At 44.8% G+C, this 130,332-nt stretch overlaps 1 long non-coding RNA gene across 3 annotated transcripts; it reads left to right on the top strand.

The window, feature by feature from the left end:
* Nucleotides 1–16,539: 16,539 nt before the first annotated feature.
* Nucleotides 16,540–69,152, top strand: LOC142467669 (uncharacterized). Of its 3 annotated transcripts, none has more exons than XR_012788465.1 (5): nt 16,540–16,734; nt 58,545–58,664; nt 67,064–67,159; nt 67,664–67,757; nt 69,016–69,152. It is a non-coding gene; the product is annotated as an uncharacterized LOC142467669 (long non-coding RNA). The 3 variants fall into 3 exon arrangements; XR_012788467.1 differs by lacking the exon at nt 16,540–16,734 and adding an exon at nt 19,444–19,569; XR_012788466.1 differs by lacking the exon at nt 69,016–69,152 and having other exon boundaries at nt 16,541–16,734; nt 67,664–68,593.
* Nucleotides 69,153–130,332: the final 61,180 nt, after the last annotated feature.

Raw genomic sequence — 130,332 nt, 5'->3', positions numbered from 1 at the left:
ACACACACACAGACACACACACAGACACACACACACACACACACACACACACACACACACACACACACACACACACACACACACACACACACACACACACACACACACACACACACACACACACACACACACACACACACACACACACACACCCACTGACTGTCACACACATTAACACACAGCCACTGACTGACACACACACACACACACACACACACACACACACACACACACACACACACACACACACACACACACACACACACACACACACACACACAGCCACTGACTGACACACACACACACACACACACAGCCACTGACTGACACACACACACACACACACAGCCACTGACTGACACACACACACACATACACACACACAGCCACTGATTTTGTTGAATCCACGTGGATTAAAACCACTCAAATCTGTTTGCAGATTTTACACTGCAAAACGGATGTTGGAGATAACATCAGCAAAAATCCTGGAAACAGGTTTAGCTGGATTTGCCCATCTCTGCTTGCAGGAGACCAGGTGTCATCCAAGAGGTTGATGTTAGAGTCCAAGATAGACACATGTTGGGATCTACCTGATAGGTAAGAGTGAAAACAGTTTAACGTATGTTCCCTTATTCCAGAGCACTGGAGTATGTTTAACAATATAACATGATCAACAGGATCAAAAGCCTTTGCGAAATCTAGGAGTATTGCACCAGTAAGTTCTCCTAAAATGTATGGTGTTATAGGCAGCACTCTCAAATGTAATCAGAATGTACTATGTTAGGTTCACGGGAATGGGAGGAGGGACCATTAGCCCTCCCAAAATTAGTACAAAAAAGGTGGGGGTGTTCCCAGCAGACAACGAAAATATGATTATTCAACACTGAAATATGCCAAAAAGATATTGTATTGAAACAAATCTATACAGTAATATACAATGTCATGGATGCTACAGAAATACTGTACTTAGGATCTAGGTGTACATAAAGATGCCAAACTGGTGTGATGAGGTGGGAGGGGAGTGGAGGAAAAAGCCATACATATCCCTGACAGGCAACACCAGAGACTAGAGCACAGCCCTGATCCAGGGATACGTATGGCTTTTTGAGTAACCCTTCACATGTGGATCTTTTTTATGTCTATTGCTTGATTGCATCCTTTCCCTGCACACTGGGACCTTTTCATCTTGGAGTGACGTCCCCACATAGTACTGTTTAAACATTTTTTCTGCTCCTGCTCTGGTATCATAAAATGTTGGGATCTTTTAGTTCTGTATACATGTACATACATATACAGTATGCTTGGAATAGTTGTTGTGTCAGCATTCTGTTTCACAATTACTATTTAAATTGGTGCCTATCTTGATATAGCTGTCAAGAGAAAATATACATTACGTGATTTCCCTATTTCTGGTAGTACAACTTGACGTTATATTTTTTGGGGTGTTTTAATACACTATTGTATTGTATTGGAGGGAGATTGCTGTGGTTAGGTTTGAAGGGAAGTACCACAGGTCACTTTTGGGGTCTGTAGGAATGGGCCTGAGGAAGGGGCATTCCACCTCGAAAAGGGGCATTCCACCCCGAAACGTTGCCCCCCTACCTCGACCACATTGGCTCTGTTCAGTTTTGTCTTACATTGTATTCCCCCTCCCTTCCACTTTTCTCCTCTATGTGATTTCCCTTCTCCCCTCCACTCCCCTCCCTGTTCATCACACCAGTTTGGCATCTTTATGTACACCTAGATCCTAAGTATAGTATTTCTGTAGCATCCGTGACGTATTTTGAATAGTTGTTTCAATACAAAATCTTTTTGGTATATTGCAGTGCTGAATCGTCATATTTTCTTCGTGTACTGGGAACACCCCCACTTTTTTTAGTAAGTGGTCCCAGTTCCATTGCACACTGGATCTCATTGCAAACTTTTAGCAGGGTAGTTACCGTGGAGGGTTTTGGGCGAAAGCCAGATTAGATTTGGCTAAGGAAATTTGTCTTGTTATAGTAATCACTTAATTGGGAGTGGACACGTCTTTCCATGACTTTGGATAGAATTGGGAGAAGGGAGATTGGCCTGTAGTTTGAGACAGTGTTTTTGTCCCCACTTTTGAAGATTGGGGCAACTCTGACTGTTTCCCAGGTCTTTGGGATATGGCCTGTAAAGAGAATAGAGTTGATTATATAATTAAAAATAATTTTACAAGATTAATTTCCTGTAAAAACTGTCAAAACTGATCACACACTTCTCTGTTTACTATTATATTTGTATTATATAGTGAAGTTAATGATTGACGCGATTGGAAAAAACCCTGAATCTAAAACTATTTAAATTTGATATTAAAAAGAATCTATATGGCTTTGGTCATATTATGCTACTTTACCCTTAGGAGCTGAGTTACTAAATATAATACTTCCAATACAACAGTATGCCAACACCTTCTACAGAAAAGGCTTCTGAATTTAATCATAGTAATATTTAGAGCTATCATGGAGTGAAGGCATCAAGTATGCTACCCAATAATTCAAAAGTTTGGGTATAATAGGAATAACATTAACCAAAATAATACAGAAGAGAATTGTTTTTTACAGTAAGAAATGGGAAAACACAAAACTGCTCCTGGGATCATTTTACCTGCAAAGCTATTGATTTACCGCTCTGTCTGCAGTAAATAGGATTTTTTTTAGCTAAGTACTTTGTTATGCAGACTGAACTATTACAAAAACATCTTAACTCTTTGCTGCTGAAGGAGCTACAGTAGCAACTCCTTTCAAACCAATACATTGTTATTCTCTCTTGTGGAAAATGGGTTCACATGTATGCAGCACTCCAAACAGCCATCCACTACCACAATACATTAACATTTTATCATCCCCCTCCCCACATTGGATTTTTATATTTTTCTTAAATACAAATATAGTTTAACCCCTTCATTTCCATATAGAGTTACAGCATACATCATGACGGATGGCCTCCAAGAGGCCCTTATGTTGTATACTGTACGTTCTTGGTGACTGAGCCACTGATTAAGCCATCTGTGCTGAAGCAGGGATATCCTTAAAATCTGACCTGTTGGGGGGTCTTGAGGACTGGAGTTGAGTGCCCCTGTTCTAAGGGATACTGGTGGTCAAATCACAGGAGCAGTGACCATGATCCCTTCTCTTCTTTACATCATCGGAAGTTGGAAGCGATCATCCGAGTGCTCAGGTGGGCCCATGAGGTGGCAGGACACTTCAAAACTTAAGGGGTTAATGGTTTTATTAAATTAATTTAATAATGTTTTTTCCTGAAATATTTGAGAAATACCATATTCACAAGTCAAGTCTCGCTCACAGTACCTATAACGTATGAGGAGGTTTCCTTTAGACTTAGGGCCTAATTCAGAGAAGGTTGATACAAATTATCGCCAGGGCATTTAAAATGACGTTTTTTTGGGTGTTGCTATCACGGTATTCAGAAAGGCTCGATTACCTGTGAAAGCAAAATTCCCAAAACGGGTGAGTTGTTGCCAGCGAGAGCATCGAGCCTCTGAAAAGGCCTGAAACGGCTATTCATTTCTGTTGCAGAGAGAGCGGCTCTGAGAGAGCCGCCTCTCACAGCGGAAATGTCGCCCGAAAATTATTTATTTAAATAGTGTATATGTGCAGGGGGTCTGCGGTGCTGAACCGCGTTGGTTTCAGGTCCAGGGACCCCCTGCTTCCCGAGATACAGGCTCCTTTATGGGGTGCCGGTATCTCCTATGCAAGGAAATGTCCCGGTCACGTGACGCGGGACATTTCAATGCAGTGGGATACCGGCACCCCATAAAGGTGCCTGTATCTCGGGAAGCAGGGGGTCCCGGGACATAAAACCAATGCGGTTCAGCTCTGGAGACCCCCTGCACATCTACACTATGAAAGAAATGTATATTAAAAAACATTTTCATGAAGGCGCATGCGCGATGGTGTGGTGGGTAGCTGCTTAAGTTGAGAGCTCCCGCCCCCGCCGCACAAAGCACACATTGATAACATTTATTAAATCATTTTTTGCCCTTATAACTGCCATATACCAATCGGGGAATAGCTCAGGATGGCCCCGCAGTCCACGAAGAAAAAAACGACCGGCGATCTAAGGAGATATTTGAGCCGGACGGCAACGAGGGGGGCCGAGGCAGACATGGCGCCGGGCTCTGCCGCGGGCTCAGAATCGGAGCATGAAGAGGAGGTGGAGGACACAGCAGGCCAGTTACCCGTGCGAAGATGCGACTTCGACCGCCTCTTCAACAGCATGAAGTCGCTCTTCCGCGCTGAAATACAGGAATTAAAGAAAGAAGTCCAAGGCCTGGGAAAACGCATAGGAGCGCTGGAGGACAAAATGGCGGCCACCACCACCACTGCACGGAAAGCGGAGAAGCGGGCAAACCACCTACAGGCCCAGATCTCAGAGCTGGCAGAAAGACAGGAGGACTCTGAGAACAGAGACCACCGGAGCAATCTCCATATCAGAGGCATCTCGGAGGAAATTACAGAAATAAAAGAGTATATCACCCGCTGGATGTCCACCTTACTCCCGGAGGTTCCCGCAACGGAGCTAGCGATGGACCGCTGCCACCGGGCCCTCCGAAGCCGGCCAGCAGCCAATGACCAACCACGCGATGTGATAGCTCGGATGCACTACTTCAGCACCCGAGAGGCAGTACTTCAAACAGCAAAGGGCCTGGGGACCTGCAGCTTCGAGGGGGCCTCCCTCCAGCTGTACCAGGACTTATCCCCCATCACCCTGGCCCGACGAAAGAAACTACAACCTGTCACAAAATTGTTGCGGGACAGAGCAATCCGATACCGGTGGACCTTCCCATTCAGACTACTGGTCCTGAGAAATGGTAAGGCCATCTCTATGAGAGAACCAGAGGACGCCCCGGAATTCCTCCGCAAACTTGGGGTAGAAGAAGGCCCAGCTCCGGCCACCCGGAGGGACCAGAGCCCAATAGCAGATTGGCAACAGGCCCCCAGCTCCAAAAAGCACAAGGAACGGGCGGTAGAGGAGAAAGAGTGAAAGACACGAACACTCTAAAGCGACTGTTATCGCAGTTTTGTCGGCCACAGTTGAGCCACAGTTTTCCTCCAAAATGGCACCATTACCCCTGAAGACGATGATAGCTGACGAACAAGACCCCCACCAATTTCCAGCGGCCCCCGAAGAGCCCCACCAATGCTAAGGAGGCAAGAGACACCCGCGATGTTAAACTTACCTGCAGATCCAGTGGACGCGAAAATCGGGAACCCGGAAACCAGCCGTGACACGCACGCTCCAGAAAATGGCGACATCAGGCTGCTTGGCGGGCTTTCCAACACCTACCGGAAGAAGAAGTCATCTACGCGGGAAGAGCTGACCAGGAGACATCCGCTCCCATCGACATCCGGCGGCTGAATGGCGACGACCGGATGGACGTCACCGGAAGTCAAGGGGCGGCCATCTTGGTTGGGGCACATCACACCCGGCACCGGAAGCGTCAACCCTAGGGACCGGTACAAGCAGCCCGTCACCACCTAAGACGGAGAGGACATTATGGACCCCAACAGAGGGGATTACGGATGGGTGGCAGAACAATAAACGTTTGTTATAGCTGGCAGAACCCCCCCCCCATACCCCACCCCCGCACAACATACCATCACCCCACCCCCCCACACCCCTATACCGCCACTACACCCCTCCAACACCCCCCACACCCCTCCCCTACCACACCCCACCTCACCCCCAATTTACCCCCCCTCACCCCCCCACCCACCTCCCCCCCCACTTCCCCCCCTTCCACCCCCCCAAACCAGGGAAGGACCCAGCTGACTGTAAATGTTATCGCCCAATTTCATTAATCAATTCACACACTAAAATATTTTCCAAACTACTGGCGAACCGCCTCAATACGGTTATGCCCAGGCTGGTCCACCCAGATCAAGTAGGGTTCATCTGCGGGAGGCAAGCGGCGGATAACACTAGACGGATCATAGATTTAATCGATTTGGCCCAAAGACAGAATATCCTGTCTATGGCACTTAGTTTAGACGCCGAAAAAGCCTTTGATCGAATTGATTGGCCCTACCTCAAAGAGACGCTTGGAGAGTTTGGGGTGGGAGGGAGAATGTTGGGCGCCATTCTAGCTCTGTATCATGAACCGAAGGCGAAGGTCAGACACCAGGGCTTCCCCTTGGAGGAATTCCCGATACGGAGTGGCACCAGACAGGGTTGTCCCCTGTCCCCACTTATATTCGCACTATGCATTGAGCCCTTGGCGGCACATATCCGTAACAACCCAGACATAACAGGAATCCAAATTCAAGACCAGTCACACAAAGTGGCCCTGTATGCGGACGACATTATCTTAATGCTGTCAAAGCCCCTTACCTCTCTGCCGAACGTCTTCAGCTTACTAGATTCATTCAATAAGATTTCGGGGTTCAAAATTAACCAAACTAAATCAGAAGCGTTAAATTTAAACCTGCCAAAGGCCACAGCAAAACTGATAGAACTAAATTTTAACTTTAAATGGCAAGCCTCCTCTATCAAATACCTAGGGGTAAATATTACCAAAGAATATAGCGCCCTTTACAAAGCCAACTACCCCAGACCGATAAGGACTCTGACGGAGGATCTCAGAGTTTGGTCTGTCTATGCAATTTCCTGGATCGGCAGGATCCAAAGCCTCAAGATGAACCTCCTCCCCAGAATCCTGTACCTCTTTCAGACCCTCCCGGTGCAGGTGGCCGGAGATGACATCCTCCGCTTACAGTCCTCCATGGTGAAATTTGTCTGGGGTAGTAAAAAACCACGCATCAAAGCTAGTACGTTTTTTCGCCCAACTCTACGAGGAGGACTTGGGGTACCTTGCTTTATGGCCTACTTCCGAGCGGCACAATTGACTCAAATTGTACAGTGGCACATGCCGCCGGATCTTTGGAGGTGGGTTGAAATGGAAAAGGAATGTAGCTCCCCTGTAGATCTACAGGACTTAATTTGGCTACCAAAAAGGGCCCACAAATCCATAGGGGTGCCGCTGGCGGCACTGAAGAGCGCGTTGGCAGTTTAGGGGGACACCAGATACAGATGTGCTCTTACCACCCAGCACACATACATGACCCCATTTGTAGGGAACCCTGATTTCGCTCCGGGCATGCCAAGTGGGAACCTGGGGGCCTGGAAAACAAAGGGCCTCACAAAGCTACTACATCTGGAAGGTAGTCCATTATTAAAATCTTTTGACCAAATTAAATCTGAAAGTGGGATACCAAACTCTGAATTCTTTAGATACCTCCAGATTAGAGCATTTTACAACAAAATCCCTAAACGCCCTCGGCGTACACTGGCGACACACTTTATTCGAGCTCGGCTAGTCCCACGAATTCGGGTATACCCGGGTGTATTGAGGTTTGTGACTGTTTTCTGCCCGAGTGCATTGAGTTATTTTCCGGCAGGGATTGAAGCATTTTATTCCCGCTGGCTGCAATACTGCACAGTATATATATATATATATACTGCATTACAATTCATGAATTTATGCTATCTGGTAGACACGCGAAGCATTGCAGCCTATTAAATCCTAATCATTATCATTTAACAGATCAGCCGCCCATCAGCCAGGCATGAACCCAGGCTGGGAAGGCAAACGCAACGGGGCTTGTCAGAGGTGAGGAGCGGCGCATTCCAGGTATCTGCCAGGTACATACCGGGTATTTGCTCGAATAAAGTGTGTCGGTGCAGTACCAATTTTGAGCAGCTGTGTTCGAGAGGCACGGACACTAAGGGACTTACTTAGTCCCTTAGTCCCTTAGTTACTTACTTAGATCGTAGAGATCTATAGAGAGGTGGTCTGTCCTGGAACCAAAGACAACACTAAATTAAGTTACAGACGTGCATGGGAAGCTGACTTAGGGGAGACTTTAGACGACGATGACTGGGACTCAATAGTGCTGGCAGCATCCAAAAGCTTGATCTGCACAACCCTGAAGGAGAACGCATATAAGGTCCTAATGAGGTGGTACCTTACCCCAATACGATTAGCAAAGTTTGTAAAAGATTACCCCCCACTGTGCCCCAAACAGTGTGGGGAACATGCAGACTTGCTGCACATGCTGTGGGGCTGCACCAAAGTGGCGCCTTTATGGGAGGAAATCCAAGATTGGCTGGAGAGAATTCTCGGACACCCGGTCCCCTTGGACCCCTGGCTGTTCCTGCTGGGCAGGCGCAGGCGGGGGCTAAGCAGACCAGCTCAAAAACTGATTGCACACTTTGCAACAGCCATGAGGTGCGAACTCGCAGCATTGTGGAAGCAACCAGACTTGCCCACGATGATGAAAATTCGGAACAGAATCTGGTATGTTTGCCGGATGGAGCAATTGACGAGTTTGGTCAATGACACCGGCACAAATTTTCTAAAAATATGGGCCCCTTGGCTAGATCAATCAGACATCCCTGGGGTGAATGCCACCAATATTCTGCTGTGATAGAAAGAAATGCGTTCTCCTCGGGGGGGGGGGGCACGGACAGCGACAGAACAGAGCACTGGTAGGGCAGACGTAGGCAGACAGTAAGATGGCAATGAGAAGACCCACACTGAACAAGCACACTATCGGAGGTTGCAGATCACAGGCAGGAGACGCTCCTCGATTGGCCCTCCCCCACCCCCCTCTCCCCCCCCATCCGCCCCTGGGTTCGTCTTGTTCGTCTCGTATGTCCGTCGTCTTTCTTCTTTTTTCTTTTTCCCCACAGTACGTTATTATTTGTACCGTTTGGCATTAAAAAAAAATGGGAACGTGATCACACATGTATGATAATGGGTTGTTAGACTGTATGCGAACTGTACCATGTCCCAATAAAAACTTTTTGTTGAATAAAAAAAAAGAAACATTTTAATAAACATCAATACACGCTCCCCCCCTCCGCCCAAACCCATACAGTACAGTAATGGGCAAAATAACTATTATCCAGATATGGATAATAGATTGTTTGCCCATTATTAAACACTGCATTAGCATACATAAATAAAGTAAATAAATACAGTTATACTTACCACAACAGCAGGTCCCTCTGTCCTCCGTAGCAGGAAAGCATATATACATAATAAAGACATTCTAATGACCCCTAACCACCTTAGCGGTTACTAACCGCTATAGTCATTAAGGGGTTAACCCGCCCTGACCCGATACAAACCTGGGAGGCCTAAGCACCCACCCCTGACTGACTATACCCACCCTGTACCCATTGAGTAGTATAATGGTACATCATACCCATATAATAATAATATGGGCATGATAAGCCTCTATAGCACTCAATGGGCACCCTAATTACAATACCTTACTAAACTTCAAAAAACCACACTTCACTAAATAAAAACTGTAGCCATCTAATACAATGAATACAAGCAATTACAACATCAACAATGAATTAATTAAACCATTAACCAATCAAACCAATTAATTCCTAAACCAACACAAAATGAATAGTAACACTAACCAATCAAACCAATTAATTACTACAACATTAATGAATTTAAACATTAAAATAGAAAGAAAGAAATTCAAACAATATCTGAAATAACCATAAAACGCAGTAGCTAACATAATACAACATTAACTAAAAACGAACACCAATCGCAAACATTTTGTTACCATTAAGCAGGAAAAAACAAACAATGACATCCACATAATAAACTGAAATTAAGAAAACAACAGCAATACCAAGCCACAAATGCCCCCCAAATATTGTCATAATAATTTATTAATCTGTACCCAAAAGTGGTACAGATTAATATATTATAAATCAATGTGCCTCCCCCAAAAAATTTAAAAACCACATCGAATGAATAAATCTGTAAAAAGAGAAATTTACAAACATTCAATATATTACTTACCATTAGAAGCGGTACCACTTTAGGGTACAGATTAATACATTATTATGACAATATTTGGGGGGCATTTCTGGCTTGGTATTGCTTTTGTTTTTTTTCATTTCAGTTTATTATGTGGATGTCTTGTTTGTTTTTTCCTGCTTAATGGTAATAAAATGTTTTGCGATTGGTGTTCGCTTTTAGTTAATGTTGTATTATGTTAGCTACTGCGTTTTATGGTTATTTCAGATATTGTTTGAATTTATTTCTTTCTATTTTAATGTTTAAATTCATTAATGTTGTAGTAATTAATTGGTTTGATTGGTTAGTGTTACTATTCATTTTGAGTTGGCTTAGGAATTAATTGGTTTGATTGGTTAATGGTTTCATTCATTCATTGTTGATGTTGTTATTGCTTGTATTCATTGGATTAGCTGGCTACTGTTTATATTTAGTGAAGTGTGTTTTTTTTGGAGTTTAGTTATGTTTTATTATTGTGTGTTTTGTGTATTAATGTATTGTACTTAGGGTGCCCATTGAGTGCTATAGAGGCTTATCATGCCCATATTATTATTATATGGGTATGATGTACCACTATACTACTCAATGGGTACAGGGTGGGTATAGTCAGTCCGGGGTGGGTGCTTAGGCCTCACGGATGGGTGAAGGGGGTATTAGCCCTAAGGATGGGTGTTTAGACCTTGCGGGCGGGTATCGGTGGCGTAAACCCCTTTATTACTATAGCGGTATTAACCGCTAAGGTAATGAAGGGTTAAGTCCCCCGCAACCCCCCCGCAAGGCCTAAACAGCCACTAAGGGCCAAATTCCCCCTTCACCCACCCTCGCTAGCCACAGTAAGCCTTGCATGGGTGTTTAACCCCTTCATTGCCTTAGCGGTTAGCCGCTAAGGTAATGAAGTTGCTGTAGATGCATTTTTTCTGCATCGGATGCATGCTGGGGGGCTCCGGTGCTGCTATTAATGGCTATCAGCTTCGGAGACCCCCGGCATCAATCCGAGGCAGGAAAAGGGCCTGAATTTTTCTCAGTCCAGACATATCGCAGCTCATCAAGGTCATATCCCCACCAATCTACCTACATTTTGAGGTGAATTGGATTTGGGAAGATCGCCTTTTAGGGCTGCGATAGGCACGATAGGCGGCGACAGCTGACTCGCGGGTACCAGAATCGCGCGAGTTTATGATCCTTCCGAAAATGGTCGATAAGCGGCTGATCGCCGCTCTATTGGCGATTTTATTTGGATCATAAGATTTTGCGTCGATACAGGCCGTTATCGAGCACTTATCGAGGCTTACTGAATACGAGTAGCCATTTTGTTCGATAAATGCTCGATAAGGGCCTTATCGAGGCTTTTTGAATGAGGCCCTTAATCCCTTCTTGCTGGCCCCTCTGGCAGATAACTGATTAGAAAGGCAAAGGGTGACTCTGGTTCCACTCCTGATCATGTAATAGTTATAGTATCATCAAACTAGGATGCCTATGACAATCTGCTGTCACTCAAGGCCTTATTACCTAAAAGAATCTAAGTAGCACTAACTTAATTACCCCTCCCAGGCTTAGGTACAGAATATAAGTGCAAATAGTGATATATCAAAAGTGGCGCTCTATAATAAGCTTTAAACACGTGTTAATCCAATATTAACATATAAACCATAAATTGAATAAATATAAGTGATACAAACAAATCCTTGAATGCTGCTGTGACCCAGTGCAGGATTGCTCTCTCAATCCCAGGTGAATATGGCGACGTGGTGATCAAAGGGAAGCGCAAACATGTGGAGATATAAAAAATAAAACTGATGGTGCAGTATTGTGACAAATAAATATGTATTCTTCTTTAAGTCTGCTGTTATTTATACTCACAAGTGTGAGGATGATACTGTGTATGTAAAGGTATCTTTGGGTATATGTCTGCAGTGATGATAAGCTGGCTGGAACCTCGGTGTGGGAATGTATTCCTTAAATGGTTAAACACAGAAAAGCCAACATAGCGCGATCTGTTTAAAAACTGTATTGAAGTGGTTAAAAATATAACAATACACTCACATGATGTATGCTATTTAAAAGCATTTAGATACGCAATGCATCTCGCCTCCGGTATCTTGGTGCAGTTTTTCCTTCCCTCTTCTCAGCGTGCGTCTCACTCCTGCGTTCCAGCAGGGCGGATGTGACGTCAGTGAGACTTCGGGAGTTCCGGTTTGGAGGGCTGGCTGTGAATCACCTTCACTCTACGCGTTTCTTCCCTTAGGATTTCTTCAGGAGGTACAGAATATATATGGGACATGAGGAAAAGGGACAATAAAGGAATATGGCAAAAAGGGAGAGAGAACGGAAAATTTCAAATGTAAGTGGGGGTTTGCGGATAAAATATAGGGCACGGGGAGAAGTATGAGAGTATGTTGGGTACAGGCGAAGTCAAATAACTAGAAAGGGTCATGGCAAGGAGAAAAAGTGTACGAAAGGAGAGAGAGAAAAAAGAAGAGATGAAAAAAGAAGAGATGAAAAAGACACAACATCCTTCTCTCATTTAAGGCTTTTCATTTTTCTTCCCCTACTTATATTTCTGCTCACCTCCTCCGCTCTTCTCAACGCTTCGTCTTACTGTCCATGTGTCCACTGCTCTGTCCTTCATGTATCTTAAATCTTTCTTGCACACTGCTTCGTACCTCTCAAACTCTCATCCCCCCACTTTCCATTAAGCTCCCTCTCTCCATATCTTCAAGGACCGCCCTTTGAAAGTAATGCTAAACAACCACATGAGCCCTTATCCATTGCATAAGCACTTACCTTCTTAGCCTTGCTCTATAACATCTGCTCTTCCATGTTCTGCTTCACTTTGTATGTCTCCCAAAACTCTTGAGTAAGGGTTCTGTTTGCTCAATGTGTACTGCACCGACACACTTTATTCGAGCAAATGCCCAGTATGTACCTGGCAGATACCTGGAATGCACCGCTCCTCACCTCTGACAAGCCCCGTTGCGTTTGCCTTCCCAGCCTGGGTTCATGCCTGGCTGACGGGCGGCTGATCTGTTAAATGATAATGATTAGGATTTAATAGGCTGCAATGCTTAGCGTGTCTACCAGATGGCATAAATTCATGAATTGTAATGCAGTATATATATATATATACTGTGCAGTATTGCAGCCAGCAGGAATAAAATGCTTCAATCCCTGCCTGAAAAATACCTCAATGCACTCGGGCAGAAAACAGTCACAAACCTCAATACACCCGGGTATACCCGAATTCGTGGGACTAGCCGAGCTCGAATAAAGTGTGTCGCCAGTGTATTTCTAAGTATTATGCAATTAGTTGTGTTCTTCTCGGTGTTATGTCTTGTATAATATCTCTGTAAAGCTCTGCGTATACCGGTTGGTGCTATATAAATGATAAACCCCAAATGATACAATAAAGACATAATGAGTAAGGAATTCAGATTGAGTTAACCCCTTTGTAGCAGTCAGCGGTCAGCTAGTCATTGATTCGTTTGAGTAGCTGGTCACTTAGGTTACCAAGGGTTTAATATCTTGTCAAATGTTTAAGTGTTACATTTTTATCATCTATTCAAGGATAGTTTAGGTAATGTTGCATATTTGTATATAATGTTAACACAACCAAATAAACAGTACTAAACTAGACATCCTAATTGGGGTATTGCTGCAATGTGATATCTGCTGTGCTCAGTCCATGTGAACTTGGGGTATGGAAGTCCTTTATTGACCTTGCGGGGGATCCTTAATTAAATAAATAGAAAAGAACAGACAAGCACAACCTGTAGTAGTATAAATGTAGTTTAAAACAGGTAAAAGCAAGTAAAACTCCCTTACATGTGAGAAGGTAATGGTGAACACAACAGGGTGCAGGTAAAGGGACAATCGAAAAATAAGTCCTCCGTCATCTGGTAGAAGCCTACGCGTTTTTGTCAGGGTAAGCCCATGTGAGTGAAACGCGTAGGGTTAACAGTGGCAGTTTCTATAGGAGGGCGGGGACTCCAATCCCCACATCATTCCGCATGGCGGAAGCCGAATGCCAAAGTGAGTTACAGACCAGATCGCGAGTAGCACACAACTGGATGTATCGAAGCCAAATGAGGATTGCGAGATTACCCTGACTGTGGGATCTAGTGCGCGACCCTAGTACTTGAAGGACAAGCGGGTTTGCTTCTAGCAGATGACGGAGGACTTTTTTTTATCGAGGTCCCTTTACACGCCCCCTGTTGTGTCCACCATTGCCTTCTCATATGTAAGGCTAGGTCCCTGGTGGTGACGGTGGAGAGCGCCGCACACCAGTCACTCACCACAATAGTGGCAGGCCCCAGTGTCTTCTTGTGTGTTGGCTCACGCAGTGGGTTGGCGTGTCAGCCATCAGGGGATACAACACAATTATGTTCCCATGTGGCGATGCGGTCACGTGGTGCACTGGGAGCCATTATGAGGACAGATAGCTCGAACCAATGGGAGCGCAGCCACTGTTGACCAATGACCGTGCCCCCCTCATTCTGGCAATGCCCCCCCCATTCATTCTGGCCATGCCCCCCCCATTTTGGCCATGCCCCCGTGCCTCCCATCGCTCCATACAGACCACAGATCATGGTTTTAAGCTGTGCATGTGCCGCCAGGACTCCATGCGCGTGTGCAGCAACCTCCACCGGGGACTTAGCCTAAGTGAGTGTTACTTGCTTTTACAGGTTTTAAACTACATTTATACTGATACAGGTAGTGCTTGTCTGTTCTTTTCTTTATGTATATACTGGCAAGATAGGCCTAACTCCAGCCTGGTGTAGGTGAAAGAATTTTGCATTAAAGTGTGAAAGTAGCCCATTATCGTCAGATATTGTAGCTTGATGACTACGATCAACATGAGTATTATTAACACACTAGCTGATATACCCGGCGTTGCCCGGGATGTAAATGCGTAATAGGGAGTATTATTTATAAATCGTGGAACAATAGATGACTATTTGTTGTAAAGGTTGGATAAAAATGTTGAATAGAAAGATGGAAGAAAATGTAATACGATGTTGTTTAAAAATGCTTTATTGTAAACACACCACAGTACAATGTATATTTTGGTGACATAAGTGATGTGAAAATGTGAGGCGTGTGTCTTCCTAGGGTGTGAGGCGGCGGATGGTTGTTCAGTACGGGTGGCACGTGGGTAGTGAGTGCTGGCTGTGGGTTGGGGTCCTGCTAGGGTGTGAGGCGGCGGGTGTGTGGCGAGTGCGGGTGACAGCTGGTCAGTGATATTGTTGCGTAGGGGCAGGATGCGGCAGGTGTGTGTCGAGTGTGTGGGTTGTCTGTTGAATGCGTGCGGTGGGTGGGGGGAGGTGGGAGGTGGTGTGAAGGGGGAGGAGGGGGGAGGTGGTGTGAAGGGGGAGGTGGCGTGAAGGGGAGGCGGTGGGAAAATGGGGGGTGGAGGCGGTGGGAAGGGGGGGACGGGGTGGAGGCGGGGGGAAGGGGGGGAAGGCAGTGGAAAGGGGGGGGAGGCGGTGGGAAGGCGGTGGGAAGGGGGGGGAAGGTGGTGGGAAGGGGAGGTGAAGGGGGTGGAGGGGGTGTGGAGGGGAGGTGAAGGGGAGGTGAAGGGGAGGTGAAGGGGGGGTGGAGGGGAGGTGAAGGGGGGGTGGAGGGGAGGTGGAGGGGAGGTGAAGGGGGGGTGGAGGGGAGGTGAAGGGGGGGAGGTGAAGGGGGGGGTGGAGGGGAGGTGAAGGGGGGGGGATGGAGGGGAGGTGAAGGGGGGGGGTGGAGGGGAGGTGAAGGGGAGGTGAAGAGGGGGTGGAGGGGAGGTGAAGGGGGGGGTGGAGGGGAGGTGAAGGGGGGGTGGAGGGGAGGTGAAGGGGGGGTGGAGGGGGGGTGGATTGGAGGGTGAAGGGGGGGTTGGAGGAGAGGTGAAGGGGGGGTGGAGGGGAGGGTGGAGGGGGTGGAGGGGAGTGAAGGGGGGTGGAGGGGGGTGAAGGGGGGGTGTAGGGGAGGTGAAGGGGGGGTGGAGGGGAGGTTAAGGGGGGGGGGTGGAGGGGAGGTGAAGGGGGGGCTGGAGGGGAGGTGAAGGGGAGGTGGATAGGAGGTGAAGGGGGGGTGGAGGGGAGGTGAAGGGGGGTGGAGGGGAGGTGAAGCAGGGTGGAGGGGAGGTGAAGGGGGGGTGGAGGTGAGGTGAAGGGGGGTGGAGGGGAGGTGAAGGGGGGGTGGAGGGGATGTGGAAGGGAGGGGAAGTGGAGTGAGTGGAGGGGAGGGTGAGGGGAGGGTGATGGGAGGGGTGGGTGAGGGGAGGTGAAGGGAGGTGAAGGGGGGTGAGGGGAGGTGAAGGGGGGTGAGGGGAGGTGAAGGGGGGTGAGGGGAGGTGAGGGGTGGGTGTGGGGAGGTGAAGGGTGTGAGGGGAGGTGAAGGGGGGTGAGGGGAGGTGAAGGGGGGGGGTGGAGGGGAGGTGAAGGGGGGTGGAGGGGATGTGGAAGGGAGGGGAAGTGGAGTGAGGGGAGGTGAGGGGTGGGTGAGGGGAGGTGAAGGGGGTGAGGGGAGGTGAAGGGGGGTGAGGGGTGGGTGAGGGGAGGTGAAGGGTGGTGAGGGGAGGTGAAGGCAACTCACTCACCCGTCCGGCCGCTCACTCACCCGTCCGGCCGCTCACTCATCCGGCAGGTCCCACGTGGATCTGAGGCGGGAGGCAGCTTGTTGTGGCCGCTCCCCCGCTGTGTCCCGCACGCTCCGCTCCCCCGCTGACTGTAATGGCACCGGGGGGGGGGTGTGGGGGGGACTGAAAGCGCGGGAAACAGGGAGGCTTCCGGCCGCAGCCGCGAGGGAGGCCGCCGCCATCTTGGGCACTCGGTGCCACGAGGCAGCCTGCCTGGCCACTGGCTGTTCCCCCGCCGGGGAGGGGGGTGAGTTGTGAGCGCCGGGGAAAGGGGGCATGTATATGTGTGGGGGGGAGAGGTGGGAGATATAGAAGTGGGGTCTCGCACGGCCGCTGACACTGGGTGGGGGGGGGCGCTGAAGGGGTAATAATAGTGTGTGTGTCCCGCTGACTGTAGCGGCGCCGGTGGGGGGGGGCAGGGTGAAAGTGCGGGAGACACGGGGAGAGGAGGAGGTGCGCGCGGGTCACGATGTTCAGGGAGCTGTGTGTGTGTGTGTGTGTGACACTGTGTGTGTGTGTGTGTGTGACACTGTGTGTGTGTGTGTGTGTGTGTGTGTGTGTGTGTGTGTGTGTGTGTGTGTGTGTGTGTGTGTGTGTGTGTGTGTGTGTGTGTGTGTGTGTGTGTGTGTGTGTGTGTGTGACACTGTGTGTGTGTGTGTGTGTGTGTGTGTGTGTGTGTGTGTGTGACACTGTGTGTGTGTGTGTGTGTGTGACACTGTGTGTGACACTGTGTGTGTGTGTGTGTGTATGTGTGTGTGTGTGTGTGTGTGTGTGTGTGTGTGTGTGTGTGTGACACTGTGTGTGTGTATGTGTGTGTGTGTGTGACACTGTGTGTGTGTGTGTGTGTGTGTGTGTGTGTGTGTGTGTGTGTGTGTGTGTGTGTGTGTGTGTGTGTGTGTGTGTGTGTGTGTGTGTGTGTGTGTGTGTGTGACACTGTGTGTGTGTGTGTATGTGTGTGTGTGTGTGTGTGTGTGTGTGTAACACTTTGTGTGTGTGTGTGTGTGACACTGTGTGTGTGTGTGTGTGACTGTGTGTGTGTGTGTGTGTGTGTGTGTGTGTGTGTGTGTGTGTGTGTGTGTGTGTGTGTGTGTGTGTGTGTGTGTGTGTGTGTGTGTGTGTGTGACACTGTGTGTGTGTGTGTGACACTGTGTGTGTGTATGTGTGTGTGTGTGTGTGTGACACTTTGTGTGTGTGTGTGTGACAGTGTGTGTGTGTGTGTGTGTGTGTGTGTGTGTGTGTGTGTGTGTGTGTGTGTGTGTGTGTGTGTGTGTGTGTGTGTGTGTGTGTGTGTGTGTGTGTGTGTGTGTGTGTGTGTGTGTGTGTGTGACACTGTGTGTGTGTGTGTGTGTGTGTGTGTGTGTGTGTGTGTGTGTGTGTGTGTGTGTGACACTGTGTGTGTGTGTGTGTGACACTGTGTGTGTGTGACACTGTGTGTGTGTGTTTGTGTGTTTTTTTTGGGCCGTCACTCCGCCTCAGGCCAATGAGAGGTGTGGGGGGCGGGCAGCCCAAGGGACCAATCAGATTTCCCCTAGGGACACAGGGCATGCAGACAAACATACAGTCATTTCAGAAATATATAGTAGATTTGTATGCTCGAATTCAATATCTTTCAAATATGCATAAAAATACCCGTTATTTTATACGATAACACTGTGGTGACTTGGACACTAAAAATGAAGCCTATGTTTTTGTGTTAATAACAATACTTTGGCCTATCACAGTTTAATGAATGTAGGCCTTTGCCCCTCATGGACTGGCAAAGTCTGCAAGCTAAAAATGACAGTACTGAAATGAAAACAGGTTCCTACGTTACGACACACTAGGCTCTAGAAACACGTTGGTATTATCTTTCATCGGCTATAAAAAAAATAAACAGAACACCTGCTATATCAGGGGTGTTTTTTTCATAAGCAGTGGTCAAAGTGGGATGATACAGTACAAGAGCAGGGGGGGGTCAACTCCAGTCCTCAAGGGCCACCAACAGTTCAGGTTTTACAGGTATCCCTGCTTCAGCACATTTGGCTCAATCAGTGGCTCAATCAATGAGGACTGGAGTTGGCCACCCCTGTACTAGAAGATTAGTATTTCACAATGTTTAGGGAGGAGGGTAGTTGTATAAACTAAGAATACAGTTGTTATTTTAAAATACTCAATGAGGATGACCATCTTCCTACAATAATATAATTGTCATGCTTTCTGCATTGTAATATTTAGATTTCTTCGCACTTCTTAGATAATATTGGAATACTTTAAATAGTGTATACAGATGTAGCATCATTTATTTTCTGCATGGCCTCGTGGAGTTCGTCTATTCTCCCGATATTTTGTCGGCTGCTCGCAACTGACTCGCGAGTGCGCCGCTACCGGAAAAAATTGAGTTTTAGTGTTTTTTGCAGTGCTCTGCAGTAATGATAGGTGGCGCTACTGTGCTAACGGCACAAATAATTATTCCGTCTAACCGTAGCGGAGTCGCAGGGGAGGTGAGAACAACAAAGTGTTATTACCACACCTCACGGCGTCCCCACCAAAAGTTAATGACGTTACATCTGTATACTGTATTCAGACTAACCCCAGTAACTTTATTTAGGACAAGCTTTTGTTACAGTATGTTAAAAAGAAAGAGGTAACATGTCTTGTTTCCTTAACACAGGCACAAAAGCCGACACAAAGCAAGATTTTCTCTTCACATCCTACTTTTAGGAGGTGTTTCATTAAAGTGTGATAATGCCGGACTGGCACTAACAGACTGAACGCCTAATTCAAGTCAAAGGGATTCTTCATTAATAATTGCATATTAAATTATTGTGTGCAAACCATGATCATACTGTATATTAACCCTTTAGGGGCTCCATTACGTAGTCACGATGTAATGGGAACTTGCCCCATGATGTAGTGATTAAGTCCTGCCCAGGAGAGGTTTTTGCAGGTTAGATCGTGTCCTGTGTTCCCAGGGAGCGCAGGAAGGGACCTGGCCAGTGAGGAAGGTGTAGGTGGAGGACTCCTCCTGCAAAATGACCACCCGGGTCAAAATTACTCCTCCGGCACTCAAAGGGTTGAAAGAGTTGAAAGTTTGCCAGATACAGTAAGTGACCAAATTCCTTTAATTATAGAAACTTACTGTAAGTACTATTATGTACTGACAGTGTACACACGGTGGGCGGCTGTGCTTTGAAATTCCTCTGACACTTTATTTTGTTGACATTACTGTAGGAGTTACTGAACGCTTCATGTTTGGGAATGGCAATGCCATTATACATTCCCAGTATAGAAAATGTTCACCAAATGATATAACCAGATTGCATTTACAGATAAATATGGGCAAATTTTGGTCCAAAATTGGAATTTGCCTCATTCCTTGGTATTCCCAAAAAGTTGTCACTGAATAATAATAAAAAAAATTCAATACACAGTATTAGAGTTTTTTGATAAGCAGTGGTCAAAGTGGGATGATACAGTACAAGAGCAGGGGGGGTCAACTCCAGTGATCAAGGGCCACCAACATGTCAGGTTTTTAGGATATTCCTGCTTCAGTACAGGTGGCTAAATCAGTGGCTCAGACTGAGCTGAAGCAGGGATATTCTGAAAACCTAACCTGTTAGTGGCCCTTGATGGCTGGAGTTGGCGACTCTTGCATTAGAGGGTATCGAATACTACAAACACAGAATAACCCTAATTTTTTTTACAAACATACATTGTTTTTGAAAGCAGAAATATTGTAGAAAAGTAGTACAAAGCGTTTACCCTTGTGTTTAATAGGGACAGAATTTATTAAAAAGAGGCACAGTACATTCAACCACTATTGTAGAGAGTAAAAAAAATACGCTGTTTCTTCTCATATTAGGCAACGGTTTTCATGTCTATTGATTCATGTGTGATGTTGAAGCATTATTTTTACAATAAAATATATTGTACTGAATAGTTTTTATAGTAATTTAATTTTACGTTGTTTGCATTGTACAGTACCTTTAAATGTAGTGTTGCCTGTCATCAGTGCATTTCAACTATCTTTGTTATGGTCTCTACTGTAGCTCAGAAGAAGAAATTGGGTAAAGTTGAGAAAAGTTAGAACAATTTATGGATTACTGCTGGCAGTTTCATATATGACCTTGATTCTCAAGAAGATAAATGTAAAATACAGGATGCAGCTAGCCTCATGGTATTGTGATAACACAACATATCCCATTATCACGCAGAATTTTGCAGAACTTCTATTGGATTCAATTGCATTCGTTGACGCAGAATATCAGAACATACCTTTTATAACGCACCAGAGGGAACAATGAAGCCAGCTACTGTATATCTGTAGTGGATAGAGGGACATTAGCTGCTAAACAGGCACCTTTAGAGGGTACAGGAAATTTCAGCATTGAGACCATGTTAGCACCTGTGTATCAATCACATTTATTTCTAAAAAATTTTACCAGAAAGTACCTCTCGTTTTCAAGTATGTCCTGGGCACAGAGTTATGATACTACATGGTTGCATTAAACAGTGGTAATACATTCATTTTACAATCCTTTTCCAGAGATTTCATGGACAGATAGAGATAATATATGATTATGGGTATTTGCAACAGTTACAGACAAGGTTAACATTGAACTAGAAGAGGTAGGATAGGCCTGTAAAGTGTTGTGCTAGAAGACTTTACCCAACTCAATAACTGAGCAGCTGTAACCAGTGGTTGGATTTCCAATTAGGCCCGGGCCTAAGGCGGCAAAAAATTTGGGCGGCATTGGGGCGGGAATGGTACTTGCCGCTGGCGCTGCCGATCGTGCTTACGTGGCCGGCAAGCACCAATCGCGCATGCACAGTCCACATGGCAATGGGACGGCGCTGCGCTGTAGGAGGAGGGTAGCACCAGGTAAGTGCCTACGGGTCACAAAAACACTCCAAAGCACAAACTCCTCTCAGTCATGTGATTAGAAAAAGATCATAGTGCAAAGGTGTAATACACAAAATTAAGTTTTCATAAATCTAGCAAGTACCCACTCACTCTCTTTGCTGCAAGTGCCTAAGGGTGGCGTTTTTTTAATCCGGCACTGGCTGTAAGAGCAGTGAATGGAAGCAAACGAGTGAGACCCTTTGGCTGCCGCCTTTGGGGCGACTCAGATGTAGGTGGAAAGGGTTTTGAATGAATTCAGCAGGGCTTTGAAATTCCTTTGTCCAGTCATAAGCACTGCAGAGGGTGGGGATGACAAAACAAATAGCAGCAAGAAGTCCCAGATGTTCGCCCTTAGCCTTCTAGTTCTGGGCAGAGTGGAGTAGTTCTTGGGACCCTTTCAGATGCCACATTTGGGACGACGCAGTTGTAGGCTGAAGGAGTTCTGAATGAATTCACATGGTCACAACCTAATGCCAAATTCACTACTATATGAGAAAGACCACTCCAAGGGCCTCATGCAGTAAGCCCCGATAAGGCTTTTTCGGCATTTTATAGCCGTTTTTTGCCCTCCTGATTCAGTAAGCCCCGATAAGTGGGAATTATCGGCAACTTTTCTTGCGAAAAAATTTTTTTCGCCACCCGGCTGCCGATAAGCCACTTATCGGGACTTTTTTTTCCTGCCTGAATTCAGTAAGCCCCGATCAGCTTTTTGGTGCTGATCGGCAGGCCAGATTGGAGATTTTATGGCCAATCCAGCCCGCCAACTAAAGTTGGCAACTTGCTGAAGGAGAAGCATCGGCAAGGGCGACACTTAGGAAAAATCAGCCCTTTTTCCTGCCTGTGATTGATGCCGGGGGTCTCCGGAGCTGATACCCGCACCGGAGCCCCCCGGCATGCATCCGAGGCAGGAAAAAGGCATTTAAAAGCCACTTCATTACCTTAGCGGCTAACCGCTAAGGCAATGAAGGGGTTAACCCACCGTGCCAGCGTTATTGTGGGTAGCGGGGATGGGTGAGGGGGGTATTTGGCCCTGGGTGTGAGTTTAGGACTTGCGGGGGGGTTGCGAGGGCACTTAACCCCTTCACGACCGTAGCAGTTAATACCGCTACGGTCCTGAAGGGGTTAAGGCCTCCCGCTACCCACCCGCAAGCCCTAAACTACCACCGTTGGGGCTAATACCCCTTTCACCCACCCCCACTAGCCACAATATTAAAAAAATACACACCCCAGCCCCACAATAACTACATAAATAAATAATTATATTATATATATATATATATATATATATATATATACCCAACAACACCTATACCCCCCTAACATACTGTATAGTAATTGGTACAATGACTATTATCCACAAAAGGATAATAGTGCAGTTGTCCATTTACAATACATACACAACAATAAAGACTTTAAATACATATAGCACTCACCCATGTCCCACTGCCACGATGAAGGCCATCCTCATCTTCATCCTGCCCATGCCCCATCCGCTTCTGCAAAACAAACACAAGAATTACAACATCCAAATTAATGTCCCCTAACCCCTTAATCACCATAGCGGTTATTAACCGCTACAGTTATTAAGGGGTTAAGCCACCATCACCCACATACCCTCCCCCACAAAGCCCCCCAACCACCCTCACCCAATACCCACAGGGGAGTCCTACCGAATACCCTTGGGCCTAATACCCCCTCCCCCAGCACATACAGTACAATAATGTGCCAAATAACTATTATCCACATAGGGATAATACATTATTTGGCCATTATTAAACACATTCAATAACGTTAAAATGTAAATAAAATTGTACTAACCTCATCAATAAGAAGTCTCCGTCGCCAGCATCATCCTTGGGGTCCGTTGCCAACATTAGAAATAGCCACAACATTTCAATATCATTAACATAACACTGAACCCCTTAATCACCTTATCGGGTACTAACCTGAAAGGTAATTAAGGGGTGAAGCCATCCTGCAATGCCTACAACAGTTATGCATAACATCTTCAGTGAAATAAAAACCAATTGCCTAACCAAATTCCATTTAATCATTCAATCTGTAGGCTCACATGCCTCATAAAACATTGCATTTACAGTGTATACATGTAGCATAACATGTAAACTGCATGTACACGCTGCAAATCAATGTTAACAATACAATAATGCCACTCAAATCGCCATACATCACAAGAAGTATATTATTTAATACAATAAACTCACCATCAATGAATTACCACACATCAATTACATCCCTAAACAATTAAAATACCATCCATACCAATTACACAATGAACTAAAGCTATCCTAACAGAGAACCACTTCAAAACATAGAAAAAAGTACACCAACAAATACAATATACTAAAGCAAGGCTTTCCATATCCTATTGTACGGCCTGGAAGCCCAAAACTTACATCTGTCTAAAAATAAAATACATTTAGCACACATCAATGCATAGCCACAATGATTAACAATACAGAATTAGAAGCTTTAACAACACTATCATTTCTTACCCTGTATATATATCTGTACACATACATACAGACATACATACAGTGGGAAGAAATGATATGCATTATAAAAAATGAAAACATGAAAAAGCAACACAAAAAACAGTTACATTAAGTACATTTCTTTATTTAACTTACCATTACTTGCCCCCACCGACTCCCGTTGATCAGCTTACTCACGAACCAATCCACGACACCATCCAGGACACCATCCAGGAACAAATCCACGACACCATCCAGGAACAAATCCACGACACCATCCAGGAACCAATCCAAGAACAAGTGCAGGAACCAATCCAGGAAGCAAGCCACGAAGAAATCCAAGAAACAATCCACGACACGATCCAGGAACAGGAACCCATAAAAGAAAAGAAAAAAACAAATTAAACATTAAAATAATAAAACATGACAATCAAAGGTTGTACTAGTTTTATTCTTAGTGAATCTGTATTACAATACCTTGTTCCGGGGTCTTCTTGACATCCGGTGCCACGCCCTGGTCTTCAATCTTCAGGAGGAGGTCCGTCCTCCTCGGCATCTGCCTTCAAAATGAGACGACATAGGCTTTTATAGGCCTATGACGTCACATTTGTCGTCATATGGTTCCCACGGCCCTGATTGGGCCGTGAAAACCATGTGTTTTGGCCGATGTAAAAAAATTGATGACGTCACTTAAAGGCAATGCCAGCACAGCCAATCAGAATGGCTTTGCTGCTATTGCCTTTAAGAAAACGTCATGAAATGACACATGGCCGGACTCACATGGTACTTGAACCAATCAGAGTAGGGATGGAGTTCCCACGCTCTGATTGGCTGGCTTACCATGTGAGTCCGGCCATGTGTCATTTCATGACGTTTTCTTAAAGGCAATAGCAGCAAAGCCATTCTGATTGGCTGTGCTGGCATTGCCTTTAAGTGACGTCATCAATTTTTTTACATCGGCCAAAACACATGGTTTTCACGGCCCAATCAGGGCCGTGGGAACCATATGACGACAAATGTGACGTCATAGGCCTATAAAAGCCTATGTCGTCTCATTTTGAAGGCAGATGCCGAGGAGGACGGACCTCCTCCTGAAGATTGAAGACCAGGGCGTGGCACCGGATGTCAAGAAGACCCCGGAACAAGGTATTGTAATACAGATTCACTAAGAATAAAACTAGTACAACCTTTGATTGTCATGTTTTATTATTTTAATGTTTAATTTGTTTTTTTCTTTTCTTTTATGGGTTCCTGTTCCTGGATCGTGTCGTGGATTGTTTCTTGGATTTCTTCGTGGCTTGCTTCCTGGATTGGTTCCTGCACTTGTTCTTGGATTGGTTCCTGGATGGTGTCGTGGATTTGTTCCTGGATGGTGTCGTGGATTTGTTCCTGGATGGTGTCCTGGATGGTGTCGTGGATTGGTTCGTGAGTAAGCTGATCAACGGGAGTCGGTGGGGGCAAGTAATGGTAAGTTAAATAAAGAAATGTACTTAATGTAACTGTTTTTTGTGTTGCTTTTTCATGTTTTCATTTTTTATAATGCATATCATTTCTTCCCACTGTATGTATGTCTGTATGTATGTGTACAGATATATATACAGGGTAAGAAATGATAGTGTTGTTAAAGCTTCTAATTCTGTATTGTTAATCATTGTGGCTATGCATTGATGTGTGCTAAATGTATTTTATTTTTAGACAGATGTAAGTTTTGGGCTTCCAGGCCGTACAATAGGATATGGAAAGCCTTGCTTTAGTATATTGTATTTGTTGGTGTACTTTTTTCTATGTTTTGAAGTGGTTCTCTGTTAGGATAGCTTTAGTTCATTGTGTAATTGGTATGGATGGTATTTTAATTGTTTAGGGATATAATTGATGTGTGGTAATTCATTGATGGTGAGTTTATTGTATTAAATAATATACTTCTTGTGATGTATGGCGATTTGAGTGGCATTATTGTATTGTTAACATTGATTTGCAGCGTGTACATGCAGTTTACATGTTATGCTACATGTATACACTGTAAATGCAATGTTTTATGAGGCATGTGAGCCTACAGATTGAATGATTAAATGGAATTTGGTTAGGCAATTGGTTTTTATTTCACTGAAGATGTTATGCATAACTGTTGTAGGCATTGCAGGATGGCTTCACCCCTTAATTACCTTTCAGGTTAGTACCCGATAAGGTGATTAAGGGGTTCAGTGTTATGTTAATGATATTGAAATGTTGTGGCTATTTCTAATGTTGGCAACGGACCCCAAGGATGATGCTGGCGACGGAGACTTCTTATTGATGAGGTTAGTACAATTTTATTTACATTTTAACGTTATTGAATGTGTTTAATAATGGCCAAATAATGTATTATCCCTATGTGGATAATAGTTATTTGGCACATTATTGTACTGTATGTGCTGGGGGAGGGGGTATTAGGCCCAAGGGTATTCGGTAGGACTCCCCTGTGGGTATTGGGTGAGGGTGGTTGGGGGGCTTTGTGGGGGAGGGTATGTGGGTGATGGTGGCTTAACCCCTTAATAACTGTAGCGGTTAATAACCGCTATGGTGATTAAGGGGTTAGGGGACATTAATTTGGATGTTGTAATTCTTGTGTTTGTTTTGCAGAAGCGGATGGGGCATGGGCAGGATGAAGATGAGGATGGCCTTCATCGTGGCAGTGGGACATGGGTGAGTGCTATATGTATTTAAAGTCTTTATTGTTGTGTAAGTATTGTAAATGGACAACTGCACTATTATCCATTTGTGGATAATAGTCATTCTGCCCATTACTATACTGTATATTGTGTATTGCTGCTATGTTTATTGGGGGCATTTGTCCCCAATAAACATGCTACTATGCGTTAACCCCTTCATTGCCTTAGCGGCTATCCGCTATGGTAATGAAGCAGCATTAATGTATTTTAATAATATTGTGCGGAAGCAGGAGGCCCCCTGAGCTGAAGCGCATTTATTTGTGGCTCAGAGACCCCCTGCCTCCCGAGTTACAGGCCCCGGTTTGGGCCATCGGTTACAGTGTGGACGCCATGTTTATTGCGGGGACGCTATAAACATGGCGGCGACACTGCCACCCGATGACACATACCGGGGCCTGTAACTCGGGAAGCAGGGGGTCCCTGGTCCACAAAGCAATGCGGTTCAGCTCAGGGGACCCCCTGCTCACTGTACAGTATAATTAAAAAGACATTCATGCTGCTTCATTACCGTTGCACATAGCCGCCAAGGTAAGGAACGAGTCTTTATTGATGTGTGTGTGTTTTATTTATACTATACATGTGCAGAGGGTCTCCGGAGCAGAACAGCGTTGGTTTGAGGTCCGGGGACCCCCTGCCCCCCGAGATACAGGCCCCTTTATGGGGTGCCGGTATCCCTCTGGTTTGTTTACAGGCCGCGGTCACGTGATCGGGACCTTTAAACGCCGAGGGATACCGGCACCTCATAAAGGGGCCTGTATCTCGGGGGGCAGGGGGTCCCCGGACCTCAAACCAACGCGGTTCAGCTCCGAAGACCCCCTGCACATGTAGAGTATAAATAAAAGTTGTTTTTAAATACTTTTTTTGGTGCCGAAGTTTGCGCTGAGAGAGCGGCTTGTCTCTCTCAGCTGCAAACATCTATCGGCACCAAAGGCTTATCGGGAGCCTTATCGGGAGCCAGGCTGTATCGCCACAGCTCATCGGCAGCTTTGCTTTCGCAGTGCTTCAGCAGGGATCGGAAGGATTCGGCCCTTACTGAATACTGCGAGGGCAAATCGCCCAAAAAATACATTTTCGCAATTCGTGCCGAAAATTTTGTATCGGGGCTTACTGCATGAGGCCCTTAATCCTTTCTAAGAGATACAGAGTGCTATGGACATAATCTCCCGTAGATGTGACCAAACATAAATGGTGTTCACTGAACATCATAACAGCCACCAGCATACAGACCCTTAATATCTTTAGTGAACAAAAAAACGATGTAATGCCAAATGTTTTTGTACTGTAATAGTCAGATTTAATAAGGGACTCATGCAGCTTTGCTCATTCTATCCCATTCACTCGGTTACTACAAAACTGTGAGAATCGGGCGTAAACTCCACTCCAGAGTTTGATTCTGACTTGCTACAGGCTTCCTCATCAGCTCCTGCTGTGTGCACTCTGCACACCAACTAATCAGCACTCTGGTTTCACTTTCAGCCTCTGCTACCAGCAGTTCACTGATTGGCTGATTAATGATTTATATGCTCAGTCTTTTCCTCTGCAATTTGGCTGAGCATACCAGTGTATTCCATGTGACGTTGTGCTGGTCGCCAGCCCTCTGTTATTCCTTATCCTGCCTTGCTGTGTTTTTGTTTTCTTGTAGTTTCACCTAGAACTTTACCACGGATTTACCTACAGTATTACCCTCCTGTCTCCTACCCTCGACCTTGGCTTGGATACCTACTATGTGAACTTCTAGTACTCTCGACCTCTGCTATGTGACCCCTATTACTCTCACATCTCCAAAACTGATCCGGCACCCACGACTACGCATCTGTATTTCGGACGCAACTTCGTGGCTCCAGGTCGGTGTTTCTATATCCCCACCTTGGTCTCCCGGTTCTGTCCAGTTTGCGGCGAACCCCCATTACAGTATGCACAACCCCGCAAACATGGACCCCGCTTAGGTGGATAGAGTTTTGACACTGAACACCACCTTCTTCACGCAATTGTAACAGTACATAGTTCAGAATGACAAACGTATGGATCAGATGCAATCCACCACAGACCAGCATTCAATGTGCAGCATTCAATCCTGCTTCCCCAGCAACGGCTGTCCCGACACAGAGTTCTGTCCAAGTCTCCACTGAACCATGACTCCCTACGCTGAATCGCTATGGCAGGGATCCCCTCATGTGTCAGGGGTTTCTAAACAAATGTTTTATTCAATTTGAACTTACCCCTTCTCGTTTTGTGTCTCAGCGTTCAAAAGTCACCTACATCATGTCCCTGTTAACTGATGACGCTTTGGCGTGGGTATCTCCTATCTGTGAGCTAAGATCGAACCTCACAAGTGACATATCACACTTAACACGGGAGTTCTGAAAGGTCTTCTATACTCCAGGACATAAGGTAGCAGCTTCTTCCTCTCTCTTACACATTTCTCAAGAAAGTGGAACTGTGGCCCGCTATGCAGTAGAATTCAGGACCCTTGCCGCAGACCCGGATGGGACGACGAAGCACTAGTAGCAGTATTTTGTCAAGGCCTTACAGAGAACCTCAAGGATGAACTCGTCATGCTGGAATGCCCTGCAAGTTTAGAGGATCTCATCACCCTATGTATCCGCATGACCTGTGCAGGAGAGAAGAACCAAGAAGATTCAGTGCAAAGGGGATACACGATCTCTTCATACTTTTTCACTGGCTCCCATTTCCAACTATTCCCAGGATCCAGAGGAGGCCATGCAACTAGGGGGTAATAGCCTATCGACCAGTAAGAAGCAGCGCAGACACAGCTCTGCTCTGTGTATATATTGCGGTATCGCCGAACATCAGGCTCTCCTTTGTCCCAATAAGTCTGGAAATGCCAAATCCCAGTGAGAAAAGGGAGAATCACACTGAGAACACAACATATTCTCCCTCTAGTCTACCTTCTAGGTTGATGCTGTCTATCAAATTGACCGGGGAATCCTTCGCGGTCAAGATACAGGCATTTCTGGACTCCGGGTCAGACGCTAATTTAATCGAGCAGGTAAAGCAGAAAAGGCAGTGCACTGCCAAAAAACGCAGGAGGAGGCTCACTTGTACAATAAAAGTTTATTCCATAAGGGGATCACACATCACCCCAAATCAGCTTCAAAAACCACCACATAATTTAATCGACCAAAGTTTTGCGGAGAAACATGGCATTCCATTGGTACAGAAAAAATCTCTGGTAGATTTGGAAGCAATAGATGGCAAACCGTTACAACCAGCATTCATTTCCTTGGAGACAGTTACACTACAGTTGGAGACAGGTGCGGACTATTGTTGTAACAGGTAGCGAATAAAAAAAAATGGGTAACGGGTACCCGACCAAAAATCAATGGTTCTACCCGGCCGGGTAGCCGGCTACCCAGTTTGACACTTACCTTGTGACATCTAGGACAAGCAGCAGAGGTCCTGTGGTGGTGCAGCATCAGAGGTGTCTTCAGCCGGCAAGGTACAGCAGGAATCCCTTACACAGCACCACAGCAGGTAAGCAGTGTGTGTGTGTGAGCTGCCGGAGAACCACGTGACCAGAGCAGGAGATGGAGCGTTCCTATTGGACACCCACCCCAACATTGAGCCTCCGCTCTTCCTCCGCTTCCACCCGCCGAACCTCCGCACCTCTGCTCCTGCCCTCCCGCCCCACCTCCGCTCCTGCCCACGCGACCGCTCCACCTCCGCTCCACTGGTCAACCTCCGCTCCACCTCCGCTCCTGCCCACCCCACCACTCCACCTCCGCTCTTGCCCGCCCACCCCACCATGGCACATCTGCTCCTGCCCGCCTGCAGCAGCGCTCAACCTCCGCTGCCTCTCCGCAACTCCGCTGCTACCTGGCTGCACCACCGGTCCACCTCTGCACAACCATGGCACATCCGCTCCTGCCCAAAAGCAGAAGCGCTCAACCTCCACTGCATCTCCACACCTCCCCACCCCCACCGCAGTTCCACCTCCGCCCCACCACCACTCAACCTCCGCACCTCAGCTCCTGTCCACCCGCCACACCTCCCCACCTCTGCTCCTGCCTGCCCACACCACTGCTCCACCTCCGCTCCTGCTCGCCCGCTCCACCTCCGCTGCATCTCAGACCTCCCCGCCCCCACCGCCGCTCCACCTTCGCCCCACCGCCACTCAACCTCTACACCTCCGCTCCTGTCCGCCCGCCCCACCTCCGCATCTCTGCTCCTGCTTGCCCACACCACTGCTCCACCTCCCCACCTCTGCTACTGCCTGCCCACACCACTGCTCCACCTCCGCTCCTGCGCGCCCGCTCCACCTCCGCTGCATCTCACACCTCCCCGCCCCCACCGCCGCTCCACCTCCGCCCCACCGCCACTCAACCTCGGCACCTCCGCTCCTGTCCGCCCGCCCCACCTCCGCATCTCCGCTCCTGCTTGCCCACACCACTGCTCCACCTCCGCACCTCCGCTCCTGTGCGCCTGCTCCACCGCTTCACCTCCGCTCCTGCCCGCCCACCCCACCTCGGCGCATCCGCTCCTGCCCAGCAGCAGCAGCAGCGCTCAACCTCCGCTGCATCTCCGCACCTCCGCTCCTGCCCGCCCGCCCCACATCTCCACCTCCGCACCACCTCGGCACATCCGCTCCTGCCCACCAGCAGCAGCGCTCAACCTCCGCTGCATCTCTGCACCTCCCTGCCCGCACCACCAGTCCACCACCACTCCTGCCCACCCGCCCTACTGCTGCTCCACCTCCGCCCCACCGCCGCTCCACCTCCACACTTCCGCACTTCCGCTCCTCCGCTCCTGCCCGCCCGCCCGCCCCACCTCCACTCCTAACCGCTTCTCCTCCACCTCTCTTCTGCTCCTCTTCAAACTGCCCCACGTCCGCTCCTATTCCGCCTGCCCCACCTTCGCTCGCCCCACTTCCACTTCTCCTCCACCTCTTCTGCATCACCTCTGCACCTCCGCTCCCGCCCGCCCCACCTCCGCTCCTTCCCCGCTCCCGCCCACCCCACATCCGCTCCCACCCGCCGCACCTCCGCTCCTCCTCCGCTCCCGCCCACTGCACCTCCGCTCCTCCGCTATAGAATCCTGCTGTCCCACGCCGGCTGAGACGTAAGAATTTAGATTTTCAGATACTCTGACATTACCCGCCACCGGGCCCACTTCTCAGTTGCCGGGTCCGGGTAATGTCCAGGAAGCTAGAAATGTGCCGGGTAAGGCCAGGTACAGGGTAATTCTGGGTACTCGGTACACCCCTAGTGCGGACCATTCGGAAAAGATTTGACTTAACGTAATCCACTGTCCCAATATATCCGTAATTCTGGGATTGCCATGGCTTCAACTTCATAGCCCTCTCCTGGATCGGGTGGAATCTCAGCTTGTCCATTGGAATTCACAATGCCTAAGGAACTGTGCTGGAACTGTGCTACATCTGTGCCGTCTGAGGACAAATCCGACCTATCCAGTATCTACTGCACTCCCTCTTTCGCAACGTATTCGACAAAGTTCAGTCCGAGGAGCTGCCTCCACATCGGTCATTCGACTGTCTCATTGATCTTTTTCCTGGGTTGGTACCTGCCAGAGGAGGTTCAAATCCACTGTCACCTCCGGAGAATCACTCAATGAAGGAATACATTCAGCAAAACATTCAGAGGGGATTCATCCGGAAGTCTTCTTCTCCCACTTGCACAGGGTTTTTCTTCATTAAAAGGAAAGATGGAACACTGCCGTGCATTGACTACCGAAGACTCAACAAAATTACGGTAAAGAATCAATATCTGTTACCACTCATTTATAAACAGTTTGACTGGTTGCAAGGAGCCTCTATTTTCATAAAATTGGATTTACGAGGTGGCTTATAATTTTGTGAGAATTCATCAGGATGATGAGTGGAAAACGGCTTTCAGCACGCGTAATAGACACTACGAGTCGCTTGTTATGCCATTCAGACTTTGCAATGACATTGCAGTATTTCAGAACTTTGTTTACGAGATATTTAGGGATCTCCTTTGAAAATATGTCATTGTATACATGGATGATATACTGATCTTCTCTAAATCACCACAAGAACTTCCAAGCCATGTGATGAAAGTTCCAAGACAGTTGCGGGAGAATCATCTGTTCGTTAAATTAGAGAAATGCCAATTACATCAATCTAGTATCTATTTTCTGGGATATATCACCACGGATACTGGATTAGCCATGGATCCAGCCATCGATTTATACAGAACTTTTCATCTGTCCAGGCGCCTATCACCGCATTAACCAAGAAAGGGGTGGGAAATTCATTCGGGAAATATTCCGACTTCATGTGGCCACTCAAGTAATCATTTTGGATTGTGGTTCTCAATTCATCTCCAAATTCTGGAGGGCTTTCTGTCAACAACTTGGAGTGTCATTACACTTTTTGTCTTCTTATCACCACAGTCTAATATACAAACAGAGTGGACTAATCAGTCTTTAGAACAATATATCCGTTGTTTCATCCCGGACACACAAGACTATTGGACAAACCTCTTGCCTTGGGCAGAATTCTCCCATAATAATTTACAGAGAGACTCATCGCAAAAATCACCATTCTTCGCTATTTGTGGGTTTCATCCTTCTGCTCTTCCCTCATCAGCGCCGCATCCAGAGTCCCAGCCATGGATAACTGGATCCAGCGACTAAAGGAGTTATGGTGCAGGATCAAGAACAACCTTCAGAAAGTGGTATCCACGCAAAAAAGGCAAGCAGACCAGCATTGTTGTGAGATACCAGTATATAATCCTGGTGACAAGGTATGACTTTCTACCAAAACCATCAGATTAAAAGCACCTACGGCGAATCTATCTCCCAGATTTATTGGATCTTTCCCTATCATTGAGGGGGTCAATTTGGTGGCACACCAGCTATGCCTCCCAGATTCCATGAAGATCCCGTCTTTGTTCCATATGTTCCCACTGAAACCCTTTGTACAGGATCTCAGGTCCCCTGTTCCTGTATCTCCTCCAGAACATGTCCTGGTGGAGGGACCACAGGAGTTCGAGGGTTAGACGATCTTGGACTCCAGGCTATCCAGAGGCACTATCCAGTACCTGGTCTATTGGAAGGACTTTCGCCCTGAGGAATGTTCCTGGATACCTAGGGATCAATTTCACGTCCGTCACCTGGTTCAGGCATTCCACCGGAGACACCCCTCAAAACCATCCCTGCAGCATCCGGAGGTCACTCCTGAAGGGGTGGGCGGTACTTTGAGGATCGGGTGTAAGCTCCTTTCCAGAGTTTGATTCTGACTTGCTGCAAGCTTCCTCACTAGCTCCTGCTGTGTGCACTATGGACACCAACTAATCAGCACTCAGGTTTCACTTTCAGCTTTTGCTACCAGCATATGCTCAGTCTTTGCCTCTGCAATTTGGCTGAGCATAACAGTTTTTTCCATGTGACGTTGTGCTGGCGCCAGCCCTCTGTTATTCCTTATCCTGCCTTGCTGTGTTTTGTCTCCTTGCAGTTTCACCTAAAGCCTTGCCACGGATATACCTACAGTACTACCCTATTGTCTCCTACCCTCGACCTCGGCTTGGATACCTACTACGTGAACTTGTACTACCCTCGACCTCGGCTACATGACCCCTACTACTCTCACCTATCCAACCCCGACCCGGCTACCCACGACTATGCATCTGCATTACGGACGCAACTTCGCGGCTACAGGTCAGTGTTTTTATATCCCCACCTCGACCTCGCGGTTCAGTCCAGTTTGTGGCGAGCACCCGTTACAAATACAAGCTAAACTGCTTATACTGATTAGTAGCGCCTACCATATATCCTTTATAATTTGCATATTGTTTATGTTTATGATACGTGATATTTTTGCATGTCCAGTTTATCTCCTTGCTGTGTATATAGCAGTATGGGCTCTTCAAACTGTTAACCTACACATCTTTATCTGAAAACACTAATTTCTTCCCAATTTTCTCTTACTGTATCCCATCTTATTCTCTTTTTTTTCGTGATATTTGTTAATTACGTGATATATTGTGGGGATTGAGTGTTGGCCACGTTCTCTCTATCCAATTCCTATTTTGTATCTACATACTATTTTCAGCTTTTCTGCCATTTAACACTCTTTATTTTACTGGTTGACAATTGACTCAGTCCCATGGGAGATATATGATATCTGTTCCTGCTATGCATCATAAACTTTACATGTATCTGAGTAGTCAAAATGTATGTTATTATCATCCATTTAAATGCTTTCAATTCTATTCCATGGTTTTCAGCCACCCGATGCTGATCATTATAGATAAACACTTTTATGCTACCAAACACCCAACAGCAAATTAAATTAGAACAATAAAAGTAAATGCATTAAAACAACTCAACATATAACACTGATGAGTATGTACGCGTTTATGCAGCAGTGTTCATAGGTAATACAATTATCTTAAGAATATGAAAATAATGATCCATACAAAAGTCTAATACAGTACATGCTGTAATAATAAAAATATAAAAGTAACATTAATGGAATGCATAGCATTTTTCCCTGTCATTATATCCTCATCAGTTATAATACAGTACAATGTGAGGCAGGTCTTGTTATCGCTCCGATTAGGAAATCCTTCTGCCTCATGCACATAAGTATGTTAAATGTGTGACCTTTTAGACGTTAATATGTAAGTTTAGATTTTAATGCAGCACTCGGGAGCTATTTTTAACATTCAATAAAATGATGTAAATAGGACATATGACTGTCACTTCCTGATACAAAACCGTGTTATTCTGGCATAGTATCCTGAACCCTGAACATGCATTTTTATAGGACGTCTCATATAGGTCTTTTTATGTTCTCACCTATTGTTTTTTGGGATTGTTTACAATACATGAAAAAAAATAATCAACTGCCCCTTCTCAATGACAATTTAGCTAAGTTAGAGATATTTTGGGACCCTTGGTTGGTGACAGGGGACCCCCGAGGCTCCCATTCACAATCACTGGCGCGTTAACACACAAGTGCCTCCATAGGGTGGAGATCCATCTATACATGGTGCTATAATCGTCTGCTAGGCCTTCGATCTTGGTACCACCGTTAATATTACCATGCTACAGCATTTGTTAGAATTTAAGAAGGGTATGAAGCCATAAGAGGAAACTACTTTTCAACATACTGTATTTTGTCCAAATAAATATGCCTGCGAATTGTACCTAGACCTCCATCTTTACTTTTTGTAATAAGATTAAGCTATGTATGCGTGTCTATAGGTGTCCCCATCTTATTTTTTTCTTTACCCCAAAAAATGTTAAAGAAATAAAGTTGAGAAAAAGCTCAAAATAATTTAGCAAATCTCTTCAATGATTAGGTATTGAATCACAGTTACAAAAAATATAGCATGTTATATAGTAACATTAAGCAGAAGTCCACATTGAGGGCCCACAAGATATTTGCATTTTTGTGTCAGTAGGTAACACAAAAACCAACAAATCTGGTAGTGGATTCACTAACAGAAAGCCACAATAACATCTGTTTTCATTTGGCTGCTGGACCGAGGCTTTTTCCGGAGGACATATAGTGTCCATCATGCAAGTATTCTTGCTTGGCAGAAAAACAGCTTTTATCTCGGGAAAAAGGGGAGGGAGTGGTGCCTGGGTTCAGGGTATAGATACAAAATATTATACTTTTCCACAAAAAAAAAAGAAATCCACTTGTGTACGACAGGTACTAAGATTTATTAGCTTGACATAGCACGAGTTACTGTCCCCGGCTTTGTGGCCGAAGAAGCAAAAGTTCACGGCTCTGGTGACAGTGTCTGCCATGATCAAGCTACCTGGGATCCATACTTCTGAATGGTACTCCCCATAGCCGTGACCACTTTGGTCTCGTAACCATGGGTGGCAGTGGCACAAATGTGCCCTCCATTTGTAGGTGTCTTTGTTATTTAATTATGGGAGAAAATCAGATCTTAGAATATCTTTAAGCAATTGTTATCTCAAAGAAGAGTGATTAAATGTGATGTATTATTTTAGCAAACGTGTTTAATGTTCACATATCTTTCCAAAACAACAAAGGATGCTTCTCAGTGGAAGTAGTTTAAGGGTAGTTGTATATTTTGACCTCATCAAATAACAGAGAATGGTGGTAAGTCTCATTTAACAAAGTGAATAATTACCTGAGGGACCATATACACTCCTTGTGTCCTCTCCAAGTATATTTATATATTGGACAAGAAGGGATGTGTGGATGAATGTGACTAGTGAGGATTTCTAGATTGAAGTTTCTACAGCACACTTGAAATAATGGTTCCACTGGGCACACATATATTTCACTATAAAACTAGAGTTTGACATAAGTGGTGAGAGTCAGATTGAAGTTTGACTTGAACACAATAAGTCATGGCGCCTTCCTTTAGTACTTCAAGTGATATACAGGACAAATGAAGTAATATTATACTGTAGATGGAGGTGACTGCTCCATTGGTTTCTAGTTACTGTTTATTCTTGTGGGAGTATCATCAATTGTAGCAGAAACTAATCAAACTTCATAATTCACATGAGAATCAAACAAAATATATTACACCCATTTTACCAAAGAATTATAACTTCCTTTGCAGATAGGATTAGGTTTAGAACCTTTTTTTCAAAGATACAGAATACAGAGTTGCTTGAAATTCATTATATCTGTGTTGAAGATTTTATTAATGCAATAGGTGGTATGTATCATACTCAATTTTGCAATAGAACTGATGCCAAAAGATACACTTTAAACATGTATCTCTCAGCATCAATGTAACCAGTATCATTGCATCTAGCAATAACACAATGTATCCCAGCACAGCCCAGAATGTCTCAGAGCTGGCACAGCTTACTGCAATATCTTACAAAAAATGACAATGAAACTGGGAACATACAGAGATGGGCACATTTTCCTTTCCCAAATCTGTTTGCGGATTTTACACCGCAGAATAGATTTTGGGGGAGAATATGCGAGAAAATCCGGGAAACAGATTTGGACGGTGTGACAGGGTGAAGTCAGGTACTGATAGTTAAGCCTGGGAAACATATATCTGAATCCTTCATCCAGCACCCAGAAGGTTAACCTGGTAAGAAAGGCTGGGCAATCAGGAAGGAAGCAGACACACCTGACAATCAGCATGATATATAAGGAAGCCAATGCTTGTAGCAGGTGGCTGTCTCATACTACAGAGCTGTCCTATGCAAGCTACTAGCCAGATGGATTCCCAACCCTCTTCTAAAGGACAGTAAGAACTTTAATAGTGTTTCCTGACTGTTGTGATGTATGTTAAAAGGTTGGGAACTGGAGATAGCCAGCCAGCCCGATAGATAGGGCTTGGATTGTGAGTAAGTTCTCTCAATGTGGAGTAGATGTTATTTTCCTATGTTTTGTGTTGCCTTAAAGGAACGGTGTGCCCAAATGTTTAGTTCTGTGGTGAAGAAATAAAACCACTTAATATTTGCTTTAACCTGAAACTACACGTGTGGACTATTTTCTGACCTTGCCTACAGGCCGTCCTGCCACAGACGGATTTGCGCATCCCTAGCTACATACAGTTTGTATTTTGCCCCAGCTTTACCCTTTACCTACCTTCCCATATCATAATGTACTGTATGCCTTTCTAATGCAGAGCTGCTTTTGCTTCCTTTTCCCTTTGGAATAGATGGCCATGAGACAGACGCAAAAGTTTTCAGGAATTGACATTGGTCGAGGTAAAACTTCTAAGCAGATTCATGATTTTCCCACCTAAATGCAAATCTACCACGGTTATTAGCAGAGAAATAAGGGTCTTTAAGTTCTATAGAGGAAAAGTGTTAAAACCATAAGGCAAGTATTTGTAGAGAATCACTGAATTACTTGGTGAGACTGGGTACCTTTTGTGCTTCAGAAAAAGGTCTGTACGGGGACTGTACTTTTAGTGCCAGAAGATGTCTTATCGAGTAACACTAATTAGTAAGTCTCCCAGCTATGTATGGGCAAACATTCATGTAAATACTAAATGTAGCACAAGACTTAAAAAAAAATGACATTTGCGATTTATTTTGCACCAGGACTGACTTAGCTGACAAACGTTAACAAGTAGATGGAAATGTATTAACATAAAGAAAGTGTGAGCAGAACTGTTTTGACACATTGGTTAATTTTCTGTTTACCTTTGTATCAAATGGTAGAACGTGTTTCCTAAGTGTAATGCAAATTGTTAGCTTGAAAAGTTTAAGTCCGCCTTAAAGCAGCAAAACGTGAAAAATCCTATATGTTTTTGTTTAATAAATCTGTAGTATTAAATAACAGTCTGCATTTTTTTTAAACTCCTAATGCCATTTTTAATTATTTCTTGAATGTACTGATCATCCTTTGCTTGCACGAGAAACCATTTAGACTGTCATATCCACTTCCTCTTGTGAAACAGGCTCTGACACAGACCTTTTTTCAGCTCTGTCATATTTTTTAACAAAGCATCACAAACAGATCTGTTGCTGTTTTCCAAACAGCAAACTGTCTATTGATTTGAAAGATGTAAAATAATGTGTTGTTACACTTCGTAATATAATTTTACATTGCCGCTGCAGCATTTACTATTTACTTTGTGCAGCACAAAGTTAGAAGGCAGCCATTTAGTTAGGCACACAATCAGGTTTTTTTTACAGATTTATAACAGGAACACCAAACGATTGCCAGCTTACATAAGAATGTAGAATTATACATTGTCACATGCTTTAAATATAAAAAATAAGAGAGGAAAAGAAGGGGGGGGTGTAATAATGTTGCTTTTAACCTGGAAGATTATTTGGACACAAATGCAAGATACAAAAGTGATGCATGGACTTTCATAGTTTGAAATCTCGTAAACTGTGGATTCTGTAAGTTTTCCCTAACCCATCCTTTGACACTTCCCAAATCGCATGAGAATGCATTTAGTGCACAAAACTGAAGAACAATCCTTGATGCACTGACTGCAGAGAAGCAACATGTATATGACATAATAGTCATGACTTACCAATTCCTCGACTTCGGGGTCGGGGGTTTCTGCTCCATAACATCATACATAATAGATAAATAGACATAACTATTGCTGCCATGCCACAGCTCCTATTTTTATTTGCTCTGACCTCGCTTCTTTTCAAAATACGTGTTTCCTTCTACCAGCCTCATTATGTCTTTAACTCTATTCATATATCTCCATCTCTCCTTCCTTCGCCACTTCTCAGTTCACAAGAAATACTTTTTTTCCCTCGCCCTCTGACACTACACAGCTATATCCTGCACTAAATCACACCCTTACAAATCATCTTCACACATTCTCTTTCTTTCCATGCTTCTCCTCTTTGCTTCTGGGGTTATGTCTCCTAATCCTGGTCCCTGTTTTATTTCTACATGTTCTTGTCCTCACCTCCCACATGCAACTTCCACTCCTTCTGCTGTCAACCTCTCTAACTTCATACCCATCCCCTGTCACCCTCCTTCCTCTCTCCCTTTCTCTTGTGCCCTATAGATGCACGATCCCTTTCCAACAATATCCTCTCTGTGCATGACTTCTTTCTCTCTCTCTCTGCTCCTCTTTGCTATAACAGAGACTTGGATCACTCAGTCAGACTCTGCTCTGGAAACTGCCCTCTCTTATGGTGTCCTTTCTTTCTCCCACACTCTGCGTCCTGATGGCAGGGGTGGAGGCGTGGGGCTCATGCTCTCCTCTGTCTGCCGTTACCGAACCCTTCCTATTCCTCCCTCTCTTGCTTTTTCCTCCTTTGAGGCTCACACTGTCCAGATTTTCTCTCCTCTCCCTGTCCATGTGGTGCTCATCTATCGCCCACCTACCTCTACTCATCCCCCTTCTGTCTTTCTCTTTCATTTTGAATCCTGGCTCTCTTTCTTTCTCTCCTCAGACTCCCCTGTTCTTCTCGTTGGGGACTTCAACTGCCATATTGATGACCCCTCTCTCCATCCGGCTTCCCACTTTCTCTCTCTAACCTCTTCTTTTGGCCTTCAACAATGGACTGCAGCTAGCACCCACAAGGATGGCTACTACCTAGACCTTGTTTTCACTAAAAACTTTTCTCTCTCTGATTTCTCCATTTCCCCCCTTCCTCTCTCTGACCATCACCCATTCTAATTTTCTCTCCCACCTCCCTTTCTCCACCTCTATCTACCTCTCGTTTCTGCAGAGACTTGTGCTCTATTAACCTACAAGCTTTTTATTCCACTTTACGCTCCTCCCTCTCCTCTCAGCTCTTCTCCAGACCCTGACATTCTGGTCAGGAACTACAACTTTGCCTTATACTCCTCTCTTGATCTACATGCCCCGCTTTCTCTCTGCTGTTCTCTCCCTTTTAATCCCAGACCCTGGCTAAATTTACACAGACGCATTCTGCGTTCCTGTATTTGTTCCTCTGAACGCCCTTGGAGGAGATCTAACACTCTTGCAAACTTCCTTCACTACAAATGTATGCTATCCTGTTTCAACTCTGCCCTCTCTCAGACTAAACAAACCTACTTTTAATCACTGATCAACTCACACAAGTCTAACCCATGCTGACTCTTCTATGTCTTTGACTCCCTACTCAGATCACCCTCTGCTGCCTTTTTTTCTTCCTCCATCTCACCTCAGGACTTTGCTTACTATTTCAAGGGAAAGGTGGAATCCATACGCCAGGACATCCCCTCTGTATCCTCCTCCGATACCACACTTCTTCCTAACTCTCCCCTTGCCTTCCTCGACTCTTTTTACGCTGTCATAGAAGAGGTTGTATCATTGCTGATCTCTCTTCTCTATCTACCACCTGCTTTATTGACCCCATTCCCTCCCATCTCCTAAAAACTCTTGTTCCAACTATAATCTCTTTAACTCCTCCCTCTTCTGTGGAACTTTTCTGTAGCACCGCTGACTGCAGAACAGGATACAGACCTGCAGGGCAAAGATAGGGAATAGGAACACCGACCTTGGCCTGGGATACGAAGCCTGGGATGCAGGGGAAGAAAGGTCAGTTCCAGGGAAAGTGCAGGCCAGGCATGGGGAAGACTCAGGATGGACAGAGGAACCAGACTGGAACAAGGCAGGAACAAGAATCATTCTCATCTTGGCTTGTGCACAGCCGGGGGAGATTGCTGGATATTCGTTCCAGGGATCTCCCATCTTTGCTTTCGCTCATATGATGTGCGTTACCAAGGCATCTTCAAGGACAAAGGTTGATTCACAATGGACCACTGTGGTAGACTTGGTTTTAATCTGGTTTTAAAACACCTGCAAATTGACACAGTAGCACAGTATGTACATACAGTACAGTACTGTACAGTACTACAGTACTATACACATTACAATTCATTTCTGCCACCTGGCGGATACGCAAAGAATTGCACCCAAAAAAATAAGAATCCAGGCATTCACGGCAGTGTTCAAGGAAGAATAAAGAGTGAATTCCGCGTGGAATACAGCAGAGTTCACAAAAATGGCTCTGTGAAATGTTCACATAACGGCTGCTGCATCTGTAGCATTAGCATTAGCAGAGGGATACAATTTTGTATTTTATTTTAATACAATAAAATTAATTTTTATTTAATTTTTAGAGATTTTATTTTAGAATTGATCAATATGTGGAATTTGGCACTGTTCATCCCCCTTATTTTTGTTTGTAACATAATTATATAGAGAAATAGTTGGCAAAACATTTGTGTATTAAGTTAGGTTTATAAATAATGTTTGTGTATTATTTTATATGGAGGTACTGTATTTCTGTTATCAGTTAATGTAAGTCTTACTTTGTTGCCCAAAAGGTGGTCTGCTTAATTACCTTTCATGTACAAATGTTGCTTACAGTAGTCCAGCGTAAAGGTTTTTCAATTTTATCCATAAAATGGGAATTAAGTTTAGACCTCACCTGGCAATTAGATTAGTTATAGATAGGTTGGGGGAATGTTTATTTAATAATTAGAGATGGACAATATCCGTTTCCAGAAATTTCCCAAGTTTTCCATGTAACGTCTGTTCCGTGGTGTAAAAGTCGCCGACAGATTGTTACTGTTTCAATCCGCGGATTGGATTCCTAAAATCCGTCAAAGGATTGAAAAATTGAAAAAAAGGCGAATCACCATTTTTTTTTAGACGGATCCGCAGAACAAAGGAACTGGACGATCCGCAAAAAAAAAAAAAAACTCTATTAATAATTCAAGTCTTGAGATTTACTTGAAGAGACCTGATTTCTTTTTCCTTTTCACATTTAAAAAAATATATATGCTAAGCTAATAATATGGCCCCTCATCACAGTCTTATGGACGACGCCCCAAAAGGCAGCTATGTGAAATGGACAGTGGTACTGTATAAACAAAAAGTGGATAACAGCGAAGCCAGGACGGAAATTCTGTTACAACCTATAAATATCTAACCGTTCAATACATAGACTTGGCTGTTATTACTCCTATTAAAGCTGTAATGCTTCTACGTGATTACTGCAATGTTTTACCATGAGCGCCATTTAATCGTGCATTGGTATCGTGCATTATCTTCTTAACGCATGTGATATTTACAGCGTTATGTATTGCATTAGTCCACGTTAATGGGGTTATAATGTTGTCTACATGTGTAGGTGACACAGAGTGCTCATTTGCATGTCATTTCCCAGAATACCTAGGTGCAGTGGAAGCACTGTACGCTAAGACATAATGGGGAAAGGCAGGTTGCAGACCCGTCTGAGACGTGAATGTGTTCACAAATTATATTTGTATTTGTTGGATGCTGCACAGTGGAAGGTTTTTGTCACTTTTTGACCCATCATAACTGATTTAATGTGCGGGTGTCCAGGGAAATTTAAAGGACAAGAATATTGGCAATTTACAAAATAAGCAACAGAAATAATCAGGAGAAGAAATGATTGTTAGAAATAAAATGTAATGCTTTATTGGAAGCAAATGAACAAAAAGGGATTAATTGTTGTTGGTTCAAATCATTCATTTCATAAAACGCAAAGAAATGGCTTAGGTAGGGAAGTCATAAAAAATAAAGGGAGTAATGTTTTAACAGCTAAGTACAGTAGTTATGGCCTAGAGCAGCGGTGCACAAACTGGGGGGCTCCCACCAGGGGGTGCCCGAGAATTTTCTGGGAGGAGGGCGCGGCGTTTACAAAGGCCGCTTGCTGAGAGCACGAGGCTTCTGTAAACTTACTTACAGGCTCTGGTCACGCGTCTCTATGACAACGCAGCGTCAAATGACGTCCGATGCCACGGAGATGTGACGTCAAATGACGCCGCTGGTCACGTGACCCCGCAGTGTCATTTGACGCATCATTAGATGTAAGAGGGGGTGCGACCGAGGAGGGAGCAGGTGGCGGGGGCGCAGGCACAGGGAGTTTGCTCACCGCTGGCCCAGAGAAGCCCTATAATGTATTTAAAAGGCATTCATGCATAGATGCTAGAAAACCCAGAGGGGTTAAATGTTTTTGGGAAATTACAACACACTCACGTGAGTTATAGAAAATAAATCATATGAGTTAAGTCAAAGACATACTGTAGTAAACAGTGCAAAAAACGGATAAAAAGGTGACAACTGCCAACTGCTATTTCTGATGTATAAATTAGAATTCAGAGCTGGAGTCGCTTAATATATAGTGACATATCCTAGTAGAGGGAACCCCAAAACTTGTATCAATGTATAAGTAAACGTAATTGTAGAACAAACTGACAGACATACAGATCAAGCCAGACTCGCCGTCTCCGGAAGTGTGTGAAGAAAACCAAAATGGCGGGGCTCCAGGGACAGTAACAGCTGCGGCTGCGTGTGGCGAATCGCTGCTTCTGAATCGGACCCTCCCATGGAGAGATTTCCCACTCTTGAGGGATGCCGCCATCAGCGGCTCCCATATGAGCACGAACAGTAAGTTTGGCTACATCTGTAACCCTATGAATAATAAGTAATGAAAAAGAGGATGATATACTATGTGTAATAACACAATGGGATAAATGAATACCGTTGAAACTTCTCCTATTAAGTAAAATATATTTACTGTATGAGTAAGGAAATAACACAAGAAGAGGATCCACATTATGAAGAAATATAGCAGCAGTCTTCAATATCAATTATTTGCATGCATAATTCATTGGCAAAGTAATATGAAAAAGTGGGCAGAGAAGTACTGTAAGATAGCCGTATTAGTGGATTTTCTGAAATAAAAGTATCTAAAAAGCTATATTTTAATTAAAACAGAAGTCTAGTCTGGAGGTAATAATTCAATGGAATTGAAGGGAGCTTTGAGAAAGGCGTTAAAATTAAAAGTAAGGTAAATGATGGAGCTGTAATTGATATGAAATGATTAACACAGTGGGTTTTCACAACAGTCCTCAAGACCCCCCCCCCCCCCCAACAAGTCAGGATTTCAGGATATCCCTGCGTCAGCACACGTGGATCAGTCTTTGACTGAGCCTCTGATTGAGCAGCCTGTGCTGAAACTGGGATATCTTAAAAACCAAAAAGTCATGTTGGGGGGTCTTGAGGACTGGAGTTGAGCAACCCTGGATTAACATCTAAGCAGAAGATCGCCAATACATGAACAACCTTTCTAATGAGCTGGGGACAAGGACCTCCTCTAATGGGGATTTAAACCTTAAGGTATATGCCACCAGGTCAACCAAGTAGCTACACAAATTAAATGTGAGGGAGAGAGGGTGTAAGTAAACATATTGGGTGTGAAAGTCTGTGCAATGCGACCTGGCAGAGAACATGTGCCCAGAGCTTGTAGATGTTCAGTGATGGCCGATCACGGGGTCCACTTTGTATGTATGAAAACGGGAGCAAAGCATATACAACAGATGAAACACCCAGGGAACAGGTTTTTCCCCTGTCCCCCAAAAGGACACACATCCTATATAGAGACACACTTTTTCTTCTCTACAGTCTCACATCTGCTGGAAACACACACTTTACGTGATGATAGACAGGGGAAGTTCAGGTACATTGATCAGACTTTTTTGTTGGCTTTAGGGCAAGACTTTTTCCTCTCTGGCTGGAGTCTCCAGGGTTTAGGAGGCTGAGGAGGAGAGTTCCCGTCATTAGGTGAAGGTGAGCATCCTGTGTCCTTACTCCATACTGTGGATCCATTTTTTCAATAAATATAATGGAAATGGGAAACTCCAATTATGATTTTCTTTTATCATTACCAATGCACTCCCTTTATGGATTTGTAGAATCCAATCCGTGGATCACCAATTGATTGCTGAATCCGTAGATTGGATTCTTCAAATCTGTCCACGGGCTGTATCCAATGGCGTTTTTTGATGAATCTGCTTGGATTGAAACCACTCAAATTCGTTTGTGGATTTTACACTTTGAAACGGATTTTCGGGGTTACATAAGTGAAAATCCGGGAAACAGATTTGGGCGGATTTACCCGTCTCTAGTAGTTAGGCAAGAGATGATGAACTTGCATTTGTTTGAGCAGATAAGATGGAAGGACTGCTGGACATACATGAGTTTCAGTGTATATGTTATCCTGTTATCTCCATAAGGGAAAGTAAAGTCTTGGGATAGGAAGATGGTTTGCTGCACTTGAATAGATGCCCACTGCCATTGGAAAAAGATAAGGATCCATCATTAGTTCCAGCAAGAGGCAAAGAGGATGGTTGAAAGAATAACAACCTCTGGTATTGTAATGGTTACTAATGTGGTAGGTGGGTGCCAGGTAGGATTATTCTAAACTATAAAAGGTGCTTTGCATGTTAAGGGGCAGTGAGGAACAAGGTCCTTGTTGAAAAGTATTTCATATTAATAGCAATAAGCATATGACAATCAATGAGTAGTGGAAGAAAATGCAATATTCTTTCTGTATAAAAATAGAAACAAGTAGATGTGATTAAAAAGAAAAGAAGTATGATGACAAGCAGCACAGCATGTGCACGGCTAATGCTATGCAAAACTAAAACCAAGGTAGAATAGTTAACTTGATTGGAGAGTAAAACAGATTAAATATTAAACAAGACATTTGCGATGTCCATACAAACCCAAACTTTTTTCCATTAAAAGTGCAAAACCGTATCATTCTGAAATACTGCAAGCACACATACATTGATAACATATAAATCTTGCAACATACCATGATGTTTGTCAGAAACAATGTGTACTGGACAATTAGGATGAAGTGTAGATGGGCATCAAGAGACAGCACAGTGGAAAAGCAAGTCATTTATTTCAAGATGCATAGCATGTAAATTCTTGTTTGTATTTTAAAACCCATTCTGAACAACAACAAATTGGTAACACAGACTGCAACATGCAGATGTAGACAGCCTCAGTGATCTCAGTGCCCAGGAACTCACAGCTGTCGTGTCACTTTACTTTTCTTGCCGTGGCTCCAGGAACCGTGGGGTCTAGTTACATTTTTAGGTTTGTTACAAAGTAAGACCAAAATGCTGGAGAGATTATTTATTTATAAAATGTTTTACCAGGAAGTGATTGACAGACCTGTGCGCCGGCGATTAGCCAGGGTTGGAAGTGCTAACAAAACCTGCCCTCGTGGAGTTATTCTGGCTGCAGTGCTGCAGTTGTCCACTGTGCAGAGCCCAAAAGGAACTACAAGTCCCAGAGGCATTGCAGTGTAGGACTCACCCACTTCCTCCTCTGTCTCCTACTTAAACTCCAGGAAGTTGCTCCTTCCCGGCTTTCAACTTGGTTTTTTGTTTTTGCCAGCCCCACGTCCCTGTAACTTACCCATGCCCTTGTCCAAGTCCTGTCCCTGTTTCCATATCGCTGTTTTCATGTCCTGTTTATTTTACCTTGGATAATTATCTTGTTTAACGAGGATTGCTTGTATCTGCGCTAATTAAACAGGGTTTGCTTTCATTTTCCTTCCTGAGTTCTGTCATTATGCTCAGTGTTCTCAGAGTAATACAGTGAGAGTTACCTCTATGTTTTCTAGTATGTTCTGGGCACAGAGTTATGATAGTACATGGTTGCATTAAATGAACAGTGGCAATACCTTCAGTTTACAGACATTTAGTGATAATGTATGATCATGGACCTATATAACAGCTACAGAAAAGATTAACATTGGACTAGACGAGGTTGGAGAGACCTACAATGTGTTGTTACAAGACTTTACCCAACCCAGTGCCCGGGCAGCACATGGCTGACACCCTTTGGCTGCCCTTAGGCTGTCCGTATTTTGGGCAACGCAGATACAGGCTGAAGGTTTTCTGAATGAATTCAGCTGAGCTTTGAAATTCCATTTTCCAGGGTCATAAACACTGCAGGGGGCGATTGATGAAACAATTTGCAGCAAGAAATCCCAAATATTACCCTTAAGCACACTGGATCTGTGCAGAGGGGAGTAGTTCTTGGGGAACCATTTCAGACGTCCGCCATGGGGGCAACACAGATGTAGGCTGAAGGGGTTATACCCCTTACTATCTATTATTTGCATAGAGATGACATCTTCCCAAGTAAGGCGAATATGGTTTGATAACATTTTGACCAACATAATGAAAAAATAGGAAGTGTTCCTTTTCTTTTTACAGATGCAACGGCTGTTAATGAAACAAATCACGCGGTGTATACCTCGGAATACCCATGTCATGGTGCGCGATTTCCTCCAACGGCACCGCCTTTAGACGCGAGTGCAGGCGAGTGCAGAAAATGGCATTTTAGTGTTCTGCTTTTAAACACCTGAAATTGACACAGTAGCACAGTACTGTACACATTACAATTCATTCATTTCATTGCATTTAACTGCACACAACCCATGAAATTCAAACAAAGCAACCCCGATAAATACGTGTGCCTGGGGCGATTGGCCGCGTTAATGCCACGTGGAGTAAGGCAGCGCACACGAAAACGGCGCCGTGATTTCTTCGAATAACGGCTACTGCATCTCTAGGTTCCCCAAGTGTCTGATAATACAAAATAGTGTCACTTTCGCAGAACATTATACAGTAAGTGCGCCTTGCGAGCCAGCACCTTGAGATGCTTGAAGAACATTATTAAAAGAAAATAATAAAGTACAAGGCCTTCGAAAAATGATTCCTACAGAACAATGTGGAATACAATTATCCATTCTTATGTAAAAAAAAATATATTTGGGGGCTATTTAAATGTTAAAAATAGATCGTCTGAACGGTGTCACTTGCTATTATAAAATGATAAGGTTCTCAACTGCAGTCCTCAAAAACCCACAGCAGGTCAGATTATAAGGATATCAGTGCTTCAGCGCAGCTGGCTCAGTCTCCGCTGAAGCAGGGATATCCTGAAAACTAGAGCTGTGGAGGGGTCATGAGGACTAGATTTGAGAACCCTTGTTGTTATAGGTTGGGATATCCATTGTCAAATATATAACAAATACCTATATAAAGTGTGTGATATTGTGAGCAGCTTTCTGACATGCTATGTTACCGTTATGAGCAATGGAACAAGACAGGTGTATAAAGAGAGCGTCTGCCTTGCAGCTATGTTTGCTTGTGCCTGACAAAGGGAAAGGTTGGTGAAATAAGCAAACGTGTGCAAGAAATCAGTTTCTGCATAGCTAAGCTGTCAAAGTGGGTTAAGTACTAAAGCAAACCAAATAAACTGAAAGACATAACTCAAAGGAAACTAGTTTACCTACGACCATAATAAACTAATACCAGTTACATGTTAATAGGGTTACATCTGGATGTTTGATGCCCTTTAACCCAAATCTAACAGCTATAATTATTAGGAAATCCTTTTTAAAGTTAGTTTATGATCATGATGAGTGGCGTCTTGGAAAGAGTTTGATTTCCTAGGTCTATTCCCTTGTGTCTGATACCACGGTGTGTTCACCAAGTACTTGCACAAGCAGAGCCTCCTCTCACACTTCCCTTATCTGTATTGGCTCTAAGAAGAACCAAATCTTTGCTATTTGCATTATTGATTTTCTTTAGGAGAGCAAATTAGACTTGGGGGACGATTTTCGTAGTTCCGAAGTCGTCATTTCCAAACTGCATGGTTGTTCATGTTCAGATGTACAGTAGCGAATGAAATGAAATTAAATATGGCAAACCACTTCTTCTAAACCGATTCTAAAAAAAAGGGACAGACCGCCCGGTTTAACAGCCAAAACGCCTGGATTGTACGTGCTTTGGAAGAGAAATGACCTAAGCTGGTGCTAACTCATCTCCAGTCTGATTTATAGGTATTGCTCTCTCAGCCAAACCCAAATTTCCAAAAAGAGGGTGGGATAGGGAGTGATCAACTATAAACCATACAAATTACATAGAAAAAGTGATCAATAAATATTAGATGGGTGCAAACTGTAAACTGAAGTGAATCAGAAAAATGATAAACTCACAAGACAGTGTGCTCAAAAGAAAATAATCACTTAAATGCACACCAACTCAAGTGTAAAATATACCTTATATTAACATTACTTAAAACATATATTACCGATTGTGAGTGTAACAGTAATTATAATTATATGTAAGACGAACTGCCTATACCCTTACTAAATAAATAAATACTCAGACACTGTGTATAGTACTGCTTGTCGAGTGGTGAGGGATAAAGGCATATACAGCGCTGGTAAAATAAAGAAGCCTGTTAGGACCAGAACCACAGATCTAAAATGCACCATTCAGTGGCATTAGTTAGAAAGCCATGTGGAAATGATTATTAAGTATATCTGATAAGGTGCATTAAATTTTAACCATGAGCTAGATGTAATCTCTATACTCAGCCTGGGAGTGGTATATACCAAGAGCTAAATGTTGTCCTAATAATCTTAGTGTATTGTTATAGTATTGAGTATCAACACTATAAATTAGTTGATGTATGTAGCAGCACCAGGTCACATAAATACAGATGCATGTGTGATCATGCTCACAGCTTAGCGTAGCATGGGTTGGAGTGAAACACCCATACAGTACACAAAGGTATAGTGCCAGATAATTAGCCCCAAAGTATGTAGTAATATATTCTCAGATGGTGGATATATATACTGGTCAGCTGTAATGACGTCCAACTAAACTAAGCTAAAACAACTGCATATGGGAGTAGCATAACATCACTACGTGCCCAACGCACATTCCCTCCAGCTATGGAGCTTCCTCAGGGAAACACTGAGTAAGGGTATAGGCAGGTCGTCTTACATATTATTTTAATTACTGTTACACTCACAATTGGTAATATATGTTTTAAGTAATGTTAATAAAAGGCATATTTTATACTTGAGTTTGTGTGCATTTAAGTGATTTTTTCTTTTGAGCACACTGTCTTGTGAGCTTATCATTTTTCTCAAACACAAATTTCCAACCAAATTCCCAACTCGCCGTACCAATCTCGCCCACTTTAGGTGGTGTGAACAACATGTGAGTTTTTAGAAGCGGTTTGCATAGCAGAGCTACGAGAATAACAGTTTTTGCCCAAAAATGCGAGTTTGAGGCTTTTTTGACAAACGGATGGAATTGTGAGAGCTGGAGTGAAACCGCTTCTAAAAAAGCCTTTTAGACACGGAATGGACATGTGAGAAGGGCTTACAGAAGAGCAAAGCGTGCCAGTGCCATCGGAACGGGCTCTTTAGACACGGTTAGTCAGACTTCGGAGCTACAAGAGGAGGTCTCATAAACTCGTTCCAAAAGGTTGTTTTCTGTGAGCAGAGAAATGGAGACCAGATACTGGTCACTGGCCGTGCTATTTCTACTCGTCAGGGTATTAATTATACTAGATCACTCACATATGAAATGAATATAGTAGGTAAGATATAGAGGGGGGAGATGTTTCAATGTCAAGAAAATGCATAGATGTTGGTTTTGAAGCCTTTTCTGCTTGTTCTTTGCATTGAATGTAAAATAGTCGCATACATTTGATTTTTTAACACGAATATCAGATAAAAAAGTAACACACTGAGACACAACAATTTGATACAGTCTGGGTGTGACTCCACATGGACACCAGCAGGCGATCTTTATGCAAATACAATATGATTGGCAACCAATTAAAAACGCAATTTTGTGACTATGAATACTATACCATACATAAATAAAAGTGCATAAAAAATAAGGTGAGACAAATAGTAAAAAGAAAACCAATCTGCCGCTCTGAACCCAGATAGCCGACGTCTTGCTACAGTTCTTGTGGTCGTTTTCTTTGGAATGTGGGGAGCGCAGATGAAAAACGGGAATGAGACAAAAAATATGGTGCAATATTGTTTTTTTCAACAAAAAAGTTTTTATTGGGACAAGGTACAGTTCACATATCTGACAACCCATTATCTTGTATGAGTGCCCTCGTGCCCAACATTTTGTTTTTCAATATCAACTGTTACAAATATTGACGTACAATGGGGGAAAAGAAAAGCAAGAAGAAGAAAGGTAACTGACATACAAGACCTACAAGACAAACCCAGGGGAAGAGGAGGGGGGGGGGTCGAGAACGGCCAGGTAAGGCGTGTCTCCAAACTGTGTTCTTGATCCACCGGCAATGTGTTTGTTCTGTGGGAGTCGACTGCTAGTCCTTTCACAATCATCGTAAGTCTGCCCTATCGGTGCTCTAATCTGTCACTGTCCATGCCGCTGCCCCGGAGGAGAGTGCATTTCCTATTATCACAGCAGAATGTTGGTGGCATTCACCCCAGGGATGTCATATTGGTCTAGCCAAGGGGCCCATATTTTTAGGAAATTTGTGCCGGTGTCATTGACCAGACTCGTCAATTGTTCCATCCGGCAAACGTACCAGATTCTGTTCCGAATTTTCATCATCGTGGGTAAGTCTGGTTGCTTCCACAACGCTGCAAGTTCGCACCTCATGGCTGTTGCAAAATGTGCAATCAGTTTTTGTGCCGGTCTGCCTAGCCCCCGCCTGCGCCTGCCCAGCAGGAACAGCCAAGGGTCCAGGGGGACCGGACGTCCGAGAATTCTCTCTAGCCAATTTTGGATTTCCTCCCATAAAGGTGCCACTTTGGTGCAACCCCACAGCATGTGCAGCATGTCTGCTTGTTCCCCACACTGTTTGGGACACAGTGGGGGGTAACCTTTCACAAACTTTGCTAATCGTGTTGGGGTGAGGTACCACCTCATGAGGACTTTATATGCGTTCTCCTTCAGGGTTGTGCAGATCGAGCTTTTAGCCGCTGCCAGCACTATAGAGTCCCAGTCGTCGTCTTCTAAAGTCTCCCCTAAGTCAGTTTCCCATGCACGTCTGTAATTCAGTTTGGTATCGTCTGTGTTCCCAGGGCAGACTACCGCTCTAAAGATCATAGAAGTAAGTCCCGAGGTGTCCATTCCTCTTGAACACAGCTGCTCGAAATTGATACGCCTCGGGCGTTTAGGGATTTTATTGTAGAAGGCTCTAATCTGGAGGTATCTAAAGAATTCGGAATTTGGTATCCCGGTTTCAGATTTAATTTGGTCGAATGATTTTAATAGTGGGCTACCTTTCAGATGTAGAAGCCTCGTGAGGCCCTTTTTTTTCCAGGCCCCCAGGTTTCCACCCGACATGCCCGGAGCGAAATCAGGGTTCCCTACAAACGGGGTCATATATGTGTGCTGAGTGGTAAGAGCACATCTGAGTCTGGTGTCCCTCCAAACTGCCAACGAGCTCCTCATTGTCGCAAGCGGTATCCCTAAGGATTTTTGTACCCGTTTCGGAAGCCAAATTAAGTCCTGTAACTCTACAGGGGAGCTACATTGTCGTTCCAGTTCCACCCACCTCCGGAGAACCATCGGCATGTGCCACTGTACGATTTGAGTCAATTGTGCTGCTCGGAAGTAGGCCATCAAGCAAGGTACCCCAAGTCCTAATCGTAGTGTTGGGCGGATTAATATACTAGCTTTGATACGTGGCTTTTTATTACCCCAGACGAATTTCACCATAGAGGACTGCAAGCGGAGGATGTCAGCCCTGACCACCTGCACCGTAAGGGTCTGAAATAGGTACAGGATTCTGGGGAGGAGGTTCATTTTGAGGCATTGGATCCTGCCGATCCAGGATCCTGCCAATCCAGGGGGGGGAGGGGGGGGGAGAGGTGGGGGGGGGTGGGGGAGAGGGGAAGGGGGGGAGAGGGGGGAGAGGGGGGGGAGGGGGGAAGAGGGAGGGGGAGGAGGAGGGGGAGGGGGGGAGGGGATGGGGGGGGAGGGGAGAGGGGGGGGAGGCCTAAGCGGGCCGGACGCTCCTATCTCTCACATTATCTTAATGTGCGCATATGGAGGGGGATGTGTGGGAGAGCTGCTGACAAGTATGGGTGTCAGATCCGGTACTGAGAGTGCCCCCTGGGGGGTGTCTGGTAGGGGTGTCCCCGCTACTTCCTGTCTGTGGGAGCTCCTTTTCTCGACCGGGGGGGGGGAGGAAGAAAAAGGGGGGGGAGGGGAGGGGGGGTGGGGGGGAGGGGAGGGGGGGTGGGAAGGCTGCTGACATGCTTGAGTGCAGGATCTGGTCCTGAGAGTACCCCCTGGTGGGTGTCGGACAAGGGTGTCCCCACCATTACCTGTGTTTGTGCTCTCTTTAACTCAACCTTGCTCTGTAGATCTAATCCGCTTGCCTAAGTGTATTAGGGAGCTGGGTGCTCATGCCTCTTAGTACATTGACTTAATGTGCAGGGGGGGGGGGTGGGCGAGTTGCCGACAGGTTTGAGCGCAAGGGGGGGGGGATTGGGATCTTGTGGGTCTGGCCCGCCTGCCTAAGCGCCGCCGCGGGCCGGACGCTCATATCCCTCACGTTATCTTAATGCGCGCATATGGGGGGGATGTGTGGGAGGGCTGCTGACAAGTATGGGTGTCAGACCCGGTCCTGAAAGTGCCCCCTGGGGGGTGTCTGGTAGGGGTGTCCCCGCTACTACCTGTCCGTGGGAGCTCCTTTTGTCGGCCGGGGGGAGGGAGGGGGGGGGGGAGATCCGACTATTGCAGAAAGTGTCTTGTCTGTCTCCTCCCGTTCATAGATCCCACTATTGGGGCAAGGAGCACCTCGTCCGGCTCCGGTGGAAGCCAGCATCCTGAGGCTGTGGCAGCGTTTGGGACTTCCGGAGCCCGGCATGTTATGCCCCATCCAAGATGGCCGTCCCTCTACTTCTGGTGACGTCCTTCCGGTCGCCATCATTTAGTCGCCGGACATCGGGAGAAGCGGATGTCTTCTTGCGATCTCTTCCCGCCTAAACGACTTCTGCATCCGGTAGTTGTTGGGGATCCCTCCACGCGGTCTGGCGTCGCCATCTTCTGGGTCCTGCGTGTCACGGGGGTTTCCGGGTATCTGTTTTTCCTCGCGGCCACCGGAGCAGCAGTTAAATTTAGGCCGCTTCAGCACCACTTCTGTTGTTTGTTTTGGTGTGATTTTACAGGAGTCTCCGGTCTTTGCTGAGAAGCCTGCTGCACATTTTATAACAGTTTTAGGGTAGGTCCGGCGAGAGTTTGGGAGAAACTAAGGCTCAACTGCGGCCAACTAAACTGTTAAGGTGCTTATTTACACCTTGTCTTCCGTCGCCCGGTTCTTATGTTTTTTTTGGGCTGGGGACTTTTTGCCATTCTGCGGGTGGACTCTGATCTCTTCTGTTGTTTGGTGAAGGACCGTCCTCCACTCCGAGTTTACGGAGGAATTTTGAGGCTTCCTCTGGCTCTTTCATAGAGATGGCCTTCCCATTTCGCAGGACCAGCAGTCCAAATGGGAAGGTCCATCTGTATCTTATTGCCCTGTCCCGCAGTAGTTTTGTGACTGGTTGGAGTTTCTTTCGGCGGGCCAGGGTAATAGGAGAAAGGTCCTGGAACAGTTGGAGGGAGGTTCCCTCAAAGCTGCTTGTCCCAGGGCCCCGGGCTGATTGGAGTTCTGCTTCCCGGGTGCTGTAGAAGTGCATCCGTGCTATTATGTCTCTCGGTTGGTCGGAGGCCGCCGGCCTGCTCCGGAGGGCCCGGTGACAGCGATCCATTGCCAGCTCCGCCGCGGGCACCCCTGGCAATAAAACAGACAACCAGCGGGTGATATACTCTTTAATGTCCGTCATGTCCTCAGAGATGCCTCTGATGCGGAGGTTACTTCTACGATCTCTGTTTTCAGAGTCTTCTTGCCTCTCCGCCAACTCTGCTATTTGGGCCTGCAGGTGATTTGCCCTCTTCTCTGCCTTTTTCGCCGCGGTGTTGGAGGCCGCCATATTATCCTCCAATGCTCCTGTGCGTTCTCCCAGGCCCTGAACTTCTTTTCTGAGCTCCTGGATTTCGGCGCGGAAGAGCGACTTCATGTTGTTGTAGAGCCAGTCGAATTCGCATCTTCGCACCGGGAGTTGGCTCGCTGTGTCCTCCATCTCTTCCTCTCGTTCGGATTCGGATCCCGCTGCAGAGCCCGGCGCCATGTCTGCCTCGGCCCCCTGCGTTGCGGCCCGACTCACATATTTGCGCATATCGCCGGTTGATTTCTTTTTCGTGGATTGCGGGGCCATCCTGGGTTATTCCCCGGTTGTTGGGTGATATTTTCTCGGGCAAAAGTTTATTTTAAAAGCTGTGTTTTTGTTGCTTCGTGCGGCGGGTGCGGGAGCTCTCAGCTTAAGCTGCTACTCTCCTCACCATCGCGCATGCGCCTCCGGTGCAATATTGTTTGATAGATTTGGTGACAATTAGAAAATCTTGAAATCTCCCACTTATATGGCCGCAAAGGGTTAACAGACAATGTTAGTCCCACTGTATTAAATCCTCAGTGTGTTTTCTTTGTTTCCTCTCTGAACACACACCTAGAGATTTACTACAGTGGATCTAACGTTGCCTGTTATCCTTTTGGGGCCATGTGTGTAACTCCAACCTAGCTCTTTATATCGATACTCCCTAAATATCATTCTCCCCTGGGCAGTTTTAATGATTGATAACACAAGAGTTCTACATACAGTACAGTTCATATACTCTAAGGTAAAGTCTGCCCTAAATCCATGTTGAGTCTTTGGTCGGGGCTCCCTTAAGGGCAAAGCTCAACCAACACAGCATTAAGACCTGTCTTAGGCCTCGGTCCCGCTGCGCTCATTGGCGCGGGCGGCTATGTCGCGAGTTCCCCACCAGCAGGGGAATCCTCGCGAGCCAGTCCCGGTCCCCCCTGGCGGCACAGCTGACTACACGCTGTGGCGCGTCAGCCGCTAGGAGACACAAGAGAATGGTGTTTCCTAGCGTTGACGCGTCACGTGGTGTGGCTGTGAGCCAATGGGGAGGGGAGGCTTCGGGAGGAGGAGAGGCTTCGGGGAGCGGGGAGGAGTGTGGAGTGAAAGCAGGTGAGTGCCTGTCTTTGTGTGTGTCTGAGTGCGTGCGTGCCTGTCTGTGTGTGTGTATGTGTGTGCCTGAGTGCGTGAGTGCCTGCCTCTGTCTGTGTGTGTGTGTGAGTGCGTGAGTGCCTGCCTGTGTGTGCGCGCGTGTGTGTATTAGTGCGTGAGTGCCTGCCTGTGTGTGTGTATGTGTATGTATGAGTGCCTGCGTGTGTGTGTGTAGCAGCTCCAGCCCGAGTCCGTGGAGGGAGGGGGGGGGGGAGAGTAGCGGGTCCTTCCTGCAGCCCGTGGAGGGAGGGGGGGGAGAGTAGCGGGTCCCTCCTGCAGCCCGTGGAAGGAGGGGGGGGAGAGTAGCAGCTCCCTCCTGCCGTCCGTGGAGGGAGGGGGGGGAGAGTAGCTGCTCCCTCCTGCAGTCCGTGGAGGGAGGGGGGGAGAGTAGCGGGTCCCTCCGCTCAAGCCACGCCCCCCCTCCCTGTCAAACCTCCCACTCCTGCCCACCTCCCGCTCCGGCTCCCGCTCCCTACAGACCGCATATCGCGGTCTGTGTATCTCAGCGCACCGCCTGTCAGCAGTGCGGGTGCGCTGACTCTGGGAGCGGGGCCGTAGCCTTACTGTTGGACAGCCTGTCATTGACTTTAAAGGCAGTTAGTGTTAATGATATGCATATGAGGTGTGGACCACCTCAATGCATATCCACAGCAGGCCGCTCCAGTTAACGCAGGCCTTAACGCTGGGTAATTTTAGGTTATCGCTATACCTGGCATTAAATGCTTCTAGCCCCTAACTCTGGATGGCAGAAAAAGTGTGGTCTATACAGGAAGTGAATACCATGGACTAGACCAAAAAATGTTGTCAAGACCTATGTATTAACCCCTTGGAAGCCATAGTGGCGATGAAGGCATGAATAATGGTCACTAAGGTAGCCAAGGGGTTAATACCAATACCTTAACTACATACTACAACCTATTAAATGGTATAGATTTCAACTGCTATGGCATACAAGCAGTTAACCTGGACCTTTAATCCCCCCGGTGGTCTAACCTCCCTTCTCGGGGAACTGTGGCTTTGCAGTGGTTCACTCATTCATTATTTATTAATGGCAGCTTCCTTAGAATAGAGCCACCGGCAGCGTTACTGGCAACTAGCACTGGGGTGTTTTATCCCAACGTTAACAAGGTAACTAACAGACATTTTTTTACGGATACAATTAGCTTTGTGGATCTCCGTTAAACTCAGGGAAAATAACAGAGCTCTGTGGATCTGCCTCTAAGTACTTTGAAGCAGTTCTTCTAATAGCAGTACAGTAAAATAACCCCAAACTCTTTAGATTTCAATTATTTGATCACAGAATTCCTTCCATATGAAGTGCTGCAGTCACAAACAGTACTTGCTTGCATAGATCCTCAGCATCTACCCAGGGGTGGGCAACTCCAGTCCTCAAGAGCCACAAACAGGTCAGGCTTTCAGGATATCCCTGCTTCAGCATAGGTGACTCAGTCAAAATCTGAGCCACTGATTGAGCTACCTGTGCTGAAGCAGGATTATCCTGAAAGTCGGACCTGTTGGTAGCCCTTGAGGACTGGAGTTGCCCACCCCTGATCTCACCCAATTAAAAGCCCAAATTGTGACACCCAGGTACCACACTTAGCAGGAATGAAAGATAGGACAGATGCAAAATCTCATGCACAAAACCCCCAGCTCCACCCAGAAACAAAACTAATGCATGGAAGTATCCTTAAGGTATTTAATTAGAGGTGTGACATGAAAGTGTATGTTGTTTTCAATAATGTTACTGCATCCATTCAGCCAGTTTTTAACTTATTGAAGAACATTTTCTTGAACAATAAAACATTTTCTATATTTCAAATAGGGACACTCATTGTCAAAATGGAAAGGTAAAGGGTGCTCCAATAGTCCTGGAATTGACATGCAAGTTCATCAATGATATGAAGACAGTGAAAACTCCGCGAGGGAGTGGGTAAACTACTGGGTGAGTCGAATAGAACTTATGAGTAAGTAGATATCCTGAAGGCAACAGGTAAATGATATAATAAGCACCTCACTGTACCTCATTGGAATTCAATGCAATAAAGTCCAAAACTCACCCCAGATAGTAGTCATGATGTTGATCCATTGGAATAGGAATAAATCTTGAAAGTCTTACCCACTCCTAGAGTCCACTGTATTCCTTGGGGCGTTTTCAGCCGCTGAATATAATCCAAATGATCCAAAAGATGCAAAAGAGCACAAAGCAGCGCACTGCCCAGGGACACAGGTGTATGAATATAAAAAAAGTATTTATTGTCAATCAGACATACAAACAAAGAGGTGAAAAACCTTCCAACGCGTTTCACACAAAAGTGATTTATCAAGGAGTAAGGTACAGTACATAGGGGAACCCTTTTATACCCTGTCACAAGTGTGTGTCAAATAGTCAAATTTCGCGCCAAAAACGCGTGTGTGTGACGTCATAGAGGCGACTGTGTTTACCTCTGTATATGTATGAATGTAAGGGCTTCTCCATCCCTCACTGACGCCCCTCTGAATCGTCACAAATGTAAAAAACGCCCCTGCGTGACGTCACCACCAATCGGGTCTATCGTATGGTAGCCAGTGAAGTAGACACCCCCCCCTCTACGACGGGGATGCTTCCGCACTCAATCGGTTCTCGCCGTTTTGGTTCTTTCCGCACCGATTGAGTGCGGAAGCATCTTCGTCGTGGAGGGGGGTGTGTCTACTTCACTGGCTACCATACGATAGACCCGATTGGTGGTGACGTCACGCAGCCTATATATAAGATATAAGCCTATATATAAGATATAGATGAAAATTCATAAAACATATAAACGTCTACAAAAATAAAAATGAAAACACCTAACTAGTGATTGACACTAACTAAACTAATCGCTAGAAAATACAGACATAAAGTCATTCTATATCTAGTGAATGTACCAAATAAAAAAATAGTGAACTAAATCCCATATCCATTAAAAACAAGAACTGCAAAATAGAAATATAGTAGCACAATCTATATTGAATCATAATACAGAAGAAAGTATATGAATACATACAACAAGAGGGGTAACCATATATGACCATAAAAATCACTGATGTTATATTATAAACATTATGGGTATAATATACTTCCTTTAGTATCTATCACTAACATTCTTAACAGGAAATCTTGAACTCGCTGAGTGAAAATGGCTTATACAAAATGATAATAATGATCACTTAATGATAAAGAGTATAGTAGCAATGATATAATACACATGATGAAATTAGATTCACCCAATGGTATATATTTAGGTATTCAATGATAATTTTGTTTGGAAAGTTTTACAAAAAATGGGCCAGTTCCCAATCAATGTTTATGCCTGTTGGATGGAGACTATCTGTACAGTAAATCCAAGACATTTCTTTTTGGTTTAAAAGTTTAAGTCTGTCTCCGCCTCTTTTGGTGATAGGTACATATTCGAGGCCTGTAAAGGAGAAACCATTGACTCCCCCCATCGGGCACATAGAAAAATGCCTAGGGACTGGATGTAATGTATCTTTTCTCTTTTTTAGGCGCACATGTTCTTGAATTCTACGCTTTAAAGGCCTGATTGTGCGCCCAATAAAAACTGATACTGCCACTAAAACTCTGATACTGCCACTATAACTCTGATACTGCCTCTATAACTCTGATACTGCCACTATAACTCTGATACTGCCTCTATAACTCTGATACTGCCTCCATAACTCTGATATTGCCTCTATAACTCTGATACTGCCTCTATAACTCTGATACTGCCACTATAACTCTGATACTGCCTCTATAACTCTGATACTGCCACTATAACTCTGATACTGCCTCTATAACTCTGATACTGCCTCTATAACTCTGATACTGCCCCTATAACTCTGATACTGCCACTATAACTCTGATACTGCCTCTATAACTCTGATACTGCCACTATAACTCTGATACTGCCTCTATAACTCTGATACTGCCACTATAACTCTGATACTGCCTCTATAACTCTGATACTGCCTCTATAACTCTGATACTGCCTCTATAACTCTGATACTGCCTCTATAACTCTGATACTGCCTCCATAACTCTGATACTGCCTCTATAACTCTGATACTGCCACTATAACTCTGATACTGCCTTTATAGTTATTGGATTAGATGTTGGGAAAGGTCATGCGTGTATATTTGTCCAGAATAATTAAAGTATATATAGTGTGGGTGATCAAACCACACAATCTGGTGGGAGATCAATCTGATTTATTGGCAAAGGATTGGAGTTGGTCTTCTCCCTAATCCTGCAGTTAATGATCTGGAGAAAGTACCTGTGGACACCCTTACCCAGAGTCTGGAGCTGCGGTTGTGGCACCAAATTCAACAATGATCCATTCAGTATGAGATCGCTTGTAGTAATTGCTGGTACATCCATGTCTCCAAACGGAGAAAGGGTCCCTGGTCTCGCGATCATGGTTCCCCTCCGCAAACTGCCGGACAAGCTTGGCTAGGAGTAATAGCCTCAGTACAACGCCCGCGCTGCCCCGAAGGGGGGAGGGTAAACACCCCGTTCCTATGAAGTATACAGACCAAGGCCGTTCACATGTTAGTCCATGAGGGAAGTAGAAGGCATCAATACTCACTATATATACCACTCAATATAGTAGTTATATTTATTTATACATACCTGTAAATTAGGGTATACATCCCTTTGGCCATGCTTATAGTGCCGGCGATGGCTATGCGACGTCGCCCGAAAACAAATGCATTGTCGCCGCCGCGTGTGCTTATAGTAAGAGCGGTGGCGACGGGGCGACGTGGTGACGTGATTTTTTGCAGCCGGGAATATTTGATTTTTCAGGGGCTGTCACCTCATGTTACAGCCCCTGAACCAATCAATGGCCTGGTCGCCCGCGACCCCGCAGTAAAGCAAAATACAACTTTCGCTAGCGGCGACGGTTGACATCACGCGCCGCGGTCGCGGGCACTATACGCGCGGCCTTAGTATTCACAATTTATTAATATTACTAGCGCACTTCACAACCTTTGTTTCATACAGTAAATACGACTTTGCTCCCTGGTCAATCTGCTGTTGAGCTGCTTCTCCGTCTCAGGGAAGCTCTGAGCCCTATTCACTGGAACGGGGATCATCGCTTCCTGACATGAAGATGTGACATCATAGCATATTTAAGACCTTGTTATGGATTATTTGTTTCCAACCAATTACCTAAAATAATTTTTAAAAAGTGTAGTTCAATATTTCCTTCCTTCACACATCAATTCCAACGCTACACACTTCCAGTAGTAAACTGGGGCAAAACTGAGAAGCACATTTCACTAATTATAGTATTACATATACGTTTGACTTGTATTGTATTGTATGTCTTTATTTATATAGCGCCATTAATGTACATCGCGCTTCACAGTAGTAATACATGTGGTAATCGAATAAATAACAGATAATATAAATAACAGATTATGGGAATAAGTGCTTTAGACATAAACATAACATTAAGGAAGAGGAGTCCCTGCCCCGAAGAGCTTACAATGTAATTGGTAGGTAGGGAGAACGTACAGAGACAATAGGAGGGAGTTCTGGTAAGTGCGTCTGCAGGGGGCCAAGCATTATGTATCATGTGTTCAGAATATTCACAGTGCTATTCGTATGCTTCTTTAAGCAAGTGTGTCATAAGGTGGGTCTTAAAGGTGGATAGAGAGGGTGCTAGTTGGGTACTGAGGGGAAGGGCATTCCAGAGGTGTGGGGCAGTCAGTGAAAAAGGTTTAAGGCAGGAGAGGGCTTTAGATACAAACGGGGTAGAAAGAAGACATCCTTGAGCAGAACGCAAGAGTCGGGGTGGTGCATAGCGAGAAATTAGGGCTGAGATGTAAGGAGGGGCAACAGAGTAGACTTAACCTAGGGATTCTCAACTCAGTCCTCAACACCCCCTAACAGGTCAGGTTTTCAGGATATCCCTGCTTCAATGAGCAGGGAGCATCAATCTTCTATAGCCGGCTCTTTGACTGAGCCACAGATTGAGCAACCTGTGCTGAAGCAGGGATATCCTTAAAACCTGGCCTGTTGGAGGTGGGGGGGTCGAGGGGACTGGAGTTGAGAACACCTGGGTTTACCAGCAGCAGAAATGATATTACCTTCAGATCAAGGCACATATCACAGATATCGTAAAGCGCAGAAGTCCCATCTCCATCTTGTAAGCGGTTATGAACATTGGACTGTAAATAACGAATGTATCCGGCACGACTATCATAATGTGATCCTCAATTATTTGTGGCTGCAGAAGGGTAAGAATCTGATCAGAGAAAATGGAAAGTAAAATATTTATTGGAACTTGATTGCCTTTTTTAAATTGCGGAATTACAGATTGTGTGATTTCTCATCACAAGCAGCATCAATAAAAAATATTTATTGGAGACATAAAAATATCGTCTTCAGAACAGCTCTGGAGGAAGGAGAAACGGTTTGTCATATACCTCTAAAACTGTTAAACAGGCTGTAACAAGAAGCATTTTATTCAGCTCTTCAGATTAACTGAGTTTCACACTATTGCCACAGGGTCAAAGGGTTATTAAGACTGTATTTGTATCCCCCTACATAAAGTAGACAAGTAGACATGGTGTAACATCTTTTTAAATCTGCATATTGGAGCTTTTTCACTGAAATCTGTTAAACCCCTTAAGATCTGGGTAAACATTTGAAATAACATCTACAGAACTGAAACAATAAAAGACAGATTCCAGCAAGCAGTTGGAAAGGATAAAAATATCAAAAACGAGCGAAGACACCTAGTTACAGATGCAGCGGCCGTTATTTTAAGGCATCAAGGTGCCGTTTTCGTGTGCGCTTCTGTATTCCACGCGGCATGAACGTGGCCAATCGCCCCAGGCACACGTGTTTATCGTGTTTGCTTTGTTTGAATTTTATGGATTGTGTGCAATTATATGCAATGAAATGAATGTATTGTAATGTGTACAGTACTGTGACACTGTGTCAATTTCAGGTGTTTAAAAGCCAGAACACTAAAATGCCATTTTCTGCACTCGCCTGCACTCGCGTCTTAAGGCGGTACGGTGGAAGTAATCCCGCGCCATCACATGGGTATTCCGACGTATACACCGCTTGAAGTGTTCGAATAACGGCTGCTGCATCTGTATGGAGAGAAAGAAAGGGAACAGTTACACTGTACATTCACAGTACAATAGAAATTTAATTTGGTTGCAGATAAAAACTGTTTGGCGTACCTAGTGTGAACACAAACAAAACAAACTTAAAATAACAAAATAATGCGGGGAGACTTTCTTCTTGTTGAGACATGTTTCTGTAAACAGTTCATGGTCCGCCAACTGGCTCTGGACCATTTTTTTAACCCATGTCTGCACGTAAAAAGAATGAAATTAATGCTAAATAAAAAGTTTTAGTTTGACAAGGACGCCCTTTATTATGGCAGGTGTAAGTAGAACGTTTTTTATTTACTTTATTTCTGCTGCCTGTCTAATGTTGTGTTTAATAATAGGCAAATAATCTATTATTGAAATCTGGATAATAGCTATTTTGCCCATTACTCTACTGTATGTGTTTGGGGGGGGGGTAGTTATTGAAATGTATGCTTTTTTTTTTACAAAAGGATTGTTATTGCAGGCCAGCGTGGACCCGCGGGGACCACCCGAGGACCCCCGGGCACCCATGTGGACCACCTGATGACCCCCGGTGAACCACAGGGACCACTGTGGGGCCCCCAGACATCTGTGGGGAACCACCCAAGGGCCCCCAGATACCCATGGGAACCACCAGAGTGCCCCCAGGCACTCGCGGGGACAACCCGTGGACCCCTTATGGGGCCTGTATCTCGGGAAGCAGGGGGTCCCCGAACCTCAAATCAACGCCGGTCTGCTCATCTACACTAGTAATAAAATTTAAATGAGAAAACATTAATTTCTGGTAAGATTTGCGCAGGGAGAAGCGGCTGTCTCTCTCTGCAGCAGAAAGAACTCGCCGGTGAGCCCTTTTCGGATGGTCGATCATCTCGTCGCCAACTACTTGCCATTTTTGCAAATGTTGCTATCACTGGTATTCGAGGCTTTCTGCCATCCATGATAGCAACGCTGTCAAAAATGGCGTTTTAAAAACAATGGCAATTTTTTCTATATGAGTTTAGTGCATGAGGCCCCTAGGTTGTGTAAGGTAGTAGAATCAGAGCAGGATGACATTTCTCTCCAGAAGGATTTGGAGAGACTGGAAATTTGGGCAGGTAAATGGCAGATGAAGTTTAATAAATGTAAGGTTATGCATTTGGGAAGCAAGAATAAACAGGCGACTTACAAATTAAATGGGGATAAATTTAGGAAACCCTTGATGGAGAAGGATTTAGGAGTGCTTGCAGACAGCAGGCTTAGCAATAGTGTTCAAAGTCATACAGTAGCAGCAAAGGCAAACAAGATCTTATCTTGCATTAAACGGGCAATGGATGGAACGGAAGTAAACATAATTATGCCCCTTTACAAAGCATTAGTAAGTCCACATCTTGAATATGGAGTACAATTTTGGGCACCACTCCTTAGAAAACACATTATGGAACTAGAGAGAGTGCAGAGAAGAACCACCAAATTAATAAAGGTTGTGGATAATCTAATTTATGAGGATTAGATTTCTTTATATTAGAAAAGAGGCATATAAGAGGGGATATGATAACTATATACAAATATATTTGGGGACAATAGAAGGAGCTTTCAAAATTACTATTCATCCCAAGGGCAGTACTAACGACACAGGTTCATCCCTTAAGCTTGGAGGAAAGGAGATTTCACCAGCAACTAAGGAAAGGGTTCTTTACAGTAAGGGCAGTTAACATGTGGAATTCATTACCCATGGAGACTGTGATGGCAGATACAATAGATATATTCAAAAAAAAGTTTGGACATCTTTTTGGATAGGAAAGGTATATACAGGGATATACCAAATAAGTAAACATGGGAAGGATGTTGATCCAGGGATTAATCCGATTGCCAATTCTTGGAGTCAGGAATGAATTTATTTTTCCCCTTATGAGATATTATTGGATGATATGTCACTGGGGTTTTTTTTTTTGTCTTCATTTTGATCAATATACTGTAAGTACAAATATAACAAACAGTATCTGTCATTTAAATTTAGCATAGGCTGAACTTTATGGACGTATGTCTTTTTTCGAACTCATCTACTATGTAACTATGCAACTATCTTCTATGCCAGAGATGCACAAACTGGCGGGGCGCGGCGGTTGCAGAGGCCCCACGCTCTCCAGATGCACTGTATATTTCAAATGTGAGAGACTGTATCTAAAGGATATTAAAGCTACTGTGTTATTACTGTGGTAATGCATCCTGCCAACAATACAGACACTGATGTAAACTCCATAATGACCGGACAGGGAGGGTTACACAGGTAGGTGATACCTTTGTGATGTCACACTTGAAAAAAAGTTGTATGCTAATTTGTAGAAAGGGGACGGGACATAGGGGTGTAGGGTATTTACGGTTTGTATTTTCACGGGACATGTACAGTATATCACCTGACAAGGGAGTTAACCCCCAAATTGTGCCTTCATTTTTTGTTTTCTGTAAAAAACAGAATGTATAAATAGTAAATAGTAAAAGTATTGTCTATAGAGTATAGTAGGGTATAGAGTTTGTCTATTTGAATGCGGTGGAGAAAATTGTGCTCCATGCTGTGATCAGTCCGATGCCAATCGTTGGGTCCCTGCCACTTTCAGGTGTGAAAAACCCCTTAGAAATTGCGGGTGAGTGCAGTGTTACCACTCGGCTGACTCAATTTTACATAGGCCCTTATTCTGTAAGGTGTGATAGCGCAGACAATGTACTATTGCATAAAAAAAACCTTTAATGTCAATAGGACTTATCATGCGAAAGCACGTCACTTGCACTGATCACACCTTACAGAATAAGGGCCGCAGTGTAAAATCATTTTGCCAGCCTATGTACAAAATGCAAATTTACTTCTTTAAAGTATTAAATTATGTCGTCTTTTAAAAATCTGAACTACATATTGAGTGTATCGACCATATCATTTTATATAAATGCAGTAAATTCACCTCTTGTTATTTGGACAACATGCAGGTAGTTGGTGGATTTTGTCTGAATATAATTTCTCTGTGAAAGGAGATTATTCCCAATGCAGTGAGTATCGTGTGCACGGTCCGCACACATCACTGGCAGCCCACTTGCATACATTTAGTAGCTTACATTTATCTGAGTAAAACTCTGGTCATGTACTGTAGACATAAACGTGATAGAAATCAGTCGAGCTGACAGTGTTGCTGAATTTCAGGTGACTAATGGCGGTATTTGTTTGGTTTAAACGTATCATAGGGATGCAATGGGGATAAGGAAAGATCACGAATACAGGAGAGGTGATGCGAACCCCTTTACAGAAGGACAGGCTGGGACTACAGTGTCTGTGCCCCTGTAAGTAGCTGAGAGTGGCTGTAATTTTATGGTCCTCACTGGAGATGTGCAAATTCACAAACTTTCTGACATTTCAAGAGGCAATAGAAGTGAAGATGTTAAACTTTGTAAAAAAAAACCTGCAGTCATAGATATCTAACTTACTGTAGGCCCAAATTCAATAAAGGACAGGACCGATGATAAGGGGGGACACAGCGACAAGGGGAAATATGTCACGGCTAGTATATAGACTCCTGAAACTTTGCCAGCGCGAGACATACTGGATCTATAGGTTGAATACCCTAAATCCGAAAGGTCTGAACATAGACATAGACCTAGGGGCCTTCATCTAGGTGCAGTATGTCTCTCAGGACACACAACATTTGGAGACACGTCTGTTTTATGAATGCTACTGTATGCTTTTATATAGCCATCAGCTACTCCAACTGATTTAAGTTGAGCAGCACCCTATACCCATTCAGATATAAGACATTGATTTTATTTTTTTGTTATGTTTCATTCCAGATGACACTTCTCAGCAGAGATACTAATCCAACGTCTGTAAGACCATATCCATGTCTTAGTTTTTTAAAACATTTTAACCAAAGTCACAATAAAAGTATGTATTTTAAGTACTCAAATGTAATATGTTTTATTAATGTTTAGGATTTTATATTTAGTATTTTACTATTCATTACAATTTTTAATAGTTTTTAGTATCAAATTGAACATCCATGTTCCTTCACTATGAACCAGTGTAATATAATTGTAATTATATATCTGTATGTGCCTTTATACAACTATCTCTGTTATCACCATGTGTACCCCGGTGAGAAACCAAGAAACATGTTAACCACTGTACCTAACTCGAGGGTTTGTCCACTAAACCATTCTCATAGCTGAACATTTGTTCCAGAGACTTGCAAATTTGTGCAGACACCGTGAACACATATATTTATTTATTTATGAATTCGTCAAATAAGTGATCCATTATGTGCCGTAATGCTACAGAGTGAGAGCGCGACTTTAGAGCACTCATTATCCCCGAGATATGACAGCTGAGAGGATTCAATAGGGACACGTCACTGAAGCAAAGGAGGGACTCAGGGAGAGGATCGGATTGGTTGAGGGATCCCTACATAAGGCTATGACCCCAGCCATACCTTTCTACGGAGCCTGAGGAAGCCCAAGAAGGGCGAAACGCGTTGCTAGTATCCCTGAGACTTTTTTTACCACTTCAGCCACCGTCGGAAGCAGGAGGCAGGAGCACAGCAGATCAACCGGACGCGGAGAGTTAGCTGCGCAATTGAGTATCCTGCACAAACATTTTCCGATGGACTGGCTATGTCTATGCACACTTAGCTCTTGAGTCATTTTGACTAAGTGCTTTTTTAAATGTTTTGTTAGGACTCTGTCCTGTTGTTGTTAATAAAATATCACGCTTTTCCACCTCTGCACCCTTGTGTATCATCGTGTGATCCAGGCACTATTTGAGTGGTTCAACAAACTCAGTTGAAGGTTTGGATTTGAAGTTCCAGTGAGGGGAGAAGAGATACCAATCAGAGTTTATACTCACACATGGCCGTGTGAGTCTATTATTAACCTTACGTGGTTACATTTTAAATCCACCTCCGCCCCTTTACCCCTTCTTTCCCTATCTGTATGGTACAAAGGAGCAGGTGGGGGATGTGACAGCCCTGCAGTTAGGTGCCTAAAAAGATACCTCCCTCCAGAGATCACTCACGCTTGTCCGTGTGAGTGGATGCAGTAATCATCTGCTTTTTTGATTTTAATACAGTTGTCTACCCCAGCTATATTTCATTTTATTTCCTGTATTGTTCCTTATGCTATTTGTTCTCGTTTCATTTAATCCTGAGGACAACATCGCTAATCATTCGTGTGGAGAAGACCAGGAACACTCAACTACACAACAGAGGAGAAGAAAAGTATAAGCGGAAAGAACACTGGAGAGAAGACATCTAAAGTAAAGACACCTTGATGTGAAAGCATTTACACAAGGCCGTGTAAGTGTTTACGTTATTGTACACCTTACTAAATTTCAACTCACAGCTCTATACCGTGCAGTTTTATAAACGTCTGTATAGTCCCTCAACCTGTGCTCCCCCATTTTTTGTTTGTTTTCCCACGGCTAGTATACAGGCCTGGCCCCCTGCGAGCCACACCACTTGTTTATGATCCATCTCCCCCATCTTACCCCCCCCCCCCGCTCCACTCGGCACCCTTCTTTTAGGTCAAAACCCCCATTCTGTGGCCCACTAGAGCCTTCTGTTAAATGGGTGATATCCTCTGGCTTGGGCCCCCCATCTCCCTGACAGGGCCACCCGCAGACCACAGTTACCACAGGAAATGCCTTGTGCATCTGTGCACTATGCTCCCTGCCTTCAGGACCAAACCTTATACCCTCCTCCCCCTAGGACCATCACCTTATTATACCCTCCTCCCCCTAGGACCATCACCTTATTATACCCTCCTCCCCCTAGGGCCATCACCTTCTTATACCCTCCAACCCCTAGGGCCATTACCTCGTTATACCCACCTCTGCCTAGGACCTGTAATAGGTCTATTACATCCTTATACACCCCCATGCCCATTACCTCCTTATACCTCCCAGGCCCATTACCTCCCTACACGCCCCCCCCTCCAGACCCATTACCTCCTTATAACCCCATCCAGGACCATTGCCTTCTTCACCCCCTCTGGTCATTACTCTGGTCATTACATACACCCTCCCTCCAATACCTCCTTATACCCCATCCACCTCCCCCCATTTATATACGTCCTTATACCACAGCAGACATTTGGTTGTGGCAGTCTCACCGCGACCAAGTCTCTGCCGACAATCGGCCACAGAGGTACCCTCGCCACTGGGCACAGTCGCTGGCCTCTTCACCAAGGTAAGTCCATTTAAGGTTCATTTAGCAGTTAGGGTAGGGGGTTAAGGATCGAGGTTGTATGGTAAGGGGTAGGTTTTTAGGGTAAGGTGTTTAGGGTAAGGGCTTAAGCGGTAGCGTCCGTATTAGACATTAACATTATGGGTTTTAGGGTAAAGAATAAGGTTAGGGACTTACCATGTTGGTGAAGCGGCCAACAGAGAAAGGACCCTGTGGCAAAGTGAGTAGCATCTAAACACTGCGGAGATTTGGTCACGACAAAATGGCCGTGACCAAATGTCCTACACCACATTATACTGCTACTCATCCGCCGCCCTCCCATGCCCATATTTCCATCACCCCCCAGCCTCAACCCTTCTCTTCGTCTTATATTTGTCCTAGGCACAACGATTTGTTGGTGGCCCTACTAAACGGTGCCAAACCTTCCCGCGCCTTAACGCCCGTTCAAATCATTAGGAGTTTAAATGTGCTAAAGCGTAATGCCCACGGGTGTATCTAGGCCTGAGAGAGCACCATTGTCACGGTAGCTTGTGACAGGTTGTAATTTACACCAAAACTATATATAAATATATATACCTGGGTTTGAACTGGGACGAGACTTAAGATATAATAAAGTGATTTTATTCCTTGATAAAGGTGAACACAACAGATATGTACAAATAACAGGCAAAATATAGACACTTACTTAAAATGGAAATGATGAAGCAGTCATATCTGGACTGGCAGTTCATACAGCACTCTTCATAGTCATCAAGACACCAAAGACATGAAAGACCTCTGGCAGGAAGACAGTGCATAGCGTTTCTCTCAGCAATAAAGATGGTATAGAACAGACTGAACACTTGAAGAAGTTGCAAAACATGAACAAGATGAAGAACAATGGATAAGGGCTTGACCACAGATTATATACCTTTTGTGGCCCTATCCATAACCTTAAGTACAGGGGATTGGTTTTCAATTACCTCCAGCCACTCACTAACGTGGGAAAGCATTCTGACCCATGCCCCCCTGCTAGTTGGCACATGCGCAGTAAAACTCTGGGGTCTCATTTCTGAAGCCCCACATTTGCATCAGGAATGCCAGCCAGTCTATCCATTTGGAGTTCTGGCAGGAAAACCTTTGTTGAAAGGTGTGAAGTGGGACACTTAAAGACTGCTCTGGCTTGAGCCTCCTCCGCCCTTAGGTAAACAGGGAGGGTGACAAGATCCTTTGAACAATACTTAAGTCCTAGACATTTGGGCGTCTCCTAGGGCCATCTGCTACCTTATGGCCAAAAGAATTTCCTCTGGAAGTTATCCATACCTTAAAATACAATATAAAGCATAAAACATAAATGTATTAAAATATCCGGTTCCGTTGGGTCTAGCAGGTCCAAACTTCCCAGTTCTCATTGCCAGAACTGGGACACCATATGATCCAAAAAACGACTTGCTACGACCTATGGAGCCAGAGTTACACAAATGCACATTAAATCATTTTAATACAAAAATCTCCACTGAAAAAGAAATCTCAGCTTTTCACTAAATCCCCATTGAAAACAACGGGCTCCGTCGCCATGGGTTTCAATGGAGCAACTCCACCGTTGTAGTCAATGGGGTTTCCTACCATAGACTTTCAATGGGGAACCGCCGCCATTGAAGTCTATGAGAAAATCCACAAATATTTACAGTCGTCCATACTCCGTCTGGTTGGTCTGAGGGGGCTGGAAATGGGCATGCATTAAAGCCGGAACCTTGGCTACATGTCACCCAAATCCCATCCCTCTGGGCATTCCAGAACCGGAGATATGGATTTACACATTTCAACATTTTACAGTCATTTTTTCATCATGCGGCTTTTCCCTCATTAGAATCAATGGTAAAAGCCCTGAACTTTCAAGGGGGTCCATACTCCGTCGGGTTGGTCCAAGAGGGTCAAGGATGGTTCTGCAGTGATGCCGGAGCAGTGACTACAGATACCCCAAAAGCATGATCCTCTGGTCCTTCCGGAACCGGAGATATGGATTCCTAAAATTCAGCATTTCACACTTAGTCATTTTTCTGAGCCGTTTCTGCCGCCGCCGGCAAAGCCTATGGCGCGACCCACTCTATCTGGTTCGACCCTTATCGGGGGTCCAGGATTCGGGGACCCGGTTGTGGTCGAGTGGGGGGAAGCCTAGGAACTAGGGGCAAAAAGAATTTTATTTCTAGGGCCCCCAGAACTGTTTATTCCCACGCTAATTGACGTTGAACTTGACTCAAGTGATTTTAACTCTTTTAAAGGACATTGTATCCGCTTTGCGGTTTGCGGTCTGGATGGCAGCCAACTTCTTCTTGGAAAGGTTACCTCGAGGCATCTCCATTGAAGTCAATGGGCCCATTGACTTTCAATGGGAAACCGCCGCTCTCCCTCTCGGACGCCACCTGCTGGTCTTTACAGGAAACAGGACTAAAACAGCACAATCTTCCATTGGAATGCATTGAGCCCTAATGGCGGCCAATGGGGACCTGCAAAATGGTGCCTGAAAAGGCGGGAAAACTTCACAAAGAGCTATAATCATTAAAGGACTATTAACCCTTGTGCTCCCGGATGGATTCTAGTGTGTGTGTGATGCAGACACTGATTAACAACAAACCAGGGGGGAACAGGGAATATACATTTTCAGGTTATGACCAGGGTTAAATCACATTTCTGGACCTCAGTCCAGTTAACCCCTTGTCTCCCTGGTGCGGTCAGGGGTGGCCAAATGGGGTGCAACCCCTTTAATACCGGGCCACCCCCTTTCTCCCTCTACAACCATGCAGCAAAATAAATACAGAAAAAAGGGTGGCAAATACTGACAAATGATGGGAAATGTATCACAAATTCACATCAAAAATAAGAATTACAGTACACCGTTTTAGACCCGAGGATTCATCCAAAAGCCTCTTCTCCAATGATTTAATAATTAACAAATCCCTTTAAAATATCAGGATGTTTTTCAAATTTCAGCCAGTCCAATATTTTTAAATCTTACAGGAAATAAATACATAATGTGTCAATTTTCTAAGGACCTCTGCTGCAAAACCGGAGAAAACCCCAGTGCACAAAATGTGCATCATATTTATCAAAGAAAATACATTGCATTGGTTTGAATGGATGACAATTTTTCGAACAACTCTGGTGTAATTTTGTTCTACAATATTCCCCTACTTTTGCAGCCTTACGCACTAAGCAGTGCTATTTCTTAAGGCCGCTTTTGATGCCAGGAGACACATACTTCCCTTGTAATTGAATAAGCTGGTAGTTGCGTTCGGGAGCTAGAAAGTGTCTTAGCACCGCTTAGGATACATGCACCTGTGTGTCATTGTTTTCTTTTACAATACCTGTAACTAATACATACTGATTCATTAAAGTTTAAATGCCTTCAAATAAATACCACAAAATGGTGCTGCATCTGCTGTACTGTATATGGAAAAAAAATAAAAAACTATTCCCTATAAACCCGCACAGTTTAACAGCCAACGCGCCCGGATTGTACGCGCTTTACAAGCGGAATGACCTGAGGTTATGACTCCATCCCCAGTCTGATTTATAGGTTTTGCTCTCTCAGCCAAACCCAAATTTCAGGCTTTGGATGTAACTCGTAATGCTTATCTCACCCCCCTGGAGGTGGCGTTAAAAAAATGTGAGTTTTTAGAAGCGGTTTGCCTAATGGAGCTACGAGAATAGCAGTTTTTCACAAATCGGCAGAGTCGGAGTGAAACCTCTTCTAAAAAAGTATTTTAGATACGGATTGGACATGCGAGAAGGGCTTCCCGAACAGCAAAGCGTGCCAGTGCCATCGGAAGGGGCTTTAAACAAGCAGATTGAGACACTTAGGAGCTATGAGAATAGACGCCGATGTCTTATGCTCGGTCGGTGGGGTTGAAAATAACAATACATTTTTTCTTTCATTTAAATTGTCTCATAAGCATGATTATAGATATGTATTATTAAATGATGTATTGCATCCAATTAGCCTGAGCAATGCAGGCACGTATAAAAATAACAACAATTTAGTGTCTGTACAAGTATGCATCACCACTGCAAACAATTAGCTCGACTTTATTAGCACAAATTTACCTCTGTACTATACTAGAACATCAGTATGTCAGGGTCCTTGGCAGCAAATTAAAACTACAGTAATGCAGTTTAGCCCTTTAATTCTTGTAGGTGTAGCAGAATCCCACTTCTTACCTCCGGTGAGGGGGAACTGCTGGTTTGCCCCGCCGGAGCTCCGCGCAATATCGGGAGTGTGAGTCGAGCATTTTGTGCATTGTGCATGCACAGAATGACGAGGTGCGCATGCGCAGTCAGATAGTGCCGTGGCCATTTTAGGTTTGGCTCCTCATACAACGCAGCGGGACTACATGTCCCAGAATCCTTGGAAGGGAAGTCAGGTGGGCTACCACAACCAATGGGGTTCATGCAGGCAGGAGGAGGATATCCTCCTCGTGTGGAAAGCCCGTGAGTCAGTCTGATGGAGGGCGGCAACACAGCAGGTAGCGTCCAGGATGCAGTGTCTCCTTGACTAGGCCTAGCCCTTTAGGCCCCAGCTAGGCCCTGAGTAAACCTAGTGAAGTGTTGTAGTGAATGCCCCAGATAGGGACCCTCCCTTTACACTAGAGCAGTACTGTTGAACCAGTGACTGGACGGCCACACGTCACCCTGCGGCCTGGGACCCGGCCACAGGACTCTGAGATATTCAGGTGAGACACTCCTGCTGGAGCTCACCTCGTGAGGAGGATCCGGACCCTATGCAGTGAGGGGACTGGGGTAGGAGGTCCCACGGTGTGGGACCTGACTGTTCCTTATATGACAGGTGCACCTGGGTAAAGGAGTGTCCAGGAAGGTACACACGTGCACCAGCGGTTCACAGGGGTAGCACTACCTCACATTTGAGTGGGATTTGCGGGGAAAGACACCAGTGGTATTGGTGCCACCGCACCCTCAGTACTTTAGGGGAACCACCATGGTTGGGTCATTGGGTGTACACTGTGGGTACAGGAGTACTGTTATTCTATGTGGTTGTAATATGTTAGTGTGTTTACAGTAAAGACTAGTTATATACATTGTGTGTGTATTATTCATTACTGTGTATTGGTTCCTGTGACGGGTTATCCCGCCTACGCTCAGATCCCTCTTAGGTTGAGGCGTTGCACTGCAAAGAGAGAGAGAACTCACCCCAGGCTCCCAGAGACAGAGGCTTAGGCCTCCTGTGAGTAAACAGGTACAGCAGCCCGTGTAGTTTCCCTTAGGCATAGGGAAAGGGGGCTACATAGGTGTGACTTTTCCTTTGATTACTGTATTACAAGTAAGGTACAGTTTATTATGGTTTAATAAATCACTATTACATGAACATTACAAGTACCTGTTCAATCTAATAAAATTAAATGAGAAAATTAATGAACAAAGTTAACTGGCTAATCCTTATGTTCACTGACTCAGGGTGAAAAGCCACTGACATTTTTTATTTTTTTATTTTTAACTGTATTGCAGGTGTTACATTCCCAAGGATATTTCAATTTAAATTAAAAAAATAGTCCTACTGCTATAGAAATATAAATAAAAAAGAACATTTGAAGTCATATTAAAAAGTAACATTCAGACGTCATCGCGGATACACGCGAGCTAGGGAAGCTCTGTGAACTCCGCCATTGGAATACACTATAACCCCTGATCTCCGTTCCGATCAGCCCCACGAGACATCGCACCAGCCGGGGGAACCAGCGGGGATGGCACAAAAGAAAACGCCGAAGCCGGGACCCCAGATCTCTCCCGTTACAGCCGCAGACAGCCAGTGGCAGCGGAGAGAAGGAAGAAAAAAGATGGCGCCACCAAGCAGAGCTCATGGGATTACGTGGCTGCAGCAACAGCAGGGAAGGTGAGAGGCAAGTTGCAGGACCTGAGGCGGACATGTTTGACAAAAAGGCCGCCCTGAGAAACTCGGCGGATAGGGCCACAGCAGTGGAGGAGGCAGTGGGAGAGCTGTAAATGACAGAGATCTGATTGTGGCAGAGGGAGCTAAGGCAGAATTTACTAATCCATCATATCCATCCCAGAGTAGGTCTCCGCAGAAGCCCTCCAGCCATACCTTAAGAGACATCAATTGACCCCCAATTACAAGATGGCGTTCTTCTGATGGCAGAATTCAGAGAGCCCTAGGACCGAGATTTTAAGACCCCAAAAGAAGCAGAGATATGGTCCTAAGACTCCACCAATATGCATCCAAGGAAATGATTATAAGAGCTGCAGAAACAGTGGCTCAATTGAATTTGAAAACAATTCCATCCAGATCTTCCAGGATCTATCCAGGGTGACAATTGAGAGGAGGAGAGGGCTGCGTCCAGTGACGGCGGTGCACCAGGAAAAGGGTATTCGTTACCAGTGGGCCTTTCCGTTCCGCTTGGTGGTTAACCATAGAGGCAGACATTACCCCGAGGAATCAGCATATTTTCTGTCGGCGCTGGGTCTGACTCACAGGGAGGGCTCGGGCCAGCACTGAAGACCTCGAGAAGATAACACAAATGCTGATCGATCGGCTGAGGGTGTGGTTGCCCAAGACCGACGGCGGCTTTGAGGGACTCTCGACGAGTCCGGGGCCATCTCCTTGACCGGCGATTCGGCAACTCAGGGAAAGATATCCCAAATGTGTAGCTACATTTGTTTTCTCTCTTCTTTCCACTTTTCTCCCTGTCTCCCTCTATACTTTTTCCAATCTATTACAGGGACTGTTTAATATACTGTTTGGGGTCTGCTGCCTGCTTCTTTGTGTCAGTTTGCTACAGCTGATCGGTGGATGAAACCGGTGTACAAACGTATTGAGTGCCCCTGATGGGTGAGGGAGCCTCATCCCAAAGACTTAGAAGGGCTGTTTTTTTCTTGTTTATAGATACAAAGGACACTAAGCCCCACCGAGAAACCGAGAGCAAATTACTGCTCGAAAATTGTATTGCTAAAAGACATTGAACACTTAAAGATAAAATGTGAAACCAGGTTTTTATATTTCTAACCGGAAGCCTGTCCCTATAAGTATATGTTAACACGAAAAGTTTTATACATTTATTTGTTCCACGGTTGTTATGATTTGACGTGTTTCTTAGGCTCTTTTATATTCTAATCAAGCTGTGGTGAGGGTGCGACCAGGGGAGTGAGAGCAGATAGATGTGGGGTGTGCAGGATCAGCGGGAGCTCTGCATGCCCGATGTCAGGTCGCCACCAGTAGGGCCATATGCCCGCCAGGTCACTTATTGTCTGGCCACAAATTTGGGATGAGTGGCTGGTTACACTCATTTATCTTACAGTTTTATTTTTGCTGTTTTTGTATTTCCACAAGTTCCCGGTGGAAGAAGGTCTCTTCCCTTTGTTTCTTATCACCATCTGTTCCCTGCAACCATTAAATTTTTAGTTCACAACTTTCACATGAGAGAGAGACACGACATTGGAAATGACTAGTCAAGCACCATTAGTATCCCTGAATGTTAAAGGTCTTAACAGTAATGGTAAACGTAGACTGGCCCTAAAAGAATTTAGAAACTTGAAAGCAGATATTGTTTTTTTGCAAGAGACGCATTTTGATAACCAGGAACCCCCAAACACCTTTAGCGGGACATACCGCATAGCATTTTACTCTTCTTTTACTAGCAAAAAAAGAGGGGTTGCGGTACTGATTAAACGGGACATCCCGTTCAAGGTATTGGAGGTTAAGAGAGATCAAGGGGGGAGGTCCCTAGTGTTCACGGGCTTCTTTCAGGCCAAAAAAATATTTTCATATCAAAAACGGCTCTGTGGAATCAACGTCAATACTATGGGAGGCACATAAGGCCACGATCAGAGGACAGCTCATCTCAATAGCATCATACAGAAAGAGAATAAAAATAAAAAGATAAAAAAAATTACCAGGAAAAATTGTAAAATAAGAACAATCACATAAAAAGAATCCATCGAGGAAAATTTGATAACAATTAAGAATGGGACTTGACAGGGTTTCCTCCTCTCTTTTCTTCTTTTTGCCCTGACAATTGAACCCCTTGCGGCAACAATCAGGGCTTCCCCAAATATACAAGGGATTAATATAAAAGATGAGTGTTACAATTGATCACTTTTTGCGGATGATGTTATTCTTTCTATATCTAACCCTTTGACATCTCTCCCAAATTTACAAGCCACTCTCAGGAGGTTTGGGGAGTTGTCTGGGTATAAATTAATGTGGGAAAATCAGAAGCGCTAAATTTAACGTTAGTGGAAAGGGAGGTTGATGATGTTAAACACCTTTTGAATATACAGGTGCGCTGACAAGTATTCTAAACTTGCCTTAAACTTGCCTTGGAAAATCTGGGGCTATCACCAACAAGACCTGGGTACATGCTGGGTACATGCTGCAACATTTCAGTGACATTTCTGCAGAGACTAATGGCCCTTTGGATTAACACAGCAGGGGTCCCTAGCAGTCCTATTCAGTTTGAATAGGACTGCCAGGAACCCCCGCTGTTAATTAGATGGGCCATTAATCTGTCTGCAGAAATGTCACTGAAATGTTGCAGCATGTACCCAGCATGTACCTGGGTCTTGTTGGTGATAGCCCCAGATTTGTTTTAGAATACTCGTCAGCACTACAGTAGGTGGAAAAAGACCCATCTGAAGTATTTGAGGATATACCTTACTAGAGACTACGACTCATTATATAAATATAACTATTCCGATCATTTTTCTAAGATTAGAAAAGATCTACAAACTTGAAATTCTCACCATATTTCCTGGAGAGGACGTATAACCGTGGTTAAGATGAATATTCTCCCCAGACTTCTATATTATTTCCAAACATTACATTACCAATATCTGTCCCATATATAAATATAAAATAAATCCAAAACTGTATAATGCAATTTATTTGAAAACATAATCAAGAGATTTGATAGGTCAATTATGCTGGAGTCTATATCCTAAAATATTATATAGCTTCTCGTTTGAAACAAGTAGTTTATTGGCATTCCCCGAGAGAGATCTATGCTTGGGTGGATCTGGAAAACACTTAAATACCCAGTTGGCCTACCTACTCTGTGTGGTCGAGCTCTAGGACTGAGCCTGGGAGACAACCTGAGCGGGCGATAAATCGGGTTTACTTTGAAAATCTAAGCAAAAAAGAAATACAAAGTTATGTCAACTGCCTCTAGACTTACGCCCTTGATAGGTAATTGTCACGGGAGACCAGGCATTTACACCTTTATACCGGGATCATATGACTGAGCAAAACCAAATCATAAAACAAATTGCCATTTATTCCATAGAAACAGACGTACACATAGTGGATTACAAAACACAAGAGAAAACACACTTATTGGGGGTCTGGGCAGAAAAACTAGCCTTTCGTAGGTGAAACAGTCCATAAAACAAAGTCTTTAGGTTGACTGGGACTTGGCCCGAAATGTCCTGGCACTCAAATCGTCATGAAGTTCCTGACGTTTCTGCTGTATCTGCTCTGGAGCTGCTGAAATCCCTTGACTGGGAGATAGTACCAAACGTCCTGGAAATCTTCTCAGCTTGCAATCCCAGCCGCGACTGCTACGTTCACTTTTCAGAAGTTGGCCCCATAAAGTTGGACTTAGAAAATTTCTCGCCTTGAAATTTCTGAAGTTGGCTCGCTGGTATTTTTCTCAGAGCATCTTTTGGTGATTTAGAATTGTCCGCTGCTGTCTTGGCACTTAAGATCGGATTGGCTGCTGGCCAATATTATATTATTATATATTATATTATAGTATTATATTATTATACTATATATTATATTATATTATAATAATATTATAGTATTTCAGCTTCATTCATGAATACTGCAGCCAAATCGAGCGTGGGAGAAATTCTTACCAGCTAATCTAAGCCGGAAAGCACGGATTCAGATTCTGACAAGGACATGCGCCAACTTGGCACCCCTGCCATTTCTCAGTCAGAAGCCACCTACTTAGTAAGGCTACGAACCCGCTGCGGCCGGCGGGGCGCGCGACCGCGGATTACCAGACTCTTGCCCGAATGGTCCCTGCCCCCGCTGCCTCCTTCCGGCAGGGCTGACTACGTACTGTGATGCGTCAGCCGGCCGATGCTGCACGATCCTTGTGATTTTCAGCGCTGACGCGTCACGTGGTACGCGAGTCAGCCAATGGGGAGGAGGGGAGGGAAGGAGCTAGATGGGAGGTGCCTTGGGCGGGGAGCAGGGAAGGAGCTGCAGGTTAAAGTGTGTGAGTGTGTGTGTGTGTATGTATGTGTGTGTGTATGTGTGTGTGTATGTATGTATGTGTGTGTGTGTGTGTGTGTCTGTGTGTATGTGTATGTGTGTGGGGGGGGGTGGACGGCACCACGATCAGATCCCCTCCCACTCCCACCCCCTTCCCTCCCACACCCGCTCCGGCTCCAGACTCCCTACAGACCGCATATCGTGGTCTGTGTCTGTCAGCGCCCCGCCTGTCTGCTGTGCGGGTGCGCTGACTGAGGGAGTGGGGCCTTAGCCTTAGGCTCCTCACAGTCTGGCTTGGGGCAAATGGTGGTCCGGGACTGCCATTCATCCCAGGATGTGGGTACTTGAGCATAACTCCGGTGCCCAAATGGCTTTCACACCTTGGCAACCTCTGCGGCTTTCATGTCCGGGACCCGAGCAGACTTGGTGGCACCAAGCTCATAATACCGTACACAAGCACATGTACTGTACTATTAAAACATTATGAAACAAAATATTTTCCCCATATTTTTTCATTCGCAAGGTACTGTAGAATTAAAAAACACTGAGGTTCATTCTCAGAGCTGTATCTCCTTCCTTTCTTGAAAACCGAACTTAAGTTTCATAAAATCCCTTGCAACCTTATATATGGTTGGAGTAGCCCAGAACCCCTATACCAGGTTCTGGATGATCAGGGCATTAACTGGGCACCCCCCCTTATACTAGGGACCCCTTTACCGTTTCAGGGATACCACACATCCCTATGCCCCATTTACCTTTCTGGTCTGTGCTGAAGCAGGGAAACCTAGCGGTGAGTTGCGCAAGCATTTTCAAGGGGAGATTTTGCTGGAGCAATGTGTCTCAATGTATCCGAGAATCCAACCTGATTCCAAGGTACTGTACATTTTTGGGGTATCAATCAACTCTGGAACCTGGCTACCTAGACACATTCTGTCAACTTTCTCTGTAAAAAAAAAACCTTGAAACTCATAGCCTAGCAATCTCTGCTTGCTGGCACTCCTGGAAAGTTAAAACACAGAAAATTCTTTATTGTCGCACATTTACATACATTGCATGTACAACAAACAGGTTCAAGAGCTGACACTCTATAACCCCAAATATGGATCAGAGGTAACCAGCCAGGCATAATACCTTTATTGATGGCCTGGTTACCACCTCACCGTCACAGTAATCAAGGGTTTTTACCGGGGTTTCAGGGTCTGGATTTTAAGTTGTAACACAATAGTCTTTCAATTTATTTTTCTTATGTTTTTCTTTTTGGTATATTTGTATTCCTTAATAATTGTTAGTTTAGCTGTGCATATCTTCATTTCTTCGTAATGCGCATGCCCAGTGAGTAGCAATATACTTCTGTCTTGCAGGGATGTTTAGTAATGCATTTGTAGTGTGTTCCTATACCTGCCCTTATCCAAAATGGCCACACTGCCTGTGGGACTTCCTTTTGCCCTTAGATCGGCACTGAGTCGCTCTGCGCATGCGCGATGACGCACGCAGCGTCATGACGTCATCAGGTTCCGATTTTTGGCGCGAAACGGCCCACAGGTAAGAGGGTATATAATGGATGTTATCACTATGTGTTTTATCCTTGAAAAAGAACACTGTGACATTCGAAACGCGTTGGATGGGTCTTTTGTCACATTAAAGTGCCCTTTTAATTATTTTTCGTTTTGGGTCCTTCCTGCTCCGTTTGTGCTGGTGCGCTTTTGGTCTCCTTTTTCTCTGGATTATGAAACCTGGAGACAGAGTGGAATTCTAGAGATGGGAGATCTATTAGAAAAAGATATGATGTCGTTTGAGGAACTGATGAGAAAATACGGTTTACATCGGACGGAGGTGTTTAAATATATGCAGGTCTGACATTTTGTGCGCCGGGGCTTCGATTGGGAGGAAATTCCCTAAATATACACGATTTGAAAATTTATGCAAAAGAAAATAATATCAAAAGGGCCTTATCTCATCCCCGTACCAAGGTTTAATCCCCCAAAAGGATGCCCCGGCCCATAAATATATGGACTTGTGGGCTTCAGATTTCCAGACGGAAATAACAAGGGAGGACTGGGAAGATATACGGGATAATGCGGGCAATACCACACCCCCAAAAGGTTAAAGCAAATGTTCCCGGAGGCGACCGATAGATGTTGGAGGGGATGCGGACAGATAAGGGACTTGGCACATATATGGTGGTTTTTCCCAGTCATGCAGACATACAGTACCGGAGGACAGTTTTGAAATTGATAGAAGATGTGACGGGAATCAAGGTTCCGCTAGACCCAATTTTAATTATCATGGCTAAACCTGTGGAAGATGTAAATCATTACTCCGCTAAATTAATTATGCATATTTTAACAGCAGCTAGGTGCGCGGTATCTACAGCGTGGAAAAAAAGACACTGCCGCCCTCCAGAAGAGAGGTTATTAGAAGGGGTAACGATGGACAATTAATGGAAAGACTCACCTCATTTTTGAATCACACCACAAGGAAGTTTGATAGTGTCTGTGACCCCAGTGATGTTGGATAGGGGTGAGGCCCCAAAAGGTGAAAGGATCTGGTAGCGTTGAGTGTAGGATATGTCGCTGATAAAATGTGATAAAATTTTATAAAATTCAAAACTTTGTATGATATGTAATATCACATTATTGTTGTTATTAAAGAATTCTGTCACAAAATAGTTGTTCCCCCTCCCCCCCCTTTTTTTCTGTACCCCTTCCCTTCCCATTTATGTTGAAAATCTTAATAAAAATATAAGTAAAAAAAAACAGTAACATTCAGGATAAAATACACGTTAATTATGAAAAATGGGGCTGCTGGATTTGTTTAAACACCTCACAAGCTAAGCTTTGTTATCAATTGGTCAAGAATGGACGAGAAACTGGGACTTTCTTTCGTAACATTTAAAAAAAAAATATATCTATATATTTCACATATTTCTATAGATATATTTTCATCTTTTTTTAATAGAGATTAGCAAATGTGTCAAAATTAAAATTTTAGAATATTCTTTATTTTTTTCACATTTTAACAACAAAAACTAGTGGTGGCTTTTTTTTTTTTTAAATTCAAACACCAATGAGTTTTATTGAAGCAACCCACCGATCCCTGTTAGCAAATGAATATTATATTTTGAAATTCAGTAGTATATAAGGCCACAAAAAAAAGAAACATATATAACAACAACAAAAGAATGTGCACTTATCATAAAGTGTGTTGAACACTGCTCATTATCCTGCAGAGAGAGCGAGAAGAAGCCACCAGTGATATACCATGCGTCCTTCCAGAAGTGGAAAAGGCAATAAAATCTAGGAAGAATGGGAAGGCCCCCCAGATAAGATGGTACTACAGTTTAAATTGCATCTTAAAATAAAATGGGTAAAAAAGAGAAAATACTTGGAAAACATTTTACAGACTACTTGAAGAACAGAATAATTCCACAATAAAGAAGAAAGGCCACAGTTAGCCTTATTAATAAGAAAGGAGTCAAAGTTGACCTGAAGAACTACAGACCAGAAGTCTACTTCCAATGACTTCCAAGATTTTTACATAGATACTCACTAATCGGCTGCAACAGACCCTGTACTTCACCCGGCCTAGAGAACAAGCCGGATTTTGCAGTGGATACCACCCAATGGACCACATCCAAGCTGTGCAAGAAGTAATTTCCAGAAGTAATGAATATGACTTACCATTCTGTTTAGGATTTGAAGATTACAAAACAAAAACCACTTGATTCAGTCTACACCGTAACCGTTTAAATGCATGAAGAAGACACATTGTTGAAGAAGCATACATTGATATTGTAAGGGACATTTAATAGAAGGCAACATCAAACTATGTTAGGCCCAACTGGATCAGAACACACAACTTCTGCTACTCATGGAAACAGGTCCTGCAGTTTAAGATAACAAGCTGCTGGATAGCTCCTCTGCCATAGCATACTTCTTAGCTTTACAGCTCACACCTGTTACAAAGCAGCCTTGTTGACCCCGCTTGCTTCCTTTATGCTATCAACTAACCACTTTCCCTTCCTGATTGCCAGATAAATGTGCTTTTGCATTTGCATCCAGCCTAGCTAGCAGAGCATCTATCCGCCTGACTTGTTTCCTGCCGGACAACGCTCGTTACCTCTCCATGCACTAACCCCGGCCTGTCTGATAACATTATACTGCAAGTGTATAGTGTAAAGACAGCACACTACTGATCATTTTTTTGAAAAAGGTATGGGGTAATGGTGCAAGGGGAACAAAAAGGGACCCTAAATCCCACAAAATAAGAACACAAATACACATAGGATTCCCAGAACTCAAACCCTATTAATGAGGCAAGAGTAATGTTTGAAAGCATAAAAGTATTTTACTAATGTAATTAAATAAATGGCACAGATACTTTATTAATAGTATAATTGATAGTCACATGACTACACTAATAGGTGTCAGTGCAATACACAGTAAATATTAACACGTGGCAAGAAGTGGTATAACTAGAGTTGGGGGCATTTTGGGGGCGGATTTGACTTCGCAGTGCATCATCCGGTTCCTTTGGTTCTTGGATCAATGTCAAAAAGGACGATTTCCATTTTGCAGACATTTTATTATTATTGCCAATACACTCTGTGGATTCCGCAACCCGTGGGCGGATTCTAAAGATCCATCAACAGATTGCTGAATCCGCACATTGGATTCTACAAATCCGTCCACGGGTTGTATCCAGTGGCATATTTTGATGAATCCGCCCAGATTAAAACCGACCATATCCGTTTGCGGATTTTAAACCGCGTAACGGTTGGGGGGAGGGGGGAAGAATGCGAGAAAATCTGGGAATGGAATTTGGGCGGATTCGCCCATCTCTAGGTATAACCATACAGATAGGTAGCAATATAGTGTATAATGTCAAACAATAACAAATATACTGTACAGTTAAAACAATGCTGCACATAAATAGTAAGTGAAAAGATACTTACCTGGAGGCAGAGTGGTAGGAGTCAAGAAAACAATGTAAGTATCAGGGGAGACTATTGACACAAGGGGATAGGTGTCAGGTGAGACCTGGATTATTAACACCTTTTATACTGGGATCATATGATTGAGCAAGACAAGGCGGTAAAATTAATTGTAATTTATTCCACGAAAAGACAAACACACAATGGATCACAATTTGCAATGAAAAACACACTTACTGGGATCTGGGCTAACAAACGAAACTTTCCTAGAATTAAATGTTAACAAATGAAGTCTGTACGAGTCCTTTCCAATTACCGTGAGGTATTCACAAAAGTCCTGGAACGCATTCGGCATGCAATTCCAGTCGCGACCACTACGTTCCATTTTCAGAACTTGGCCCCTGAAAAGCGAGACTTTTCTTTCTTGAGTTGAAATCTTTGAAGCCGGCTCCTGTCTATTCCTTCCAGAGCATCTCTAAATTTTCCGCTGATGGTTTGGCGCTTGGAATCTGAGGTGTTGATTGGCTGCAAGGTTTCTTATAGGTTTTGGAGTCCCATTCACAAACCACTACAGCCAATCAGTGCATGGAAATTTCCCTGCCAGCCTATCAACAAGTTGCCAGTATTCTGATACCGGGTGGGTACCTTTTCCAATTCTGCTAAGGGGCATGCGCCAACCTGGCACCTCTGCCTCTTAGCATATTGAGCCCCTCGCTGTCCAAGGCTGTCCCAGGCTTTGCAAAGTCTGGGGTTGGACAAATGGTTGCTGGATAGCCCTTTGTTAGACTAGGACGTGGGTACTCAAGTATAACTGCAGTACTCCTCCTGTTCCAACACCTTGGCATCCCTGAGGCTTTCAACTCCGGGACCTGTGCAGACTCAGTGGCACCAAGCTTGGTAGCCATCTGGTCACTCGGAAGCCCAGATTTGGAAATCTCACAGTTCCTATACAGTGCATCCAACATATATACCTGTATTAAATGTACACTTTAATCAAATATGCTATTCCCCTGTATCTTGTGCTAAAAATGTCCAAGTCTCCTTTCTGGGGTCAGGGATGGAATAATATTATATACTTTCTACTCTTTCTAGCCTCATCCCTGCCACACTGTAGAAACCTTACTTTAGACATTACACACAAATAAAAACCTTGCAGATTTATCACATAGCTGGATCACCCCAAGAACCCCTATACCAGATTCAGGGTGACTGGGCATGAACTGGGCATCCCCCTTATGCTAGAGACCCCTGTACCATTTTGGGCATACCATGATCCCCTATGCCCCGTTTTTTCCTTTCTGGTATGTGCTGAAGCAGGGGATCCTTGCGGTGATTCGCAAGAACGTTTCCAGGGTAGAATTTTGTCTGGAGCACTGTGCTTCGATGTATCCGAGAATCTTACCTGATTCTCGGGTACATCTTTGGGGTATCCCGTAACTCCCGGACCCCGCTTACATAGCCACAATCTAACAAGACTTTCTCCGCAAAGCCCACTCTGAAACTCCCAGTCCCACAATCTCTGCTTGCTATCACTCATGGAAAGGCAAATACACAAAAATACTGTATTGTCGCATAATTTACACACAGTCACAGTAATTTATATACGAAAGTTAGGTCCAAGAGCTGACACTCTAGGACTTTAAAACAGGGATCAGGGGTAACCAAGTTGGCTTAACCTTTATTATTAAGTCTGGTTACCCCCTCACCGTCACAATAGGAGAAAAAAGGGGGACAGTGAGGGGAGGGTGCTGTTTGGATCCCTATGTAATTGTCAGGGGTTGTGGTACACATGTTTCAGAGCTACAGTAAATACCTGCAAATCCTACGGCAGCACTGCTGAAGGTAGGGACACTCCTGCCCCATGTCACTCAGCCCTCCCCTCCCTTGTCAATCTTTCCCTCCCATGCCACATTGTCATATAACCTCAAAAATATATACCACAGAAACAACGTGAAAAAGCGAGTGGATAGCGGTATTGCCCACCCTTACATGACATCACGTAGGTATGTGAATATTAATGAATCTGGCACGTCAGAGAGTCGAGCCCGCCCCTCACTTGATGATGTCACCAAGATCACTGGGGTTGTACGTAAAGGCAAGAGAGAATGCACAGCCAAACAGCTAAGGATGGCAGAGAAGAGACAAAAAAATGGAACCACAAAGCACATCGTACATGATAATGAAATTGCACAAAGTATGTAACAGCCCTAAGTATAAATACTGTATATGTATACACGCAATGCCCCCGGTGGATATAAGGAGTTAACCTGCTCTGCATATCACTGTGCCCAGCATATTGATGGACAAGCCTTCCGGACAATGTCTGTCAGAAGGAGAGGACTAAGACTACAGCTGCAGCGGCCGTTATTCGAACAAATCACGGCGCCGTTTTCGTGTGCTCTGCTGTATCCTATGTGGCATTAACGCGGCCAATCACACCAGGCACACGTGTTTATCGTGTTTGCTTTGTTTGCATTTCATGGATTCTGTTTCTTTGGGTGCAATGAAATGAATGAATTGTAATGTGTACAGAACTGTGCTAATGTGTCAATTTCAGGTGTTTAAAAACCAAAACACTAAAATGCCATTTTCTGCACTCGCCTGCACTCGTAGTTACTCGCGGTACGGTTGGATGAAATCGCACGCCATGACATGGTTATTCCAAGGTATACACCCCGTGAAGTGTACGAATGATGGCTGCTGCATCTGTACATGACACTGAGAAAATTACATCACGGAGTTGAGTGGAGATATAGATAGGCCGGGAGGAAAATGTAAGAGAGAAGAAGCTAAAAGAGAGGACCTGTCACAACGAATCCGGCTAATGAGAAAGCACGGTTGCAAAGCCTCAATGCCTGGTAGGACAACACATTCTGGAGTGTGAGGATTCACTATCCTGGTGGCTGGAGACCATCTCCTCACATGAAAATCCCTTCCACGACTGACACCCAAGATGCGCTTTTCCACTGCCCCGTTAAGCGTGCTTACGGATCATGCGTGGCCTGTCTCCGTTCCCCGTCCCGGCGCGGCGGGTGCATTAATCCAGCCTCCCCTCTGACGCACGCCCCTGTTTCTGCCCCCTCCACGGTTATGGACTGGACCGGCGTGGGAGTGACTTGCGCACCAGTCTCCACCCCCTGACCTCAGTGACGCACACGGGTCGGCGAGAGCTCGGACCCGCCTCCGTTCCTGATTCGGCTGCATTATAGGACACCTGTGTGCACCAGCAGCCTATGGGATTCTGTTTCCTGGCTCTCCATTGGAGGATCTCCCTTCATATACCCTCTTGCTCCAGACACTCATTGCTGAGGATAGTCTTGTGTGACACCTGTTTCTCTTGCCTTGCCTGTTGATCCTGCCGCTGCCTGACCCTGCTACGCACTTTGAACTCTGTACCTCTCTACTCCTGATCCGGCTATCATACGACCATCCTCCTGTCTCCGGTCCTGACCTTTGCTAGTACCCTGATGATCCGCTACTCTCCAATCCTGAACTTGGCTACGTACTCCGACGATCTGCTACTCTCCAATCCTGATCCGGCAAGTACCCTCAACTACTCTCACATCTATTCTCCTGGCTTGCATGACCAATCTACATCATAGGCACGGCCGCGTGGCTGTGGGTTGGCGTTACTCAATTCCCTACCTCAGCACTGCGGTCGCGCTTTGTTTGTGGTGAGCTATGCGTTACATGGAGACAGCGGATGTGCCAGGAGTGATACAACACCAGAGGAAGGGAGCAGGTGTAAGCTGGGGTTAAAAGCTGTGAGTAAACAACCATGTGAGAACTCATCTAGGGTATCACTACAATAATGCATCAGTATTCTTTTGAAGGGTACAGCTAATACCATCCTATGTGAGGTATCAGACCTGCAACTTTTTGACACACATGACTGTACATGAGCTCCAACGCTGTTCTGGCACCAACATTAGAGAGCATACGGGTCACCAGGACTGAATAAGAAACCCTGTGGGTAGTTTGTGCTGTAAGGTCTATTATTATACCATACATATCATTACCATGTGTTTTATGTGGCCCCCTGATTTTGAGGGCCACTATATGTGATTCCTTTGTGCCTTACCTATAAAGTACTATCCCTAAGATGTGTCCCACAGCATTGGACAGGCGAGGTAGACTCAGGCCCCTGTCCTAGTATAAACATCTTAATATACTGTATAGGGAAATAAAGAGGGGTTACAAGTAATTATACCAACGTAATGTCCACAGAAGAATAAAACAAGTGTAGCAATACAGTTTACTCAACAATTCACATGAGTTTGCACATAGTAAATGGATATCACTATAAAGGACAAGGATGTCTGTATAAGCAGGAGGGCACCAGTGACGTAATCAATGACAAACTTATTGCCTATCATTTAATAAATTCCTCTCTGTGGAAAATAAAAAAATTTGTGTCCATTAACAATCATTGTCGACCCATCTGCAATTGAGAAAATCAGTACATAGTCTCAGAAGGGATAGTGGTATATAGAAAAGTAGAATAGCAGCAAATTTGTAAATCCACCTGTGGCAGGATGACCTCACAGTGGGGTCAGGAAGAGTCCCAAACCGTAGATAAGGTTTTAACTTCAGTGGTTTATTTTTCCACAGTCAGACAATTAATAGGCACACCGTCCCTTTAAGGAAAACAAACCATAAAATAAAACTCTACTCCCCTTGTGAGACTAACTAACTGACCTGGGTAGCTACTGTAACCTACTTCCAGGTCAAACAATATTATGCAAACATCTGGCATGAAAATATAAAAGTTTGTATCTGTATTTGGGGAATTCAGCCCCAAGAGAATACAAGAGAATACAATTAATCATTTCTGGATACTGCAACAGCAGCTTGAATTCTTTTGCAGGGTTGGAAGGTTGATTATTTGTAGACAGGGCTGTGTCTAGCAGGCTTGTCTCAGCTTGTGGCAATCCTCTGTCTGGGGGAGCAGTGACTCCGGTGTACTGCTGCGGCAGCTTTAAATCTAAAGTTCGCCAGGAGCTGGCCGGGAGCTTAAAAACGGATTTTCCAGCGCGGCGGCCGCTTCAATAGTAAGCGCTAATGGCGCTTACTATTGAAAGTGCCGAGGCGTGGGAAAACCGTCCGGTTCTCGGCCGAAGACTGCCGCGCGCCACCCGCGCTATTTTTAAAATGCGGGGGCAGCCGCATTAGGTTAAGCCTGGTCGCCTCTGTACTTCCTAGTTTGGAAAAGTTTCTCCACCTTCCTGCTCTGGTCTGGCACGTTATACAGCTGCCTTAACTTAGCCCTGATTGCCCAGGTATCTCTGACTGGGTTAACCCTCTGACTGCTGGTTTCAGCCATGAGAGGTATGTTTCCGAGGCATTATTGGCAGCGAATAACTTCACCCTGTTACACCCCCCCTCTAGAGTGAGTAGAGTTAAAGTGGCATAGTCAGTGTACACTTCATCAAGCTGTGAGGTAGTACAAATTTGTAAATTCCACTCTCCTGGGAGTAGTGTCACCATCAATCCCTGTGTATGTGTATTCAAAATTATATTAAAGGTAAATAGACCAATGGAATATACTGACACTGTACCACTCACATACTCTATACAGTAGTACTCTAACACAGAATGAGAAAGTGAATCAGTGGTAAGTAACACGTAACATCGCAATCATAATATGGAGGCAATTCAGGGGAAAACAGTGAGCAACGTAGTATTCACTTAAACACCTATTACCCGAGAGGATGCTCATGTAGGGTTATCATTTCAGAAATTGTATTTGTTGTAGATACTGTATGAACGATTGTATTTCTGTGAGCTACCACCTTGAACACATTACATTAATATGCAAGGGGTAAAGACAATGGACAAACAAAAGTTGTTACCCCACACCCTTGGTGTAACCAGTCTTTTGTTTGTATCCCTGAACTTCAAACACTGCCTGTGTTTAATTAACATTTAGACCCCAGGGGTAAAGAGAAGCACATTCCAAGCCATCCAATGAGATTAAGATAAACACACACATAAACAGAAGTATATTTTTCACAACCAATCAGGAACCTCCTACCTGTTGGGGAATGGGCAGAAAGTCGCATATTAAGGAGAACAGGGACCAGTGAGTTGTCAGAGAAAAGGAGAGAGCAAGGGAGGGAAGAGGGATGGAGGTGACAGACATATACCTATGTCCTAGGAATTCCAATAAACATCACTACAGGTAATTATGATAACAATATAACTTGTGCACTTGTAAATATTTCTGTAAATATCTCTATTTTAAATCAATGTATATTTGATAGGATGAATTGTATTGTTTTGTTTGGCCTGTAATAAGTACAAACCTTAGAAGGATGTATAATTTAGTATAACCATATTGTTATATTTTGTTTGCTGTTCTAATACATTTCTGTTTATTTGATTGAAGGCATCACTTGCATGTCTAAAATCCTCATAAACCAGGATATACAGTACATGTATAAATGTGTATCCTATTGGGTATACATATTTACACATCTATTTCCATGAGTAATGAGTTTTGCTAGTATTATTTTATTAATTCTTATAAGCCAGAGATACTTTTATAATGTAGATGGATAAGTAATAATGTATTTCTTTTTCTGGATAAGGCAAAACATATAGTTTTGCTAGTTAATTATTTTAAGACAGAGATATTTATGTAGCCATGCCTGGCTTGGCTACTAATCTACCCTTCCTAACATGTAAATCCTGGTATCAGTGCAGGCAGTGTATGGCTCAATTCAGGGTTTTCCCCACCAGCAAGCATCTCCCTCTATTGACAAGGGGGGAGGTGGGCTAAGGCCTGTGTTCTGCCCAATATGGGGCTCAGACCTTGGACTCTCCCCCTCGGTACTCAAGGGGCTGCACTTCCAAATTGTGGCAGTCTATCTCTCCCTAGAGAGAGACATATCCTAGAAGAGTGTGCGCAGGGCTCTGGCCACCTTCTATCCCCTCCCCTAGGGGAGTGGGACTGATACCTCTGACTCTAATAGGGATTCAGGGAAGAGCTAGGACCGCTCTTGGTGCCCAAGTCTAGGGCTGCGAGTCCAGGGACCATCTGGAGGCTGGAGGCCTAATACATGCAGTGTATGCTGATATATGCTGCGAGAAGAATAAAGACTGTTCCTGTTAAAATATGTTCTGCCTGGGCGTGCAGTCTGTCTGTGGGGAGAGCAAGAGAGTTCTTCCGCAGGGGCTGCTTCCAGAGCTACTGGAGCCTGCGGTAGATGGAGGCACTGACACTGTGTGAAAGAACCAACTATCACCTCTAAAGCTTGTCCGGATGTCCCCACTACCATCGGCGGACACCTCAGTATCCTGTAAACCAGCAGGTACCAGCACTATACACCTGGTAGCAGGGCAAATCTCCAAGAGGGTGGGGGAAACACTGTTACATTTATATAGATGGATACGTTATAAATGCATCTATATTTCTATTTCTGTATAAGGCTAAACATTATCGACAATACATCAGACCTGGTATATCACCCAGGCTGTGTCAGGTGTGTACACCATGACACCCCGGATAATAGGGAATCGATGATCACTGATTCAAGTGTAAGAGTTACTGTACATAAGGGTACGTGATGGCCAGTGGTGGATTTCCCACTAGGCCCGATAGGCTTACAGCGGCAAAATGTGAGGGCAGCAAAAATGTCCACCCCCATATACAGATGCCACGCTCTCTGGCCTGATGGGAAGTACTTACCTGTGGTAGCCGCCTCCTTGCTGTCACCTTCTCCTTCTGAATCACAGCAACAAATGATGCCGCAGCCGTCACCAATGTAACGGCACAGGGCATCTCGTTGCCATGGCAACGCGACGTCGCTACGTTAAATTACATAATGAAGTCGCATTGCCATGGCAACGCAACGCCGTGTGATGTGACGTCCGCGGCGTCATTTCAAGCTGCGATTCGGAAGGAGAGGGAGGGTGGGATCGAGGAGCCGGCCACCACAGAGAAGTGCCTAGGGGCGGCGAGTCTACAAATCCGCCGCTGATGATGGCCATCATATATAATGCCAGTGACTGATTACCATAATGTGATACAAGAGTGACCATGGCACCTGTGTGGTGACAACAAACATCACACTATGTGAAAGAGCATACTGTTAGAGGAAACAGGCGTAGCAGTCTCAAAAGGATTCACAACGCTCCCACAAATGCAAGTAATCAACAATAGTGAAGAAAAAGGAAACGTGTATTTACATAACAATGTGTTTAGATCAGACAATTACACATAAAATGGTTACAAAACAATGTCAGCCTTATCAAAACAAGCTATAAGAATCACAGAGAGTGTTCTCATCACCCCAACGGAAAACTCACAGAACAGAGACGCTAAGGAAAGAACAGTTCAGAGCTTCAGAGGACACACCAGTCTCTATTAGAAGAATCCTCAAATCCGAAAAAAATAACAATATTGTGTATGATAGAAATGTGAGTTTCTATAGAGATGCGGCTTCGAGAATGTGGGAATTGCACACTAGAGAAATATATGAATAAGCCGATTTAAAGCTGCGGTTCAAGCAATATCCTACATGTGTGTTTATTTCAATAAATTAGTTCGGTACTATGAGAAAATACTTGCAGCGCTTAAAAAAAATGTTTTAGAGACAATTTTAATATATTCTAATGTAATGAGCATTTTTGTTTCTATAGAAACCATTTACAAAGTCACACCCGTTACTCTTCTGAGACAGGCTCTGGCACTTGAGCCCTAACCTCTCCTTAGCAGTGCACCAATTGTATCTAGTAACTGCCTGGCCACATGATCTTCCACACAGAACATTGCATTGTGGGTACCCTTTTGCAGCCCTAACAGTGAATTAGGTGATCGATTCGGTGATCGATTACAGGATAACGGATCGATCGGCAACTTAGCTAATCACTTGTTATTGTGCAGATTGTATTGATGCACATATTGAATGGAAATTCTTTTCTTAAACGGCAGCTTGAACTTCTGTTTTAAGACAAAAGTAATTCTCAGAGAATGCTAAACAAGAGAACCCTCGAAGATAAGGATGAGTCATCTCGTTCTAAAGGAGAAGCAAGGAAGAGAATGAAAACTGCTCGTCAACATGAAACTCCAGAACAAACTCAAGAAATGGCTACTGAAGCTGTCAGCAGAGAAACACCCTCACAGGATTTGTTAAGTAGAACATTGAGTCAAGAGAGAGTCCATACGGCTGAGGCCCCACTGCAGCGGTCGGCGGCACACGCAGCCGCGTGCGCGTGGGCCACCAGCCCCTTAACTGATGTGTGCTGGTCCCCGCTGCCTCCTTCCGACAGGGCTGAGTGCGTGCTGTGACGCGTCAGCCTGCTGAAGCTACCAGAGGCTTGTGTTTTGCAGCGCTGACGCGTCACATGGTGCACGAGTCAGCCAATGAGGAGGGGAGAAGGAAGGAGCTACGGGAAGGAGGCGGCTTGGGAGGCAAGTCTGTGAGTTAGGCAGCCATGCATAGCTCTCCCTCTCCCCCCCCTCCCATGCATAGCTCTCCCTCTCCCCCCCCCTCCCGTGCATAGCTCTCCCTCTTCCTCCCTCCCATGCATGGCTCACCCTCTTCCTCCCCCCTCCGGTGCCCGCTTCGCAGGCTGCCCCTGCTCTGTCTTTTGGCCCGCCCCCCCGACCCATTTTGGACATGCCCAGACGCAAGAAAAAAGGTATATGCAGACCGCAAATCGCGGTGCAGTAACTTGCACGCGCTGCTGGCAAGCAAGTCGGCCGTGTGGGCGCGTGCAGCTGGGCCTTAGCCTACAGCTCGTAACAATGATATGCCAGAAAAAGAAAATCATCAGAAGATAACTTAACTTTGATAAGAGTTTGCGTTGCCCTCAGAAATTAGTTGCTGGAAAACACAATCGCATGGAGACAACTTAACCATGAGAGAGTTTACGCAGCCCGTAACAATGAGACGCTTCAGGAAACTCTCTCGCAGAATGCCGACAATATCAGCACATGACACTTACTTAGACAGTGAGTGCACCCGAAACAAACGACAGTGCCGAACAACGCAGTGAGGCATCGAACACGTTCCTTGAATCAGTGATCAGACAATCACATTAAAGTATGTTAAAAGCACATGCAAGAGTTGACATGGTAAAACTGCGTTTCCTCTCAAATCAGCTTTTCCTGGCCTCCAGATAACAGGATTATGTAATACAGTACATGCAAGAAGTCTCCAGCACTTTACACTGCCAACAACAACATGGACCCAGGGACTGTCCCAGACAAGTTGTTAAGCCTCACAATTATTGACACTCTTAAGAGCCACGATCCATCCCGTTGTTTCAATGTACAGTACTTGATGGACGGTCAGAAATATAATTACAGTGATACATTTTCCACAGAATGTTGACACTTTTGCTCGTTCCTCGTCGAATTCCTTAGACAGTCGGTCTTCTATCATCGTTGTGTGATTAACTTCACCCAAGAATGGCAGAATCGCTAATTTTAAGGTTTCATCGTTTAAATTTTGTAGAGTTTTATTGTGGCTCAATTGATTGAGTATACTTATTACTGCAAAACTTGAAATAAAAAAATTGTTGGATGAGAATTTGTATTTAACTTCTTGTGTGTCGCTTATGGATAGCAAACATACTACGGTTTTTCAGAAGTAAGAATGTTGAAATATTGATGATATACAGTAATTTAGTTTTTTTACAAAAAGCTGCAGATTTGGTTAAGAACCCAGCTTGTGAGGGTTTTAGGGAAAAAACAAACGCTGACCATGCACCCATAATAAAAGCACTGTTTACACACTCATGCCACAACATGGTATAAAAGATAGAGTTTATTGGATTATAACATTTTAAACAAAAATGTAGAGGAAAAACATGTCTAAATGTTGACACAAACAGATGCCACATGGCTCCCAAAGATGCCATTATCGCTCTCAAGTGTCAACAAAAAATCAATTAATTTTACCATTACCGATTATATTTCTCCCAAGATATTTAAAGGAGCAGTTCCCGTTGGCCCGTGTCACACGGGAGATTTAAATAAAATGTTGTTCCCCTCTGGGGGATGCTCCCGATAGCACCTCACATGGTAAGTATCTCGGAATCCAGAGCTAAAATAAATACAGTTCCCCTCCGAAGACTCATGATTTCAACACTTAGAACCAACGAGAAAACTGCTCTTTCAATGCTCATGTTTCAGGGAGAATCAAACTACGAGAGCAGAGTAACCAAAATAAAACTTCACTGAATTGACAGTATTTATTTGACTTTTACATTGATTTGCAAATAAACATGTTGCACAAAAATTCCCCACTTAAATCACACGGATACATTTATGACATACACCATTTTTTTTAGTGGCTTTTAAAATCTCCACTTGAAATTTACTTTGCAGGGATATTAAGCATATTGGCATGAAAAATAACACCTTGCCAGTCTGATAATATTTCTAACTTAAACTAGATAGTACATGCAGTCCCTTTCTATTCCAGCTCTAGATCATGTTCTGAAATATGGATATATAAAAGGCGATATGTAATTACCTTCTAATAAACCATTGTGAGATATATTTGTCTAACTTTGCTGCTGGTTTGATCTGCAGCACAATGCATGCATTTCAAATGTGGAGGCAGATCACACACAGCAGACCGTTTGAAATTGATACTGCAGATCTTATCTTACAGTATGTTATATATTCTATATTGAAATAGTGGAGTAAAACATTATAACCCAGTTCCAGTCCTCAATCTGAGCTGAGCCACCTGTGCTGAAGCAGGGATATCCTGAATACCTGACCTGTTGGTGGTCCTTGAGAACTGGAGAAGGGCACCCCTGCCCTATATTTTCATTACACAAAAACTGCAGTAAATATCTATATTTCTGCAATACTTGTCGCCTTATGAAAGTGTAATGCACAATATTTGTATCTTATCTTCATGTTTACCTTTTGGATATCGAAATATGAGAAAACATTATGATTTATATATGACGCATTACCCATAACACCACCTCCCCCTCTCTACTGTCTCTAAATTCGCCCCACCTATCACTTAGAGCAGGGTGAGCAAAGTTTGTGAGCCTAGCGCTCCCGCCCCCACCCCCCGCCCCTCTGCTAGGACCTGGAACCAAATGACGCGCAGGTCATGTGACGCCACGTCACATGACCCCGCAGCGTCATTTGACGCGTGTTGCCACCGGAGAGCCGGCTGACAGCAGGAAATGTTACAGAGGCCTCACGCCTCCCCTGGCATTTCATTTAAATGCCTCTGTAATTGCCGCCCCCTCCCCCCACCAGAAAATCATGCGCCCCCCAATTTGTGTACCCCTGACTTAGATTGTAAGCTCTTGGGGCAGGGACCCCTTTTCCTAATGTCCACTTTGATGTAAGAAGTGCTTCTTCCCATTATGCCACATGTGTTACTGCTGTAAAGCGCTGTGTACATGGATGGCGTTATATAAATAAAGATATACTGTATATATATATATACATACTTCAAGAGAGACAAACCTATAAATACTTTATACTGTATGCTACATGTTGCATTCTTTGGGTAGCTCATGCCTTATACATCCACTGTACCGTTTGCGATAACTGAAATGTTTTCAACTTAATACGTTAATGAAAGATTAATATATAATCAGATGGGCATGAATTGGCTTGCAGTCTTCAAAATGCGATACATGCATTTCTCGCTATTTTTGCCTATAATTATACAGCAATAAAAGTCACTTTATAGCCAGAATGTATTGCATAGAGATGGAAAATGATTTAGAGATAGTTAAAACTGTATCTCAGATGCTATAAAAAAATACCAAAAAATCAGCATGTTATATATTCCCAGTCTTTTAAATTTAGTAGAGTCTACAAACACATTTTTACTGAAGTCATTTGTTAAATTGTTAATATAAAATATACATGGTATGCCAGAAGAAAAACCCATAATCATTATTTTCATGCCTGGAGAGATGAAAAATGTGTTTAAATGAAGGATGTGTTTGGTTTTCCCTGGTGGTTTGGGTCCAGAAATGTTCCTTTCTTCTACCATTAGAGTTATTAGGAAGAGCTTAACATACACACACACACACACACACACACAAATATATATATATATATATATATATATATATATATATATATATATATATATATATATATATATATATATATATATATAATGGAAATATGACTGTGTGCTCATTTGTATATCTTTGACAGGTCTGCAACCCTGCCTTTCACCATTATCGCCCAGCATATAGTGCTTCCACTGCAGCAAGGGATTTTGGGACATGACATGCAAATGAGCACACAGTGCCACCTTTTGCTTCAAATTCATTTTGACATGGACAAGGTTCTGTTCGGGGTAAGGCAATGTAAGTGGGAACCCTGCACCTAGAAAAGTCTAGTTCTCAACCCCCAGACCCCAGTAAGTGTGTATATTCTCTATTTTGTGTTTCTGTGTGTTTCCGAGGTCTTATCCGAATAAACCTCACTTTATTTCACTGCCTTGTTTTGCCTTGTGACTGATCCCTTAAATATAAATGTGTTAAAAGACCTGGTCTAGCGTGATAGGCTTTTTTCTAGAAAAAAGCCTGTCACAGTTTAAAAAGCCCACCGTAGCTTCATCGACTCCCGATTGGTTGCGCTACTCTCTCTCCTGGTCAGCACCTTACATACACTCTGTTGGGCTACCCCAAGAACAGAGGATGGAATGAGCAGCCAATCAGAGAAGGGGAATCCCGCCAGCCAACAGAAAGAGGGGCTCGACCCTCAGCTGACGTCAGGGAAGTTGGCGTGTCACAGAGGCTCGAAAGCCGGGTGAGCGGGAAATATGATTTTAGCCAAGAGGATCAGACTATATGGCTGCATCTTCTCTGGCTAACTCATTGCCTCCTGCCGGGCACTGCTTTGTTGTTGGTACAGGGGGTGGGTGAAGCTTGCAGTTGAAACAGGGTGGGTGTTTAGGCATTGTGGGAGGGTGGCAGTAGAAGTTAACCCCTAAGGGCACTTTAATACCCCCCCAACCCCAACACATACAGTACAGTAATGGTCAAAATTACTATTATTCAGATATGGATAATAGTGCATTTTCCCATTAAAAATAAAACCAGACAGCATAAAGTAAATAAAAGTTCTACTTACCCCTTCCAGGATGAAGGTCATCCTGGTCCTCATCCCTGTCATTGTCCTCCATTGGCAGCAACATTACAATAGTAAACAAACGAATGGACACTAACCCCTTTATCACCTTAGCGGTTAGTAAATGCTATAGTAATTAAGGGGTTAAACACCCTCCCCTGGTACCTACCCGGGAGGGCTAACCAACCTCCACAGGGTAACTACCCCCACCCTCCACCCCCTCTACCCATTGATTGGCACAGTTGTAAACCATGGCCATGGTTTGATACTATAGTAATAAATGGGCAACATAAAAAAAAAAAAAACATCCACAAAATAAAACATATTACAATAAAAAAAGTGTTTAAATGCCAATAAACCAGTTGATTTGCACTGTGGTACACCATGCCCATATACTATGGGCATGGTTTGCCACTATGGCAGTCAATGGGCAACCTAAAAAAAGCAAGCACCAAAAATACAATACATAACAATTAAGAAAAAAACAAGCATTTTGGTAAAAAATGCATTCCTTGTCACTTTGTTGATCTAAACCCAGAAAGGAGCATAGATAAACACATTGGCAGTCAATGGGCATCCAAAAAAATTTCCACAATTAAATAAAATACAATCAATGCATTTCTTCACCCCGTCCAACGAGAGCACCAACTCTTGACCCACGACGCAATGCCCCTCAACAGCCAATAATGATAAAAGAGCTTACAGTCCTGGGGGCAAGTACAGATAATTAATCAGTCCCAATGAAAATCAGTCCTGTGGAGACGATGTGGGGAAGGAGGGGATAATGACCCCTTGAAATCGCCAATATATAGGGGAGGTGACCCCTTGGAATCGCAGTAGGGGTGATGTTCAATCCTCCATATCGGTCCACACTGGATTCAGAAAGAAAAAAGACACACACCATTGCGCAGCACAATAATGGTCTTGGGACACCCTCTCCCGCTGCTGGCTACTTACAATACAGAGGTAGTCAGCATGCGTTGAAAGATATCTTTATACAGGATGGTCTCTCTTGATGTGGTGGCTGTCTCTCCACTCCATACAGTATATCTCTGCCGATCGGTGCGAGCCTGGTGCTTGTAACATCAGCTTATTCTTCTTACTTTTGGCTTGCTAGCTTTCAATTACATAAACGCACCGCAAAAAACCTATGGTTTTGTTGCCGTGTATTTATGTAATTGAAAGCTAGCAAGACAAAAGTAAGAAGAATAAGCTGATGTTACAAGCACCAGGCTCGCACCGATCGGCAGAGATATACGAAGTGGAGAGACAGCCACACCACCTAAATCACTGCCCTCCCACTCCATCTTAATTACCTCCCCTCCTTCTCTTCCTCTCTTACTCCGTCCTTTTCTTCTTCCTCTTTCACCCCCTTCTGCTTCTCACCCCCTTACCAATGCCTAACTGGCTTCACTGAAGAAAGGCGGCAGAGGACAATGGCGGGTAGTGCGGGAGAAGAGGACAGAGGACTGCAGGAGCGGAGGAGGAGGCTTTGTGGGAGAAGAGAACTGAGAACCACGAGATCAGAGCAGGATGGCCGTGGAGGAGCTGCGCTGTAGCAGTGGCAGATACCGGAAGTCAGTGAAGACGTTCGGGTCGGACCGCTCGGGCGTGCTCCTCTCCGGCCCTCCTCTGCTGCCCTGCTCTGCTTGTACCATCCTCCTCCTCTGCTGTGCCATCCGCCTCCTCAGCTACCACCCTGAACTTATCATCCTCTTCCACCACCGCTCCCGCTGCCCCCCAAAAATGTGCTGCTCTGGTTGCTGGTTGCACCGGCCCTTCACGAATATCACTTTCTTTGAAGCCATGGTTTTTTGCTTTTTAATCCGGGGCTTCAGCAAAGTGAAGCTGGCCACATCTGTAGTTTGTGAGCACGCATTTTAATGATGCCCATTGCTGTTTCTATATGCCCTAAAGGCAGCATCTGATGCTACTTAGTGCCACTGCACAAAACCACTAACCCACACACACACACTGATGCACACATGCACAACTTGTAGAACTGATGGAAGTATGTGCATTTTTACTTATCTACATGTTACTGTATGCCCATGCCCAGTTAGGATCACAATTCAGATTCTTTCTGGCTGTATATATTAGCTGACTTGAATTTAAGCAGCTTAATTCCTCTGGTAAGCAACACTATGCAAGTAACACCAGAACAACATACAGTAACAGTACTGTAAAAGTAATGTAATCATCTTCATTCAACTAATGGAATCATACATAGGGTGACCAGATGTCCCTGTTTAGCTGGGACTGTCCTGTTTTTTTAAGGTCTGTCCGGGTGGCCCGACATACTTTAAAATGTCCCATTTTTTTATGGCTGTCCCGGCTTTGACCAGAGAAGGTGGGGGGGAGGAGGGGGGCAGCAGAGAGCAAGAACGCAGGGAGGAGAGCAGAGGCCGGTCTGACTACTGCTGCAGAGGGTGGGGGCGGGGTTAGTGACAGCGGAGCCTCAGCAGTGAGAACCAGAAGTGAGGTGGCTTCCCCCCCAACCAAAATGGCTTCCCCCCCAACAAAGCTCCACAGTGAAAGGTAGGACAAACACCCCCCCCCCCCTTAGCTGCTCCTCAGAGCTGGTGTCAGTGTAGGGTCAGTATCTCAGTACAGTGTCAGTGTCTCAGTGCATGGACAGTGTGTCAGTATATCAGTGTATCAGTGTATCCGTATGTCAGTTTCTCAGTGCAGGGTCAGTGTGTGTCTGTGCAGGTTCAGAGTCAGTGTGTGTCTGTGCAGGGTCAGTGTGTGTCTGTGTAGGGTCAGTGTGTCAGTGTCAGTGTGTGTCTGTGCAAGGTCAGTGTGTCAGGGGTAGTGTGTGTCTGTGCAGGGCCAGTGTGTCAGGGTCAATGTGTGTCTGTGCAGGGTCAGTGTCTCAGTGCAGGGTCAGTGTGTCAGTGTCTGAGTGTCAGTGTCTCAATGCAGAGTCAGTGTGTCAATGTCATTGTTTGTGTCTATGCAGGGTCAGTGTGTGTCAGGGTCATTGTGTGTCTGTGCAGGGTCAGTGTCTGTGTAGGTTCAGTGTCAGTGCAGTGTGTGTCGGGCCAGTGTTTGGTCAGGGTCAGGGTCCGTGCAGGGTCAGGATCTGTGCAGGGTCAGGGTCTGTGACAGTAGCTGTGCAGAGTCAGTGGCTGTGCAAGGTCAGTGTCTGTGCAGAGTCAGGGTCAGGATCTGTGCAGGGTCAGGGTCTATGACAGTGGCTGTGTAGGTTCAGTAGCTGTGCAGGGTCAGTGGCTGTGCAGGGTCAGTGGCTGTGCAGGGTCAGGGTATGGGCAGGGTCAGGGTCTGTGCAGGGTCAGGATCTGTGCAGGGTCAGGGTCTGTGACAGTAGCTGTGCAGAGTCAGTGGCTGTGCAAGGTCAGTGTCTGTGCAGAGTCAGGGTCAGGATCTGTGCAGGGTCAGGGTCTGTGACAGTGGCTGTGCAGGGTCAATGACTGTGCAAGGTTCAGGTCTGTGCAGGGTCAGGGTCTCTGCAGGGTCAGGGTCTGTGCAGGGTCAGTATCTGTGTAGGGTCAGGGTCTGTGCAGGGTCAGGGTCTCTGCAGGGTTAGTGTCTGTGCAGGGTCAATGTCTGTGCAGAGTCAGGGTCAGGATCTGTTTAGGGTCAGGGTCTGTGACAGTGGCTGTGCAGGGTCAGGGTCTGTGCAGGGTCAGGGTCTGTGCAGGGTCAGGGTCTGTGCAGGGTCAGGGTCTGTGCAGGGTCAGTGTCTGAGTCTGTGTAGGGTCAGTGTCTTGGTCTGTGCAGGGTCTGGGTATGTGCAGGGTCAGTGTCTGTGCAGGGTGAGGGTCTGTGCAGAGTCAGGGTCAGGATCTGTGGTGGGTCAGGGTCTGTGACAGTGGCTGTGCAGGGTCAGTGGCTGTGCAGGGTCAGGGTCTGTGCAGGGTCAGGGTCTGCACAGGATAAGGGTCTGCGCAGGGTAAGGGTCTGTGCAGGTTCTGGGTCTGCGCAGGGTCAGGGTCTGTGCAGGGTCTGGGACTGCGCAGGGTCAGGGTCTGCGCAGGGTCAGGGTCTGCGCAGGGTCAGGGTCTGTGCAGGGTCTGTGTCAGTGGCTGTGCGGGTCAGTGGCTGTGCAGGTTTGTCTGTGCTGATCAGTGGCTGTGTGAGTGTCTGCACAGGTCAGTGGCTGTGAGTCTGTGCAGGTAAGAGAGAGAATGGGGGGTGTGACAGGGTCATTGACTCTGTATATGTTAGTAGGAGATGGCAGTATGCATGATTTCCAGTAGACGAGGGGTTAACCCAGCTTATTAAGCAGTCTACAGGTGATTCAAAGTAAGCTAGTTCACCTGCTTTAAAACAGGAAGAGGAAATGCCTCTGGGGCGGCAGTCTCTCTCTCTGAGGTGCAGAGAGAAGACAGAGGAGTGTTGACAGACAGACACAAGCTGCTCAGATTGATCCTGTCCCAAGGGGGGAAATAAAGCTCCCAGGTAAGGAGCCAACTGGTTTTGTTGAACATTGTTCGGCTGGACAAGGTTAGCTAGCCAGCCAGCCAGGTAGTTAGCCTGCACTTTTGTTTAGTCAGTGCCCCGACCGGGGTTAGGTTTTTGTTTACGTTTTAATTTAAAGGGACAGTGTACCCATTGTTTTAGTTACCCTTTTTGGACAAATAAATCCACCAGCACTATTTCACCAGAAAAGTCGTGTTGTCTCCTCACTTACCATGGCCATCCTGCCACAGGGGGTAGCGAGAATGGAAGAGGGTGGAGAGAGAATGGACGGGGGAGAGAGAGAATAGAGGAGGGGATTGAGAGAGAGAAAATGGAGGAGCGGAGGAAGAGAAAGTGAATGGGGGGATGGGGGGATGGGGGGATGGGGGGATGGGGAGAGAATGAGGGGAGGGAAGGGAAAGAATGGGGATGGAAGGGAGAGGGAATGGGGGAGGAAGTGAGTGAAACTAGGTGAGAGGGAAGGGAGAGAGACTGGTGGGGGTGAGAAAAAATGGGGGGGGAAGGTTAGAGAAAATGGGGGAGGGGAGGGATAGAGGGAATGGGGAGAAGGTAGAGAGAGAATGGAAAGAGGAAGAATGAATAATACAGCATCAATGGTGACACTATTAGATAAATATCATTATAATATTCATTTTAAAATAATGTAATTTGTTGTATTAAAAAAAATATGTGTCCTGGTTTTTAATTTTCAAACTCTGGTCACCCTAATCATACATAAATACACTATTATATTTTGGATAATAGGAAGACTCTTAATTGGCGCCACCCTGCCAACGTTAAAGAAGAAATAAAGGTAAAGGGGGCGTTGCCTGTGCTATCCTTACAAATAGAATTCAAGAGATGTCTCTGAAGTCAGCTGACACACCTAGGTCATGAATCATTTTGAAAATATGGGAATACCATATATGCATTTAGTCTATCTTTAGTACACAAATGTTAAGGGAAACCGTGTTTTGTTTATGTGCCCAATTTCAAAAGTGCCCTGTACTTTACATTGATGCAAGAAGTAAGTTATTTCCAAAACAGTTCATATTTTTAAATACTTTTGCATACCTTTCCCAATGTATTGCCATCCCATCTGGCTGAGAAAGAGCAAACTCACTTTGGCAGGGGGGTCCTCGATACATGTTTTTCTTGGTATCGGATATTATATTACACAAAAATTATTAGCTGTAGGAAAAAAAAAACATGATAGATTTAATCATAATCATCCAAGCTAGAAATGTTGTAAAATAAAAAAAAGAATATTTTTAAAGCCCACTTACTACAATTCTGCATTAATCTGTAAACTGTATGTGTGTATTTGGATAGCAATTACTTTGGATCAACTTGATGTTAAATTAAAGATGTTCCTTGCAATAGTATTAAAAAAGGCTAACATCACACAGTAAACTACAAATGCCAGGTAAACCCTTTGAAATCAAAAAGTCTGGGGTTCCATTCGTTTTCCAACATCACTTATGCACCAAACGTATGGTCGTGACTCATCCTCCCACTGGAGAGGACATTGTCCTCTTTTTTAGATCATGTCTCAGGTAGAGGTGACCGTGAACTTCCTCAGAAATAGGCAAATCAGTGATAACAGTCAGAGGACATCAAATCCCTCTTCTAGGGAAACCACCGGCAAGCCTGATTTTCATAATACCAAAAATGAATGATGAAATATATGTTAATGCACTCTGTTTTTTTTTATATCAGTGGAGTTCTAGTTCGTTTTCCCCAAAACCGTGTTGTCAGTTGTGAGATGAAGGTTGAGAAAAACTGTGTTAGATCATTGTATTTAATTGTAAATAAATAACAAAATCTATTGAACTACATGGCAGGTGAATTTAAAATTACTGTAAGTGGAGAATAGAAGGTGGCTTATTGCAGTTAAACAAGAATAATAATAATGAACTAGCACTCACCCTGTCTACTATAATTCAGCTTGAGGTGCTATGATCCTGCATCTATAATGCAAGATACATACAACTATATAAAAACCATACCGGATCAGCACTAAAAAATGTAAATTCCCCTGGCTCCTTCATCAGCATGACAATGGGGCCAGGAGGCCTTTAAACGTTGCTCTAGTGTGCACATATAACAGTGTGTGTCTGCTAACGTTTCCTTTCCCTGTGTGTGCAGATTTTTTCTGTATTGCTACGTAGGTCCTTCATTTTCTTTGATTTTCATTTTTGAGTACTGATCCAGTATGGTTTGGGCTCATTGTATTTATACGTTTTGATGGGAGCTGTATGATGAATTACCCTTTATGACTAAACTGAAATAGCTCACACCAGGCACAAGTACACAAGGGGGTGTTAAGGCCACAGCACACGTTATTAAACCATCATAAAGACATCCATTAACCATTACATAACTAATTAACCTCTTGCCCACCAGGCGGCTAAATGGCTGCCGTGAGATATCCCATTCCACAACAGGGGCCTCTGATGCAGTATCTACGTCATGCCCTTATTGTGGGGTTTTTTTCCCCATGGGAGATCTGAAATGCAGGGAGATGGAAGAGGCGGATGACCCCTCTTCCGTTTCCGGGTTAAGGGATGCCGCAATCTCATGATGCTCTGTCTTCGGCAACCAAAGGGTTAAATCAGCAAGCAATTGTGTTCCTTTTGGGACCTCCTTGCTTGACTCGACACACAAAGTGAGATGACAGAGGTTGGGAAACACTGATTGAAGCCCTCATCAAAGTATATGTAAAAGTGAGCACAAAACATAGACCCAAAGTTCATTATTTACAGTATATACAGTATATACACGGTATTAAATATACAACCACATATACTGATCAAGATTTTCTTCAGCAGTGGGAAAATAATCTTCAATTGTATCTTTTTCAGCCGTTAGTAGAGCTAAATTGGGCTTTTCTGCCATGTTGATATATTATTCAATATCAAAATAAATACTGTGGCATTCCAGTCTTGATTCAATACATTGTTTTTTATTGTGTCATATAATAACAATCGCGGCAGCCCCGCCGCCGGAGGATTAGCGCTGCGGGGGGTTTTATCCGGAAGCATGAACCCTGCGCAGTGGGACCGCGGCAAACACGGTTATATTAATCAGCACTAATCTAAATGTCTAGAAAATATACATGTAGCTAATGTTATTGCACCCGTTATCTCACAATAATATGTGATTCATTGGAACAACAAGTCCACGGAGATGGCAAAAAGAACGTCAAAGACTTTATTGGGGGAGCGAAGGTGACCCAGGAGAGAAAAAGTTGTTGAGGTCAGGTAAAATTGGATACACAATCATGTAAAACCATGACAGATGTGTAATGCTCAGACACCTTTCTTCTTATTAATATACCATTATATATAGGAAGTGAGAGAAAAGAAACTTTTTACAGAAGAGTCTCTGAGTTTCCCAGCCTCCCGTAGTTTCAATTATATTTCATCCGCCTGTAGCAATGGGCAAAAAAAGATAGATATTTGGGAAGGTACATCCGTGTACTAAAGTTTGCAGAATAAAGTTAATTTTGGTCTCAATGTAATATTGTGTTGATGGCTTAATCATTAGCCTTGCAAAAAAAGATTTTCACTAGATAATTTAGATAGATGTTGCTATCAAAAACCATCCAATAATGTCAGAAGACATGCTCTGCCTATGGCTTTATATATTCTAATTTTAGTTTTTGCTCTTCTGTTTGATAGAATAGGACACTCACTGTTTCTCTCTCAGACACAATTTTATTTTTATTTATAAAAATGTTTTACCAGCAAGTAATACATTGAGAGTTACCTCTCGTTTTCAATTATGTCCTGGGTACAGAGTTATAAAAATACATGATTACTGTAAAGAACAGGGTTCTACAGTGAATTCACAGATATTTCATGGACAGATACAGTTGGAAACTTGTGTACAGGGGATAAAGGGCTTGTGAGTTTCACATTTAATTAGAGCAGCTTTAACATCAGCGGGTGGCAGCAAATGGCTCACACCCTTTAGCTGCGCCAAAGGCTGTCCACCTTTGAGGCAACACAGATGTACACCGGGGTGGTTGAGATTCAATGAAGCTGTGATGTTCTTTGTGTCCTCTTGGCTCACATTCCAGTGGGTGGGGTTGACGTTCCACAAAGAACAAGCAAATGTTAACCCTTAGCATGCTGGTTCTGTGCAGAGGCGAGGAGCACTTGTGGAGCCCCATCAATTGCCTTTGATTTAATACTGTACTTGTAACTGTGAACGAACAAGACCAAAGAAGTAGTTCAGAAAACTGATGTATCATTCTCAATCCTCCATCCTACTCCAATGAAGCAGTTGAATGAGATGCTAGGTATATTTTGACAGAAGCCAATGTACTTTTGCAACTGTGTGATTATACAGATGTAGCAGACGTTATTGTTCCCGCTGGCGTGTTGTAGCCACACAACGCACCAGTGAGATCAGATACCATTGTCTTTGAATTAGGTGTGCATAAAAAAAAAAAGGTGCAAGCAAGTGCAATAATGTCTGCTATATCTGTATACCATGCACTGAACACATTGGTTGGAGTATTCATAGAAAATACATGTTCAATAAGTAAGATGTGCTTAGTTAAGGGGTTCTCAACTCCAGTCCTCAAGACTCCCCAAGATGTCAGGTTTACAGGATATCCCTGCTTCAGCACAAGTGGCTCAATCAGTGGCTCAGTTGAAGACTGAGACAACTTTGCTGAAGCAGAGATATCCTGACCTGTTGGGGGGTCTTGAGGACTGGAGATGAGAGTCTCTGGCGTGGTTATATCTTGAAGTGCATAGTTACCTGCATTAAGCAGGGGTTGGCTAGCACATTTTTGCCCGAGGGCAAACACTGTCCACCAACCTAGATATCACACACCCCACCAGACTTCCTGCGCACAACAGATCAATGATCCGCACTGTGCTTTTTTCCCCAGAAGAGATCTGAAATGCATGGAAATTGACTCCTCCTCCTCCTCTCTTCCATTTCCCAGCTTGTTCCATTTATTTAGACTTTTCATTTTTTTTTTTAAATAAAAAAAAATGGAGCTGCTATTTTGCCACTATAAAAATTGCGAAAATCGTGAATGTTGAACAATTTGGGCCTACATTTCGGGTGACGTATTTCTTATTGTCACAGGCTGCCGGGGCCTGGTGTGTGCTGTTTGCTGCTCGAGCACTGCTAGTGTGTTGCCAAACCGCCGCATCACTGAATGTGACGTCATCAAGATGGGACGGACAGGGCCAACTAGGAAGCTGCACCAGGAGATTTCCTGCATGTGGGCTTCCAAGCAGAGAGTCATAGCAGACTGCGCTCACAGCCAAAGCGTGGATATCGGCAGTTCTGGGGAGAGTACTGCTGCGACACACTTTATTCGAGCAAATACCCAGTATGTACCTGGCAGATACCTGGAATCCGCCGCTCCTCACCTCTGACAAGCCCCGTTGCGTTTGCCTTCCCAGCCATGGTTCATGCCTGGCTGACGGGCGGCTGATCTGTTAAATGATAATGATTAGGCTTTAATAGGCTGCAATGCTTCGCGTGTCTACCAGATGGCATAAATTCATGAATTGTAATGCAGTATATATATATATATACTGTGCAGTATTGCAGCCAGCGGGAATAAAATGCTTCAATCCCTGCCTGGAAAATAACGCAATGCACTCGGGCAGAAAACAGTCACAAACCTCAATACACCCGAGTATACCCGAATTCGTGGGACTAGCCGAGCTCGAATAAAGTGTGTCGCCAGTGTATATCCCAAAGGGCCCCACAACCAGGCTTAAAAGGTTGAAAGGTGTTGAAAGAAAGGAATAATTAATTTTATTTCATGTGTTTGTTATGTGTGTTATTACATTTAGTATATAGCAGTTCTGTGCTATGTTTTCATTTTTTTTCCCTTACATATCACTGCTGGGGGATTTGTATTTGCTGAGTGGTTTCTACAACATCGTTTAGCTACAGTTGTGCTCGTGTTTTTCCGTCTTGTACCATCCACAGTGTATATTTTAAGTACTGTTGGATAAAGGGTTAACTATCCATCAGGATTCGCTCAGTGTGTATAGGTTTATATGTTGGTAGTGTGTGTTTCATAATCACTGCCAGTCACAGTTAATTAGATTTGGTGTACCAAGTATATGTCTTGAGTGAACTGCACAGAGGTGTCTTTTGTCCTTATAATAGTAGCATTCCTCATATTGTTCTCTACACTTTCTATTTTTACATGAACCGCATTGTGCAAGGGACAAATAGCAGGTCCAAGGAGGACTCTAGTTTGCAAAGACTGTATATGGGATTTGGATAATCCCAGAGGACTCTCGGCTGCAGGACACTTTTTGGAGCAAGTAGATACTCTACACTTGCAATACAGTTGTATATATTAATTGTTTGACTGTTCACGATTCATTAGGTCGTTTTGCGATCAGTATCTATATATTTGATATATCTGATTGTTAAAGGGTATAGCACTATAATTGTGTATTTGTTCTACCATTGTATTATTGTATAGAAGAAGAAAAAAAGGACCGGCATTCTGTTTCTAAGACACCATCATCACCCTGATGTTTTTCTGTGCACCAATATAATTCACCTCTGCAACTTTAATTGTTGTACTTCTCTTTATTCAATATCCTTCCACCTGAGCTGGGGGATGATTTACAGCCTCTTTAACCTCCAGTTTATTAGATTATCTCTTAGGGGGACACTTTCATTTTTATATTTGCTAGTGTGCTAGATTGGGAAATCTTTGAGTAGAACGGTGAAAGAGAATATTTAGCAATACTGTCATAAGGAAGTAGTGAGGAACTGCAACTTTCAACATCACCTCAAAACATACATTTTACTAAAGATGTGTGTGAATTTCACATGAGGTCACAAACCATGCAAAATGTGCCCTTATTGAGACATGAAAATAGCTATGGCTGAGTCAGTTTGCCAGCTATTCGCCGAGCATTAAATCAAGGTGCATTGCAATTCTGTTAAATATGCTAATTTGCTACATCCTCTGGTCGCTAAATTGGCTGGTGAAATTTTCTATTACTGTAATTTAATAAATAGGCAGCACACACAATGCTATGCTTAGGGTCCGGCAATATTTTACTGAGAGCTTACTAATTTGGCAACATTATGAGCCCTTTGAGCCATAGCGAAATGATGCACAGGGAATTACATTTGGCAAATAAAAACGCTTACAATTTTGGGAATACATTTTGGACAGTTCCGCATATTTAATAATAATAATAATAATAATAATAATAATAATAATAATAAAAATAATACATACAGGACACCTGCAAGCTCATATTGAACCCCCAAAATAACCACAACATATATATAAGCATATAGGTGTCACAGAGGAGTGCTACTGAGCATGGCGATATATATATTTAAAACCAGAGACAGAACATGAAACACAGACAGAGCTCAGTGCACATCCAGTGAAACCTATACACGGTACAGTGCCTAAATATATATGTATAGATATCTATTAAATAAAATGGTCTTTTAGTTTAACATTTTGGCCAAAGTGTTGTAAGCTCCTGAGCCACTACATGGCAGACCACATCTCCTGGGTCCCTAACACTAATATAAATTCTTAATAACCTGTGCATTACCAGGAAGAATGATTTATAATAAATCTGTCAAAATTAGTTGCATAGTTCTAAGTCTGATTGAAGCTTTTATTAACCTGTACATTACCAGGAAAAGCACTCTGTATTAGATTTGTCACAATCATACTGCAAATGATATAAATAATTCTTCCTGATAATGCACTGGTAATGCACAGTTTATTAAGAATTTATATTAGTGTTAGAGACCCTTGAGATGTGGTCTGCCGTGTAGTGGTTCAGGGGCTTACAACACTTTGGCCAAAATGTTAAACTAAAAGACCATTTTATTTTAAAGATACTGTACCGTGTATAGGTTTCACTGGATGTGCACTGAGCTCTGTCTGTGTTTCATGTTCTGTCTCTGGTTTTAAATATATATCACCATGCTCAGTAGCACTCCTCTGTGACATCTATATGCTTATATATATATGTTGTGGTTATTTTGGTGGTTCAATATGAGCTTGCAGGTGTCCTGTATGTTTTACAAATCTTGTTCAGCTGGTCTTAGCTGATTGAAAGGTGGCTCTTCCTACCTTGTTTAAGCTCACCCCCTCCCACATTTAAATGGCTAAAAGCTCACTCTATAGCATCCCACACTCTCAGGGGAACTTGCTTGCTTGCAGTATGATTGTGACAAATCTAATACAGAGTGCTTTTCCTGGTAATTTACAGGTTAATAAAAGCTTCAATCAGACTTAGAACTATGCAACTAATTTTGACAGATTTATTATAAATCATTCTTCCTGGCAATGCACAGGTTATTAAGAATTTATATTAATGTTAGGGACCCTTGAGATGTGGTCTGCCGTGTAGTGGCTCAGGGGCTTACAACACTTTGTTAAACTAAACTTAAAGACCATTTTATTTAATAGTTATCTATACATATATATTTAGGCACTGTACCGTGTATAGGTTTCACTGGATGTGCACTGAGCTCTGTTTGTGTTTCATGTTCTGTCTCTGGTTTTAATAATAATAATAATAATAATAATAATAAATAATTTTATATACAGTAGCGCGTTTCTTCCAATGGGACTCAAAGTGCGTCAAAATTACAGTATAGCGCGTTGTACGCAGCACGTAAAATTATTATACTGTAGACACCGGCCCTGCCCAGATGAGTATACAATCTATGTTTTTGGTGCCTACGGCATAAGAAGATAAAGGGGCTTATTCACTAAATCGATAAAATCAGTGTATTGCCGATTGACTTTGTACTGTTTTATCACACTATAAAACGTGTGTCAAAATGGTTTTCACTAAAAAAAACACCATTTTTTTTAAAGTTCAGTAAAAAAATGCAAGATCATTGTGACAGGGTAAATAAAAGCCACCAGCTATATGCCTGGCAGACATGTGTTTAGTCTGCAGTGCAGCAGTGACTAGTTTAACTTCAGCTGGGAACCTCAGGACAATTAGTTGGATCCCAGCTGCCTAATCAAGGTGTGTTAAAAAAACCCAGGCTGTAGACATATGCTGGCTAGCTGCTCAGGAGAGAGGAGTGGAATACTGAACTAGATTACTGCTATAACAGTAAGGTCTGTCTTTTTGTATAATGTCTGAAGCAGGGAAATACCCTGAAACTCTGGAGAGAGAACAGCTTGATTTGAGGTCTGTTTTGCAAAGTACCTGTGTTATGAACTGTTGTGTTTACCCTGCTGAAGAGAAGTTCTTTTGTTTGTCATGCTGAAGTCAAGGAATTTTGTTTTGTCTGCTGAAGAAAAGCTATTTTTGTTTTGTGTGCTGTATATCTTTTAAGGCTAAATAAATAAGCCTTGTCAAGAAACCCACGTGTGTAGTTGCATGTACCCTGCAACATATGGTGTCAGAAGTGCTGGGATTTTCAAAAGGCTCCTGCAGTTAAAGGGCCACACACACACACACACACACACACACAAGGATGAGAAAAATGGAAGAATTTTTTTAAGAGTTTCTGTGCGAGCAGACCACACAGCAGGGACAGTTAATGCAGGAGCAGACCAAACAGCAGGGACTGTTAATGCAGGAGCAGGCCCAACTACAAGCAGAGAGAGATGAAAGACTATTGCAGCAGCAAACCCAGCTCCTAGCCCAGCAGCATGCAGCACAGGAGGAGCGGATGGCCAAGCTGCTGACCCAATTCCAAGGGTCTGCCAGTCCAGAACTTGCAAACAAACCCCCGATACTCCTGAGGAAAATGGCTCCGAACGAGGATCCAGAGGCTTTTTTACTGACATTTGAAAGGGTTGCCGATGCTCAGGGCTGGGCTGCAGATCGCTGGGCAACTGCTTTGGCCCCGCTCCTCATAGGAGAAGCCCAGGCCTCATATCAGGGCCTCTCTGCAGATCAGGCAATGGACTTCCGACAAGTGAAAGCCGCCATACTGGATCGCTTAGGTTTGACCCCAGAGACCAATCGGCAGCAGTTCCGGAACATGAAGTACACCGCTACGATGAGACCCCGGGTTCTCGCTTAGCGGTTATTGGACTTGTGTACGTGCTGGATACAACCCAAGGAGTACACTAAAGAGCCAATTCTTGAGCAGGTGGTTTTGGAACAATTCCTACAAATAATACCCCTTTCCGCACGCTCGTGGGTAAAACGCCATGCGGCTGAAAGCCTAGCTTTGGCGGTCCGACACATGGAGAACTTCCTTGGGGCTGAGGAACAGGCGAGTGTCCTGAACCCGACGGATCCGACTCCACCGGCACCTGCGGACACCCAAAGAGGGAGCTCGGATCAACGGGGAACCTACGGCCCGTCCACGCGCAACCGCCAAGTCCAACGGAAGGAGCAGTCATTCCAGCAATGGCGGAGTCAAAATGCTGCACCCCGTCGAGACCCTCATCTCATTCCTGATGTCGGCTTGTCACAAAATGAGAGGAACTTCCGAGGACGTTGCCTACAAGACCCACCAGATGTCTGGTCTCCAGTATCCGGTCCAGCGGAGTGCTATCCACGGCCCCCTCCTGCGAGGGAACCCTCTCTATGTTCCGCCTGCTGAGAGTAAGGCCACCGGTATGCGTACTGTCCACAGATGGATTGTTCCTTCAGCAGGACCGTCGCCTCGGCCTTCACTGGAGAAAATTACAAGCCCTGGCTACTTCCAGCCCAGGTTGGGGGAAAAACTGTCCAGGCCCTTGTAGATTCGGGCTCTGGGAAAACTCTGGTCTTCCAGGAACTGTTACCGCTTAACGTGTGTTCTTTTGACTCCCCATGGAGTATAGAATGTATATACGGCGATGTAAAGCGGTATCCGACGGCCAAAATCCGGCTACAGGTAAAAGGCCAGGAGACCTACCTCGAAGTAGGAGTCGCTCCTTGGCTCCCTGCCCCCGTTGTGCTCGGCCGGTACTGGCCTTTCTTTTCGGACCTAATGGCTCCAGTCTCTAACGAGGAGCCTTAGGCTCAGGAGAACCTTGGCAAACTGTTTCCCTTCTTGGCAGACCTTTTTCTCAGTAGACACTGGGTTCAAAAGACTTGGAAGCAAAAACGCACTGACAAACAGGACTGGTTGCAGAAATCTGGGTCTCATGGTGACCATTCTTATAGCCAGAAGTCACAAGTGATGACTGGGGATGGCCAGAAGGAGGGGGATGTGGGCCCTGGAGATGTACCAGACATATACATCCCTGATTTTCGCCAGATGCAAAGGGAAGACCCAGTCCTTGCTAGACAGTATGACAAGGTGGTAAAAATTGCTGAGCAGATATTGAATGCACAGGGGTTGATAGTATTCCCCCATTTTGAGCTATCAAATGATATCCTGTATAGGGTGAAAAGGCAGACACAAACAGGGGAGGTCATCAGACAGATATTGGTTCCAAGGCCTTTGTTAAATCTGTGCTCACTGTAGCCCATACTGTCCCTTTGGGTCGTCAACTTGGCAGGGATAAAACATTGGACCGTATTTCATCCCGATTCTATTTGCCAGGGATGCATAGTGATATTGCTAACTTATGTGCGTCATGTCCGGATTGCCTGCTAACTAGTCCAAAGGGACAAAAAACAGCCCCTTTGGTTCCTCTACCCTTGGTGTCAGTTCCCTTTCAGAGGATTGGGGTAGACTTGGTAGGACCTCTAGAACCTTCTGCGAAAGGACACAGGTTTATTCTTGTAATAGTTGATTATGCAACAAGATATCCTGAGGCGTTCCCCCTGAGAACAGCAACGGCGAAGCAAGTAGCCAACAAGTTGTTTGAACTGTTCTCACGGGTTGGATTTCCCCAGGTTATGTTGACAGACAAAGGTACAAATTGTATGGCTAAACTGATGCAGGATGTCTTAAAGTTACTAGAGGTCAAGTCTGTTCGGACATCGGTCTACCATCCACAGACTGACGGATTGGTGGAAAGATTTAACCAAACTCTAAAAAGGATGCTGAGGAAATTTGCAGATTAAGAGAAGAGAGCCTGAGATGAACTTCTCCCTTTTCTGCTGTTTGCAGTGCGGGAAGTTCCCCAGGCTTCCACGGGATTCTCTCCATTTGAACTGCTGTATGGCCGCCAACCCCGGGGTATCCTAGACCTCCTAAAGGAGTCCTGGGAGGAACAGCGGTCCCCTTCTAAGAATACCCTGCAATATGTACTAGACCTTAGGAAGCGCCTAGATGTGGTCGGCCATTTTGCTTGGGAGAATCTTAGATCACCCCAGGACAGTCAGGAGAGACATTACAATCAGAATGCTCGCATGAGAGTGTTTCACCCGGGAGACCAGGTGATGTTATTGTTACCCAGTTGCGAGAGTAAACTCCTGGCCAAATGGCAGGGCCCATTCAAAGTACTCCGCCGTATGGGTGATGTGGATTACGAGATCGCTCAACCAGGGTCCAGGAAGGGTAAACAAATTTACCATGTGAACTTGCTGAAACCCTGGAAGATGCAGCGATCTCTATTCATCCACCCGGTGGAGGAGGAAACGGACTTTGGTCCTCAGCCCCCACGGGAGAACATTGTGAGTGACGATAAAATCCCAATGGGTAAACAGTTGTCCTCTGAACAAAAAGAGGACTTGTTAGCAATAATTACACAATTCCATGATGTTTTTTCTGATTTACCAGGGCAAACTAACTTAATTTCACATGCAATTGAGACAGCACCTGGGGTAAAAGTATGTTCCCGTCCTTATAGGTTGCCTGAAAGTCATAGGGCTATGGTAGAGAAGGAGGTACAAGAAATGTTACACTTAGGAGTGATTGAGGAATCATGCAGTGAGTGGTGTAGTCCACTAGTTATGGTCCCTAAACCCGATGGGAAAGTAAGATTTTGTGTGGACCTCCGAAAGATCAATGCGGCAATCCAAGTTTGACGCATATCCGATGCCAAGGGTGGATGAATTAATTGACGCCCTTGGTAACGCGGAATATATATCCACACTGGACTTGACAAAAGGATACTGGCAAATACCCTTAGAGGAAAAGTCCAAATGCAAAACAGCCTTTTCCACTCCCATGGGTTTAGACCAGTTTGTGACAATGCCATTTGGACTGCATGGAGCCCCAGCCACATTTCAGAGACTCTTGGATAAGGTACTGAGACCCCATAGGATTTATGCCAAAGCCTACCTAGATGACATTGTCATTTCTAGTAAATACTGGCCGGCCCATCTAAATAGGCTGAAAGCGTCCTCAAATCTCTAAAAGAGGCAGGGCTCACAGCCAACCCTAAGAAATTTGCCTTGGGTAAGGCGGAAACCAAATACTTATGGTATACAGTGGGAGGTGGAAAAGTAAGGCCACTTGCCGACAAGGTAATTGCCCTGAAAGAAGTTCTGACCCCCCAAACAAAAACACAGGTACGCTCTCTGCTGGGTTTAGCAGGGTACTACCGGCGGTTCATCCCCAACTATTCGGAAGTGGCAGCCCCTTTAACGGACCTCACAAAAAAGTGTGCCACTACACAAGTGGTATGGTCAAGGGAGTGTCAGAGAGCCTTTGAGGACATAAAAAGGTGTCTATCAGAGGCTCCTGTCCTTAGTAGCCCAGACTTCAACAGCCCTTTTTTAGTGCAAACAGATGCATCAGAGATAGGGCTAGGGGCAGTGTTGTCACAACAGTTTGAGGGAGTTGAACCCTCTATCCTTTTCCTGAGTAGGAAATTGTTCCTGAGGGAAAAAAACTACTCAGTGATTGAGAAGGAGTGCCTCGCAGTAAAGTGGGCAATCGAGGCTTTGAGGCATTACCTGGCAGGAGTCCATTTTACTTTGGTGACGGACCATGCTCCACGAAGTGGTTAAATAGTATGAAGGATTCCAATGCTAGATTGACTAGGTGGTATTTGGCCCTCCAACCCTTCTCATTTGAGATTCAGCACAGGCCGGGAAAAGAGAACGCAAATGCTGACTTCTTTTCTATAGAAGGGGTGGATGGTCGGGCTTCAGCCATGCATAGCCACAGCCACACACTAATAGGGGAGGAATGTGACAGGGTAAATAAAAGCCACCAGCTATATGCCTGGCAGACATATGTTTAGTCTGCAGTGCAGCAGTGACTAGGTTAACTTCAGCTGGGAACCTCAGGACAATTAGTTGGATCCCAGCTGCCTAATCAAGGTGTGTTAAAAAACCCAGGCTGTAGACATATGCTGGCTAGCTGCTCAGGAGAGAGGAGTGGAATACTGAACTAGATTACTACTATAAACAGTAAGGTCTGTCTTTTTGTATACTGTCTGAAGCAGGGAAATACCCTAAAACTCTGGAGAGAGAACAGCTTGATTTGAGGTCTGTTTTGCAAAGTACCTGTGTTATGAACTGTTGTGTTTACCCTGCTGAAGAGAAGTTCTTTTGTTTGTCATGCTGAAGTCAAGGAATTTTGTTTTGTCTGCTGAAGAAAATATATTTTGTTTTGTGTGCTGTATATCTTTTAAGGCTAAATAAATAAGCCTTGTCAAGAAACCCACGTGTGTAGTTGCATGTACCCTGCAACATATGGTGTCAGAAGTGCTGGGATTTTCAAAAGGCTCCTGCAGTTAAAGGGCCACACACACACACACACACACACACACAAGGATGAGAAAAATGGAAGAATTTTTTTAAGAGTTTCTGTGCGAGCAGACCACACAGCAGGGACAGTTAATGCAGGAGCAGACCAAACAGCAGGGACTGTTAATGCAGGAGCAGGCCCAACTACAAGCAGAGAGAGATGAAAGACTATTGCAGCAGCAAACCCAGCTCCTAGCCCAGCAGCATGCAGCACAGGAGGAGCGGATGGCCAAGCTGCTGACCCAATTCCAAGGGTCTGCCAGTCCAGAACTTGCAAACAAACCCCCGATACTCCTGAGGAAAATGGCTCCGAACGAGGATCCAGAGGCTTTTTTACTGACATTTGAAAGGGTTGCCGATGCTCAGGGCTGGGCTGCAGATCGCTGGGCAACTGCTTTGGCCCCGCTCCTCATAGGAGAAGCCCAGGCCTCATATCAGGGCCTCTCTGCAGATCAGGCAATGGACTTCCGACAAGTGAAAGCCGCCATACTGGATCGCTTAGGTTTGACCCCAGAGACCAATCGGCAGCAGTTCCGGAACATGAAGTACACCGCTACGATGAGACCCCGGGTTCTCGCTTAGCGGTTATTGGACTTGTGTACGTGCTGGATACAACCCAAGGAGTACACTAAAGAGCCAATTCTTGAGCAGGTGGTTTTGGAACAATTCCTACAAATAATACCCCTTTCCGCACGCTCGTGGGTAAAACGCCATGCGGCTGAAAGCCTAGCTTTGGCGGTCCGACACATGGAGAACTTCCTTGGGGCTGAGGAACAGGCGAGTGTCCTGAACCCGACGGATCCGACTCCACCGGCACCTGCGGACACCCAAAGAGGGAGCTCGGATCAACGGGGAACCTACGGCCCGTCCACGCGCAACCGCCAAGTCCAACGGAAGGAGCAGTCATTCCAGCAATGGCGGAGTCAAAATGCTGCACCCCGTCGAGACCCTCATCTCATTCCTGATGTCGGCTTGTCACAAAATGAGAGGAACTTCCGAGGACGTTGCCTACAAGACCCACCAGATGTCTGGTCTCCAGTATCCGGTCCAGCGGAGTGCTATCCACGGCCCCCTCCTGCGAGGGAACCCTCTCTATGTTCCGCCTGCTGAGAGTAAGGCCACCGGTATGCGTACTGTCCACAGATGGATTGTTCCTTCAGCAGGACCGTCGCCTCGGCCTTCACTGGAGAAAATTACAAGCCCTGGCTACTTCCAGCCCAGGTTGGGGGAAAAACTGTCCAGGCCCTTGTAGATTCGGGCTCTGGGAAAACTCTCGTCTTCCAGGAACTGTTACCGCTTAACGTGTGTTCTTTTGACTCCCCATGGAGTATAGAATGTATATACGGCGATGTAAAGCGGTATCCGACGGCCAAAATCCGGCTACAGGTAAAAGGCCAGGAGACCTACCTCGAAGTAGGAGTCGCTCCTTGGCTCCCTGCCCCCGTTGTGCTCGGCCGGTACTGGCCTTTCTTTTCGGACCTAATGGCTCCAGTCTCTAACGAGGAGCCTTAGGCTCAGGAGAACCTTGGCAAACTGTTTCCCTTCTTGGCAGACCTTTTTCTCAGTAGACACTGGGTTCAAAAGACTTGGAAGCAAAAACGCACTGACAAACAGGACTGGTTGCAGAAATCTGGGTCTCATGGTGACCATTCTTATAGCCAGAAGTCACAAGTGATGACTGGGGATGGCCAGAAGGAGGGGGATGTGGGCCCTGGAGATGTACCAGACATATACATCCCTGATTTTCGCCAGATGCAAAGGGAAGACCCAGTCCTTGCTAGACAGTATGACAAGGTGGTAAAAATTGCTGAGCAGATATTGAATGCACAGGGGTTGATAGTATTCCCCCATTTTGAGCTATCAAATGATATCCTGTATAGGGTGAAAAGGCAGACACAAACAGGGGAGGTCATCAGACAGATATTGGTTCCAAGGCCTTTGTTAAATCTGTGCTCACTGTAGCCCATACTGTCCCTTTGGGTCGTCAACTTGGCAGGGATAAAACATTGGACCGTATTTCATCCCGATTCTATTTGCCAGGGATGCATAGTGATATTGCTAACTTATGTGCGTCATGTCCGGATTGCCTGCTAACTAGTCCAAAGGGACAAAAAACAGCCCCTTTGGTTCCTCTACCCTTGGTGTCAGTTCCCTTTCAGAGGATTGGGGTAGACTTGGTAGGACCTCTAGAACCTTCTGCGAAAGGACACAGGTTTATTCTTGTAATAGTTGATTATGCAACAAGATATCCTGAGGCGTTCCCCCTGAGAACAGCAACGGCGAAGCAAGTAGCCAACAAGTTGTTTGAACTGTTCTCACGGGTTGGATTTCCCCAGGTTATGTTGACAGACAAAGGTACAAATTGTATGGCTAAACTGATGCAGGATGTCTTAAAGTTACTAGAGGTCAAGTCTGTTCGGACATCGGTCTACCATCCACAGACTGACGGATTGGTGGAAAGATTTAACCAAACTCTAAAAAGGATGCTGAGGAAATTTGCAGATTAAGAGAAGAGAGCCTGAGATGAACTTCTCCCTTTTCTGCTGTTTGCAGTGCGGGAAGTTCCCCAGGCTTCCACGGGATTCTCTCCATTTGAACTGCTGTATGGCCGCCAACCCCGGGGTATCCTAGACCTCCTAAAGGAGTCCTGGGAGGAACAGCGGTCCCCTTCTAAGAATACCCTGCAATATGTACTAGACCTTAGGAAGCGCCTAGATGTGGTCGGCCATTTTGCTTGGGAGAATCTTAGATCACCCCAGGACAGTCAGGAGAGACATTACAATCAGAATGCTCGCATGAGAGTGTTTCACCCGGGAGACCAGGTGATGTTATTGTTACCCAGTTGCGAGAGTAAACTCCTGGCCAAATGGCAGGGCCCATTCAAAGTACTCCGCCGTATGGGTGATGTGGATTACGAGATCGCTCAACCAGGGTCCAGGAAGGGTAAACAAATTTACCATGTGAACTTGCTGAAACCCTGGAAGATGCAGCGATCTCTATTCATCCACCCGGTGGAGGAGGAAACGGACTTTGGTCCTCAGCCCCCACGGGAGAACATTGTGAGTGACGATAAAATCCCAATGGGTAAACAGTTGTCCTCTGAACAAAAAGAGGACTTGTTAGCAATAATTACACAATTCCATGATGTTTTTTCTGATTTACCAGGGCAAACTAACTTAATTTCACATGCAATTGAGACAGCACCTGGGGTAAAAGTATGTTCCCGTCCTTATAGGTTGCCTGAAAGTCATAGGGCTATGGTAGAGAAGGAGGTACAAGAAATGTTACACTTAGGAGTGATTGAGGAATCATGCAGTGAGTGGTGTAGTCCACTAGTTATGGTCCCTAAACCCGATGGGAAAGTAAGATTTTGTGTGGACCTCCGAAAGATCAATGCGGCAATCCAAGTTTGACGCATATCCGATGCCAAGGGTGGATGAATTAATTGACGCCCTTGGTAACGCGGAATATATATCCACACTGGACTTGACAAAAGGATACTGGCAAATACCCTTAGAGGAAAAGTCCAAATGCAAAACAGCCTTTTCCACTCCCATGGGTTTAGACCAGTTTGTGACAATGCCATTTGGACTGCATGGAGCCCCAGCCACATTTCAGAGACTCTTGGATAAGGTACTGAGACCCCATAGGATTTATGCCAAAGCCTACCTAGATGACATTGTCATTTCTAGTAAATACTGGCCGGCCCATCTAAATAGGCTGAAAGCGTCCTCAAATCTCTAAAAGAGGCAGGGCTCACAGCCAACCCTAAGAAATTTGCCTTGGGTAAGGCGGAAACCAAATACTTATGGTATACAGTGGGAGGTGGAAAAGTAAGGCCACTTGCCGACAAGGTAATTGCCCTGAAAGAAGTTCTGACCCCCCAAACAAAAACACAGGTACGCTCTCTGCTGGGTTTAGCAGGGTACTACCGGCGGTTCATCCCCAACTATTCGGAAGTGGCAGCCCCTTTAACGGACCTCACAAAAAAGTGTGCCACTACACAAGTGGTATGGTCAAGGGAGTGTCAGAGAGCCTTTGAGGACATAAAAAGGTGTCTATCAGAGGCTCCTGTCCTTAGTAGCCCAGACTTCAACAGCCCTTTTTTAGTGCAAACAGATGCATCAGAGATAGGGCTAGGGGCAGTGTTGTCACAACAGTTTGAGGGAGTTGAACCCTCTATCCTTTTCCTGAGTAGGAAATTGTTCCTGAGGGAAAAAAACTACTCAGTGATTGAGAAGGAGTGCCTCGCAGTAAAGTGGGCAATCGAGGCTTTGAGGCATTACCTGGCAGGAGTCCATTTTACTTTGGTGACGGACCATGCTCCACGAAGTGGTTAAATAGTATGAAGGATTCCAATGCTAGATTGACTAGGTGGTATTTGGCCCTCCAACCCTTCTCATTTGAGATTCAGCACAGGCCGGGAAAAGAGAACGCAAATGCTGACTTCTTTTCTATAGAAGGGGTGGATGGTCGGGCTTCAGCCATGCATAGCCACAGCCACACACTAATAGGGGAGGAATGTGACAGGGTAAATAAAAGCCACCAGCTATATGCCTGGCAGACATATGTTTAGTCTGCAGTGCAGCAGTGACTAGGTTAACTTCAGCTGGGAACCTCAGGACAATTAGTTGGATCCCAGCTGCCTAATCAAGGTGTGTTAAAAAACCCAGGCTGTAGACATATGCTGGCTAGCTGCTCAGGAGAGAGGAGTGGAATACTGAACTAGATTACTACTATAAACAGTAAGGTCTGTCTTTTTGTATACTGTCTGAAGCAGGGAAATACCCTAAAACTCTGGAGAGAGAACAGCTTGATTTGAGGTCTGTTTTGCAAAGTACCTGTGTTATGAACTGTTGTGTTTACCCTGCTGAAGAGAAGTTCTTTTGTTTGTCATGCTGAAGTCAAGGAATTTTGTTTTGTCTGCTGAAGAAAATATATTTTGTTTTGTGTGCTGTATATCTTTTAAGGCTAAATAAATAAGCCTTGTCAAGAAACACGCGTGTGTAGTTGCATGTACCCTGCAACAATCATACCACTTGTTTTTTTCTGAGTGTTATCGCTCGGAAACTGTTTGTTCAAACTGCAGCGTCTCCATGGATGGCTCTTACAGGCGATCATGCAGTTTAAATATTACTTTTAATACTAGTGTATGGGAGCACAGAGTCTCTTGAGCTGAACTGCATTGATTTCAGCCTTGGGACACCCCTGCTACCGAGTTACAGGCCCCGCTATGGGATGCCGGTATCCCCGCCATTTTTTAAATCCTCCGCGTCATGTGACTAGGGGATTTAAATACTGCATGATATACTGGCACCCCATACTGGGTCTTGTAACTCAGGAAGCAGGGGGTCCCCAAGGCTGAATCAATGCGGTTCAGCACTGGAGACTCCCTGGTCGCGTACACTATTAGTAAAATTCACATTAAAGCAGCTTCATTACTTAGCGGCTAGCCGCTGAGGCAATGAAGGGGTTAAGGCACAGTAGCTGATTTATTCAGGCAGAGGGGGTGACTGAAGGAGGTTCTTGGCCCATGGTGGGTGATTAGGCCTACTGGGAAGGTTGTGGGGGGAGTTGACCCCTTCATTACCATAGTGGTGGTTATTGCTATGGTAATGAATGGTTTATCCCCTCCACTACCCACCCAGTTAGCCTAATCCTGGGTCAAGGACCCCCTTAATCCAATCTCTCTACCCCCATAAACATTAAAATACCTAATTCCTTCCAAAAAACAACCCACCCAGCCCCTGTACCCCCAACACCCCCCCTCCTCCCAACGGAACACATACAATTAAGTACAGGCATACCCCGTTTTACATACACTCGCTTTACGTACACTCGCAAGTACGTACATTTTTTTTTAATTGCACCTTACCCCCTGTGTACGTACGCGTGCTTCGCGAGTACGGACACCAGGGGGCGGCGTGTGTGTGCTGTGGCGGTGTGCCCTCTCTTCCTCTCCCCGGCTCTTCCTTCACCTGGCTCCCCCAGCCCTTCCGTTCCCCGGCTCCCCCAGCTCTTCTGTTCCCCGGTTCATCCTCTCCCCGGCTCTTCCAATCACCTTCCCCTCTTCCTGGCTATTCCGATCACCCCCCGCCCCCCTCCCTCTTTCCCTGGCTCTTCCGGTCACCTTACCCTCTCCCTGGCTATTCCGATTACTCCCCCCCCCCCTCGGTTCTTCCGATCACTCCCCCGAGCCCCCCCGGTTCTTCCGATTACTCCCCCCCCCTCGGTTCTTCCGATCACTCCCCCGAGCCCCCCCGGTTGTTCCGATTACTCCCCCCCCCCTCGGTTCTTCCGATCACTCCCCCGAGCCCGCTCAGAGCCGCGCTCTAGCGTGCGTGTGCCGCCTCTGACTGCCATGCTTCTGCCGCCCGCAACCTGCACGCTGCTTGAGGTAGGGAAAGAAAGGGAGGAGGGACATGCAGGGGGTGGTGTGATGTGAGGGACATGGGGGGGTGATGTGAGGGACATCGGGGGGGGTGATGTGAGGGACATGCAAGTGGGGGGTGATGTGAGGTACATGCAGGTGGGGGGGATGTGAGACATGCAGGTGGGGGTGATGTGTGAGGGACATGCAGGTGGGGGGTGATGTGAGGTACATGCAGGTGGGTGAGGGGGGATGTGAGACATGCAGTGGGGGGTGATGTGTGAGGGACATGCAGGTGGGCGGTGATGTGAGGTACATGCAGGTGGGGGGGGATGTGAGACATGCAGGTGGGGGGTGATGTGTGAGGGACATGCAGGTGGGGGGTGATGTAAGGGACATGCAGGTGGGTGGTGATGTGAGGTACATGCAGGTGGGGGGTGATGTGTGAGGGACATGCAGGTGGGGGGTGATGTGAAGGACATGCAAGTGGGGGGTGATGTGAGGTACATGCAGGTGGGGGGTGATGTGAGGGAGATGCAGGTGGGAAGTGATATGAGGGAGATGCAGGGGGGGTGATATGAGGGAGATGCAGGGGGGGGTGATATGAGGGAGATGCAGGGGGGATGATATGAGGGAGATGCAGGGGGGGTGATATGAGGGAGATGCAGGGGGGGATGATATGAGGGTGGTAATATGAGGGAGATGCAGGGGGGGGTTGATATGAGGGAGATGCAGGGGGGGGTGATATGAGGGAGATGCAGGGGGAGGTGATATGAGGGAGATGCAGGGGGAGGTGATATGAGGGAGATGCAGGGGGAGGTGATATGAGGGAGATGCAGGGGAGGGTGATATGAGGGGTGCTGGTGAAGATATGATTTTACCCGTGCGGCCTGATTTTTTAAAAATATTTATAGGGGGGGGGGTCTTTTAAAAATGTATTGAGGCGGTGTGGGTCTTTTAAAAATGTATTGGCGGGGGCATTTTTAATATGTATTGGCGGGGGCATTTTTAATATGTATTGGCGGGGTGGGGTTACATGTATTTAGAGGGATGGGTTTTTTTGGTATGTATTTTGTGGGGGCACTAGTAAGAAAAAATTAGCTGACATTAAAGATTTTCTTTCTATAAAGCCTACTGTATTTATTTTGGTTACAAATGCATTATTGACATTAGTTATGCATATATATGATGTCTGCAGAACAGTACATGCATCGTAAAGTGGAAAAAATATAGTGCTTCACTTTAAGTACATTTTCACTTTACATACATGCTCCGGTCCCATTGCGTATGTTAAAGCGGGGTATGCCTGTAATGGGCAAAATTACTATTATCCAGATATGGATTATAGTGAATTTTCCCATTAAAAATAAAAACAGCCAGCATAAAATAAATTAAAGTAGCACTTCCCCCGCCAGGATGAAGGCTGACCTCGTCCTCATCATGTTTCTCCCCGTCCTTGTCATCTGTTGGCAGGAACATTACAATAGAAACAAACTAATGGCCACAAACCCCTTAATCACCTTATCAGTAACACAATAGTAATTTAAGGGGTTATCCACCCTTCCCCGCTACCCACCTGGGAGGCCTAACCACACTTCCAGGGCAACTACCCCCACCCTCCACCCCTGCTACCCATTGATTGGCACAGTGTTAAACCATGGCCATAATATGGCCCAAAAAATGTTACTCCAACCAATCGGATTGGGAGATATACCATGTGTGGCATCACATGCTACGCCCCCAATCTTATTGATTGAAGTAAACCATGTGACAGCTTCCATTTAAAAAAAAAAGAATGTGACGTCCCTCCCTCTAAGGTGACGTCACATCCTTTGAAAAAAAATGGAAGCTATCACATGGTTTACTACAACCAATCAGATTGGGGGTGTACCATATTATGCCTCACATGGTATACCTCCCAATCCGATTGTTAGGAGTACCATGTGATGGCAGCCATTATGTTTTGGTGACGTCATCTTAAAGGGAGGGAAGTATAGCCTTCCTGATTGGCTGGATTCCCTCCCTTTTTCACATCCCTTAAAAAAAAAAAAGAATCTGTCATATGGTACACCAGCCAATCATATTGGGGGTGTACCATCTGACATTCAAATGTGATGTCACAGGTCTTATATAAGGCCTGTCCCATCTCATTTGAGTTTAAGAAGCCGTCGAGTCAACATCCACCCCATTGGACTGGATTACAAGGAAAGAAGAGAAGAACTTACCAGAAGTTGAGAAGCATTTCGTCGAGGATCAAAGGTAAGGAAATCATTGATTATAAGTTTTTTTGTATTTTTGGTATTTTTTATTTTTTAGGTTGCCCATTGAATGCCATTGTGCTCATCTATGCCACTTTAAGGGTATAGATATGCACAGTGACAAGCAATGAATTCTTTTGCAAATGCATGTTTTTATTTTATTGTTGTATATTGGGTTTGTTGTTCTTGGTTTGAATTGTTTTGTATTTGTAGTTCTTGGATTGATTAAATTGTTTTGTATTTGTGGTTATTTGTTTGATTTAATTGTTTTGGATTTTTGTTGATTGATTTTTTTTAGGTTGCCCACTGACTGCCATAGTGGCAAAGCATACCCATATTATATGGGCATGGTGTAACACTGTGCCAATCAATTGGTTTATTGGCATTTCTAATTTTTTTTAATGTAATGTGTTTTATTTAGTGGCTGTTTTTTTTTTTAGCTTGTCCATTTATTGCCATACTGGCAAATCAAGGCCCTATTATGGCCATGGTTTACACTGTACCAATCAATGGGTAGCAGGGTTGGAGAGTGGGGGTAGTTTCCCTGGGGATGGTGGTTAGGCCTCCGGGTGTGTAGCAGGGGGAGGAGGGGGTTAACACCTTAATTACTATAGTGGTTACTAAAGGCTAAGGTGATTAAGGGGAATTAAGAATTGTATTTTATTTTTATTGCACAGGATTGATACCGGAGACTGTTGGAGACTCTCAGAGTCCCGTGGGGACTTCAGGAGACCTGCAGGGACCCGGGGACCTGCGGGGTCCCCCCGAGTGGCTGGGACCCATAGGAACACCGCAGATCTCCAGAGGGTCCCCTCCAGGCTCCGGTATCAATCCTGTGCAATTAAAATAAAATACAATTATTTTATCCATTTTGCAATATCTTTAGCACCAGCCTTTAGCTGGCGCCAAAATATTGCACCTATTTATAGTCTGATATGCTTATCACGGCTTAGTGAATAGAAGTTTCTTCTTCTTTTTTTTTTTTTAACGATTTGGGGCATTTTTGGCTTAACGTAAGGCTTTTTTTTTTTGCCAGTGTTATAGTTCTATTAAAAACCGTTATAGCGCAATATTGCCCTGTTATCGAAGCTTAGTGAATAGCATTTATAGTACTATAAGCTGTCACGAGAGCTTGCGACAGGCTGTAATTGTACACCAAAAACTATATATATAAATATATATATACCTGGGTTTGAACTGGGACGAGACTTAAGATATAATAAAGTGATTTTATTCCTTGATAAAGGTGAACACAACAGATTATACAATAACAGGCAAAATATAGACACTTACGTAAAGATTATGGCAAGACAGCCAGCAGGATTACAGACTGCCACTTCTCCCATATCTCCAGGTGACATCACAGCAAAACAGGCAGGTCACATGCATGCATGAAGATCATTTGCATGAAGAACAATGAACATGAACAACATGGGTAAAGGGTGGCTTGACTTATATATCATTTTAACCCTGGTACCCCAGTTTATGGCTCCGTGCCGTCTAGTAAAATCCTCTTGAAGCTTTTGAAGCTAGGTGGTCAGTGTGAAAAGTTCCACTTCCTCTGGTTAATTCCTTTTGTCCGTTGGGCCAAGCATAAGCAATTAGCCACTTAGTCTTTGATGATCAGGTTTGTAAATTCTAGCCTTTCCCTGCTCATCACAACAGGGGTTCCTCAGACTCAACCAAAGTTTCATATTTACTGCAAATCATTGCATAACTTCCGTTCCGTTATACACACAGTCAGGTGAGATATATTACTGCATTCTGGGACACCTGACGCTCGTAGAGAGACCCATCATTTAATTGTAATATGAACATTAATAGAGATATTAATATCTGGCATTTAGCAGCAGTTACATATTCAATGTTTAGACTTCCCAAGATCGGCTTACTCTCGCCAATACACTTATGTAATTCTTAGCCGGTTCAGCCAAGGACATCTCATGGTATCCTTATATTTAATAAAGTTACTCACTTTTGATATCCTGTTGGGGAATACCTTTTGCTGGAAGGTGTGAATAACAAACCCTTCCCTTCCTTTTGCCTGCTTCCCGCATAAACAATTCCCCTGGGAAGCCAGGCTCAAATCTAGCAGGATATCCTATTTAGCATCCTACTGGCCACGTCAATAAACCTTTTGAAGTGGGCTTTTGCTTTTCGCATAACCAATTAGGTCAGTTACCTATTGATCAGGGCGATGTATCACACCTCTCTGTTGATATACACTTCCAGTGAATACTCATATGAGGCACCATTTGGCTCCTCATGCATTATAAAGACAGGCATTCTGCCTGTACATTAGCACACCATTATTAGCATTCTGCCTGTGTATTTCAAAAACTACAAAAAGTCACTTTATCAAAAATATATGTTTCTCTTATGACAACGTTATATTTTTAATATGTGTGTACTTGGGGGGTGACCCGGAGGCTGTACCCCAAGGCTCAGGGTCCTGGCTTACTCAGTTACCAAATTACCAGTTTTCAGGTAACTGTTTATTCAGCACTGCATATAAGATTAACCCCTTAAGTCCCAGTGGGTGGGTTATGCAGACCCTGATCCAGCAACAACATCATTTACACAGGGGAATAAGCATTTTCATGTTATTTGACAAGGGTTAAGTCACAGTTCTGGGCCTCAGCCCAGTTAACCCCTTGTCTCCCTGGCGAGGTTAGAGGGGGGCCCTTGGGGAGTAACCCCGTTAATCCCGGGCCAAACCCTCACTATCGTCACACCTCCCCGGCTCAATGGGGCCCTGGTGCCCCAGTCGCCTCCCCCAGGCACTGGGGTACCACTGGCGCCCTTGACGCCCTCAATACGTCCTGAGGGATTGGCCTGGCAAAATTGTCCTCCAGCATTGACCAGTACACAGTGGATTGTAAAGTCCAGTTCCTGCAAAGCCGGGCATTCTCCTTTGCCTCCCTCTGCCCCAGCAGGAGACCAGCTATACAGCACAGACCGTCGCTTTCCTGTCAACCAAGTCTGGGACAGGGTTATGTCACTATTCTGTAGGGACCCTACCTGCCCTGGCACTGTGTCACCCTGTAGCTGCTCCGCCATACTCCTGACTCTCCTCCCTGGCTGCCTATCTACCCACAGCCCTTCCTTTGGGGACCCGGGGGAATCTGTCAGGGGGGTCACTCCTGGCCCGTCATAGCAAGGGACTTTCTGCCTACCTAGCCCATCCCTGGCTTCTGCCAGCTGCCTAACACCCCACTGACCTCCTATCTCCCCCTGCTCCACGGTGCCTCCCTGCCTAGCCTCCCCTAGGCCCAGCACCTCAGCCGGCTGCTTACCTTCCTGCAGCCCACCTGCACTCCTCTCCTCCCTTGGCAATCCTACCCCAGACCCTGGAACTACCTGAGTGCACCTACCTCCCTGACCTTGTCTCCCCCTTACCAGGGATGAGCTCAGGGGCACCTCTCCAGATGCAACCGCCTTAGCGCTTGGCTGG

The sequence above is a fragment of the Ascaphus truei genome, chromosome 16 (assembly GCF_040206685.1).
Source record: "Ascaphus truei isolate aAscTru1 chromosome 16, aAscTru1.hap1, whole genome shotgun sequence".
Classification (NCBI taxonomy): Eukaryota; Metazoa; Chordata; class Amphibia; order Anura; family Ascaphidae; genus Ascaphus; species Ascaphus truei.
The sequence above is the reverse complement of the archived record's forward strand: the minus strand, read 5'-3'. Positions and strand labels throughout refer to the sequence as shown.